General features: G+C 50.1%; 9 protein-coding genes, 2 long non-coding RNA genes, 9 other non-coding genes and 1 pseudogene across 50 annotated transcripts; 5 read left to right on the top strand and 16 right to left on the bottom strand.

The window, feature by feature from the left end:
* The first annotated feature begins 4,520 nt into the window (after positions 1-4,520).
* POLR2G (RNA polymerase II subunit G) lies at positions 4,521-8,716 on the top strand. The gene is made up of 8 exons (XM_013994203.3): positions 4,521-4,627; positions 4,739-4,848; positions 6,207-6,366; positions 7,025-7,075; positions 7,797-7,862; positions 7,978-8,049; positions 8,244-8,277; positions 8,496-8,716. Exons 1-8 carry the CDS (start codon positions 4,616-4,618, stop codon positions 8,507-8,509), a joined length of 519 nt encoding a protein of 172 aa, XP_013849657.1. The 5' UTR covers positions 4,521-4,615; the 3' UTR covers positions 8,510-8,716.
* Positions 8,717-12,979: 4,263 nt separating this feature from the next.
* TAF6L (TATA-box binding protein associated factor 6 like) lies at positions 12,980-26,988 on the top strand. 7 transcript variants are annotated; one of them, XM_085010868.1, is made up of 12 exons: positions 12,980-13,082; positions 13,792-13,851; positions 16,241-16,400; positions 16,755-16,841; positions 18,009-18,159; positions 18,269-18,319; positions 18,869-18,963; positions 21,852-21,926; positions 22,059-22,279; positions 22,643-22,775; positions 25,673-25,801; positions 26,173-26,988. In XM_085010868.1, exons 2-12 carry the CDS (start codon positions 13,844-13,846, stop codon positions 26,941-26,943), a joined length of 1,881 nt encoding a protein of 626 aa, XP_084866994.1. In that variant the 5' UTR covers positions 12,980-13,082; positions 13,792-13,843; the 3' UTR covers positions 26,944-26,988. The 7 variants fall into 7 exon arrangements, with proteins under 7 accessions (XP_084866994.1, XP_084866991.1, XP_084866995.1 ...); XM_085010865.1 differs by having other exon boundaries at positions 18,869-19,056; XM_085010869.1 differs by having other exon boundaries at positions 13,792-14,256; positions 15,713-16,400.
* Positions 16,936-26,978, bottom strand: LOC146405077 (uncharacterized). The gene is made up of 2 exons (XR_014836903.1): positions 26,161-26,978; positions 16,936-19,291 (listed from the first exon to the last, which is right to left on the bottom strand). It is a non-coding gene; the product is annotated as an uncharacterized LOC146405077 (long non-coding RNA).
* Positions 26,989-27,049: 61 nt separating the features above from the next.
* TMEM179B (transmembrane protein 179B) lies at positions 27,050-29,281 on the top strand. 2 transcript variants are annotated; one of them, XM_013994201.2, is made up of 5 exons: positions 27,050-27,174; positions 28,056-28,243; positions 28,326-28,457; positions 28,638-28,716; positions 28,932-29,281. In XM_013994201.2, the coding sequence occupies exons 1-5, from the start codon at positions 27,079-27,081 to the stop codon at positions 29,091-29,093; spliced, it is 657 nt and encodes a 218-aa protein (XP_013849655.1). In that variant the 5' UTR covers positions 27,050-27,078; the 3' UTR covers positions 29,094-29,281. The 2 variants fall into 2 exon arrangements, with proteins under 2 accessions (XP_013849655.1, XP_084867023.1); XM_085010897.1 differs by lacking the exon at positions 28,056-28,243 and having other exon boundaries at positions 27,050-27,209.
* A 545-nt stretch (positions 29,282-29,826) lies between these two features.
* On the bottom strand, positions 29,827-30,963 carry TMEM223 (transmembrane protein 223). Its single transcript, XM_003353817.5, has 2 exons — positions 30,627-30,963; positions 29,827-30,266 (listed from the first exon to the last, which is right to left on the bottom strand). The coding sequence occupies exons 1-2, from the start codon at positions 30,940-30,942 to the stop codon at positions 29,974-29,976; spliced, it is 609 nt and encodes a 202-aa protein (XP_003353865.3). The 5' UTR covers positions 30,943-30,963; the 3' UTR covers positions 29,827-29,973.
* Positions 30,964-31,116: 153 nt separating this feature from the next.
* Positions 31,117-43,146, bottom strand: NXF1 (nuclear RNA export factor 1). Of its 6 annotated transcripts, XR_014836437.1 has the most exons (23): positions 43,009-43,146; positions 39,801-39,984; positions 39,417-39,576; positions 38,616-38,699; positions 38,403-38,507; positions 38,199-38,279; positions 37,993-38,062; positions 37,780-37,868; positions 37,543-37,650; positions 37,262-37,371; positions 35,779-36,619; positions 35,426-35,462; positions 34,760-34,828; positions 34,617-34,672; positions 34,416-34,523; positions 34,240-34,298; positions 34,023-34,138; positions 33,857-33,899; positions 33,191-33,263; positions 32,511-32,693; positions 32,293-32,391; positions 31,568-31,628; positions 31,117-31,457 (listed from the first exon to the last, which is right to left on the bottom strand). XR_014836437.1 is itself a non-coding variant. In NM_001243350.1 (21 exon segments), coding segments are annotated over 21 exon segments (1,863 nt in total). In that variant the 5' UTR covers positions 43,037-43,146; the 3' UTR covers positions 31,117-31,418.
* Positions 43,147-44,593: 1,447 nt separating this feature from the next.
* On the bottom strand, positions 44,594-75,353 carry STX5 (syntaxin 5). 4 transcript variants are annotated; one of them, XM_021079989.2, is made up of 11 exons: positions 75,211-75,353; positions 74,282-74,440; positions 71,722-71,792; positions 71,501-71,556; positions 71,308-71,378; positions 65,413-65,529; positions 65,278-65,334; positions 65,023-65,104; positions 63,863-63,969; positions 63,572-63,693; positions 44,594-45,332 (listed from the first exon to the last, which is right to left on the bottom strand). In XM_021079989.2, exons 2-11 carry the CDS (start codon positions 74,342-74,344, stop codon positions 45,173-45,175), a joined length of 906 nt encoding a protein of 301 aa, XP_020935648.2. In that variant the 5' UTR covers positions 74,345-74,440; positions 75,211-75,353; the 3' UTR covers positions 44,594-45,172. The 4 variants fall into 4 exon arrangements, with proteins under 4 accessions (XP_020935648.2, XP_020935654.1, NP_001230310.1 ...); XM_021079995.2 differs by having other exon boundaries at positions 74,282-74,373; NM_001243381.1 differs by having other exon boundaries at positions 74,282-74,525; positions 75,211-75,334.
* Positions 75,354-75,609: 256 nt separating this feature from the next.
* TEX54 (testis expressed 54) lies at positions 75,610-76,103 on the bottom strand. The gene is made up of 2 exons (XM_085010904.1): positions 75,987-76,103; positions 75,610-75,878 (listed from the first exon to the last, which is right to left on the bottom strand). Exons 1-2 carry the CDS (start codon positions 76,051-76,053, stop codon positions 75,664-75,666), a joined length of 282 nt encoding a protein of 93 aa, XP_084867030.1. The 5' UTR covers positions 76,054-76,103; the 3' UTR covers positions 75,610-75,663.
* A 108-nt stretch (positions 76,104-76,211) lies between these two features.
* WDR74 (WD repeat domain 74) lies at positions 76,212-84,141 on the bottom strand. 5 transcript variants are annotated; one of them, XM_085009536.1, is made up of 13 exons: positions 83,680-84,141; positions 83,392-83,579; positions 81,519-81,668; positions 81,331-81,437; positions 81,115-81,236; positions 79,279-79,354; positions 79,006-79,152; positions 78,737-78,838; positions 77,726-77,826; positions 77,586-77,641; positions 76,880-77,025; positions 76,740-76,796; positions 76,212-76,432 (listed from the first exon to the last, which is right to left on the bottom strand). In XM_085009536.1, exons 3-13 carry the CDS (start codon positions 81,580-81,582, stop codon positions 76,253-76,255), a joined length of 1,158 nt encoding a protein of 385 aa, XP_084865662.1. In that variant the 5' UTR covers positions 81,583-81,668; positions 83,392-83,579; positions 83,680-84,141; the 3' UTR covers positions 76,212-76,252.
* On the bottom strand, positions 83,951-84,141 carry LOC146405075 (U2 spliceosomal RNA). The gene has a single exon (XR_014839218.1). It is a non-coding gene; the product is annotated as a U2 spliceosomal RNA (small nuclear RNA).
* Positions 84,142-90,544: 6,403 nt separating this feature from the next.
* LOC100627892 (uncharacterized) lies at positions 90,545-93,828 on the bottom strand. 5 transcript variants are annotated; one of them, XR_014836896.1, is made up of 12 exons: positions 93,785-93,828; positions 93,351-93,460; positions 93,062-93,148; positions 92,786-92,833; positions 92,419-92,453; positions 92,208-92,256; positions 91,866-91,933; positions 91,651-91,685; positions 91,404-91,437; positions 91,037-91,083; positions 90,769-90,800; positions 90,545-90,658 (listed from the first exon to the last, which is right to left on the bottom strand). It is a non-coding gene; the product is annotated as an uncharacterized LOC100627892 (long non-coding RNA). The 5 variants fall into 5 exon arrangements; XR_001306759.3 differs by having other exon boundaries at positions 90,765-90,792; positions 91,033-91,083; positions 93,411-93,460; XR_001306755.3 differs by having other exon boundaries at positions 90,765-90,800; positions 93,411-93,460.
* LOC146405074 (small nucleolar RNA SNORD22) lies at positions 90,872-90,997 on the bottom strand. The gene has a single exon (XR_014839227.1). It is a non-coding gene; the product is annotated as a small nucleolar RNA SNORD22 (small nucleolar RNA).
* LOC146405073 (small nucleolar RNA SNORD31) lies at positions 91,205-91,271 on the bottom strand. The gene has a single exon (XR_014839221.1). It is a non-coding gene; the product is annotated as a small nucleolar RNA SNORD31 (small nucleolar RNA).
* LOC146405072 (small nucleolar RNA SNORD30) lies at positions 91,518-91,587 on the bottom strand. Its single transcript, XR_014839229.1, has one exon. It is a non-coding gene; the product is annotated as a small nucleolar RNA SNORD30 (small nucleolar RNA).
* LOC146405071 (small nucleolar RNA SNORD29) lies at positions 91,755-91,820 on the bottom strand. The gene has a single exon (XR_014839231.1). It is a non-coding gene; the product is annotated as a small nucleolar RNA SNORD29 (small nucleolar RNA).
* Positions 92,043-92,170, bottom strand: LOC146405070 (small nucleolar RNA SNORD22). Its single transcript, XR_014839228.1, has one exon. It is a non-coding gene; the product is annotated as a small nucleolar RNA SNORD22 (small nucleolar RNA).
* Positions 92,523-92,598, bottom strand: LOC146405069 (small nucleolar RNA SNORD28). The gene has a single exon (XR_014839232.1). It is a non-coding gene; the product is annotated as a small nucleolar RNA SNORD28 (small nucleolar RNA).
* On the bottom strand, positions 92,906-92,981 carry LOC146405068 (small nucleolar RNA SNORD27). The gene has a single exon (XR_014839225.1). It is a non-coding gene; the product is annotated as a small nucleolar RNA SNORD27 (small nucleolar RNA).
* On the bottom strand, positions 93,262-93,335 carry LOC146405067 (small nucleolar RNA SNORD26). The gene has a single exon (XR_014839230.1). It is a non-coding gene; the product is annotated as a small nucleolar RNA SNORD26 (small nucleolar RNA).
* A 228-nt stretch (positions 93,829-94,056) lies between the features above and the next one.
* SLC3A2 (solute carrier family 3 member 2) lies at positions 94,057-121,021 on the top strand. 8 transcript variants are annotated; one of them, XM_085010880.1, is made up of 12 exons: positions 94,057-94,337; positions 98,310-98,437; positions 113,427-113,590; positions 113,859-114,287; positions 114,656-114,829; positions 115,408-115,502; positions 117,959-118,027; positions 118,126-118,184; positions 118,347-118,527; positions 118,839-118,982; positions 120,325-120,411; positions 120,529-121,021. In XM_085010880.1, exons 4-12 carry the CDS (start codon positions 113,864-113,866, stop codon positions 120,871-120,873), a joined length of 1,578 nt encoding a protein of 525 aa, XP_084867006.1. In that variant the 5' UTR covers positions 94,057-94,337; positions 98,310-98,437; positions 113,427-113,590; positions 113,859-113,863; the 3' UTR covers positions 120,874-121,021. The 8 variants fall into 8 exon arrangements, 7 of the variants coding, with proteins under 7 accessions (XP_084867006.1, XP_084867005.1, XP_003353857.3 ...); XM_085010879.1 differs by lacking the exon at positions 113,427-113,590; XM_085010883.1 differs by lacking the exons at positions 94,057-94,337; positions 98,310-98,437 and adding an exon at positions 112,745-112,949.
* On the top strand, positions 100,591-100,701 carry LOC146405066 (U2 spliceosomal RNA; annotated as a pseudogene).
* Positions 121,022-124,198: the final 3,177 nt, after the last annotated feature.

The following is a 124,198-nucleotide window of genomic DNA, read 5'->3' as shown; positions in this document are numbered from 1 at the left end:
CAAGAGCATTTTAGGCAGAAGAAATAGAAAGTGCTTTGGTCCTGAGGTGGGAGGGGAGGCCAAGGTGGCTGGAGTGGAGAAAGCAGAAAGAAAAGAAACAGAACATAGGGTTGGCTGGATCTGGCCCCTGCCTGGTAGGTCAAAGTGATGGTTTCATTATGGTGCCCTGGGTTCGAAGTAGGGGATTGAAATTATTTGACTTGAGTTTTGACAAGACCACACTCAGCAAAAAAGTAAATGAAAAGATGTCTAACATCCTTAGTCATTAGGGAAATGAAAATTAAAACCACAAGGAGATGCTACCACAGTGATTAGAATAGCTAAACGAACCCTACTGAAAATATCATGTGTTGGTGAGAACATCAGAGCAACTGGAGCTCTTATACCCCCATGTACAATTATATAACATTCACGCCACACAGACACAATAGGTGCAGATAACCTCAAGAACATTGGTAACATAATACACGGTGTTCAAATAATTATGAACCAGTGAGTTTTAAGCATTTATTGCTAATGATGCTGACTCAAATTACAATTTGTTTTTTTCTCCACACATCCAAGAATTCCTCAAATACCAATTGAGTGTCCTACAATTTACCTCAGTTCTGAGATCATCTACACAGAGATTACACAGGCTAAGGGACTACAAGATTGCCCTCCACTTCAGAGGGCAATTGCAAGTCCCAGTTGTGGCCTGTGTTTCTTCTGACTGACTGGCTGTAGATCAAAGTTCCAAAGACCGGAGTTCCGGTTGTGGCTCAGTGGAAACGAATTCCACTAGGAACCATGAGGTTGCAGGTTTGATCTCTGGCCTCGCTCAGTGGGTTGAGGATCCGGCATTGCCATGAGCGGTGGCGTACGTCAAAGACACAGCTCGGATCTGCTGTGGCTGTGGCTGTGGCGTAGGCTGGCAGCAACAGCTCCGATTAGACCCCTAGCCTGGGAATCTCCATATGCTGCAGTGTGGCCCTAAAAAGACAAAAGACAAAAAAACAAACAAGCAAAAACAAAGTTCCAAAGACCCCCCTTAGTTGGGTTCAACTCATTTGCTAGAGCGGTTCAGAGAACTCAAACATTTCACTTCTTCTTCTTTTTTTTTTTTTTTTAAAGTTTTATCTCTCTCTTTTTTTTTTTTTTTGTCTTTTGTCTTTTTTGTTGTTGTTGTTGCTATTTCTTGGGCCGCTCCCACGGCATATGGAGGTTCCCAGGCTAGGGGTTGAATCGGAGCTGTAGCCACAGGCCTACGCCAGAGCCACAGCAACGCGGGATCCGAGCCGCATCTGCAACCTACACCACAGCTCACGGCAACGCCGGATCATTAACCCACTGAGCAAGGGCAGGGATCGAACCCGCAACCTCATGGTTCCTAGTCGGATTCGTTAACCACTGCGCCACGACGGGAACTCCATTTCACTTCATGATTACCACTTTATTATAAAAGGATCCAAAACAGCAATAACAACAACAGCAACAGAAGGATCTAACTCAGGGAAGTTCCCGTGGTGGCGAGGTGGAAAACGAATCTGACTAGGAACCATGAGCTTGCGGGTTCGATCCCTGGCCTTGCTCAGTGGGTTAAGGATCCAGTGTTGCCATGAGCTGTGGTGTAGGTCACAGATGCGACTCGGATCTTGCCTTACGGTGGCTGTGGCATAGGCCAGCATCTGTAGCTCTGATTAGACCCCTAGCCTGGGAACCTCCATATGCTTCGGGCACCCCCCCCCCAAAAAAAAGGATCTAACTCAGGAACAGCCAGATAGAAAAGATGCCTAAGACAAGGGATAGGAAAGGGCTTTGAGCTTCTCTGCTCTCTCTGAGCTCACTGCTCTCTCCAGTTCTCTGGGTCTTCATGACCCCCAGGCTCTCTGAACCCTGCCCTTTTTTTTTTTTTTTTTTTTTTTTTTTTGTCTTTTAGGGTCGAGCCTGTGGCATATGGAAATTCCTAGGCTAAGGGTCAAATCGGAGCTGCAGCTGCTGGCTTACAACACAGCCACTGCAACCAGATCCAAGCCGTGTCTGTGACCTATACTACAGCTCATGGCAACACTGGATCTTTAACCCACTGATCGAGGCCAGGGATTGAACCTGTGTCCTCATGGATACCAGTCAGGTTTGTTACTACTAAGTCACAACAAGCACTCCCTCCTTTTGTTTTTTTATGTAGGGTTCACTATACAGGCAGAGTCGATTAATTTATTAGCCAAAGGAAGCTGAGACTGAAAGTTCCAACCCTCCAGTCACTTGGTTGTTTGGTTTAAGTGCTTTTCAAAAGTCACCTAGTTAATATCAACTCACATGCGGGTTATGAATATCAAGGGAAGTTCCCTGGTGGCTCAGTAGGTTAAGGATCTGGCATTGTCACTGCTGTGGCTCGGGGTCAATCTTTCAGTGCTGGGAACTTCTGCACCCTGTGGGTGCAGTAACCAAAGAAAAAAAAAGAAGACACCTTTTTCAAACTTATCACTTAAGCAATTCCAAGGGTTTTAGGAGCTCTGTGCCAGGAATAGGGAAGAAGACCAAATATATAGTTTTTTTTTTTCAAACTTAAATCATGTAATATTTATTTAAAAAGAATAAGAAGAAACTGATTTTCCATTAATAAAAATTGGATATACCTTTCTTTGTGTTTAAAATAGTTTTTTTAAATTGTAAATCACAATGTAACAGTTACCTCTGTTGGTTTCTGACTTTTTATTATAGACAAATCTATTTATTTATTTTATTTTATTTTATTTTATTTATTCTATTTTATTGTCTTTTTGCCTTTTCTAGGGCCACTCCCAAGGCATGTGGAGGTTCCCAGTCTAGGGGTCTAATCAGAGCTGTTGCTGCTGGCCTACGCCACAGCCACAGCAACACCAGATCGGAGCTGTGTCTTTGACCTACACCACCACTCAAGGCAATACCAGATCCTTAACCCACTGAGCAAGGCCAGGGATCGAACCCGCAAGCTCATGGTTCTTAGTCGGATTTGTTAACCGCTGAGCCACGACGGGAACTCCTATTTATTATTTTTAATTCTATTATTATGAACTTTTTTTTTTTTTTTGTCTTTTGTTGTTGTTGTTGTTGTTGTTGCTATTTCTTGGGCCGCTCCTGCGGCATATGGAGGTTCCCAGGCTAGGGGTTGAATCGGAGCTGTAGCCACAGGCCTACGCCAGAGCCACAGCAATGCGGGATCCGAGATCCGAGCCGCGTCTGCAACCTACACCACAGCTCACGGCAACGCCGGATCGTTAACCCACTGAGCAAGGGCAGGGACCGAACCCGCAACCTCATGGTTCCTAGTCGGATTCGTTAACCACTGCGCCACGACGGGAACTCCTGAACTTTTTTTTTTTTTAAGGGCTGCACCTGCAGCATATGGATGTCCCCAGGCCAGGGTCCAACTGAAGCTGTAGCTGTCGGCCTACACCACAGCCACAGCAACAACAGATCTGAGCGGCGTCTACAAGCTACACCACAGCTCACAGTAACGCCGGATCCTTACCCACTGATTGAGGACAGGGATCTAACCAGAGTCCTCATGGATACCAGTCAGATTTGTTACCACTGAGCCACGATGGAAACTCTCTATTATGATCAATTTTAAACATACAAAAGTAGAAGGAAACATATAAAAAGCCACAGTTTATCCATCATCTGGCTTCAACAATCATTAATACATCGCCTGGAGTTCCCCTCCTGGCTCAGCAGAAACGCATCTAAGCATCCATGAGGACTCAGGTTTGATCCCTGGTCTCGCTCAATGTGTTAAGAATCCGCATTGCCCTGAGCTGTGGTGTAGCTAGCAGAGGGGGCTCGGATGTGGGATTGCTGTGGCTGTGGCACACGCAGTTCCATGGCTACAGCTCTGATTCGACCTCTGGCCTGGAAACCTTCATATGCCACGGGTGCAGGCCTAAAAAGACCAAAAAAAAAAAAAAAAAAAAAAAAAAGTCATTGCCAAACTTGTTTCATCTGCACCGCTGCCTTTTTTTTTTTTTCAAATATTCATTTAATTTTAAGACAATTACATTTTAATAATGGCTGTGTTTAAGAATTAGCTTGCAAAATTCCTGAAATAGTAACAGTTGGCTTTTGCAGGGGCTCCAGCACACCACTGTCAGCAGGTAAGTTTGCTCTTGCAGGGAGGCTGGCTTCAAAAAGAGGGAAGGAGAGGGGTCAGGGCTGCTGTGGTCCTGGCCTCCGTTCTCTCCAGATAAGAACAGATAGTTATTATGCTTACTCTGTGAAAGCAGTCTTCAACTGTTTGCTGAATGAATATATTCTGCTAAAGCGCTTTATTTATGACGTCTCTCATTAATTAAATCCACCGTTTGAACTTCTTGTCTAGACCTGGCCTTGCTAATTTGTGAGCGTCCTGTGCTTTTACAGAGGGTGGACTGGACGAAGGGGGAGGAGCTTCGTGGATTTCCCCGCCCACGAAAACGGGGCCCAATCAAGTCCGCAGACGAGACGTGTTCCCGCCCACCTCTCTGGGGCAGGCCCGGAAGCGGGATTGGGGAGGTTGGTGTACTTCCGGTCCTGCCGGGGGTTTTGCTGCTGCTGCTGTCGCTGTTTTAAGCCTGGCTGCTCTCGGCCTGGCTGCTGTCCAGCCTCCTCCGGGAAGATGTTCTACCATGTGAGCAGGGCCCGGGGTGGCGGCAAGGGTAGGGTCGAGAGGAGGAGCGAAGCGGAAGGCCGGGAGTAGGGGGCCGCTTCTTGCCTGGTCTCCATCCCACGTTCTCCGCAGATCTCCCTGGAGCACGAGATCCTGCTGCATCCGCGCTACTTCGGCCCCAACCTTCTTAACACCGTGAAACAAAAGCTCTTCACTGAAGTGGAGGGGACCTGCACCGGCAAGTGAGTGTCCCGCTCTCCGTGCTGCCTGAGCAGTGCGCCCTCGGCGCCCGGTGCCTTCATCCCCTCCTCAACTCCTGAAAGTTTGTGCTGTCTACCCTGGAGAGCCCTCTCACCCACCCAGACGGCCCAGGCAGTCATTTGCTTCCTGCTTCGGGTTCCCATGATGCCCTCTGCGAAGCTGGATAACGGGACTAACTTCCCTCAGCCAAGATTGGTCATTCATTTACTTTACAAACATTTCCAAATCTCCAGCTGTGTGCCAGGCTCTGTGTTGGGCCCTGGGAACAATGCAGTGAGAAAGACAGAAGCGGCCAGCTCGAGCTCATAGTCTCTTTGGATTTTGCTGGTTTTCTTTATCCCCCACGCCCAGGGACCTGTCATGGCACATTGGGCTTCACTAAAAGTGTGTTGAATGAGGGAGTGACCAGGATAAAGCAGATTGAGAGTTAGGGGGAGGAAGGAAGAGCACTGACGTTTGACCGTCTCTTTGCTCTGCACAGAGGGACCTCTCATCTGGTGATGTAGACAAACCAGGATGAGCAGGGCCATGGAGTACTTGGGGCTCCAGCATCAGAGCAACTGGGGGTGTCTTTTGAACATACAGGTTCCTGAGCCTCATGTCATCCTTACAGCATCCCCATATCTCTGGGGACAGGCCTGGGGATATGCATTTCATATATATATATGTATGTTTTTTTTTTTTTTTTCTTCTTTTGCTGCACCCTTGGCATGTGGAAGTACCTGGGCTCAGTAGGTTAAGTATCTGGCATTGTCATTGTTGTGGCGTGGGTTCTATGCTTGGCCTGGGAATTTCTGAATGCCACAGGCCAAATAAATTTTAAAAAGAGATTGAGGTCTCTTGGCTCAAGGACTGCAGCCCTTTTGGACACTTATTGTGAACTTATGAGATCAGCATTTGGCTTTGTAGATGCTGGTCATTGCCCTGTCTTCTCTCTTGATCATTAAGTTCTCTGGGACCAGGAGTGCCATCTACTTGCCCTTTGTGATGCCCTTTAACCCCCAGGCTCGGTGACTCTTGTGGCAGATTTTTTTTTGTCTTTTTTTGGGGGGCTGCACCTGTGTCATAGGAGGTTCGCAGGCTGGGGAGGAATCGGCACTGTAGCGGCTGGCCTATGTCACAGCCACAGCAGCGCCGGATTTGAGCCACATCTGCAACCTACACCACAGCTCACAGCAATGCCGGCGTCCTGAACCCACTGAGTGAGGCCAGGGATTGAACCTGTGTCCTCATGGATACCAGTTAGATTCGTTTCTGCTGAGCCACAACCAGAACTCCTCTTGTGGCAGATGGTTTTAGAGGCTCTTCCACACCTTTCTCTTTCTCATCCTCCCTGCAGGTATGGCTTTGTAATTGCTGTCACCACCATTGACAATATCGGTGCTGGTGTGATCCAGCCAGGCCGAGGCTTTGTCCTTTATCCAGTTAAGTACAAGGCCATCGTTTTCCGGCCCTTTAAAGGGGAGGTCGTGGATGCTGTTGTCACTCAAGTCAACAAGGTAAGTCCATCCACAGGGCAGGTAATGGGAAGTCCTGAGAAAATCTGGGATGGGCCCCAACTCTTACTTGCTAACTCTGTGTCTTTGGCCAAATCACCTCTTTGTGCTTCAGGTGTCCTTACCTGCCAGATGGCATGGGAATCTTGTCCTGCCTCACTCAGGCAGGTGTAAAATGTAAGTCAACATTAAGAGTCAAAAGAGCAGTAGCTTCCATTGATTGAATAGATCCTGTGCACCAGGTGAAGTGCAAAGCCTCACAATGACTGTGAGGCGAGTGCTTTTACCTCCGGACTGAAGCTTGGAGAAGACTGCTGGCCAAGGTCATGTGGCCGACAAGTGTTCAGATTCCAGACAGACAGGTTCGAGGCCTCAGGTGTTGACTACTACACTCTGTTAACATAAAGTGAAAGTTTGAAAAAGGAGAGATGGGGGAAAAAATATAATTGTAATGTATACATGTAAGGATAACCTGACCCCCTTGCTGTACAGTGGGAAAATAAAAAAAAAAAAAAGAAAAAGGAGAGAAAAATGAAAACAAATGCCAAATTTCAGAGTGGTTTCAAAACATGAAGACTATTATTAGGATGCAGATAAAGACGGGATGCTCAGCAGACAATGGGGACAAAAGAAAAAACTAGGTCATTCATTTCCCTTTTAGGTCGGACTCTTCACAGAAATTGGGCCCATGTCCTGCTTCATCTCTCGACATGTAAGTCCAGGCGGGCTAGGTGGGGCTAAGGAGGAGACATTCATTCCTGACCGTCTCTTTCTTTTTTGGGCTGCACCTGGAGCACGTGGAAGTTTCCAGGTCAAGGATTGAATTGGAGCCACAGCTGTGGCAATGCTGGACCCTTAATCCATTGTGCTGGGCTGGGGATTGAACCTGCATCCCAGCAGAGACTTGAGCTGCTGCAGAGATAATCCTGGATCCTTAACCCACTGCACCACAGTGGGAACTCCCCGTGACCATCTCTTGAAGCGTCCTTTTAATGTGCTGACCCAGGAGTTCCCTCATGGCACACAGGGTTATCCAGCGTTATCACTGCTGTGGCTTCAGTTATAGCTGTAGCACAGGTTGGATCTCTGGCCTGGAAACTTCCACATGCTGTGGGCATGGCCAACATAAGGAAATAAATAAAAATAAAGTGCTGGGAGTTCCTGTTGTGGCAAGTGGGTTACGAACCTGACTAGTATCCATGAGGATGTGGGTTTAATCCCTGGCCTCGCTCAGTGGGTTAAGGATCCTGCATTGCCATGAGCTGTGGCGTAGGTTGCAGATGTGGCTCAGAACCCGAGTTGCCGTGGCTCTGGAGTATGTCTGCAGCTCTGTTTCGACGCTTAGCCTGGGAACTTCATATGCCACAGATTCGGCCCTAAAAAGCAAAAAAAAAAAAAAAAAAAGTGCTAACCCAATGTCACCTTCCTTTCAGTCCATCCCATCAGAGATGGAATTTGATCCTAATTCCAACCCACCATGTTACAAGACAATGGATGAGGTGAGTGAGTAGGAGGAAGTCAGTGAGAGGGGCGAGGGAAGGAGCCACTCCAGGGAAGAGTATTTGCTGGGGGACGGGGGCAGGTGGGTCTGAATCTCCCGTCCCTCCTCCCCAGGACATTGTGATTCAGCAGGATGATGAGATTCGCCTGAAGATTGTTGGGACCCGTGTGGACAAGAATGACATCGTGAGTCTCTGGCTCCCCCCCACCCCCCGCCAGTACCAGGCAGAGCTGTTGATTTCTTTCTACCCAGAATTCCTTGGCGTTTTGTGCTCTTCTGCCGGGCAGAAGAGATGGGTGGGCAGAGGCCTGGGGCTAAGGGTTAGAGGACAGTTCCTGCTCACTTTGGCTTCATCTCCTTTTTACTTTTCCTCCTGCAGTTTGCTATTGGCTCCCTGATGGATGATTACTTGGGTGAGTGCCTGCTCATGCATCATGCCACAGTTGTTGCCCTGAGGAGGGTGTGTGGGGGCAGGGGGTGGACTTGGGATTTAATTCTGGAGTCACCGATGAAAGAAACTCTCTGGTTGTCTGCTCGGAAGATCTAGGATGTGCCCCTTGGGATGGGAAGTCCACGGTTAGGGCTGTCCCAAGCTCTGGGTCTAACCAGTGCGCGTTTCCTGTTCTCGCAGGGCTTGTGAGCTGAGCACCAGGCTTTCCTACTTTGTTTGGTCCTTATCGAGGAGGTGTGACTGCCACACTTCCCATGTTGTCCAGAGGCCCAGTCTTGGTGCTGTGGGGGAGGCAAGGTAGGTTCCTTGTCCTCAGAAGACATTGGGTGCTTCTTGTGGCTTAGCAGCCACTCCCGGATTTTTGACTGTATTTCGTAACCATAAAAAGTCCTTGATTCTCATGGAAGTGTCATCTCCTTTCTTTGATAAGAACAAGTCTTTTTTTTTTTTTTCTTTTTTTAAGGGTTGCACCTGTGGCGTATGTAAGGATCTGGTGTTGCCATGAGCTGTGGTGTAGGTTGCAGAGGAGGCTAGGATCTGGCATTGCTGTGGCTGTGGTGTAGGCCAGCGGCTACAGCTCTCATGTGACCCCTAGCCTGGGAACCTCCATATGCTGTGAGTGCAGCCCTAAAAAGACAAAAAAAAAAAAAAGAAAAGGGAGGCTAGAGGGACGAGTCGGAGCTGCAGCTGTTGGCCTACGCCATGTCCACGGCAACACAGGATGGGAGCCGCGTCTGCATCCTGCACCACAGCTCACGGCAACACCTGATCTTTAACCCACTGAGGGTTCAAGGCCAGGGATCAAACCCGCATCCTTCTAGATACCAGTCGGTTCTTAACCTGCTGAGCCACAAAAGGGACTCCTTTTTAAAAAGGCTGAAGGGAGTTCCCCGATGGCCTAGTGGTTAATAGTCATTGCTGTGACTTGAGTTCCATCCCTGGCCCAGAAACTTCTGCATGCCACAAGTGTGGCTAAAAAAAAAACAAAAAAAAAACCTAAAAAAAAAATTAAAACCAAAAAACCTAACAGCTGGAGGGCCAGTTGCTTGCCAGCCCCTCTTTGCTTGGCCTGATGCCTTAACGAGCCTCTATACTAAACTGAACTACAGATGTGAAAGGGCTCATGATCCATTAAGGTAACACAACACAAATACATGAAATGTGGAGGTTAAACAGACATGCTTCCCTCCTTTGCGCTGTGCCTTTGCAATACTCCCTGTCTACCTTGGGATGCCCTTTCCCAACGTATCTGATTGCTGCCTATTCATCTATCAAATCTGAGTCAACTGTTTTTCCCCCCTTTTTTTGCCACTTTCCTTGACTTCTTTGGGAAGCAGAGCTGTGTAGTAGACAGTATGGTATTGCGTTGATAGAGAGTTGGGTTTCGGTCCTAGCTGGGTGACTTTATGTTTCCTCATTGTCAAATGGTCATAGCACCCTCTGTGGACGGTTGCTGCTCATATCGGAGATCATATGTGCAAGTAGCTGGCAAAGAGCCTGGCCCATGATAGGTGCTCAGCTGTTAACTGTAATTATTTGTTGTTCTATGAGGCATATAAAGTCATGATTATCAACTGGGTTGCATTTGGCCTCCAGCGGACATTTGGCAATGACACCTTTGGTTGTCTCAGCTGGGTGGGGGATGCTGTTGGTATCTAGGGGGTCGATTCCAAGGATGCTGCTAACCCATACGAAGACAGGTAGATTCCACGGACAGCCCCCCACACAAATAATCATCTGTCCCCAAATGTCAGTAGTGCCAAGTTCTGGAAAACCTGATATGAAGCATCCAGAATAGTACCTAATACCTGGTAAGGAAAAGGCATTTGAGTGTATTTCCCTTTCCTCTCACCTCACCACTCCTGGGCAGACATAGGCTCTTCCATTCATTCCTCTTTAGTGTGTCACAAAACATTATTTTGTCATTGTCTCCCTTTTCTTTCTTTTTTTTTTTTGTCTTTTTAGGGCTGCACTCACGGCATATGGAGGTTCCCAGGCTAGGGGTCACGTCAGAGCTGTAGCCGCTGGCCTACACCACAGCCACAGCAATGCCAGATCCTAGCCTCCTCTGCAACCTACACCACAGCTCATGGCAACACCAGATCCTTAACCCACTGAGCGAGGCCAGGGATCGAAACTGCATCCTCATAGATACTAGTCAGATTCATTTCTGCTGAGCCATGATGGGAACACCCCCTTTCACTTTTTTATTATATAGAATTTCAGTTATTTTATTGAGGTAATTATAGATTCACATGCATACCTTTCATTTTTGTATCTCTAGCTCACAGCACTGTGCTGGGTTTCCCAGGTATATTGAATCCAGGAAAATTTCTGTGCTGGATTTGCAATGAATTTTCCCACAGAAACAATGTTCAAATTGTGGCCCAACTTCACGACACTGAGTTGATTACACAGGTTGTGAGGCTATTCCCTGGGCCCTAAACACACGTGTCTCAGAGTAAACACCCCAAGTTCTCAAATGGAATCACCATGCATCCGTAAATTATGTCTTGGATATCCCGGAAGTAATACTAAGCCTGAAAGAAAGAGACTGATGGATAGAGAAGCAGCTCATGGAACTGCTGGTGAGGAAGTGGGATGTGACACTGGGAAGGCTGGCACTGCATGGGGAACTGAGTGGGGATGGCCTGGAGCTGGTCTCCAGGACTCTGCTATCTTTTAAGTTTTGGTACCGGTGAAGTCTGAAAGTTACGCCCTCATATAGAGGTCACAGGCTTAAAAGTAACAGGAGGAGTTCCCGTCGTGGCGCAGTGGTTAACGAATCCGACTAGGAACCATGAGGTTGCGGGTTCGATCCCTGCCCTTGCTCAGTGGGTTAACGATCCGGCGTTGCCGTGAGCTGTGGTGTAGCCGTGAGCTGTGGTGTAGGTTGCAGACGCGGCTCAGATCCCGAGTTGCTGTGGCTCTGGCGTAGGCCGGTGGCTACAGCTCCGATTCGACCCCTAGCCTGGGAACCTCCATGTGCCGCGGGAGCGGCCCAAGAAATAGCAACAATAACAACAACAACAACAACAAAAAAAGACAAAAGACAAAAAAAAAAAAGTAACAGGAGTACGTGCCTGGTATCCTATATCCTTTACACCGTTAAAAAAAAAAAAATAATAATTCCAAAACCATCAAGCTCTTCTTGCCAGGCATTGGGTGGCTGGGGAGCGAGTGGGAGCCACCTTTCTCCCATCTGTGGCCATGTGTTCCTCATTACTGCTTTCCTTGGCCCCTGCCTTGATTCAAGCTGGGGGCAAATAGCCCCAAGACAGCTTGGATGCAGCTTCACTGCATCCTCCACCTCCAGGCCTTCCTCTCTATTTAAAATTATTTTTACATTTTATTTTATTTTTCCTTTTTAGGGCCACACCCATGGCATACGGAAGTTCCCAGGCTAGGTGTCAAATCAGAGCTGCAGCTGTCAGCTTATGCCACAGCCACAGCAACACTGGATCTGAGCTGCATCTGTGCACTATGGCGCAGCTTGCGGCAATGCTGGATCATTAATCCAGGGAGTGAGGCCAGGGATGGAACGCGCATTCTCATGGTTACTAGTCGGATTCTTAACTAGCTGAGCCATGATGGGAACTCCCTTCCTCACTTCATTCCGAATAGGACTGGAAGGGACTCCATGGGGTCACATTCTTCTTAAGTGGTGTTGCTATGGCAACTCCCATCCTGTCCATCTGGCTTTCTCGGCTTGGGTCTCAGAGGATCTTTTCTAGAGGCAGCAGCAGCATCTATCTATCCCTGAGAGGGAGGAAGGGCAAGGATGTGTACATTCATGCTCCCCTGCAGAAACCTCTCTATGATAAATACCCCATTGTAAACAGTCCCACCGGAATCAACAAAGGAATTAATCCACGGCCTCTCGATATGTCAGCGAAAGTTCAACTACCAAGTGTAAACCTACATTATCTCCTTTCGTCTGTAACAGCCCTATGTGGTGGGTATTATTACTCCATTTCGTAGATGGGGGGAAATGTAATTAGGTAATTTGCTCAAAAGCAGACTCAGAGAATGAGCCCCTGTCGGTGTGACTCCAAATACCATTCTTCACTAAGCCCACTGCTTTTCAACTGGGAATTGACAAAGTTCGGGAAAGTGTGCGTGTAAAATGGTCAAGAAGTCTGCGAGGTAGGTAAGGGTTTGCATTTGGCTTATTGAACTGAAACGAGGATACGAGATATGGTGTCCTGGAGGCTGGATCTTGCACCAGGTGTTTGCCCCAATCAGAAGACCCTTCTGCCTGCAAAGAATATCTACCAAGAGCCCCATCCATCCTTCGGGAAGGGGAAGTAGCAAGGTTTGTTTGACAGGTAAGTTGAGCCCCATCAAGCCGGAAGGAAAACTAAGGCAGGCGCCAGGGTCTAAAGCCTCAAAGCATTCGCATAAATACAAATGCTCGGAAACTCAGGCGCAGACAAGGGAATGGGGACGTTTTCCTTGAGAACACGCTTGGTAAAACGCACACCCCTCGAAACTCCCATTAGCTGTTGCTTTAAGAAGCGCTACTCTTCAGTGTCACGTGACCCCTGGCGCCCAGAGTCTTTACCACAGCCATCACAGCGGCCAATCGCGTGGCGGGAAGCCTCTCGGAGGGCGGGAACTTCTCGAAGCGCTCGTGGATTGGCTGTGTTCGGGGAGGGCGGGGCCTGGGTTCCGAGCGAGGGAATTAGTGAGACCAGGGTGAGTCGGGGCCGCAGCCACTGCCAGTGTCGTCTCGATATCCGCTTTCGCCCGTGCCGAAGCCCTCAGGTGAGCAGGCCTTCTGAACTCGGTCCCCCCGCGGTCCGCGCGCTCACCGGCCTGGAAGCCCGCTCCACTGGGGGCCCGCCCCCTTCATTGACCACGTGACCCAAGTTCGGTAACCTCTGACCTCCTCCTCCCTACCCCACCACCTCTAGACCAGGGATTCGGCGAGAGTGGGTGGGAGGATGCGCATTTCGGACACCGGTGGAGGTCAGTTCCCACGCCTCTTTACCAGTGTGTCCAGTGGCTGAGGATGTGGAGGAGAGGAGGATGAGGAGCGGGAGACCTAGGTCAGAGCCCAGACTTTGTGGGTTATAATGTGGGCGTATAATAAGGAAACTCCCGTAGCGCCTTCCGGGGGCATTCTTGCTCCCATTTTACAGATGGAGAAAGAGACTTTACAGTTATCCATTGGCGGGTCTGCAACGCCAAGGCTCCGGGCTGGGAATCCAGGCCTTGTTCCCACACAGCCCGCTGCTCCTCATGATTAATAACGAGAGTTGAGTTCCTGCTCTCTATCCATGATCTTGGGAAAATCATGTAACTTTTAACCTGAGTTTTGATTTCCTTGGCTGTAAAATAGACAGTACTTATGTAATACCTATCTCATTGTTAATGTGGACGAAATGAGGTGTAAGCCATATAAAACACTTAGCTCAATGTCTCAGGCATAGTATGTGCTTAGAAAAAAATCGCTGTTCTTCATTTTTTTCAGCAAGTGTTTATTGAGGGCGTGTTATGTGCTGACACCGTGCCTGACGCTGGGGATGCAAAGGTGAGCCAACAGGCATGATTTTTGCCATTATGGAACTTACCATCCAGTGGGGAGATAGATGTTAATCAAAAAATTATGCAAATATATAATTACAAACTGATAACTGCTTTTGAAGGCAAGGTACCAGCACATTGTGTGGGTCTGAGAAGACTTCCCTGGGCAAGTGACATTTGAACTGAGATCACTGGACAAACATTGCAGGGTAGAGGAGGAAAGTGTTTCAAGGAGCAGAAACAGTTTTTGTCCTGGCTCAGCAGGTTAAGAAGGATCTGGATAGGGTTCAATCCTTGGCCTTGGTCAGTGGGTTAAGGATCCGGCATTGCCGTGAGCTGTGGTGTGGGTTGCAGACATGGCTCAGATCTGGTGTTGCTGTAGTTGTGGTGTAGGCTGGCAGCTGAAGCTCTGGTTCAGCCCCTAGCCTGGGAACTTCCATATGCCACAGGTGCAGCCCTAAAAAGCAAAACAGAAACAAAAAAGGAGAGGAAACAGAATGTATGAATGTCCTGAAATAAGGTGTTTTTGAGGAAATGGAAAGAGGCCAAGGGAATGCAGAACACGTGAGAGACTGGAAAGAGATGTCTGCACACGTAGGTGCATGTGGGGCCTTGGAGCCATGGTGCAGGTTTATTTTTATTCCAAAGGCAATGGGGAGTCATTGGGAGAAATGCTGTGGAGAGGCCAAATAGGGTGCCTGCTGGATTTAGGGACCTGGAGGTCACTGGTGACCCAGGGAGCTCTGCTGGAGAAGAGTGGTGGGGCAGCGCCCAGGAGGGTGACCGTGAAACTAGGCCTTGCTGCCTGTGGTGCTGGTGTCTGACTTTGGCCCATGAGGGCCAGCCTTCTGGTTGTGCTGTGTATGTGTGGCTGGAGTCGGTCAGCAGCTGCTGTTTTTGTTGGGTTCTTATTCTGCCATATCCTGTGAACGGAAGAGCAGGTTCCTGCTTTCAGGCCTTGAAGCCAAACTGGGGAAGACCAGACACATGGGCAAAAAGCCCAGCGACTAAAAGCCTGATGGTCTCAGATGGCATATGGGACAGGAAGACCTCAAAGGAGAGACTGGATTTGCCTTGGGAAAGATGAGGGGTGGGTGCTTGGTGGAGAGAGGGAGACAGATCAGCCCGAGCACTGGCGGTGGGGTACGAGGTAGGCTGGGAGACACGAGGCTGGCCTTACTGGGAGGGAGGATCAGTTTGAACAGCTCTGAGGAGTTGGGACCAAACACAGAATGTCAAGCCAGGGAGTTGAGACTTTGCTTTTATGAGTTGTGGAGAAGTACTGAAGACTTTTTTTATTTTTTGCTTTTTAGGGCTGCACCTGTAGCATGCAGAAGTTCCCAGGCTAGGAGTCAAATTGGAACTGCAGCTGCCGGCCTACACCACAGCCACAGCAACACCAGATCTGAGCCGAGTCTGCAACCTACACTGCAGGGATTAAACTTGTGTCCTCATGGATACTAGTCAGGTTTGTAACCTGCTGAGCCACAGTGGGAACTCCCCGGCTGTGCGGATTTGGGACCTAACACAGAATGTCAAGCCAGGGAGTTGAGGCTTTCCTTTTATGAGTTGTGGAGAAGTATTGAAGACTTTTGAGCAAGGGACTGTCAGGGTAAAATCTTGTTTTCATCAGTGTTTAGTACGTAGTGGTTATAGCAAGCATCAGAAAGAAGAAAACATGGGAGTCCCTGCTATGGCTCAGTGGATTAAGAATCCGACTAGTATCCATGGGGACGTGGGTTTGATCCCTAGCCTTGCTCAGTGGGTTATGGATCCAGTGTTGTCATGACCTGTAGTGTAGGTCGCAGACACGGCTTTGATCCAGCATCTCTGTGGCTGCGGTGTAGGCCGGCAGCTGCAACCCCCAGTTCAACCCCTGGCCTGGGAACTTCCATATGCCATGGGTATGGCCCTAAAAAGCAAAAAAAAAAAAAAAAAAAAAAAGGAGAAGGAAACATGGCATTTTTGTTTGTAATTAATGATGGTGACATTTTTCCATTTGTGTAGTGTTCTGGCTCCTGAATGTCATATCTTATTATCTCATTTCATGAATTAGGGAGGGCAGGGCTTATTGCCACTGTTATACCAGGACCCAGACTGACGAAGGTATCAGCCAGATTCATGGAGGAAGTGGTGGAGCAGGGCTGGGTCCCAGTTCTGTGAACCCCAAGGCCAGGTACTTTCTCGGGCATCACTGTTGTCGGTCTCCAGGCCCAGCTCAAGTCTGTTTATTGCTGTGAGCCTCAGTGCCCACAGCCGGATGCTCAGAGGCTTTGTGGCTCCCGGTTCGGGATTCTGGAGCCAGAGCAGCAAGATTGGTGTAAAGGACTTTGAGTCAGGCTCCTGGGCTCTGAGGGAGACTGGCTGGCTGGTCAAACTCTCCTCCCAACTCCCAGCTCCATCGGGGCCATGTCGGAGCGAGAAGAGCGGCGGTTTGTGGAGATCCCTCGGGAGTCCGTCCGGCTCATGGCGGAGAGCACAGGCCTGGAGTTGAGCGATGAGGTGGCGGCCCTGCTGGCAGAGGACGTGTGCTACCGTCTCAGGGAGGCCACCCAGGTACACTCTCCTGCCTCCCAGTACCCCCAACTCTCCTTGTCCCTTCCTTTGACTGCCCCCTCCCAGAGGGGTCATTCAACACGTATACATCAGGCACTCACTCCTTGCTTTGAGGGACTGCAGTGGAGGTGGTCCCTGCCCTTTCCCGAGCCCCCTCTAGCCAGCTGGGCTTCCAGCGAACAAAGTGCCTGCCGGGCATCATCTCGTGGGTTCCTCACTGCAGCCCCGCTGGGCCGGCCAAGTAGGTTCAGAGTCACATCCTACATGGGAGAAACTGAGTCCGAGAGGGAATGTGACATTGGGAGTTGTTTGTCCCCTACTCCCTGTCCCCTGACTCTGTTCCTCTCCTCCCAGAATAGCTCTCAGTTCATGAAACACACCAAGCGGCGGAAGCTGACCGTCGAGGATTTCAACAGGGCCCTCAGGTGGAGCAGTGTGGAGGTGAGTGGGGTGCAGGCTGCACGGGCAGGGCCCAGCCCCAAGGCCCAAGAGTTCAGAGAGAGGGGGTGGCCATGGAGGCCAGGATATTAGGGGAGGCTTTTTGCCTTTTCCAGGGCTGCACCTGCTGCATATGGAGGTTCCCAGGCTAGGGGTCCAATTGGAGCTGTTGCCGCCGGCCTACGCCAGAGCCACAGCAATGCCAGATCTGAGCCGTGTCTGTGACCTACACCACAGCTCACAGCAACGCCGGATCCTTAACCCACTGAGCAAGGCCAGGGATAGAACCCACAACCTCATGGTTCCTAGTTGGATTTGTTAACCACTAAGCCACAATGGGAACTCCTAGGGGAGGCTTCTTGAAAGAGACGGGACTTGAGCTGAGCCTTAACGGGAGGCTCAGGTTAGATTCAGACTAGCTTGCTATGGCGCAGGTTTGATCCCTGGCCCAGGAACTTCCACATGATATAGGTGTGGCCAAAAAAATTAAAAAAAAAAATGAGGGCGTTCTGGGTGAGGGAGAAACCCGAGCACACGTGTGGGTGGAGAATGTCCTGTGTGGTTGTTCTGAGGCAGGGGGTCCAGGGAAGAAGGTCACATTTAGAGGAGAGGAGTATTTTTTTCTTTATTTTCCTTTTTTTTTTTTTTTTTTTTTTTTTTTTGTCTTTTTAGGGCTGTACTCTCTGTATATGGAGGTTCCCAGGCTAGGGGTCGAATCATAGCTGCAGCTGCTGACCTACACCACAGCCACAGCAACGCCAGATCCAAACTGCCTCTTCGACCTACACCACAGCTCACGGCAATGCCAGATCCTTAACCAATGGACTGAGGCCAGGGATCAAATCTGCGTCCTCATGGATACTAGTCGGGTTCATTACCGCTGAGCCACGATGGCAACTGCCAGTAGAGAAGTATTTTCAAAGTTGGGCAGGTGTGAGGAGGACCAGCAGCCTGGGGGTTGGGGCTCAGAGTCCCCACAGATCAGTGAGGAGGGACCGTATTCTACTCCTTGACTCAGCGAGCTCTGGAGCGCTGCCCCAGCCAAGGTCCCAGTGACAGGCCGGGAGCCCCGGGCAGCCCCCTCTTCTCGGGACCTATGGACTTGCTGCAAACAACGGCTCTGGGCCCGGGTCCCTGGGCTCAGGCTGCTCCCACCCCTCTCTTCCTCAGGCTGTGTGTGGCTACGGATCCCAGGAGGCCCTGCCCCTGCGCCCCGCCAGAGAGGGCGAGCTCTACTTCCCTGAGGACCGAGAGGTGAACCTGGTGGATCTGGCCTTGGCCACCAACATCCCCAAAGGCTGTGCCGAGACGGCTGTGAGAGGTGACTGCCCGGGGATGGGGGTGGGAGCTGGGTTGTCAGGAGAGGTGATGGACTGGCTGGTGGAGGGGGCAGAACCCCAGGCTGACCCATCTCTCTGCTCTGCTTCTAGTCCATGTCTCCTACCTGGATGGCAAAGGGAACCTGGCCCCTCAAGGATCAGGTGAGGGGAGTGTGGGGAATGGGCCCTCTGCTTGGACCTTCCTCCCTCAGGAGCTGAGGGTGCTGCCTCCACACCTCGGAGTCTTCATCTGATGACTCTTTGCCGGTGCCCGATGGTGCCTGTCCCGAGTGGGCACTGGTCCCTGCCCCGGGGGCCTCGGATGTGGAGATGGGATCCCAGGCCTGTAACCAGTCATGATGCCGTGTCAGACGCTAGCCTGGGCAGCAAGCTGGGGTCCGGGAGGTGTCACACTTCCAGGGTTGCCTGAGCTTCACAGAGCCTGAGGCTTATGACCTTGGAACCTGGGGACTAAGCAGGAGTCCGCTGGGCGGAGGATAGGTGGGAGGCAGCTTCGCGAGCAGCAGTGTGGAGCGCTTGCAAGGACAGGGCCGAGCAGGCTGCTCAGAGGGGCGGCTCGTGCTCTAGGAGTCCTGTCTGAACAGGCTCCCTGCGGGGGTGGTGGGGATGGTGGCTGTTGAGGGGCAGGAGGGGAGGCCTGGTGAGGGCGGGGCTCTCCACCCTGCCCACCCCCTGCCCACCCTCTTGCAGTGCCCAGTGCTGTGTCCTCGCTGACCGATGACCTTCTCAAGTACTATCAGCAAGTGACTCGGGCTGTGCTGGGGGATGATCCACAGCTGATGAAGGTGCGTGAGTGGATGGGCACACAGTCCAGCTTGCGAATCCCGTGGGATCCCTCGAGATGCCTGCTTCCGGTCCTCTGCAGGCTGACTGAGGAGGTGGGCAGAAGCTGCTCTGCGAGCACGAGCCCGGCACGGTTGCCGAGGCTGGGCCTCCTCTTACGCTGACTCCCCTTCCTGCTCTGGTTCCTTAGGGGATGGGCAGCTCAGCCAGGGCCCTGTCGGGGGCTCAGGTGGTCCGTCTCCCCACATCCTAATCCCGAGCCCACCCTGGGGCTGTTATGGACCTGGGGCCACGTGGGGCATCCACGTTGCAGCTTTTATTTGCCTGGACCTGAGAGGGAAAGGAGAAGAGGAAGTAGCGGGAGGCAGGTGAGGGTGCCCAGATGGGCTTCGGACCAGGCCTGCTGCTTTAGCCTCTTGGGCTGTGCCGGGCCCGCTGGACAGTGTCCGTGTCAGGTCTCTTTGTCTGCTGTCAGCTGAGGGCTAGTTTGGTGGTCTGCTCGACCACGTGGCGTCTCTTTTTGAGGGTTTTACATCTTCCCATCCTCACGTATATGGCTGTTGCTTTTACTTCCCTTGCAAAGCTAGGAATGTTGCTACCGTATGTTCCCACCATAGAAACTCGGCTGCTGATCCCCAGACAGTGCAGGTGGCCTGACACAGGGGCCTGGAAGCCAAGCTCCTTCCTCACCAGCCCTTGTCTGCTTTCCCAAAACCTGAACTTGGGATCTTTTTGTTGTTGTTGTTTTAGTCTTTATAGGGCTGCACCTACAGCAGATGGAGGTTCCCAGGCTAGGGGTCGAATCAGAGCTGTAACCCCACAGCCATAGCAATGTCAGATCCAAGCCGCAACTGCGATCAACACCACAGCTCACGGCAATGCCAGATTCTTTTGGCCATTTCTTGGGCTGCTCCCGCGCATATGGAGGTTCCCAGGTTAGGGGTCGAATCGGAGCTGTAGCCACCGGCCTACGCAGGGGCCACAGCAATGCGGGATCTGAGCTGCATCTGCAACCTACACCACAGCTCACAGCAATGCCGGATCCTTAACCCACTGAGCAAGACCAGGGATCGAACCCACAACCTCATGGTTCCTAGTAGGATTCGTTAACCACTGCGCCACAATGGGAACTCCAGCAATGCCAGATTCTTATCCTGTGAGTGAGGCCAGGGATTGAACCTGTGTCCTCAGGAATACTAGTCATATTCGTTTCCACTGAGCCATGACGGGAACTCTGGGATCTTTTTTTTTTTATTATTATTTTTTTTAAATGACCACACCTGTGGCCCATGGAAGTTCCTGGGCCAGGGATTGAATCCAGGCTGCAGTTTATGTCACAGCTGCGGCAATGCCAGAGCCTTTAACCCGCTGCACCTGGCTGGGGAGCAACCCCACGCTTCCACAGTGACCCAAGCTACTGCAGTCTGATTCTTAACCCACTGCACCACAGTGGGAACTTCATGAACTTGGGATCTTTCTCCAGAGAAGTTGGAGGGCACAGCGGATGGAGGTTCAGGGCCAAGATGGTTTACTCATTTACCTACTCTGGTTTTTTGCTTCTAAGAGTAACATCGAGGAGTTCCCATCGTGGCTCAGCAGAAATGAATCTGACTAGTATCCGTGAGGATGCAGGTTTGATCCATGGCCTCGCTTGGCGCCGTGAGGTGTGGTGTAGGTCGCAGACACGGTGCGGATCTGGTGTTGCTCTGGCTGTGGCGTAGGCCAGTGGCTGCAGCTCCAATTCAACCCCTAGCCTGGGAACCTCCATATGCCACAGGTGTGGCCATAAAAAGACAAAAAAAAGTAATATCAGCATGGAGTTCCCACTGTGGCACAGTGGATTGAGTCCGACTATAGGAGTTCCTGTCGTGGTGCAGCGGAAACGAATCCGACTAGGAACCACAAGGTTGTGGGTTCGATCCCTGGCTTTGCTCAGTGGGTTAAGGATCTGGCGTTGCTCTGAGCTGTGGTGTAGGTCACAGACGCGGCTCGGATCCCAAGCTGATTGGCTCTGGCATAGGCCGGCAGCTGTAGCTCTGATTCGACCCCTAGCCTGGGAACCTCCATATGCTGCGAGTGCAGCCCTGAAAAGACAAAAGGACAAAAAAAAAAAAAAAAAAAGAATCCGACTGTAGCAGCTCAGGTTGCTGCAGAGGCCTGTCTTTGATCCTCAACCTGGCAATGGGTTAAAGGATCTGGCATTGCTGCAGCTGTGGCTCAGATTCAATCCATAGCCCTGGGAATTTGCATATGCTGCAGGTGTGGCCATTAAAAAAAAGTAATATGGGCATATGTTTATTATAGAAGTACTGTAATATATTAAACATACAAAGTAGGAAGTAAAATTCTGTAGAACCATCTACTCTTATTTTCTGTGTATAAACTGTAGTTTACTATCAGCCAAAGTGGTATTGTATTAACATCTGGTTTTTGAATAACTGCTTCTCTCAGTTAAAAATATGTTGGGCATTTAGGTTGTATTCATTCTTATCACAGGTAGTGCGGTGCATGGGTATGTGTGTAAGTGGCTATCTTTTATAGTGGGTTAAATTTGTAGAATTACTGAGTCAAAGAGTATGAACATTTAAAATGTTGTATATAAGTGCTAAGTTTGGTCTTTTAAAAAGTCAGTTTATGGAGTTCCCGTTGTGTGGCTCCAGGGGTTCATGAACCATGCCTATCCATGAGGCACGGGCTTGATCCCTGGCCTTGCTCAGTGGGTTAAGAATCTGGCGTTGCCTGTGGCTGGGATGTAGGCCAGCAGCTACAGCTCTGATTCCACCCCTAGCCTGGGAACTTCCATATGCCATGGGAAGAAAAAAAAAAAAAAAAAGATCTGTTTATACCTGGGGCTAGTAGATGCAGTGCAGTGTGGTCCCTTCCTTTCCAGATTGCTCTACAGGACCTTCAGACTAACTCCAAGATTGCAGCCCTCCTGCCTTACTTTGTTTATGTGGTCAGCGGGGTAAGTGACCAGGCTGGGGCAGGGGAGGATGTTTTGTGGGGAGGAGATGCTGCAGCAGCCCGCAGGGCTCACAGCAGGTGTCATCAGAACATCGCCCTCGTGTCCCCCTACGCGCCCCTCTTCTACCAACAGGTGAAGTCTGTGAGCCACGACCTGGAGCAGCTGCACCGGCTCTTGCAAGTGGCACGGAGCCTGGTTCGGAACCCACACCTCTGCCTGGGGCCCTATGTTCGCTCCCTGGTGGGCAGTGTCCTCTACTGTGTCCTGGAGCCCCTGGCCGCCTCCATCAACCCCCTGAATGACCACTGGACTCTGCGTGATGGTGCTGCTCTCCTGCTCAGCCACATCTTCTGGTAGCCATTGGCTTCGCACTGATCAAAGGGTGGGGTCGCTGTAGAGCTGAGTGGGTTGGGGTAGAAGATGGGGTGAAACTTCTCGCTTTGAGGCCATGTGTTGAGAGGTTGGGAGCCTCTTGAGCCTCTTCACTTCAAGCTTCCCAGTTGGTGTGCTGTGACAGACACACTGGGATTCTGCACCTGGGTGCCACATGTGCCAGGGGTTTGGTCTGTCGGCCCTCAGGTCCTGGGCCGGTCACCCAGCTGCCTTGTTCACGTACCCCAGCGAGCCAGGCAGGTGCTGTTTTCTTGGTGTGCTGGGACTTGAGTCCAGGGGGCAGCGCCGTGCCTCACTCCGCTAACTGAATGTTGCTCCTACAGGACTCATGGGGACCTTGTAAGTGGGCTCTATCAGCAGATCCTACTCTCCCTGCAGAAAGTCTTGGCGGACCCTGTGAGGCCTCTCTGCTCTCACTACGGGGCTGTGGTGGGGCTGCATGCTCTCGGCTGGAAGGTGAGGATCCTGGCCTTTTTCACCTAAGAGTTCTCATTGTAGTTAAATAGTGTTTGTGTGTCTTTTATCATAAAAGTGGTATATGCTTGTTGCTGCTGTTTACCGAGTTCTTGCCTTGGGCCAGGCTCAGTGATTCCCTGACTTGCCACATGTAAATATCTTATCTTTCAAAAGTCTTGCATGGCAGATATTAATATACCCCCATTTCATATATTCTCATCCATTCTTTTTTGTCATGTCAAGGAATCAGCCTTCAATTCCTCTTATATGGAGTATTTTTTTTTTTTTTTGTCTTTTTAGGGCCACACGCATGGCATATGGAGGTTCCCAGGCTATGGGTCCAGTCAGAGCTGTAGCCATCAGTCTACGCCAGAGCCACAGCAACACCAGATCCAAGCCATGTCTTTGACCTACACCAGAGCTTATGGCAACGCTGGATCCTTAATTCACTGAGTGAGGCCAGGGATTGAACCCACAACCTCATGGTTCCTAGTCGGATTCGTTTCCACTGCGCCACGGTGGGAACTCCCCTATGGGGTATTTTAAACATGGGTAGATATTGAGCTTTGCCAGATACCTTTTTAGCATCTGTGGAGCCTATCAAATGAGTATGTAGTTTAGTTCTGTTTACATGACAGGCTATATGAATGGATTTTTCTGCTGAAACACTCTTACTTTCCTGGAATAAATTCTTACTGCTGCTATTGAGATTTTTAATGGAATTATATGGAACCTATTAGGTCAGTTTTGGAGAAAATTAACATCATTAATGGCATTAAGTCTTCATATCTTTCCACTTTTTTGGGTCTTTCACTGTTTTTCAGGATCCTTTCATAATTTTCCCTGAAGAGAACCTACAAATATTTTATTGATTTATTCCTAGGTTTTTGCTTCTTTGATTATGTTGTAATGGTATCTTTTTTTCATGGTATTAACTTCTTACTGGTGTGTGAAAACACAATTGACTTGTGTATTCATTCAGCTGCTGTATTATTTTAAACTGTGGGGTTGTTGTTTTTTGTTTGTTTGTCTTTTTAGGGCCAGACCCACATCACATGGAGGTTCCCAGGCTAGGGGTTGAATTGCAACTGTAGCCGCCAACCTACGCCACAGCCACACCAGATCCCAGCCATGTCTGCAACCTACACCGCAACTGAAGGCAACACTGGATCCTTAGCCCACTGAGGGAGGCCAGGGATTGAACTTGCATCCTCATAGATCCTGGTCAGGTTCGTTAACTGCTGAGGCACAAAGGGAACTCCTTGTGTTATATTTTTAACTACTACAGTTATAGAATTACATGAGTTTTCATATTTCTTGAGTCAGCATAAAGTTTCCTGGTTCCTAGGAAAGGTTTTCCTAGGAACCTAGGAACCTGTCAATTTTGTCCAAAATTTCAAATCCTGGGAGTTCCTGTTGTGGCTCAGTGGTAACAAACCCACTAGTATCCATGAGGATGCCAGTTTGATTGCTGGCCTTGCTTAGTGGGTTAAGGATCCGGTGTTGCCATGAGCTGTGGTGTAGGTTGCAGACGCAGCTCGGATCCGGTGTGGCTGTGGCTGTGGCATAGGCTGGCAGCTGCATCTCCAGTTTGACCCCTAGCCTGCCATGTGCCATAGATGCGGCCCTAAAAAAAACAGAAAAAAAAAAATGTTTCAGGGAGTTCCCGTCGTGGCGCAGTGGTTAATGAATCCGACTAGGAACCATGAGGTTGCAGGTTCGGTCCCTGCCCTTGCTTAGTGGGTTAACGATCCGGCGTTGCCATGAGCTGTGGTGTAGGTTGCAGATGAGGCTTGGGTCCCGAGTTGCTGTGGCTCTGGCGTAGGCTGGCAGCTACAGCTCCAATTCGACCCCTAGCCTGGGAACCTCCATATGCTGCAGGAGCGGCCCAAGAAATAGCAAAAAGACAAAAAAGAAAAAAAAAAGAAAAAAAAAAAGTTTCAAATCCTTGGTCTGTGGCTAACCAAATAACTTATCCATTCAAGCCCATCACAAATGTCACCTGCTCTGTGAAGTCTTAATTGCTTCCCCCCAAAATATTCACAAGACTTAAAATTATATAATCAGAGTCCAGGAGTCTGATCAGTAGTTTGTTTTCATGCAGGTGGTTTGAACTGAGTTCCAGGTTACATCTAAGTCAGGACAATAGTTGACTGTAGGGTGTAGCAGCTGGCGAGCTAAATTTCTCTGTTAGCAGCAGGCATTACTTATACCCTCTTAGCCCTTGGCTCGTATGTCACTGACAGTGAGGTCACTTCACATTGTCTGTCTGTCCTTGTACCAGATCTTATTCCTAGGGCTTAACTAAGGCTTGGGCATTCAGGAGGTTCGAAGTAAATTTTGGTTGAATATGCCAAATGGGGAATTTAGAAGGATTGAGCCCTGCTCAGTACCAGAGATAAAAGTAGGTCTTTGGAGTTCCTGTCATGGCACAGCAGATACTAATCCAACTAGGAACCGTGAGGTTACGGGTTCGATCCCTGGCCTCACTCAGTGGGTTAAGAATCTGGTGTTGCCGTGAGTCGTGTGGGTCGAAGACGTGGCTGGGATCTCGGATTGCTGTGGCTGTGGTATAGGCTGGTGGCTGCAGCTCTGATTAGACTCCTAGTCTGGGAACCTCCATGTGTCGTGGGGTGCGGCCCTAAAAAGCCAAAAAAAAAAAAAAAAAGTAGGTCTTTTAGGACTTCCCATGTAGCTCAGCAGGTTAAATATCCAGTGTTGTCACTGCAGTGGCTGAGGTTGCTGCTGTGGCGAGGGTTCAATTCCTGGCTCTGGGAACTTCAGCATGCCATGAGTGTGGCAGAAAAAAAGAAAAAGGTAGATCTTTCAGGGGAAATGGCTCTTAAGAGGCAAAAAATAAAAACGAGGCCCTCACCACATTCTTTTCTCCCTTCCAGGCTGTAGAGCGAGTCCTGTACCCTCACCTTTCCACTTACTGGACAAATCTGCAGGCTGTGCTAGATGATTATTCGGTATCTAATGCCCAGGTTAAAGCAGATGGGCACAAAGTCTATGGAGCCATTCTGGTGAGTGCCAGTCCCTTCCAGCCTCTCCCTGCATAAGCTCAGCAGTTCTGCTGGCTTTTTTGTAATACTTGATTACTTGATGGGCCCAGGTTCATCCTAGTCTCTCTGGGTTTTTGTTTTTGTTTTTGTTTTTTTTTTTTTTTTTTTTTTGGTTTTTTTTTTAGGGTCGCACCTTTGGCATATGGAAGTTCCCAGGCTAGGGGCTGCAGCTTCCAGCCTATGCCACAGCCACAGCAATGCTGGATCCGAGTGGCATCTGTGACCAAAATCCTTAACCCACCGAGCGAGGCCAAGGATCAAATCGAAATCCTCGTAGTTACTAGTCTGGTTTGTAACGCGCTGAGCCACAACGGTCTCACCTGCTCTTACAGGTGGCAGTGGAGCGACTGCTGAAGATGAAGGCCCAGGCAGCAGAGCCCAACAAGGGTGGGCCAGGCACCAGGGGGTGCCGGCGCTCGGACGACCTGCCCTGGGACAGTCTTCTCCTGCAGGAGTCTCCTTCCGGGGGCAGCGCAGAGCCAGGCTTTGGGTCTGGTCTCCCACTGCCGCCTGGAGGCGCGGGGCCGGAGGATCCTTCCCCTTCGGTGACCCTGGCGGACATCTACCGGGAGCTCTATGCCTTCTTCGGTGACAGCTTGGCCACCCGCTTTGGCACGGGTCAGGCCGCGCCCACGGCCCCGCGGCCACCCGGAGACAAGAAGGAGCCGGCGGCAGCCCCGGACTCGGTGCGTAAGATGCCGCAGCTGACGGCCAATGCCATGGTTAGCCCGCAGGGCGACGAGAGCCCCCGGGGTAGCGGCCCCGCATCAGCCTCTGCCCCTGCCGCCGCTGAGAGCAGGCCGCTGCCGCGCGTGCACCGGGCGCGGGGAGCGCCCCGACAGCAGGGCCCGGGGACCGGCACCCGGGACGTCTTCCAGAAGAGCCGTTTCGCCCCGCGTGGCGCTCCTCACTTCCGTTTCATCATCGCTGGGCGGCAGGCCGGGAGGCGATGCCGCGGGCGCCTCTTCCAGACCGCCTTCCCCGCGCCCTATGGGCCCAGCCCGGCCTCCCGCTACGTGCAGAAGCTGCCCATGATCGGCCGCACCAGCCGCCCTGCCCGCCGGTGGGCGCTCTCGGACTACTCCTTGTACCTGCCGCTTTGAGGCGGCGCTCGACCTCCCCTCTGTGAATAAATCCCGCGCCCGGAAGTGACGTCTCCGCGCTCGTGGGTCGCGCCGGATGAGACGGGGTTTGGGCAGTTGGCTCTTTAGGCGGCGCTTCCTGGGGGCGAGGGCGCCATGGCGCTGCTCTGGTTGCAGCGCTTCGAGCTTCTGCTCTTTGCTGCTACTTTCCTGTGCGGAGCCGTGGCGGCCGTGGCGCTGACCCGGACCCAGGTGCGGCTGTGGGACGGGGCCGGCCGTCGGGTCGGGTAAGCGGGGGGCCGGTCGAGCCTAACACGGAGAGACAGCTGCTGTCCGGGCAGCGGCGTTCTGGCGCGCTGCTTCCCGGAGCCAGTGGGCCGGGTGAGGTCGGGCGGCGGCGGCGGCGGCGGCGGCGATGATGTATCGGTGCTAGTCGCGCTCTGTGGCCCAGTCCGCCCAGGTCATGCTTCGGAGGCATTCCTTCGCCCGTGGAACGAGTCCTCAGGCGTGTCTAACAGGATCAGATATAGCCCGGCCTGGTGGCTGCCTCTGCATTACTTCAGCCTAGCTATGAAACAAGGGGGCCCAGGCCCCCTTTTAATGAGACAGTATTGTGCTGAGCTACGCCAAGAAATAAAGCACAGTATAGCAGAGATGATCAAACTGCCAAATGGCTGCAACACCCCTTGTTAAATGACAAAATAGTAGCAGAAGCCAATCAGTAGTTTACGTTGAGTCTTTACCCCAGTCCGGCAATCGTGTTACCAAACACTCGTTTAAACCCTACGAGTAGGCGCTATTACGCCTATTTTGCAGGTTGGAAAACACTGGAGATAGTTGAAGGTTACACAAGTCTGGTTCTACTCCAGGATTTCCGTACGAGGAGAGACTGGAACTTCTGAAGCATTTCTGAAACTCAACTGTATTTTATAGCCACTGCATATTTCCTGATCCTTCTGGCTACTGCAGGTTTGATTTCCCTAGCCGACTCTTTAATCTCCTGGCCCAGAAACTGATAGGGCATAAATAACTTCCTAGGAAGGCCCTGGGCTAGGATATTTCCAACACCTGCCAGAAGCCTGCATTCAGAGGCATTAGCCTAAAAGCTAGGACTCAGCAGCTTCTTTCCACAGGGCTCCTTCAGGGGCAGCTGTCCCCTGTATGGTGTGGCCACCCTGAATGACTCCTCCTTGGCCCTGTCCCGACCCTCGGCCCCATCCCTCTGCTACTTTGTGGCTGGGGCTTCTGGCCTACTGGCCCTCTACTGTCTCCTGCTTCTGCTCTTCTGGGTCTACTGCAGCTGCATCGAGAACTCCCAAAGGTGACTGCCCACTCTGAAGGCGGGGGCTGAGGTGGGAAGAGTCCCACCTCAACCACAAGGCTTATTCTCTCCCTCCTCATAGAGGCCGTACGGGGCTCTGCATTGTATTGGCCATCTCAGCTGTAGCCATCTTCCTGGTTTTAGTGTCTGCCTGTATCCTCCGATTTGGCACCAGTTCCCTCTGCAAATCCATCGTCTCCCTGAACATAACTAGGTAACTGGAGAGGGAGGGAATCCTGGTTGGGGCTGACTACCTTTTCTCTGCAGAGGGGATTCTATACTCCTCCCTTTCATATCCCCATCACTTCTCATCTCCAAGGACACTTGAGCACATTGGTGTTTGGGGGTATATCCCCTCCCCCTCCTTCTCATAACTGTCTCTTTGACCTCACAGCTGCTCTGATGCTCAGAGAACTCCATGGATACCCCCTGGAACCGCTCTGCAGTTTTACTCCAACCTACACAATGCTGAAGTGAGGTCCTGGGATATGAAAGACTGGGTGGAGACTGGGGGATACACAGATTCATATAATGAATCATATAATACAATCTGTAGTTGCAGGAGTGCTCCCCAGTGAGAGGCTGAGAAGAGCTGTCAGCCTGACAGTGAATAGCTAGGAGTGGTCTGTGGGTGCAACTGGATTTGCAATGGTCCCACTCCTCTCACTCCTGTTCGTGTCTCCCACAGACCTCCTCTTGGGTGAATCTGGTATTGTGGTGTATGATCTTGGTGCTCCAAGTCGTGCAGCGGAAGTCTGAAGCCACCCCAAACTGGCCTCTGGAGAGAGGTGACCCTGAGTGGAGGTCTGAGACAGACGTTCTTGTTGGGCCCCGCCTTTCCCATTCCTGAAGACTACCCAAAGTATTTCCTGCAGCCAAAGACTCCATGCCCAAGTGCCTGCAAAAATCCTCTTGCCCCCACATGGCCCTGTTTATGCCAGGAGCCTTAGTTTTCCCTCTAGGAGGGAAGCAGGATGAGAGGCACTCTCTTCCTCTAGCTGTTTTTGTACCAAAATATTATATTATTTTCTTCCTTCATCTCTGTACTGAGTTTTTTGTGTTAAACCACCATAGGTAGATGGACGGGAGTCAGGAGTGAAGGCTAAACAGACATGGGTCAGGGAGTTCCCATCCTGGCTTAGCAGAAAGGAATCTGACTAGTATCCACGAGGATGCAGGTTCCATCCCTGGCCTTGCCCAGTGGGTTAATGACCCAGTGTTGCTGTGAGCTGTGGTGTTGGTTGAAGACACAGCTCAGATCTGGTGTGGCTGTGGTGTATGCTGGCAGCTGTAGCTCTGATTTGACCTCCTAGCCTGGGAACCTCCGTATGCTGCAGGTGTGGCCCTAAAAAGCAAAACAAAAAACAACCACAAAAACCAGACATGGGTCAAAACTTAAAAAGGTTCCACTACAGATGCAAGGAAAGCATCCTTGTGCTACCTGTCTGACTGTGGCAACCCAGAACGAGTATTTCCAGGGGAAAAATACTCTGCACCTCACAAATACCTTTGTGAACATAAAAGCCTGCTTTACTCCAAAGAATTTAAGTTTATAAGGGAAAAAAAAAAAAAAACTTAAAAGGTACTGGCAGGTAGCTGCCCTCGGGAAGAGTGCTCTTTTATTTGCTGTCAATGAATTCTGGGCCCCCTGTGTGACCAACTGCTGCCCCGCCCCTAAGTTTCAGATTTTATTCCCCTCTGGGAGGCCTGAATGAGCTGAGGTGGTTTCTTCACAAGCTACGGTAGGCACCCACAGTAATATCAAAGAGTTTTGTGTTGGGGAAGTGTCCAGCTTTGTCCAAGAGGAAGTAGAAGCGTCGGCCTTTGACCTTCAGAGGCAACATAGCAGGGACTTCACCCCGATGGGCCATGCAGGATACTTGGTTCAAGGGAACAGTGAAATGGGCACCCAAGCCAAAGGGGGCATGAGTGGTGAGGGTCACTTGCTTCCCTCCAGCCCGTAGCATCACTGAGCGCACAGAGCGAAGGGTAAAGAGAAGACCAGCACTAAGTACCAGGGTACCTGCAGGAACGGCAAAGATTGAGGTTTTCACCGAAGAGCTACTAAGCAGTAACTCTTCCAGTGCCCCCTGAATAAAATAATTGTGATAGTAACTCCTCCTGAGCACGTCTTACACCCGTCATGTATGCCATTTCTCCCGAAAGCCTTAACAGATGTGCATCCCCGTTGAAAACACGGCCCAGTAACTTGCTCAAGGTCATGAAGTGAGAGGCAGAACTCAGCCTGAGCCTGTTCAAGGGCTTGGCGCTCGCGGACTGCCAACGCCGGCGTACCTCCTGCGTAGCCTGGAGGGTTGGGAGCCCCTTACTCTCGCTTGAGCAGGGAGGAGTGTGCCTGCCACTCCCGCCCGCCCACACTTACCGATAGTGCCGCAGCCAAGAGCGAGGCCATAGCGCCAGAGCGCGGAGCGTAGGTCCAGGCGGCCACGGTCTGGGGACTCGGTGTCCGGAGGCCGAGCCGGGGCCGGGGGGCGGGTTAAGGCGGCAATGGCCAGGGAGGCCCAGAAGACGCCCTGGCCGGCACAGAACAGCCCGAGGACGGCGAAAAAGCGGCCTCGTTCGTGCTCGAAGAGCAGCACGTCCCGTGGCGGGGCTGCATCGTGCAGGGCCCGGCGCGCGGGTCGGGACTGCAGCGCCAGAAGCAGCCGCGCGGGTATGCGTGCCCCGGGCGCCGCCATGGCCCCGCAAGGGGCGACTTCCGGGGCGGGACTTCCTGCCGACGCCTCCTCCCCGCCCTCCCGGAGTCCCCGTCCGCCGCCTCCGTCCCCGCCCTCTAGGCCCAGCCCTGGCCTCCCTTCCGCCAGCACACGCAAAGGGCAAGGCTAATACAGAATTGCACGCTCTACACAAAATACAACATCACTCTTTATCTTAAAAAGTAGGAAGGATCGTGGGGTTAAGTACACAAAGCACCTAAGTCCTTTGAGTAGTTTAGTGTCAGTTCTACAAAGTAAGCTTTGGCTTCCTGGCACCAGAGGCTCAATCTCCTGGAAGTCTTCCAGAAGGCAGGTGAGGAGAGGGATCCAGCAGCACCCCCTCCTCGGTCACAGTCAAAGGGTGGCCTGGGGGCCGGAGAGGCGACAACCATGGCAACGAGACATCAATATATCCAAGGGCTATTTACAGGTGCCTTCTCTTGGAGCACAACTATGGGTCACTTTATGAATGCCACTTCTGGGATCTCGCCCTTGGCCTTAGGGAAAAATAAAAGGTTGGTAGAGTGAGGTGGATGGCACCCATGCCCCCAGCTTACTTGACCCTCTTGAAGGCTTGGAGATCTCTTTTTGCCACCCATTCCCTTACCTTGAGATGAGTAAAGGCCTGGGCAGATCTGGTGTAGTCCCAGTTGTTGTCCTGAAGACACCTGGAGCAGGGCAAGAACAGACACCTCTGTGAGAAACAACCACAGTCATTTTGATCACCAAAGGCCACTTCAAAATCCATTCTAGGGAGATCCCGTTGTGGAGCAGCAGAAAAGAATCCGACTACTATCCATGGAGATGCAGGTTCAATCCCTGGTCTTGCTCACTGGGTTGGGGATCCAGCACTGCCGTGAAGGTCACAGATGTGGCTCAGATCCCACAATGCTGTGGCTGTGGTGTAAGCTGGCAGTTAGAGCTCTGATTCGACCCCTAGTCTAGGAACTTACATATATGCCTCATGTGTGGCCTCAAAAAAAAAAAATCCATTCTATAGAAATACACGCCTGAGTTTGCCAACAATTATATACACGCTGTTATACTCTATACAAATGAAAAACTGGTAAAAATCCAAATGTCCATCAATGGTCTTTTGATATTAAGTAACTATTTCTACTAAATAGCTAATAGAAACAAGACTAAGGTAAGTTTTACACTAATAGGGAAAAATGCTCATGGGATAAGTAAAGTCAGTTGCAGAACAGTATAAAAAAGGGACTTCGCTTTGGCTTTAAATTGTTATGCTAATTTACGCACAAAGAAATTTTTTCTCAGGGACAATCTTTTTCTTTCTTTTTTTTTTTTTTGCCACGCTCACAGCATACATACCTTCCCAGGGCAGGGACAGAACCCACACCACAGCAGTGACCCAGGCCACAGCAGTGACAGTGCTAGATCCTTAAGCACTAGGCCACCAGGGAACATCCCCTTTTTTAAAAGCAATTAAAAAAAAAAAAGGTCTGGTTTTAAAAATTTTATGGGCACTCATTATTCACCACCAGCCCTACCTCAGTTTACCCCTGTGCCTACACAGGCCCAGTACTCACTTCTGGGACCACTCAAGGTTCATGCCAGACTGGGTAGAGAATGCTTGCAGCATTTCCTGCTGTTCTGGGGAGAGGGTGGGCACTGGGCTGGAGGAAGGCGTGGGCGCCGGCATGGCGAAGGCTCTTTGGATCTCATCGGGACTGGCATTCCGCACAAACAGCTCGTCGTTTACGATGCACAGCCTTGGAGACAAAGAGCACCTTAGACACAGCGGGACAGACAGAGAACCTCATCCTCCCACCGTCACTCCTCGTTTGACACTCAGATTCCTTCAATACCCACGAGGTCCCTTCATCATTCACCCCCTTTCCTGTGGACTCTATGTATGGGATTACCTACCAAACACGCTAGAATTAGACATTCTCCCCCAACCCACAGACAGTTCTTAGCCCTCATTTATTTTCACAACAGACTCAGAAAGTGAATGCTGTTAAACTGATTTGCAGATGAGGAAACTTGCCCTTGGCTAGAAGTAGTGGAGCCAGGATGGAAGACCCAGGCAGCTGGACTCCAGAGCCAAACCCTTCACCACTGTGTGAGCCTCCTCTGCTCCCTCAGCCTTTCTGAAATTCTGAAAATGCCCAGAGGGGTGACTCCACCGTCCCCACATTTCACAGTGGTGGGGGCCAGGGATTGGGGACTGGGGACTAGGACCCCACGCGCTAAGTCAAACACTCACCCTGAATTGCTGCCAGGAACAGCCACGAACGTCCGGGTAAAGGCTCGCAAAGAGTCCCGAGATTTTCCATCCACTGCAATGACAACACAGGTGATGACCCCTCCGAGTCACTCATGCTTTATGTTTTCAAACAGCTTCTCAAAAATCATGGTCTCATCTGCCACAAAGAACCCTAAGGGGGCCAGGCAGGGGTGACAGTGTGTATACAGGGGAAGCAGAGTTGGGGGCAGGGGGTCCGAGGCCAGGGAGGGCAGTCATGATGACACTGTTGTCCACTAACCACACTCGTGTGCCAGACCCTGTGTCAAGGACTTTATCAATCACTTGATTTACTCCCCACGACAGAAGGCTATTACTAACCCCTGCCCCTTACAAATAAAGACTCAGGCTCAGGGGTGATGTCGACTGCCCAGACACAGAGGACCGAGGTTGGGACAGAAACTCAGATCTGCTTGACTCCAGAGTCTGTGTCCTCGTCACCCTCAGGTTTTGCCCACCCACATCCCAGAGGGGAAAGCCAGGCGGGGAGGGCAGGCCAAGTGGAGACGGTGACGGCGGGGCAGGGCGGGAGGAAGCGGTCAGGGAAGAAGAGAGAAGGCAGCTGGGAAGCTGAGGGTGGGTGCTGAGAACGACAAGCTGCAAACTCGGGACTCCAAAGAGGCTCACCTTCCTTGAAGACTCCATTGACAGAAAAACACAGCAATGTGCTCTGGAAGAGAAGCAGCAGCAGCAGTTACCCCACAGGCTGCCAGCCAGAGCCCGGGTCCTCAGGGCCTTGCAACCGCCCCTTCCCCACTTCGGGGCCGTGTCAGGGAAGAAAACAGGTGCTTACTGTCTGGGCGCTTATGTCTACCACGAAGGAATTGATATCATGCTGAGTTTTGGGCAGCTCGTTGAGAAAGGCCACCACGTTGAGACGCGTGTGCTTCAGCAGCCTGAACCGCAGGCCTGTGGGGGGAGAAGAACCCAAGGTCAGGGGCTGCCACGCGCTCACCGACGCCATCCCCCTCCCCTTCTCCCAACTTGTTCTGCTCACGTCACACACTTACTAGGGTCTTTAAGCTTCTTCACATTCCTGCTATCCTTGAAGTACTCGGCCAAGTTGCTTCTGGGGGGATAAACGGAAAAGGAGGTAGTGGGCAGAGCAGCGTGGATGCTAGCAGGTGCCAGCCTGGGTCTGCTGAGAAATGCTGGCCCCAGGCAGCTTCTGGGCTGTGATACTCACCGAGCAGGGTTCTGGGGGATGAAGGGGATGCTCAGGGAGCAGCAGGCCCCATCATGGTAGGCATCCAGGAGCCGCTGCCGGTCTCCAGAGTCATATACTGCATAGTACCTGCGGGGAAAACAAAAGGACCAATGGCTCCCACGAGTGAGATGCGGTGGGGCCAGCCCACCTCTCCCCTGCCTCAGGGCCCAGGACACTTACTGCTGCAGGAAGTGCAGCACCAGATTCTTCAGGGTCTCTGTTCCAAAATAGCTTCCCTGGAATCAAACAGATGTCAGAATCACGTAACCAGGACTCTCAACACCAGTCCTGACTCAGCGCCCCGCACTGCACAGCCCACTCACCTTGCAGGGTGGTAACATCGTGGGGGCTTCAACATCAAAGGCAATTGGTGGGGGTAACTCGTGGCCATCCTGCAAAAAGGGAGCAAAAGTGGACAGTGTAAACCAGAGAAAAGGAATTCCTATCGTGGCTCAGCGAATTAAGGACCGGACACTGTCTCTGTGAGGGCGCATGCAGGTTTGATCCCCGGCATTGCTGTGGGTTAAAGAGCTGGCACTGCTGCAAGCTGTGACATAGGTGGCAGATGCAGCTCAGATCTGGAGTTGCCGTGGCTGTGGTGTAGGCCGGCAGCTGCTGCAGCTCTGATTCGACCCCTCGCCCAAGAATGTCCATATGCTGCAGGTGTGGCATAAAAAAAGAAAAACCAACCAACCAACCAAAGAAAAACTATAGAAAAAAGGCTAGATGAGTAATCTGATGGGTGAACTAAGAGTGAGGGGTCCAAGGTCAAGTGTAAAGGGAAACAGAAAGGGTCCATGAATCCTGATAAGACGCAACTTTTGTCTATGGGCACTTTTCTGAGAAGAAAGGATTATAGGATTTGTCAGATTCTCAAAGGGCTCTCTCTGTGCCCCCAAATTAGCAGCCACATAAACTCATCGGGCAACACTCTGAGGGTGGGAGATGCTACCCTCCTCAGAAGAGAATAAGAAAAGTCAGGGACTCACCAGGCGTAGTAATTTGGGGAATCGTTCTCGAATGGCGCTGTCAAGAACGGGACAGAAGTGAGTGATGCTTCAGAGCCACCGGGCCTCCTGGGCTGCACTAGGAGCAAATACACCAACACCCGAGGGACAGCCCACCCCATCCTGCTTGTCCTCGCCCTCTTCCCCAGCCTCTGAGCTCCAGGAAAAGCAGCCCCACTCCCCGCCTCACCCGGGGCACCCAGAAATGACTGCCTTGAAGGCCGACTCTCTTCTCTCTGCCTGACCCCGAGCGCCACAGGAGCAGCGCTCCCAGCCCGGGCTTTAAGCCAGGACCTCCTCTCCCTCCCTGCCCCCCTTACCTTCCACCTACTCACCTGTGCAGCCCCGGGAGGAGGGAATGGGGTGGGAGCCCAGGGGCTCCGCTGCCTCAACAGGTATCCATCACTTCTGCCAGGTCTGGCCGTGGCCAAGACCAGAACACACCACAGGGATGGCACAGGATGTTGGGGCAGGGAGACGAGCAAGGCAGGGCTCAGGAGGAGGGGAGGCCAAGGAAGAAGAGAAGGCAGGGAGAGGAGAAGAGAGAGAGGACAGGTAGGAGGGGAGGGGGTGAAGGAGAGACGAGGGAGACACAGGTGCGCAGAGAGAAAAAGGAAAAAGAAAGCAAAGAAGCCGGAGCTCTACAGGGCGAAGAGCCACCCAGAGAGAAGAGGGAGAACGAAGGGAAGAAGGCGCCTGACCCAGCCTTTTCCTTCAGCTCCCCTCTCCCTGTGGTCCAAGGAGGACACGGGAAACAAATCCTCGGTGTGGCGAGAGGGCGGCTGCTGTTGGCCAGGTCTCTGTCTGCCACCTGGGTCCCGATCTGAGCTGGGCGTGGGAAGCGAGACAGCCATGGGGGCAGGAGACCTCCCTCAGAAGGCGTGAGGGTTCAGGCCCCTGCAAAGTTGGGGGGGTGAGGGTCTGTGCCCCACCTCTGTTGGCCCCCAAGTCCTCTCCTGATGGCCCCTCTGCGACTGTGCCTGTCTTAGGTTGTTCCTTCCCTGAGGAATCTTACCCGTCTCTGGCTAGCCAGCCATCCTCCGGGGCCAAGCAGGGTGATGTGAGGTGTGCGAGCGAGGGAGGGGCAGCGCCCCCGGAGAGGGTCAGTTCTCCGTCTCCTTGCAGCCTACGCCCCCGCGGCCTCCACGCCCAGCACCTGCCTGGGGATGCCCTCGCCTGCCGGCGGGGCCCCGGCTCTGGTCACATGTCTTAGGGACCCCAGGTTTCTCCTCCAGGGAGGGCTCAGCTCAGAGCACTGGGCAAGAGACACCGTCTGCCTGGCAGCAGCCCCCAGGAGGCCTCCACCTCAGCGGGGGCGGGGAAGCCCAGGCGGCAGCCTTGGGCGCGTGGACTGAGAGAAGCGGGCCCTCCTGGCCCAAGTGCAGAGGAGGGAAGGCCCATCAGCAGAAGCCCCGGGGAGGGAGGGCTTTCTCTGCCCAGGGGCAGCAGGCTCTTGGCTGCTCAAATCAACCCCACGTGTGGGGCACATACACGACACCCCCTGGTCACGGGAGAAAAGGGGAGATGCTCTTCCTGGAACAGAGGGCAGGGAGAGTCTGGAAAAGGCTGTGCTCAGGAAGGAGGGAGAAAGGCCACAGAACCAGCAAAGAGCAGTCAGGTGGGAAGGAAGGGCAGGAGACCAGGGCCAAGCTGGGGACACGGACAGACGAGAGGGAGGAGCACGTGATCCTCCCAAAGGACAGGTGGTTCCAGCTCAGGGCTGCACATCTCCTGCAGATGGGCACTGGTCAGGGGGCAGCAGCTCAGCCTCCCGGGGGGTGAAGGTCCCCAGGAGGGGAGACAGAGGCTACAACTGACCTGATGTAGGTGGACTGGTCTCGGAAGGTATCACACAGGGTGTTTCCATCGAGCCACAGCTCTTCTAGCTTCAGCCCTTTGATCTTGTCCAGCTCCCGCTCAGACTTCAGCTGCAAGGGAGGGGGGAAAAGGCGGGTAGGCAGCCAGCTGGATCCCCACTCGTGCCCCCCTGCCCCCCGTAATCCCCCTCGACTCTGAAACGCCCGCCCCCTGTCTCCCGCGGTCAGCACCCTCTGCCCACCCACCCCCCCTTCAGAACACAACCAGGCTCTCCATCTCACCTCGTTTCCAGAGAGATTTAGGATCTTTAGATTCGGTGCTTTCTGCACGACGTTGGACAAGTCATCCAGTCTGTAGAGCTTGTTATTGCTCAAGTTCAAGGACAACAGCTGTGGGGAGAGAAGAGTTTAGAGGAAGCACGGCCAGCGAGGGGATTAGAAACAAGCCTGCCATGAAGGCCCCTCCCATCTACACCACCCCCGTGTCCTCACGCCCCGCGGGCGGGACAAAGGCCTCACCTCAGGGATGTTCTCTTCGATGATGCGCAGGGCGGCTGCCATGCAGCTTCTGCGGTTCAGGACCACGTCGATGTTCTGGGCCACCAAGTCTTCAGGAAGGAAAGGGAAGTCAGTCTGAGGGGGTGTTGGGGCCCGCACCATTCTCCAACTTTCTCTGCCGGACTGAGCCCCCTCTGTCTCCAACCGTCTAAGCATTCCTGCTGTGGACCGTACCTGGGTCTGTACGGAGGCCCTTGAGGTCAAGGGCTTGCTGGGAGCCGTCGTATCGTTTGCTCATGATCAGCTACAGAGGAAGACAAAGCGTTCAGCAGCAGTTCAGCAGTCTCTGGGGCTGTGTGTGTGTGTGTGTGGGTGGGTAGGTGGGTGTGTGTGGGGGGTGACAACTGGAAGGACACACCCATTCAGCCCACCGGCCTCACCTTGAGCTGCTCGACTTGCTCCGGCTTCAGCTCGTTCTGCACAGTGTGGGGCGGCGGAGAGGAGTTGATGATGATAGATATCTGCGGACAAGGAAGACCCGGGGCAGGGTGAACTCGGGGAGGCCCGAGCCCCGGGACCGAGACTCAGTCGGAGCCCTGAGCACCAAGCCCCGCCCCCGAGCACGCCAGGCCCTTTGCACACACCCTGCGGTTCTCCCGATCCAAAATCTTATAGTTGACAGCCTTCAATGCCGAGGCGGTACTGGCGTCCTCGACAAAAAACTGGGCCCGTGTGTTTTCATAGTGAAACTGCCGGAAGAGGAAACAAGAGTGTCAGGCCTGGAGCCCAGAGCCCCTGGCCCAGCTGGTACCTCCACCTCCCCTGGGGCCCGGCCAGCCACTCACGCCGGAGTTTACCTCAATGGGAGTGAAAGGGACACTGCACTTGCTCTGAATCATGCCCAGGAGCCATGACTTGTCGTATTTCCTGCCATAAGGAATCTGGAGGAGAGAGAGAGAGAGAAAAGGGAACAGCGTACAACCATCGCTGACCAGCAGGCCTGCCCTCGTGCTCTCTTCATATCACCGGCCAGCTCTAAAACATTTTCGAAAGAAATGGCCAGTGAAAGCTTTTCTATTCAAGCCAAACACAGATTCCTTAACCTCCTCTTTGTCTATTTATACTGGGCAGAATTTTTCCTCAAAAGAATCAAACTGTTTCTTTTTTTTGGGGGGGGGGGACCTAATTGTGGCCTGAAAAATTCCTGGGCCAGGTTTTGAACCCGTGCCACAGCTGTGACCCAAGCCACAGCAGTAACCCTGGATCCTTAACCTTGCACCACCAGGGAACTCCTCAAATTGCTTGATTCTAAAAGTTGCAAGGTGTCATTGATAACCTGCCTGGCTCAGAGAACCCCAGGGCCCCCAGCCGCCACGCTGGGCTTGAGGGCGATGGAGAAATCCGGAGGAGTCAGTCCAGCTCCCAACCACAGTTGCCACATTTCCCTTTAGATGCCCCCCCCAATCCCACTTGTCTCCTTCTCCTTTTCTGAACCTGCTCATAGGTTTTTTAAGACAGGGATTCTAAGGAGAAAGAATGGCCACCTGACTGTGGAGTGAGCCGCTGAGAAGCCCAACCTTGTGATGTGCGAAGGAAACCCCTCACCCTGGGCCCGGCCCCCCAGCACCCCGGCTCTGCGCCCTTGCCAAGACACTCACTGTAATCTTAAACCAGTTCTTTGAGGTCCCATCCTGGCTGGTGCCGGCTCCTCCCCTCTCTGGAGGAACTCTGTCTCTCCGCAGAGGCACCGTGACGTGAATTCGAGACCGCTCGTGCCAACCATCGCCCCGACGGTTGGGTCGCGGAGCATAGGGGTTGCTGTGGGGGAAGGAGGGAATCAAACATCCACAAAGTGAGGCCTGTCTTCTCGGGGACCTTCGTGCCCTGGTGTCCGGACCAGGCCTACGGCTGTTCAACCAGGAGGCTGGTTCTGGCATGTCTCTCTCGTCCAGCAACGAAGAGAAATGACACACGCACTGTGGTGAGAAGGCCACGGAAACAAACGGGTCGCTGAACTCAAACCGGACAAACTGGTTACTCACTATCGTAGTCGGGGAACATCCTGGGCGTCGCTCACTGCCACATCTCTGTCATCTTCCTCAAGGCGGGAAGACCGAATGCTAGAACCTCCCCTTGCAGAGCGCCGGTTCCCCTCGCCACACTTCCACCGGAAAGGGCCTCGGCCTTTCTTCCTTCTTTGAGGGAAACTAACTCGATCATCGTGCTCTGGGGTTGGAAACGGGACACAAATTAGAAAATACATCCCTGGTTCAGCTCCCCTACTGGGCGATCCCAGTATCCAGCACCCTGCACTACCAGACAGGAGACACACAATCACGACAGAGCCCACCTCCTGGCAAACTCCTCTGCCTGGCCAGGGAAAGAACCTTCTCCGTGGGATGGCAGCAAAAGGGAAACATCCCTGGAAAACTGTGTATAAGGCTTTAGAAAAATGAAGCAGAAACTGGAACTACAAAGGAGAAGCAGAATGTGGAAGTGCGAGTGTCCCGAGCAGTAACTGGACACAACTCACACTCGGTCAGGTCACCTGAAAACTGCCTGCTCTCAAGTGCCCAAGTCTACTTAACTCCACTGGAAATGTGGTCAGTGATTATATCTTGGGAAACCAATCACAAAGGAAAACCAATCACAAGGGGAAAAACCAATCTCAATGATTACATCAGCTCTGGTAAACAGGACTCTTGCCTATAGAGCACAAATGTCAGTTACAAATATGACCAATTTAAGACCTTTTTTTTTTTTTTTTTGGCTGCACCCACAAGGCATACAGAAGTTCCCAGGGCAGGGCTCAAACCCATGCTGCAGCAGTGACAGCATCAGATCCTCGACCTGCTGAACCACCAGGGAACTCCACAAGCATCTTCTAAAGTCTTGTTCTCCTCTCAAAAGACTAAAAATAGAACTACCATATGACCACCAGCAATTTCACCCCTAGATATACATCTAGAAAGAAATATATAATGCAAAAAGATTCATGTTCACGGTAGCACTATTTACAGTAGCCAAGCTATGGAAGCGATCCTAGTGTTCACCAAGAGACTAATGGATAAAGATGTGGTGCATACACACACACATAACGGAATACTATTCAGCCATCAAAAAGAATGAAATCTTGCCATAGTTGCAACATGAATGAACTTGCAGGGTATTACGTTTAGTGAAATAAGCCAGAGGGAAAAGGACAAATACTATGTGACATTACCTGCAGGTGGAATTTAAAAAAATAAAATGTATACAGCAAAACAGAAACAGACTCACAGATACAGGCAACAAACTAGTGGTTATGAGGGGGAGGGGCAAGATAAGGCAAGATATGGGATTAAGAGATACAAACTACTAAGTATAAGAGAGATAAGCCACAAGGATCTGTTGTACGGCACAGGGAATGACAACGATTATTTTCCAATAACTTTTAATGGAGTGTAATCTATAAATACAGGAATGACTATGCTGTACACCTGAAACCAACATTACATTGTAAATCAACCTTCCTCAATTTAAAAAGATTTAAAAAAAAAAAAATCTTGCTCTCCAACTGCCACTCTCAAGTGAATGTGAAGTGTGAGTGACCCAGAGTAACTGGACACAATTCGAACCCCTCAAAAGTCACCCGACATCCGCTTTCTGTGGGCCCACCCAAATCTACTTAACCCCGAGGTGACCCCTCTCACAGGTGGCAAATCCGTCCTCATGATTACACTAGCTTTCGGGGAAACAGCTCTCCTTTTGCCCATACAATACAAACACCACACACAGATAGGACCAATTTAAGGGCTTCTTTTAAAAGTCTTATTCTCAAACTGCCACTCTGAACGTTTGGGAGTGAGCTCTTTGTTTTCTTGGTCAGAAAAGGCTTTTAACTAAGGAGACAACTCCTGAATTCAGGTTCCAGTGGCAGTTAGGATGCTTCACCAAGGGTCCTCTCCAAGAATATGATCCTCTGAACCCTGGTGTGTAGGAAGCGCTTCTTAAAAAAGACCCATGAAGGAGTTCCCTGCGTGGCTCAGTGGTTAACGGACCCAACTAGGATCCATGAGGATGCGGATTCAGCCCCTGGCCTAGTTCGGTGGGTTAAGGATCCGGCGTTGCTGTGGCTGTGGTGTAGGCCAGCAGTTACATCTCTGATTGGACCCCTAGCGTGGGAACTTTCATATGCCTCGGCTGGGGCCCTAAAAAGCAAAAAAAAGAAAGAAAGAAAAAAAAAAAAGACCCACGATACAGATGGCCTACAGGCACATGAAAAGATGCTCAACATCACTAATTATTAGAGAAATGCAAATCAAAGCCACAATAAGGTAGCACTTCACACCAATCAGAATGGCCAACATTAAAAAGTCCACAAAAACAAATGCTGGAGAGGATGTGGAGAAAAGGCAACCCTCCTACGCTGTTGGTAGGAATGAAAACTGGTGCAGCCACTACGGGAAAGAGTATGGAGGTTCCTTAAAAAACTAAAAATATGAGTTTCTCAAGAAGTTACCCTAGGAAAAAAGTAATAAATGCACACAAGTCGTTGCTAACATTCACTGAGCACTCTTCTCCAGTGTCAGGCACTATGCTCCAGGCACCTGACATGAATGATCTCGTTTTAACACACACACACACGGAGACAAACTCAGAAGGCTGGTACTGTTTCTATCCTCATTAAGGAGATGGAAAACGAAGTCTGAGGGTGTAAGTTACTCAAGCTTGGCATAGCCAACTCGGGATTGAAACCTCGGCTCCTAACCACCGCTCTGGACTAAAACTCAGTGTAGTGTTTGGACCAGAACATCGAGTTGATGTGCAGATCTAAAATATTAAGCCTAAGCGACAGACGCGTTAGGTGGGGGAGGGGGCAAAATCGCCTGGACGCGCGGTAGAAAATAGGGCACATCAGCCCAGGAGAAGGGCACTGACTCACATTAAACAGTTTGGCCGCCAAATTGAACTGACAGGCATCAACCACCCACAAAGTTCAAAGGAATCTCATCACCCCACCACTGAGCCACCTCTCCGAGTCGCAGGGGCCCGCAAAGGGAGGATCCCAGCGTCAACAACCCCGGCACCCAACCCTCAAGCTCACCCAGGCCCCCGGGCTGCCTCGCCCCGGGCCCGCGCCGCGCCACCGCCGTTCCCCGTGGACGCCGGGCCCCTCGCGGCCTCACGCCCCGGCGCTGCGGCCTAGGCTGGCGCAGCCCAGCAGGGCCCAAGATCGACCGGCTCCCCGACCCAAGGGCCAGCACTGACCGTTGTATGACTTCCCTTCGTCCGCCATGGCGCAGCGAGCAGGGGCGGGCTCTGTCGCGGCCCGCGACACCGGCAAACGTCCGAACGCCCAGGCTCTCCCGGCTGAAGTGCTCCTACGCCGGATGCCGCCGCATTTATGCGGCCAGCGCGTCGCGCGCAGCCGACGTCCCACGGTGATGGGCGGAACCACTGGGAGACGCGCGTGCGCATTCGACGAGCGGACTAGCCGGGGGCGGGACTTGGCGTTGCACGCCCCGCCCAGGACCTGAGCTTGGGAAGCCGAGTTACCGCGGGTTCGCCGGCCCCCTGCTTTCATCCACCCCGCCGCTAGTAGCTCTCTGCTGGAGCACCTCCAGGGTCAGCGGTGAAGCGGAGAGGTGGCTACTGCAGCCCAGGATTCCGAGAGGAACAGGGAAGAGGGGCTACAGGAAGGGCTTCCGAGGAGTGGGAGACCAGGCCCTTAGGAGCGGGAGTGACCGCACATAGACACCTAGAAGGATCCAGCCAGGGCAAGTCTCAGCTCAGCCCTTTGACACTTGCAGATCTAGGCCTCGGTCTCCTCGCCTATAAAATGAAATAGAAAACTAACGGTAAACTCCTAGAGAGCAGGGGCTTGATTAATTCACGGCTTTTTCTCTCCGGCACCTGACTGGATACCATACTTAGCACGCACGCAGCAGGAACCCAACATATATTTGTGAAATAACTACTGATCTATGCATTCCCTCCGAGAGAGTTGCAATCAAAGGAGAGAAAAACGGCATTTGCCAGGCTTTGGCTGTCTTCACAAACCAACCCACCCACCAACCCACCGGGATGTGCTATGCTAAACCCACGTCTTGTGTCAACTGGGCAGTGAGGAGGCCAGCCTGACCACACGCTGAACACAGGCCAAAGGGAGAGGAAATATTAAAATGCCATGGCTAGGAAAGACCTGGGCTCTCCTGGACCCCTCAAAGTACTGGGGCCAGCACAGTGTATAGTGACTGTTGTCTCTACAGCTTGAGCTTCCTTTCGGGTGTGTGAAGTGGGGGAACTCCAGTGATGCAGGATGATGTGGTTCTGGGTCCTGGTCAGGACTAGAAAGCATATTAACCTCCCTGGAGGGTGGGTGTTCCAGGCAGGTCACTCCTTCATTCTTCTGACTGGCTTGGATGTGGTGAGGGGCTTCAAGGGGACCAAGAGCCTCAGCTGGAGCTGGGAACGGATTCTTCATGTCACCTTCACTCCTAGCAGCAGGCAGGGCTCCTACTTCATCCAGCGCAAGTAAGTTTGGGGCCAAATGGTTGGAGCATGCAGATGAGACAGGTCCAAATACTTCTGGAGATGGTCCTGGAAGTTGCCGTCAATCAGGGACCCAGGCTGGGATCCTGTTACGGGCCTCTGAAGGGAAGTTTCCATGCTAACTAAGTGCTGCTACACCTGGAAACCCCCTGCGGGAGGCAGCTGTGTGCACAGAGTGAGTGAGCCTGGCCCGTCAGGGCCATCAGCCCAACCCTTTTAGTTATGATGCTGGGCAGTGGGCTCACTCCACTTGCTGCCAAGGCCCTTCGACGCTCCCACCCCGAAATGACGACATGGCTAGTGAGGCTGACAGTCTTGTTGTAATTGGGAGGAAACGGGCCGCAGCACATTTGGCAGATTGAGAGTCATCTGCAGCCAGAGTTGGGGTTGTGTAGGCAGCCAAAGGGCTCAGGGCCCCTTGCCTCACATGGTGAAGAGAGGAAGAGGTAAATTTTAACCCAGATGGGAAAGTTGGTCCCTGGGGAAGTTTCACTTCCTCTCCTCACTCTCAGGAAGGTGGGGAAGGGCATCATCTCCCCTTGCTGCCAGAGTTGAGAAAGGCTGGGGAGGGTTTATAAAAATCTCCAGTGGAGACAACCTCCCCGAAGAGCCCTCCAGTTGGCCTCTGCTCCCTTCCAGCCACTTCACAGCAGAGTCCAAATCCAGAACCGTGTGTTTCATGGGCCTGAGGATGGTGAGGGGAGGACAGGGTGGCCAGAGGCAAGGAGTGGGAGATCAGGGGCAGTGGCCGTTCTTAGCAGTTCCAGGGAAACAGGGCCTTTCTCCCAAGCACCCTGCACAGGCTCAGTGGCAGCTCTGGCCACCTGCCCTCCCAGGAGGGTTCCAAACCCCCACGGAATGCCTCAGCGTTGGAGAGGGTTCAGGCAAGGAAGACCACGAAGATGATGAAGAAGACAATGAGGATGAGGAAGATTTTGACCATAAGCCACCGGTTGGACGTGACCGACTGGAAGTACTTGAGGATCTCCGAGTGGGCGGCCTCAACGTCCAGCTGGGCTCCTAGCACGTTCTCGTCGATCCTGGAGAGAGGGCCGAGAGGAGGGGAAAAAGAGTGACACTTGATTAAAAGGAATGCTGTTGAAATGTATTTTTGTGTGTGTGTACATGTATTTGTAGATGGGAGAGCTCTGGGAGCTCCCATTGTGGCACACAGTAGGTTAAGAATCCGACTGCATCGGCTCGGGTCACTGCAAAAAACACGGGTCTGATCCCCAGCCCAACGCAGTGGGTTAGGTTAGAGGATCCGGCATTGCCACAGCTGAGGCTTGAATTCAACCCCTGGCCCAGGAACTTCCATATGCTGTGGGTGCAGCCGTTTAAAAAAGAAAAGAGGGGAGTTCCCATTGTGGCTCAGCGGTTAATGAACCCGACTAACATCCATGAGGATGCCAGTTTGATCCCTGGCCTCGCTCAGTGAGTGAGTTAAGGATCTTTTGTTGTCGTGAGCTGTGGTATAAGTCGCAGACGTGGCTAGGATCCTGTGTTGCTGTGGCTGTGGTGTAAGCCGGCACCGACAGCTCCTATTTGACCCCTAGCCTGGGAATCTCCATATGCCGTGGATGCAGCCCTAAAAAGACAAAAGACCAAAACAAAACAAAAAAATATATCTATATTACCCTTCCAGAAAATGCTCTGGAAGGGTAATATAAACAAATCTTGGCTCTGGTTTGAAAATCAGCTCTGTAGCATATGACCCTAAGCCAGTCACTTAACCCCAAGTCTCATTTTCCTCAACTGCAAAGGAGAAAATTCAGATAACACAAACCACACCTCTCTAGCTGCTGTCAGTCTTAAATGAGTAGAGTGCCTAACTCATACTAAAAGGACCCAAAATGTTAGTCATTATAATTTTTTGCACATCAGTATTTATGGATTTTTCTCTGATAAGCAGTATTGCCTTTGTAATAACGGGGGAAAGGTCACAGGCCATTATGGTCAGGAAACCCTGGTTCTGAGTGAGAAAGGAAGAAAAACTTGATGATACGGACAGAAAGGAGATAAAGAAAAGCCCCAGGGGAGTTCCTGCTGTGGCTTAGCAAGTTAACTCAACATAGTGTCTATGAGGAGGCAGATTCGATCCCTGGCCTTGTCAGTGGGCTAAGGATCCCGTGTAGGTCTCAGATGTGGCTCAGATCTGGCATTACTGTGGCTGTGGTGTAAGCCAGCAGCTGTAGCTTCAATTCAACCCCTAGCCCAGGAACTTCCATATGCTGCAGGTGCAGCCATAAAAAGAAAAAAAGAAAAGCCCAAGGGAGTTCCCTGGTAGTCTACCGGTTAAGAACTTGGCATTGTAACTGCTGTGGCTTGAGTTCGATTCCTAGCACGGGAACTTCTGCGTGCCACAGGCATGGCCAAAAAAGAAAGGAAAAGAAAAGAAAAGCCCGATATTAGAACATGTCTCTCAGGATATAGAGAAGTCCTCAGAAGAATGAATGGCAATCTCTTGAGAGGCTGCTGAGGAAAATAAAACATTTCCCAGCTAACGTGCATGTGCAATCCTGAAAACGAAATATGAACCCTGGTCTTTGCAAAGGGAGTCGCAGGGAGCAGAAACCATCGTGCGCTGTGAGGACAGAAAAGTTGGTGAAGGCTGGGAATCAAGTAGGCAAGTGAGAGGAAAGGCTGGGCTGGTGACTGCAAGTCCAAGGTCCTGGGAAGGTGGTCACGAGACTATCAGGTAATCTCTGGCCAAACACTGGAGCATGAATTGTATGATTCCCTGTTTATGTCAGAGAAGCTAACAAACGTATCAGGTTTCCCAGCTTTGGGCTATAATTACATTTCTCAGTGTGGATGCATTTGTCATCCCATAGCCAATAAAGCTCATTCACACTGACAATCATAATGGCTCTGCTTAACAAAAATGGAAAAGCAATCAAATCAATCTGGCATATGGAAGATTTTTATTTTATTTTATTTTTTTGGCCATGCCTAAAGCATGTGAAAATTCCCAGGCCAGGGACTGAACCTGAACCACAGCAGTGACACAAGTGGTTGCAGTTCCAAGGGAACTCCTAAAACATTTCAAATGGGAGACCGTGAATGAAAACTAATACAAGGGAAATCTAGGGGTGATAAAATTAGGCATCAGTGGGATATTCAGAGGAATCAGTAGGGGAGTTAAAAGTCAGAAAGGAATGGGGAGAAAATAATGACTTGGGAGGGAAAAGACTGAGGAAAACAGAGAGGAGAACAGTTCGCAACGTTTTACAGAAAGAAAACCATAGAGGGAAGTAATTAAGCAATAAGAAGCTGGAGTCTTGCTGAACACAAAGGATGGATGATGAAACTGCTATCAGAGGCATGGACAGCCAGAGGACGAGAAGGTAAGTATAAGGTGGGAATGACAAAAAAGGAGTTTGATGGAAGAAGATAGAGAACTCAAGAACTAGAAGGACTATTTGACCATCTGACCGTGCCTAGGAGATCTTGGATTTTAGTTCTTTTGGCTTCAGTTTCCCCAAAACGTCATAATTACTGAGAGTAACTGGATCATGTTCAGTGGATACAGAAGCTGCCTTGAAGTAGCTCCTAGTGGCCAGAAATCTGACTGTAGTAAAGAATAATGATGGTGCAAATCAACCATAGTAAAATAAATTAGTTAAAAAAGAATGATATTAGTAATTTTTAAAATTACTATTTACTATAGTAATTTCATTGTTTTATTTTATTTTTGCTTTTTAGGGCTGCACCCGTGGCATATGGAGTTTCTCAGGCTAGGGTCAAATTGGAGCTGCAGCTGCTGGCCTATGCCACAGCCACAACAACAGCAACTTGGGATCCTAGCCGAATCTTTGACCTACACCACAGCTCACAGCCAACGCTGGATCCTTAACCCACTGCACGAGGCCAGGGATCAAACTGGCATCCTCATGGATACTAGTTCGTTAACCACTGAGCTACGATGGGAACTCCTATAGTAATTTTATTTTATTTTTTGTCTTTTTAGGGCCGAGCCCACTACATGCAAAAGTTCCCAGGCCAGGGATCGAACCTGAGCCTCAGCAGTGACAATGCCAAATCCTTAGCTGCTAGGCCACCAGGGAACTCCTCTAGAGTGATGCTTTGAGTCCCTATGAATGTCCAGCTCCTTAGCCCTATGATGATCCATGCCTGACTCATTTGTGAGAATGAGTATGGCAAAATGGTAATTTTCTAATTTCTTCTACATTCATTAGCTGACAGAAGGAGCTTTCTCTCTTTAAAATTACTATAGAGGAGTTTCCATTGTGGCTCAGTGGGAACTCCTCTACAGTAGTTTGTGTTTTTATTTATTTTTTTAATAGCAGTTTTTTTGGGGACAGGAGTGACCAAAAAAAAAAAAAAAGTGTCATTCATTCCACAGATGACTTGGTTTGATGGTCACCACCTTCAACAAATGACTAAACTTGGCATCACCAATGCCAAGAGGTAACCTCATCAAGTGCCTACCATAGGATCATCTATAGCTAGCCCCAAATATTTAACTTAATCACAGGTAAAACAGTGCACAAGTACACTGGCAGGCCTTTGAACAAGAGGCACTGGCCTCTAAAAAGAAAGAAAATATCACACATACATACACACAAAAACAAAAGGCAGATGAAGGCTTTAACAATCAACTGAAATGTGTGAATGCTGCCTGGGTCTTAAATGTAAGGAAAAAAAGCTAAAACTATTTCTTTAGAACAGTTGGGGAGGTTTGAGTTTAGATTGAGTACTGGATTTGCTGGAGACCTGTTAATTTCTTAGGCTTTGTAATGGTACGCATATTCAGGAGAATACCTATTCTTGGCAGATGCATGCTGAAGTATTTGGGGATAAATGTCATGATGTTTGCACTTAGATTTAAAGAAAATTTTCTTTATTATGGTTGATTTACGATGTTGTGCCAATTTCTGCTGCACAGCAAAGTGACTCAGTTTTATATATATATATGTATATATATGTGTGTATATATATATAAACATTCTTTTTTATATTATTTTAAATGATTCAGAAAAAAAGGGCAAGAGGAAGCAAATGTGATCAAACGTCAACAGTTGGTGAATCTATGTGAAAGGTACACGGGTGTTCATTATCCTCTCGGCTTTCCTGTGGTTTGAAAATCTTTGTCAAGTTGGTGGGAAAAAGAAAGTGACTAACTCTAGATGGGCAGTTTTTATACCTTACAAGGAAAAAGAAGCACCTATAGATCATCTCAAAAAAGCAAATTCTTAGGTCTCACATTCAGTGATTCTAGGGTGGGGCCCATGAAACTAACATACTGAGAACTTTGGACTAAATCAGTGGTTTCTAAGGAGGGTGCTTAACTCCAGGTTCACTGGCATTCCCAGGAAGCAAACACGAAGAGTAGCCATGTCTATTTGGAAAATATCATTCTTTCAAATTTCAATTTCTTGTTCACATCACTGTCCACAAGTTTTCTCTCCTTTGTTATTCCCCTTTTACGTTTCCAAGCCATTCAACTGAAATTGCTGGCACTGATTCAATTAACCAGAGCCCCCGGATCCAATTAACACCTGAGGATCCTTAACTCATGCTTCCTTCTCAGGGGCATCAAGAAATAGCCACTCCTTTCTCCCTAAAATTCCTTCCAGCTCAGCTTCTAAGAACACATCTCTGCTTTCTCCTCATCTTCGCAGTCTCTCGGACACATTCTTCCCTTTATCACAAGTGCCTGGAATCCACAGGGATGTATCCTATCCTTATTCTCACTTTACCCACTGTCCTTGGGTGGTCTTATCTATCTCATGGTTTCTCCTAGAAGCTGCTGGCTCCCAAGTCCTTATCTCTAGCTTAGCCCGCTTTCTGAGCATCAGACTAGGGGTCTTTGGCTTGGGAAAGACCTTCGCTTTCACAATGTCTGGAGCAAATCTCATCCTCCTCAGCCAGCATCCTCTTGTGTTCCCTCCCTATCCCTGGATCCAGGAGGACTAGCTCCCAGCAGCAACAAACATTTGCTAAACCAATAAAAAAAGGAGTACTAACACTGAAAAGGGCTTAAGACACTCTCAAGGAAGACTAGAATGTGAAGCTGCATATATGCTATAACTTGAACTACTTAAAACACATATGCATTGGGGAAAGAACCCAAATTATCTTTTATAAATCTGTTTCTTGGAATCTACAATAATATTTTTTCCTTTTTTTTTTTTTTTTTTGGTCTTTTTAGGGCCGAACCCATGGCATATGGAGGTTTCCATAGGCTAGGGGTCGAATCAGAGCTGTAGCGACCTACACCATAGCTCACGGCAACACCGGATCCTTAACCCACTGAGCAAGGTCAGGGATCAAATCTGTGTCCTCGTGGACACCAGTCAGATTCGTTTCCATTGAGCCACGATGGGAACTCCATACAATAATATTCTAATATTTAAAATACATAGTAGCCTGAGGAGCTACAGTGTTTATGGCCTAGCTCAGCAAGGGATTCCTTAGGTTTCAGTTGAACCAGCTAAGAATCACTCAATTCTCCCGATTCTAGGACCAAGACAGCTGTATCCACAGCTCTTTCAAAATATTGAATTAGGAGCTCTGGCTGTGGCCCTTATGGGATTGGCAGCGTCTTGGGAGTGCTAGGACGCAGGTTTGACTCCCTGGCCTGGCACAGCGTTGCCACACCTGTGGCTTAGGTCCCAATTGTGGCTTGGATCTGATCCCTGGCCCTTGAACTCCATATGCGGGGGTGGGGGTGGGGGACGCCACAAAAATAAATAAATAAATAAATACAACTGCCCAATTAAATACATGAGGCTGTTCAATGCATCGGCGCCAGGAAACCTGCTTTACACAAATGCAGGTGTTCACCCAGTTTCACATGATCAACAACCAAGAGTAAAGGCGCTTTACTAGGTGCTGTGGGGAATAAAGATCAACCAGGACTGGATGTTGCCTAGAGGCAGAACAAGTGGGTGGGAATGTGTGATCCTGTGGATTCCTCAAAATTCCCACACCTCTTCTACCCCATTCTCTTTCTTTCTTTTTTTTTTTTTTGTTGTTGTCTTTTTAGGGCCACATCGGTGGCATATGGAGGTTCCTAGGCTAGGGGTTGAACTGAGCTACAGCTGCCGGCCTACGCCACAGCCACAGCAATGCCAGATGCGAGCTGTGTCTGCAGCCTACACCACAGCTCATGGCAACACCAGATCCTTAATCCAGTGAGCAAGGCCAGGGATCAAATCTGCATCCTCATGGATACTAGTCAGATTTGTTTCTGCTGAGCTACGACAGGAACTCCTAGTGGCCTATCTTCCCACTGAACTGAGAAGACTAAAGTAGTCTGAAGAATTGGCCAAGGTTAAAGATAAATAAATAAATAAAAGGTTCCCGGGAGTTCCCATCGTGGCGCAGTGGTGAACGAATCTGACTAGGAACCATGAGGTTTTGGGTTTGATCCTTGGCCTTGCTCAGTGAGTTAAGGATCCGGTGTTGCCATGAGCTGTGGCGTAGGTTGCAGACTAGGCTCGGATCCCGAGTTGCTGTGGCTCTGGCGTAGACCGGCAGCAACAGCTCTGATTAGACCCCTAGCCTGGGAACCTCCATATGCCCCCTGGAGCGGCCCTAGAAAAGGCAAAAAGACCAAAAAAAAAAAAAGGTTCCTGAACTTCTCTTCTGGCTCAGTAGGTTAAGGATCAGCATTGTCACTGCAGTGGCTCAGGTTGCTGCTATGGTGCAGGTTCCATCCCTGGCCTGGGAACTTCTGCACACACACACACAAAGTTTAAAAAACATAGGTTCCTAGTCTCACTCTTGGATACTCTGATTCTACAGATATGAGTGTTGTGGACTGCCACGGAAGTTCCCAGGCCGGAGATAGAACCCTTGCCTCAGTGGAGACCCAAACCTCAGCAGAGATGCTGGATTCTTAACCCAAGTGCCACAGCAGGAACTCCAGTAAAATATATTCTTGTAGCTTATTTATTTTATATATAGTCGTTTTCAGCTCTTAAACCCCTCCCCTTTCCCTCTCCCCATCAGCAACCACTAGTTTGTTCTCTACATCAGTAAGTCTGTTTCTGTTTTGTTATGCTCATTCGCTTTTTTCTTTCCATTTTTTTTTTTTTCTTTTTATGGCTACACCTGTGGCATATGGAAGTTCCCAGGCTAGAGGTCGAATTGGAGCTGCAGCTGCTGGCCTACGCCAAAGCGGCAGCACACCAGATCCGAGCCATATCTGTGACCTATGCCACAGCTTGTGGCAGCACCAAATCCTTAGCCCACTGAACAAGGCCAGGGAGTGAACCCACATCCTCATGGATACTAGTTGGGTTCTTAACCTGCTGAGCCACAACAAGACCTCCCCCATTTTTAAATTGGGTTGTTGGTGTCTTTTGCTGTGCAAAACTTTTAAGTCCCATTTATTTTTGTTTTTGTTTCCTTTGCCTTAGGAGACAGATGCAAAAAAAAAATTGCTATGATATGTCTAAGAGTGCCTATGTTTTCTTCTAGGAGTTTTATGATTTCCAGTCTTACATTCAGGCCTTTAATCCACTTTGAGGTTACTTTTGCGTATTTTGTGAGATATACTTTTGTATATTTTGTATATGGTATGAAAAAATGCTCTAATTTCACTCTTTTACATGTAGCTGTTTGGTTTTCCCAGCACCACTTACTGAAGAGACACTCCCTATTGCATATCTAGGCTTCTTTTGTTGTTGACTTTTTTTTTTTTTTTTTTGGCTGAGCCCACAGCATATGGGCCAGGGATGGAACCCACTCGACAGCAGTGACAACGCCTGATCTTTAGCCTGCTGAGCTGCCAGGGAATTCCCTCCTTTGTCACAGATTAATTGACCACAGTGCATGGGTTTATTTCTGAGCTCTCTATTCTTATAAGTACCACGCGTTAACCAATTGTGTGACTGGAGCTACTGGGCTCTCTATTTTGTTTCACCGAGGTGTCTGTTTTTGTGCCAGTATCATACTATTTGGATTACTGTAGCTTTGCAGTATAGTCTGAAGAACAGGGAGGGTGATATCTCAAGCTCTATACTTCCTCAAGATTGTTTTGGCTATTGTTGGTCTTTTGTGTTTCCATACAAATTTTTAAATGATATGTTCTATTTCTTTGAAGAATGCCATTAGTGTCTGCACTGAATCTGGAGATTGCCTTGGGGAGTATGGCCATGTTAGTATTAATTCTTCCAACCCGTGAACATGGTAGATCATTCTATCAGTTTGTGTCCTCTTCAATTTCTTTTCTTTTTCTTTTTCTTTTTCTTTTTTTTTTTTTTTTGTCTTATTGCTATTTCTTTAGGCCGCTCCTGCAGCATATGGAGGTTCCCAGGCTAGGGGTCGAATCGGAGCTGTAGCCACTGGCCTACGCCAGAGCCACAGCAATGCGGGATCCGAGCCGCGTCTGCAACCTACACCACAGCTCACGGCAACGCCGGATCGTTAACCCACTGAGCAAGGGCAGGGACCGAACCCGCAACCTCATGGTTCCTAGTCGAATTCATTAACCACTGCGCCACGACGGGAACTCCCTTCAATTTCTTTTCATCAGTGTCTTATAGTTTTCCAAGTACAGGTCTTTCACATCCTTAGGTTTGTTCATAAGTATTCTTTCTGATGAGATAGTAAATGAGTTTCTTTCTTTTTTTCTTTTTAGGTCTTCTTTTCAAGAAGTTCCCAGACTAGGGGTCAAAACGGAGCTGCAGCTGCTGGCCTATGCCCACAGCCACAGCAATGGAGGATCCCAGCCACATCTGCAACCTACACCACAGCTCACAGCAACACCAGATGCTTAACCCACTGAGCGAGGCTAGGGACTGAACCCACATCCTCATGGATACTAGTCAGGTTCACAACCCACTGAGCCATGACGGGAACTCCCTAAATGAGTTCCTTAATTTTTCTTTTTTTTTTATGACCACACCCATGGCATACGGAAGTTCCTAGGCCAGAGATGGAATCCGACCTGCAGCTGCAATCTATGCTGCAGCTGAAGCAATGCTGGGTCCTTTAACCCAGTGTGCTGGTCAGGGATTGAACCCATACCTCCACAGTGGCCTGAGTTGCAGGTGGATTCTTAACCCACTGTGCCACAGCAGGAACTCCTTTAATTTCTGTTTGTTTGTGTATAGAAATTCAACAGATTTCTGTATATTAATTTTGTATCCTGGAACTTTACTGAATTCATTGATGAGCTCTACTAACTTTTCAGTGGCATCTTTAGGATTTTCTATGTATAGTATCACGGCATCTGCAATGCTGACAGTTTTACTTCTTCCTTTACAGTTTAGATTCCTTTTATTTTTCTTCTCTGACTGCTGTGGCTAGAAATTCCAATATTATGTTGAATAAAAGTGGCATTCCCATTGTGGCTCAGCAGAAATGAATCTTGACTAGTATCCATGAGGACGCAGGTTCAATCCCTGGCCTCGCTCAGTGGGTTAAGGATCCAGTGTTGCCGTGAGCTGTGGTGTAGGCTGCAGACACAGCTCACACCTGGCACTGCTGTTGGCTGTGGCATAGGCTGGCAGCTGCAGCTCCAGTTTGACCCCTAGCCTGGGAAGCTCCATATGCCTTAGGTGCCACCCTAAAAGACAAAAAAGTGGCAAGAATGGGCATCTTTGTCTTGTTCCTGATCTCAAAAGGATGTACTTTCAGCTTCTCACTGATAAGTATGTTAGCTGTGGCCTTATCATATATGGCTTTTATTATGTTGAGATATGTTCCTTCTATACCCACTTTGTGGTGAGTTTTTACCATAAATAGATGTTGAATTTTGTCAAAAGCTTTTTTCACATCCATTGAGACGATCATATGATTTTTGTTCCTCAATTTGTTAGAGTGGTGTATCGCACTGAAGATTTGTGGATGTTGAAACATCTTTGCATCCCTGGGATAAATTCCCATTTGATCATGGGGTATATTTTTAATATATTGTTGCATTCAGTCTTCTAATATTCTGTTGAAGCTTTTTGCATCCATGTTCATCAGTGATACTGTTCTATAATTTTATTTTCTGTGATATTTTTGGTTTTGGTTTCAGGGTGATGTTGGCTTCATTCCTTCCTCTGCAATTTTTTTGGAATAGTTTGAGGATTAGGTGTTAACTCTTCGCTAAACTTTTTTTTTTTTTTTTTTTTGTCTTTTTTGCCATTTCTTGGGCGGCTCCTGCAGCATATGGAGATTCCCAGGCTAGGGATCCAATTGGAGCTGTAGATGCTGGCCTACGCCAGAGCCACAGCAACACGGGATCCGAGCCGCATCTGCAACCTACGCCACAGCTCACACCGCCAAGTCTTAACCCACTGAGCAAGGCCAGGGATCAAACCCACAACCTCATGGTTCCCAGTCAGATTCGTCAACCACTGCGCCATGATGGGAACTCCTTCTCTAAACATTTTGTAGAATTCATCTGTGAAGCCTTCTGGTCTGGAACTTTTGCTGGGATTTTTTTGTTTTGTTTTTGATTATGGATTCGGTTTCATTACTGGTAATTGGTTTGTTTCCCCCCCCCCCTTTTTTTTGCTGTGCCTGTGGCATGCAGAAATTCCCAGCCCAGACATCAAAACTGTGCCACAGAGACAATCTAAACCACAGTGGTGATAACGCTGGATCCTTAACTAGCTGAGCCACTAAGGAATTGTGTGTGTGTGTGTGTGAGTTCATACTTTTTATTTCTACCTCGTTCAGTCTTGGAAGATCAATTTGTTCACTGCTTCTAGGTTGCCCATTTTACTGGCATCTAGTCTTTAATAGTAAGCTTTTTCTTTTCTGGCCATACCCACAGCATGTGGAAATTCTTGGGCCAGGGATCAAACCTACGCCACTGCAGCAACTCAAGCAGCTGCAGTGACAATGCCGAGATCCTTAAGCTTCTGCACCATAAGAGAACTCCCTGAAGTGAGTCTTATATATAGGTAGCACATATATGGATCCTGTTTTTGTATACTTTCAGGCAATCTATGTCTTTTAATTGGAGCATTTAGTTCATTTACATTTAAAGTAATTATTGCTGTTTTGCGATTGTTTTTACGTTTCTTTTTTGTTCCTTCTTTTGTTCTCTTCCCTCATGATGTGATGTCTATCTTTGGCATCATATTTGAATTTCTCTTTTTTGTGTATCTATTATAGATTTTTGGCTAATGGGTACCATGAGGTTTATATATAGCAACCTATATATGTGTGTGTGGTTTTTTGCTTTTTGGGTTTTTTTGTTTTGTTTTGTTTTGGCTGCAACCACAGCATGTGGAAGTTCCTGGGGCAGGGATCAAACCCAGTCACAGTAGTGATAACGCCAAATCCTTAACTGCTAGTCCAGCAGGGAACTCCCTATATGTGGTTATTTTAAGCTGCTGATCTCTTAAGTTTGAATGTATTTTTACACCCCTCCTCCAGAGTTACTGTCTTGAAATATTTTACATCTTCTTGTTTTGTGAACCCCTTACTTATTGCTGATAAGATGACTTTACGACTTGTCTTCAAATTTTCCTACTAGCTTTGTAAGTGGTTGATTTATTACCTTTACTATATATTTGCCTTTACAAATGAGCTTTTTCCTTTTGCAGTTTATGATTTTAGTCGTGGCCTTTTCTTTTTTACTCAGAGAAGTCCCTTTAATCAATCTTTTGTAAAGCTGGTGTAGTGGTGTTGAACATTTTTAGCTTCTGCTTGTAAAAAATTTTTTACCTCTTCATCAAATGTTGAATAAAAGCCTTGGCAGTTAACGTATTCTTGGCTGAAGTTTTTTTTTTCTTTTCTTTTTTTTTTTTTTTTTTTTTTTGGCCATGTCCCAGGCATGTGGAAGTTCCCAGGCCAGGGATCGAATCTGTACCATGGCAGCGACCTGGAACACAGCAGTTACAACACCAGGTCCCTAACCCAGAACTCCTGTAGATTTCTGTTTTTAGTCACTTTAAATATATCATGCCACTCACTTCTGACCTGCAGTTTCTGCTGGAAAACTCAGCTGATAGCCTTATGGGAATTTTCTTGTATGTAACTTGTTAGTTTTCCCTTGCTGCTTTTAATATTCTCTTTATCTTTAATCTCTGCCATTTTAATTAGAATGTGTCTTGGTGTGGTTCTCTTTGGGTTGATCCTGTTTAGGACTCTCTGGGCTTCCTGGACCTTGATGTCTTTTGGGAAGTTTTCAGCTACTATGTCTCCAAATACTTTCTCTGTTTTTTTCCTCTCTTCTGAGACCCTAGAAGGTGGATATCAGTACACTTAATGTTGTCCCAGAAGTTTCTTAAATTGTGCTCAATGCTTTTTTTCTGCTCAGCATCAGTGATCTCCACTATTCTGTCTTCCGACTCACTGGTCCATTCCTCTATATCATTTAATCTACTGGTGATTCCTGCTAGTGTGGTTTTCATATTAGTTATTACATTTATCTGTTTGGTTCTTGTTTATATCATCCGACTCTTTGCTCAACTTCTCACCATGTTCAGCCATTCTTCTCCTGAGTTCCTTGATCACCTTTACAATCATTGCCTTCAACATCTCTTTTTCCTTTTGGCTGTGCCCATGGCATGCACAAGTTCCCAGGCCAGGGACTGAACCCAAGCCACAGCAGTGACAATGCCAAATCCCCAACTGCTGGCTACCAAGTGACTCCATCCTTAAATTCTTTATCAGAGGGTTTGCCTATCTCCACTTTACTTAGTTCTTCTTCTGGGGTTCTATCTGTTCCTTTGATTGGAACGTGTTCCTCTGTCACCTCATTTTGCCTAACTGGCTTTTTTTGTTTCTGTGTATTTGGTACGTTGGTCATGTTTCCTGACCTTAGGGAAGTGGCCTTTTTAGGAGACGTCCTCTGAGTCCCAGCAGTGCATGTCCCTCTGTTCACCAGAGCTACATGCTGTAGGGGTGCCCAGTATTGCTTGGGCCCTTCTGTGGCAGTGGGGCTGACTGGACATGGGTGATCTGGTAGGCGTGGTCTGGTTACTTGCCAGGCCCTGCCTTGTGTGGAGGCTGCCAGCCACTGCTTGGTGAGATCTTTATTTTCCCATTTTATGGCAGCACCTCTGGCACAAGGACGTTCCTGGGTTAAGGGTGGAATGGGAGCTGTGACAGAGGCCTACACCACAGCCATGGAAAGACCAGATATGAGCTGCATCTGCAACCTCCACCACACCTTGCAGCAACGCCAGGTCCTTAAGCCACTGAGCGAAGCTGGGGATCAAACCCACATCCTCATAGAGATAACATCAGGTCCTTAACCTGCTGAGTCACAAAAGGAACTCCAGATCTTCATTTTTTATAAGCTCTAAAGGGGGTTCTTTTTTGTTGATGTGTCTTTTTAGGGCCACACCCACAGCTGTGGAAGTTTCCAGGCTAGGGATCAAATCAGAACTGAAGCTGCTGGCCTACGCCACAGCCACAGCAACACCAGATCCACGCCATGTCTGTGACCTACACCACAGCTCACGGCAATGCCAGATCTTTAACCCACTGAGCAGGGCCAGGGATCATTACCACTGAGCCACGCTGGGAGCTCTGGGGGTTCTTATGAACATCCAGATTTGGCAACCACTAGTTAAAAGGATGTTTCTGTACTTATTCAACTATTAGGTGTTGAGCACCAGACATTCATAAGGTTCTATGAGTTCATTTGTCTTGGTCCCTCCCCCAGCATCTGTTCAACATATTCTGCTTTCCCAGCTAGCAATACCTCGTCTTAAATCCAAGTCCCCCACTCATGCATTGATCCCACTTCCTCTCACTTTCTTTTTTTTTTTTTTTTTTGTCTTTTTTTGCTATTTCTTGGGCTGCTCCCACGGCATGTGGAGGTTCCCAGGCTAGGGGTCCAATCGGAGCTGTAGCCACCGGCCTACGCCAGAGCCACAGCAATGCGGGATCCGAGCCACTTCTGCGACCTACACCACAGCTCACGGGCAACACCGGATCGTTAACCCACTGAGCAAGGGCAGGGACCGAACCCGCAACCTCATGGTTCCTAGTCGGATTCGTTAACCACTGCGCCACAACGGGAACTCCCCTCTCACTTTCTCAAGGACATAACTTTAAGAATTCTTCCCCATCTTGCTATATCATCAATTTCTATTTTTCTGTTGCATCATTCCCATTAAAATACAAATATACTTTTATTTTCTCCCTTTTTTAAAAAACAAAATCCAAAGCCTTTTATCTCCTACTGGACAAGTGAACAATCTGAATACTAAAAATAATTATTATCCTAACTAACTGTAATACAGAACAATAAAAACCTTGGAGTTCTCGTCGTGGCTCAGAGGTTAACAAACCCAGCTAGTATCCATGAGGACACGGGTTCAATCCCTGACTTTGCTCAGTGGGTTAAGGATCTGGCATTGCCGTGAGGTGTGGTGTAGGTCGAAAATGCAGCTCAGATCTGGCGTTGCTGTGGCTGTGGCCAGCAGCTACAGCTCTGATTCAGCCCCTAGCCTGGGAACCTCCATATGCTGAGGGTGCAGCCCTAAGAAGACAAAAAAAAAAAAAAAAAAAAAAAAGCAGTAAAAATCTTAAGCTGATAATGATAATAAAAAAAGAGGAAGAATTAAACAAAACAAAACCTCCTTGGTCACTACCATGGCATCTAATCCACAAACTATTTACTCTGAAAATACAGCAAAATAATTAAAGTTTTATCCAGCCTGATTAAGAGGAACTTCAATTCTCTGCCATCAACTGTAAAAATGTTTTCTTAGGTCATCTCCCAAGGCAAGAGAAATAAAAACAAAAATAAACCAATGGGACCTAATCAAACTCACAAGCTTTGGCACAGCTACAGAAACCATTAAAAAAAACGAAAAGATAACCTACAGCAACGGAAAAAATAGTTTCAAGCGATGCAACCGACAAGGGCTTAATCTTCAAAAGATAAGAACGATTCATACAACTCAACAACAAAAAATAACCCCATCGAAAAAGAGGCAGAAGACCTAAACAGACATTTCTCCAAAGAAGACAGACGGATGGCCAACAGGCACAGGAAAAGGTGGTCGACATCACTGATTATTAGAGAAATGCAAATCAAAACTTCAGTGAGGCGCCACCTCACACTGGTCAGAACGGCCATCATGAATAAACTGACAAATAACAAGTGCTGGAGGGGGTGTGGAGAAAAGGGAAACCTCCTTCACTGTTGGAGGGAATGTAAATTCATACAACCAACCACCATGGAAAACGGTATGGAGGTTCCTCAGAAAACGAAATATAGAACTGCCATATGACCCAGCAATCCCACCCCTGGGCATATATCCGGAGAAAACTTTCATTGAAAAAGATACCATGCATCCCGACGTTCACTGCAGCACTATTCACCATAGCCAAGGCATGGAAACCACCCAAAGGTCTGACAGATGAATGGATTAAGATGTGGTACCGGGAGTTCCGGTTGTGGCTCAGAAATAATGAACCTGACTAGAACCCATGAGGGACCTGGGTTTGATCCCTGCTCACTCCGGGGGGTAAAGGATCCAGTGTGGCCGTGAGCTGTGGTGTAAGTGGCAGATGCAGCTTGGATCCTGCGTTACTATGGCTGTGGCGGCTATAGCTCCGATTCCATCTGCAGCCTAGGAACTTCCATATGCTGCTGGTGCGACCCTAAAAAGACAAAGAAAAAAAAAAAGATGTGGTACATATACACAATGGAATACTACTACTCAGCCATAAGAAAGAACAAAACAATGCCTTCTGCAGCAACATGGATGCAGCTAGAGATTCTCATACTAAGTGAAGTCAGAAAGACGAATACCATGTGATATTCCTTATACGTGGAATCTAAAATATGAAACAGATGAACCTATCCACACAACAGAAACAGACTCACAGACACGGAGAACAGACTTTTGGTTGCCAAGGGGGAGGGGGATAGAGGAGGAAGAACCAGAAGTTTGGGGTTGGTGGATGCAAACTATCACATTTAGAATGGGTAAGCAATGAGGTCCTGCTGTGCAGCACAGGGAACTCTATCCGATCACTCATGATGGAACATGATAGAAGAAGATAACATGAGAAAAAGAATACATGTGTGTGACTGGGTCACTCTGCTGTAAAGCAGAAATTGACAGAACACTGTAAATCAACTATACTTTAATCAAAAAATTTTTCTTAAAAAAGAGGAACTTCAGCTCATGCGGTTAATAAAAGAAAGCTCTTTTTTTCTTTTTCTTTTTTTGGCCACCCCTCAGCATATGCAGTTCCCAGGCCAGGGATCGAATTTGAACCACAGGTGCACATCGCTGTACACCACATCTGTAGCAATGCCAGATCCTTAACCCACTGTACCACAAGAGAACTTCAGATGTCACTTCCTTTCTTTTTTTAGAAAAAACTTTTTTTTTTTTGCTTTGAGGGCCGCACCTGTGGCATATGGAAGTTCCCGGGCTAGGTGCTGATTTGGAGCTGCAGCTGCCGGCCACAGCCACAGCCACAGCAATGCGAGATCTAGCCGCATCTGTGACCTATACTGCAGTTTGAGACAATGCCAGATCCTTAACCCACTAAGCAAGACCAGGGAACAAACCCACATTCTCATGGAACTAGTCGGGTTCTTACCCACTGAGCCACAATGGGCACTCACTCTTTTTTTAAAAAAAAATCCACACCTTGGACACATGGAAGTTCCTGGATCCAGGGACTGAATCCGAGCTGCATCTGTGGCCTACACTGCAGCTGCTGCCTATGCTGCAGCTGGGGCAACCCCAGATCTTTTAACCCACTTCGTGGGGCTGGGGATCAAACCCACAACTCTGTAGTGACCCAAGCCACTGCAGCTGGATTTTTAACCCACTATGCCAGATGTCACCTTCCTGATAGGGTCTACCACAACTATCCTCTTTTTTTTGTTTTTTTGTCTTTTTTGTTAGGGCCCTACTCGCGGCACATGGAGGTTCCCAGGCTAGAGGTCGACTCAGAACTGTAGCTGCAGGCCTATGCCACAGCCACAGCAATGCCAGATCCAAGCTGTGTTTGTGACCTATACCACAGCTTACAGCAATGCAGGATCCTTAACCCACTGAGCAAGGCCAGGGATCGAACCTGCATCAGATTCATTCCCACTAAGCCACAACAGGAGCTCCAATCCTCTTTAAATATACAACTTGCCCCTCCATGCCTATTAGTTTACCCCACTCTACTTTTATTTATGGATTTATCACTGGACAAAAATATATTCTGGACTATTTATTATGTGAATTTTTAACTATCTATCTCCCCTACTATGATGTAAGTTCCACAGAGGCAGGTTTGTCTCTTTTGACCTTGGCTGTACCCTCCGTAACTCACTGAATGAACACCAAGTGCCAAAAAAGAGGCACAGATACTCTCAGGCAGTAGCAGCGGAGGCCACAGGAGCAGAAACGTCTTCCGTGGGTGGGCTCTGCCTCCCTCCCTCCGGTCTCCCCCTGTACCTCTCTGTTCCCGTTCACTGCTTTCTAGCTGTGCTAGCCTTCTTGATCCTTTAATACAGCAGGACTGTGCCGCTGGAGGGCTTTGCTCTAGCTGTCTGCGCTGCCTAGAATACTCTTTGCCCCTCTCTTTTTTTTGGCGTTTTAGGGCCGCACCCACAGCACATGGAAGGTCCCAGGCGCAGGGCCAAATCAGAGCTGTAGCTGCTGGCCTACACCACAACCACAACAATGCAGGATCAAAGCCACATCTGCAACCTGCACCACAGCTCACAGCAATGCCAGAGCCTTAACCCACTGAGTGACGTCAGGGATCGGACCTGTGTTGTCATGGATACTAGTCAGGTTCTTTTCCACTGAGCCACGATGGGAACACCTCTTTCCCTCTCCCTTGCATGGCTGGATCCCTCCTGCTGTTCATGCCTCTCCTTAAATGTCGAGTCGAGTCTTCAGAGCAGCCTTCCCTGCCACCCTATCTGACATACCTCCGCCGACACTTTCTCAACACCTCGTCCTACTTTCTCGGTATAGCCCTTTATCACTACCCGAAAATTTCTTTAAATTCTTTTTTTTTGCTGACTCCACTGCATGAGGAAGTTCCCAGGCCAGGGATCAAACCTGTGCCACAAGAGAACTCCTTGTCAATTCTCTTTAATAGCTCTCCTCACCCACCTTGGTAAATTCTGTATGAAGACAACAAAGTAAGCCTCACGAAACAGATGTAACTGTTCTGTTCATCCCCACATCCCCAGCACCTAGCACAGGGCCTGGTGGGAAACAGGTGCTCAGTCAACACTTGTCGAGTGAACAGAGGGAGGTGAACTGACCCTGGGGGTGGACAGGGTTCACCCTCTCTTCCAAAGGGCATCAAGCTGCCCCTGGGGACCTTTAGGATGCCAACCCCCGAGGGTTAAAGAGAGGAAGAGTCTCACCTCTGAATGGTTTCTTCCTGTTCCTTAACCATGTGTGCCAACTGCTGGAAGATGGAGCCAAGCTCCACAATTGTGGACTCAATGTTCTGCATGGTGTCTGCCCGGGTCTGGATGTAGGAGTCCTTCAGAGGGAGAGAGTGCACATGAGCCCTGGGAGCTTCCTCAGGGCGGGGCCTGCCTCTTGAGGGCCCTCCCTCTTGCCATTCCACCCACGGCACATTCCAAACGCTTGCTTGTGGCCCACGGAGGAAACCAGAGGAGCTACTCCTCCCCCGCTCAGAGCCTGGGTACCTGCTCATCAATGAGCTGCAGCTGCTGGCTGGTCCTAGAATCCATCATGTCAATGGCCACGTCCCCAGAGGCTCGGGACTCTGCCCCCAAAACCACAGCACCGCCCCCTGGGGGAAGAAAGAAGACACGGCACTCCTTAGTGGTTAAAAGGTTCAAAGCCCACATGCTCTGGATTTGAATCCCAGCTCCGGCAATTACTAGCCTTGTGACCCTGGACGTCTCTGAGACTCAGTTTCCTCAGCTATAAAACGGGGGATAATAATAGCTGCTTTCTCAAAGGGTGGTTGCCAAAATTAGATGATGGAATGTAAATAAAATGAACAGGTGCACAACAAATACTAGAAACTGTTGGAGTTCCCATCGTGGTGCAGCAGAAACGAATCCGACTAAGAACCATGAGGTTGAGGGTTCGATCCCTGGCCTTGCTCAGTGGGTTAAGGATCTGGTGTTGCCATGAGCTGTGATGTAGGTCACAGACATGGCTCAGATCTGGCGTTGCTGTGGCTGTGGTGTAGGTCACAGATATGGCGTGGATCCCACGTTTCTGTGACTGTGGCCTAGGCCAGCAGCTGTAGCTCCAACTGGACCCCTAGCCTGGGAACTTCCATATGCCAAGGGTACAGCCCTAAAAAGCAAAGAAAATAAAAATAAAAATAAAAAATACTAGAAACTGTCATTCTTGGAGTCCTATCGTGGCTCAGTGGGTTATGAACCCAACTAGTACCCGTGAGGATGCAGGTTCAATCCCTGGCCTCGCTCAGTGGGTTAAGGATCTGACGTTGCCATGAGCTGTGGTGTAGGTCACACACTCGGTTCAGATCCCACGGGGCTGTGGCTGTGGCGTAGGCTGGTGGCTGCAGCTCTTACTCCGTCCCTAGCCTGAGAACTTCCAGATGCCGTAGGTGTGGCCCTCAAAGAAAAAAAAAAAGAGAGAAACGGTCATCCTTCTGAACTTGACTTCTCACCCCAACGGTGAGAATGAATGTGGGAGACCAGGTGTGGACTGCACATCCCACCCTCAGCTTTGGCCTCTGAGAGATCAAGCCGAGCACCGTCCTTGGCCCTCCTTTCTCCTACCCAACGCCTGCCTTAGAGGGTACCCTCAGAGCCGGAGTAACGGCGCCTTACCCCCAAGGCTCCCTGCGCTGCCTGTGACTTACCGAGGTGGTTGGGCGCGAGGGGCAGGGCTGACACGGGTGCCCGGGAGAACTGCTCCCGCCGGCTCCTCTGCTGCTTCAGGTTCTGGGGTTGGGGAGGAAGGGGAAGCGCCTGAGGCCTCTGGAAGGCCGGCGTGTTAAAGAGACCCCGCCTGCGGCCCGTGACCACCCCGCCCTTCCCTTCCACTTGTCCCTTTCCTGTTTCCCTCGGGGACCCTCATCCCCAGACTCCTAGCCCCCTACACAGCTCCTTCTCACCTCTGTCCTCACTTCCAAAACTGATTTGAAGTCATTGGACATGGAGGCCAGCTTCGACTGGAAGGAGAGGAGAGAGGGTCAGCCAGAGGAGACAACAACTGTCCGCCTTCTGCCTCCCCCGCTCCCGGGTCCCACCTGCAGGGAGACCACAATGGTGTTGGAATGCGTCTGCAGGTGCCGGCCGCTCTGGCTGCCCTTGGCTCTCACGAAATCCTGAAGCTGGGCGATTTGCTTGTTGAGGCTATTGATGTCCTGGTGAAAGAGGAAGCAGAAAAACTTGAGTATCCACTGGGAGGGAGGGGGGTGTCCTCGGCCAGCGTCTCCCCCACATGGACATCGCTGGCAGGGACGGCAAGGTGGGCATTTCTAGCAGGGGTGATGGTATCTCCGACACTCAGACCAGAAAGGCCTGCTGGGACGGTCCGAGCTCTGGCGTTTGCTCTGGCTCGGTCCCTGCAGAGGAGAGCCAGAAGGAGGTGGTGACATTTGTAAATAACTGAGCTGCTGACTCCCTCCACCCGGCGGCCCCACCCCCACCCCTGCTGTGAGGCCAGGCGCATGGCCACAGAACCCCTTAAAAGGCCCAAATCTCTGACCCACAGCACACTGACCAACAGCGGGGCTGGGGCAGGACTCAGGAGATGGAAAGAGTCAAAGGCAGCATGGTTTCCCAGGAGCAATCAATAAAATTTTTACATACAGAATGCCTTCTAAAAATTACTGCTGGAGTTCCTGTCATGGCTCAGCGGAAATGAATCTGACTAATATCCAGGAGGACACAGGATCCCTGGCCTCACTCAGTGGGTCGGGGATCCAGCATTGCTGTGAGCTTTGGCTCAGATCTGGAGTGGCTGTGGCTGTGGCGTAGGCCGGCACCTGCAGCTCCAATTTGACCCCTAGCCTGGGAACCTCCATATGCTGTGGGTTCAGCCCTAAAAAGACAAAAAAGAAAAAGAAAAAGAAACAAATAATTAATAAATATTACTGTTGCGGGGAACAGCTGCAGCTCCAATTTGACCCCTAGCCTGGGACCCTCCATATGCTGTTTGTGCAGCCCTAAGAAGACAAAAAATAAAAATAAAAATAAATAATAAAATTTAAAAAATTACTAATGTGGGGAGTTCCTGTGGCTCAGTGGTAATGAACCCAACTAGTATCCATGAGGAAATGGTTCAATCCCTGGCCTCGCTCAATGGGTTAAGGATCCGGTGTTGCCATGAGCTGCAGTGTAGGTCCCAGATGCAGCTCAGATCCTCTGCTGCTGTGTCTGTGGTGTAGGCTGGCAGCTGCAGCTGCGATTCAATCCCTAGCCTGGGAACTTCCATGTGCCGCAAGTGGGGCCCTAAAAAGACAAAAAAGAAAAAAAAGAAAGAAATAGGCTAGAAAAAATAACTAGATCAGGCACCTTCTGGAGTCCTGCTGACAGCCCCCCCCCATTAGTACCCCCCCAATTGCTATCCCATTCCAACCATTCTTTCAGGATGCCGGGACAATTTCCACTGCTGATTGGTCTGTCTCTTTGGAGTTAACGGAGTCTCCTCACAACCATGTGTCCAAAACTGCATTCCAGCTTTCCCCCCTCCACCAAATCTCCCCAAGAAGCTCAGAAAATGGCACCACTTCCCACCTAGGTATCTGAGCTAGAAGCTTCTCTTCTTTCTTTCTTTCTTGTTTTTTCTTTAGGGCCGCATTCGTGGCATATGGAGGTTCCCAGGCTAGGGGTCTAATCGGAACTGCAGCTACTGGCCTACACCACAGCCACAGCATCATCGGATCCGAGCCGTGACTGCGACCTACACCACAGCTCACGGCAACATCGGATCCTTAACCCACTGAGAGAGGCCAGGAATCGAACCCCCGCAGCCTCAGGGTTCCTAGTCAGATTCATTTCCGCTGAGCCATGATGGGAACTCCCCTAGAAGCTTCTAAGTCACATGCCGACACCTTCTTAACTTGACCTGCTGCCACAAGAAAACAGAGTCTACACTGAGCGTTTACTGAGCACCGGGTGCTTTGTGAACAGAATGGCAGCCCCGTGTTTGATGACCACGTGCTACGCAACCCAAGCAGCATGCGACGTCCTCTTAAACTGAACGTAGAAAACAACTCTTAACTCCCCCTCAAAAAAAACCATTCCCCCTTCTTTGCCATTTTGGTAAATGGCACCACCATTCACCAGTTGCTCAGACCAAAAACTTGAGTCATCCTCAACTCATCTCTCTTCCCTTAAACCACATGGACCCACAAAAAAAACCCCAGCTGATTCCGACATATACCCTGAATGTGTCCACCAGTCTATACCAAAGCCATCCTAGTCCAAACAGTCCACTTGTCTCTCAAAAATCTGCCAGAGCCTCCTAAGTGAGCTTCCTCTTAGAGTCTGCCCCTTACAATCTGTTTTCTACACAACAACTGCAGTGACTGTCTACACCAAAAAGAGCGCATTTCATCCCTCTGCTTGAAATCTTCCAAGAGCCTCCCACTAAATTTAGAATACAACCCAAATTCCCTACCTGGCTTACACGGGCCAATGGTCTAGCCCTGCCCACGCCTCTGGCCTCGCCGTCCCTTCTCCTTCTCACCTGCTGTGTTGTAGCCACAACGACCTTTTCCATGTGAATCTCCTGCAGCAAGGCTGCCCAGGCCTCAGGGCCTTTCCCCTTACTATTCCCACTTTCTCGAAGGTTCTCCTCCTCCCCCGATCTTTGGATAACTAGCTTTTCCCCCTTACCATTCAGGCTTCCGTGTCCCTTCCACAGCCAGGCCATCCTATATCACCATATAAAGTAGGCCCAGGAGTTCCTGTTGCGGCGCAGTGTAAACAAATCCCACTAGTATCCATGAGGTGGTGGGTTCGATCCCTGGCCTTGCTGAGTGGGTGGGGGATCTGGCACTGACGTGAGCTGTGGTGTAGGTTGCAGATACAGCTCGGATCCATAGTGGCTGTGGCTGTGGCTGTGGTGTGGGCTGGCAGCTGTGGCTTTGATTTAACCCCTAGCCTGGAAACTTCCATATGCCAAGAGTGTGGCCTTAAAAAGCCAAAAAAAACAAAATAGTAGGCCTCCCCTACCCCGAATAACTCGCTCACCTGCTTTCTTTATTAGGATTTGCCACTACCTGAAAGTGTCTTTTCTGTTTTCTTGTACAGCGTTCCGATGACCCATTCAGAAAGGAATTTCCCAAGGGCAGGGACCACAGTTGTCTTCTTTGCTACTGAGACCCCACAACCAGGCAGCCAAAAGTCACTCAATAATGTGAGTGATTGAAAAAATAAACCAGGGAGTTCCCGTTGTGGCTCAGCAGGTTACAAATCCAATTAGTATCCATGAGGATGCGGGTTTGAGCCCTGGCTTCGATCAGTGGGTAATGTTGCTGCACTGTGGTAGGTCACAGACACAGCTCAGATCCAGTGTTGTGGCGCAGGCCAGCAGCTGTGATTCGACCCTTAGTCTGGGAACTTCCATATGCTGTGAGTGTGGCCCTAAAGAGCAAAAAAAAAGAAAGAAAGAAAGAAAAAATAAACCAAAGCATCCTCACAACTTCCCTGAGGTAGGTACTATTATTGTGGCCTTTTTATTTATAAGGGGAATGAAGCTCAGGGTAGTCAGGTAGCTTACCCATGAGTGGTGAGCCCAGGTTTTGAAGTCTGTCTGAATCCAGTCAGTGGTTCTTTTGTTCGTTTTCTTTTGTTTTGCTTTTGAGGGCCGACCCCACAGCATATGGAAGTTCCCAGGCTAGGGGTCAAATCAGAGCTGCAGTTGCCAGCCTACACCACAGCCACAGCAACGCCAGACTCGAGTTATGTCTGTGGCAATGCCTGATCCTTAACCAACTTGAGGGAGGCCAGGGATCAAACCTGAATCCTCATGGATCCTAGCGGGGTTCATTACCGCTGAGCCACTACGGGAACTCCCGCAGTCAGTGGTTCTTAAATGCCTATGCAATAACGCCCCAAGACTTAATGGAACCCTCTCTTTTGGTCTCAGCACAGCATCTCTTGAATGTGTCTGCCCTTTGGCCTCTGCCATAATCACCTTCCTACTGGCAATCACACGAGTCTCCTCCCTAGCTTCTCAGTTCATCCACGCTCCAGGGTTGTTTTTTTTTTACCCTAAGATGATTCAATTTCAGAGTTCCCATCATGGCGCAGTGGTTAACGAATCCTACTAGGAACCATGAGGTTGCGGGTTCAATCCCTGGCCTTGCTCAGTGGGTTAAGGATCCGGCGTTGCCGAGAGCTGTGGTGTGGGTCACAGACGTGGCTCGGATCCCGAGTGGCTGTGGCTCTGGCGTAGGCCGGTGGCTACAGCTCCAATTAGACCCCTAGCCTGGGAACCTCCATATGCCGTGGGAGTGGCCCTAGAAAAGGCACAAAGACCAAAAAAAAAAAAAGAAGATGATTCAATTTCTCATTTTATTCTTATTACATTGTTCTGAGAAAGAAAAGAATCAAACTATTAGGGAGTTGCTGTTGTGGCTCAGCGGAAACAAATATGACTAGTGTCCACCCACAGTGATCTTCACAACCAGCTACCAATCTACTCTTCCAGCCTTATCTGCGGCCAGTCACTCAACTGATCAACAAATATTGAGTATCCACTATATGCCAGACCCTGTTACAGGCACTTGGGATACATCTATAAACAAACAGGAAGAAAAATCTCTGCCGTTATGGCATTCACACTTTTTTTTTCTTTTTGAGGGAGATGAGGTAAGTGGGAGGAAACAGAGACAAACCATAAACATAAGAAAGGTAATCACAGAAACCATTAGAATGTACATAAAAATGCTATAAAAAAAGAAAACAGATGAGGGTTTGGGATGGAAATGCTGTAAAATTTGGTTGTGATGATTGTTGTACATCTATAAATGTAATAAAATTAATTAATTTTTTAAAAAAGAAAAAAAGCGAAAAAAAAGAAAGAGAAAGAAAACAGAGCAAGGGAAGGGAGATCAGAGTTTGGGGTGCGGGGGTGTTGAACAGTACAGTGACAGCAGGCCTCCCTGGGCAGGTGACTTCCGAGCAGAGCCCGGAATTTTCCCTCTTACGAGACATGCCACTGCACACACTGTTTCCTCTTTCTGGAATATTCTTCCACTGCCTCTATACGAGCCTTGAAACCAGCTCAGATTTCACCTTCTCTATAAAATCTTTCCCAGCGTCCCTGGACTATCTCATTTATCTTTTTGTAAGACCTTTTCTGGGAGTTCCTGTTGTGGTTCAGCGGGTTAAGAACCTGTCATAGTGTCCATGAGGATGTGGGTTTGATCCCTGGCCTCACTCATTGGGTTAAGGATCTGGAGTTGCCACAAGCAGCAGTGTGGGTCTGAAAGCCATGGTGTAGGTCAGAGATGTATTGCAGATCCCATGTGGCTGTGGCTGTGGCGTAGGCTGGCAGCTGCAGCTCCGATTCGACCTCTAAGCCTGGGAACTTCCATATGCCGCAGGTCAGCTGTAAAAAGAAAAAGAAAAAGGAAAAAGAAAAGGATATCTTTTCTGTACCACTCGCCTCCTATTCACTGCGTGTGTTTATGGGGGCGGATACCTTTTCTAGACAATAAGCTCTTTTTTTTTTTTAGGGCTGCACTCGTAGCACATGGAGGTTCCCAGGCTACGGGTCAAATCGGAGCTGTAGCCGCTGGCCTACGCCAGAGCCACAGCAACGCCAGATCCAAACAGCATCTGCGACCTACACCACAGCTCACGGCAACGCTGGATCCTTAACCCACTGAGTGAGGCCAGGGATCGAACCTGCAACCTCATGGTTCCTAGTCAGATTCGTTTCCACTGCACCACAAGGGGAACTCTGACAATAAGCTCTGGAGAGCAGGAATCCTGCCTCGTAACTTTTATGCAGCAAATACCCAGCACAGTGCTTTGTACACAGTAGATGACCACTAAGTGCCTACTGACACAATGGATGAGCAGGATGTTGGGGGCGGGCTCTAGAAACTTGCTCCCACAGCAGGGAAAAATGATGGGAGTGATCTGATTGGGGTGCTGGGCTTTCCCGATCGCTAGGTGCTCACCTGTTTGATGATATAAGTTAGCTCCTCGATTTCCACTGCTTTATCATCAAAGAGGGACTTGCGCTTGGCCACTACAGAGATAAACAAGAGGCCATGACAGGTGAGGTTGAAGACAAGGCTCAAGCAGTCCGGCTCCTCAGCCCTCTCTGGTTCCTTCACTGCCCCAGCTCTCCAACGCCCCAAGAACACTCACGGATTGTCAGCTTCTCCAGCTTGGCAAAGGTGTTGCTGAGGTCTTTGCCAATGCGCCTGCAAACGGGAGTTAGTGAGAACGCTGCGGGGAAGCGAAGGAGAGGGCCTTTCCCACATTAGCACCAGCACCACCAACCCCAGCCCCCCTGGAGCCCAGGCCACAGGCAAGGCTACTTCTCTTTAGATGCTAGTCATCCCACCACAAAACTACTCTCAACTCACTTGGCCATGAGGGTGAATTCACTGCGCTGCCGGACAGCCCGCAGAGCTGGCTTGTTTGTCTGGATTCCATTCTGAAAGGCAATGTCAAGAGGTAGACCTTTTTTTTTTTTTTTTTGGCTTTCTTTTTAGGGCCGCCCACGCAACACATGGAAGTTTCCAGGCTACGGGTCAAACTGGAGCTGCTGCTGCCGGCCACAGCCACAGCCACAGCAAAGCTGGATCCTTAACCCACTGAGGGAGCCCAGGGATCGAACCCGCCTTCTCACAGATGCTAGTCACATTCATTTCTGCTGAGCCATGGAACTCCAAGAGGCAGAACTTTAGCTTTCCCTCCCCATTTCCAGCTCTCACTATTCCTCAGGTGTCTGCTAAACTCATCCTCCAGCACCAGTGGCATCCTCCACCAGACAGTCCACACAGGTAGACACAGGTTCAAATCTTGACATCACCAATCACTAGATGGGAGCTTGGGACAAGTTACATAAACCATTCTGAATCTCTATTTCCTCTTCTATAAAACGAAGACACCTCCTATTGTTGTTGCTAAAATTAAAAAATATAAGGGGGGGAGTTCCCGTCATGGCTCAGTGGTTAGGAACCATGACGTCACAGGTTCAATTCCTGGCCTCGCTCAGTAGGTTAAGGATCTGGCATTGCCATGAGCTGTGGTGTAGGTCGCAGACTCGGCTCAGATCCGGAGTAGCTGTGGTTCTGGTGTAGGCTGGCAGCTACAGCTCCTATTAGACCCCTAGCCTGGGAACCTCCATATGCCACAGGAGCAGCCCTAAAAAAGACCAAAAAAAAAAAAATATATATATATATATATGGGGGAGTTCTCTTTATGGCTCAGCAGTTAACAAACCCGACTAGGATCCATGAGGATATAGGTTTGATCCCTGGCCTCACTCAGTGGGTTAAGGATCCAGCATCGCTGCAAGCTGTGTTGTAGGGCGCAGAAGCAGTGGCGGTTGCAACTCTGATTTGATTCCTAGGCCTGGAACTTCCATATGCCGTGGGTGAGGCCCTAAAAAACCAAACCAAAACAAAACATAAGGGATGCAAAGAATTTTAGCCAATACCAGGTCCATTATAAGCACTAAATAAATGGTAACTAATGTTACCATTCTATTCCTCCACTCTGGGAACTGAAGAGGATAAATGGAAAACTCTTGGAGATCATATAGCAGGGCAGTTAACAAGAGCTGAGCAGTAAAAACATTTAAATTTACAGTTACTAAGGTTCCACTTGGATTCAGAAAGTCTGGACCAGGATAAAGAAATCTCACTTTTTAAAAAGGGCTCCGAAGTGATTTTTTTTTTTTCTTTTTATGTCCACACCTGTGGCATATAGAAGTTCCCAGGCTAAGGGTCAAATAGGAACCACAGTTGCCTGCCTACACCACGGCCACAGCAAGGCGGGATCCAAGCTGTGTCTTTGACCTACATCACAGCTCACTGCAACATGGGATCCTTAACTCACAGGGGCCGAACCTGCATCCTCATGGATACTAGGCGGATTCGTTTCCGATGAGCCACAAGGATAATTCCTCCAAAGTGATTTTGATAAAAATTTAGAAAAGTGGAGTTCCCGTCGTGGCTCAGTGGTTAACGAATCCGACTAGGAACCAAGAGGTTGCCGGTTTGATCCCTGGCCTCGCTCAGTGGGTTAAGGATCCAGCGTTGCTGTGAGCTGTGATGTAGGTCACAGACGAGGCTCGGATCCCCATTTGCTGTGGCTGCGGTGTAAGCTGGTGGCTACAGCTTCGATTTGACCCCTAGCCTGGGAACCTCCATATGCCTCAGGGAGCAACCCTAGAAAAGGCAAAAAGACCAAAAAAAAAAAAAGAAAGAAAGAAAAGGACAAGTTCCTTCATTTTACATATATGTAAAAACTGAGTTCTGGAGTTCCCGTTGTGGCGCAGTGGTTAATGAATCCGACTAGGAACCATGAGGTTGCGGGTTCGGTCCCTGCCCTTGCTCAGTGGGTTAACGATCCGGTGTTGCCCGTGAGCTGTGGTGTAGGTCGCAGAAGTGGCTCGGATCCCGCATTGCTGTGGCTCTGGCGTAGGCTGGAGGCTACAGCTCCGATTGGACCCCTAGCCTGGGAACCCGCGGGAGCGGCCCAAGAAATGGCAAAAAAAGACAAAAAACAAAAACAAAAACTGAGTTCTAACTAAGTTAACTTCCCTGTTGTCATAGGAAAACTTGGTAGAATCATACTGGAACGAGAATTCAAAGTACCTGTCCCTGAGCTAACGGGTCTTTCTGGAATCTGTTCCTCATCCAAACCAAATATACTGCTGCCATCTCTCTCCCTGAGATATTCCTTCCAGAATAGCAACTCTACACTCAGGGGATCCCTGATAAGGTCTAGATCCTTGCCTCTAGATTAGCTAGCCAACCTCTTCTCAGTTGTTTGGGAGGTCCTACTACCCCCGCCAAGCTGGGTCAGTTCTTCGTCAGACTCCCCCAGTAATTATTTCAATCAGCAGTGCTGGAGCACCGCCTCTCCCAGGCTTGAGTAAGGCTCACTTCAGCCTTTCCCACTCCAGGTCCTTACCTGACGACTCTGCAGGGACTTGCAGGCAGACAGGAATTCCTGGGTCCGATCCCGGCAGGACATGGTGTCGGGAGGGGGAGGGGCCAGGGCCACTGGGGGGGGCAGAGGGGCGATGTCGCTGCTGCTACTGCCAGCAGTTGCAGGGGACAGGACCTGCGTCTTTGAGAGACCCAGGTAGACACCCTGATCCGTGTTCTTAGACCCGTAGCGTTTCCGCGGGATCATTGAGACGCATAACCTCGGACTGTTGTGGAGGGGAGAGTGTCATTCCCCAGTCAGCCTCCTTCCCCACAAAGCCCCCCAACCAGCAAATCCTCGGACTCCCTCTGCACTTGGCACGGACTTGCGCGCCCAAAGCCACCCGTAGATCCTGGGGACGTCTCGCAACGGGCAGGACCCCGCTGCCTCTCCGGCCCAAGCCTTCCCGCTCCTTAGACTCTTCTTCCAACTTGGTTCTGGAGGCCAGACCGCGGACCCGGGCCCTGAAGTAGAGGCAGGGCCAAAGGCAGGTCCTGTGGCCCCGAGGCTCCAGCCCGGCCCATGCAACTGTCCCAGGCCCTAACTGGGCTTTTTCGCATCCACGGGTTCCTCAACTCGTCAGGGAAAAACGGTGACGGTGAGCGACCTCCTGAGAGGGACACACTTGGGTGGGCGGAGGGGGGAAAGCTATAGGTGTTTATTTGAAGCAGGAAGTCCCACCCCCGTCCAAGTCCCACCTTCTGGACGACTGCAACCACTGATTGGCTAACTCCGACGTCTGTCTCAACAGGGGCTTTCCTGATTGGAGGGCAAGGTATTCGCTCACTCCGAGCCGGGCCGGCAGGACTTGCCCGCTTGCCCCTGGTTCCCTTCCCCCGGCCCGGCGCCATCCCCGGAAAGAGCTGCCCAGGGCGGACACAGCGGCCAGACCCCACTTAGAGTGACCCTACCTCCTCTCTGCCGCCTGCCGCCGCCGCCACCACTGCCACAATCTCCCGGCTCGTCACCGCCTCCTCCCCCGGCGCCGAAGCCGCCGAAACCCGACCGAAGACTAGAAGCCGCCACGTCACCCACACGTAACCCCACCCCCGGTGACGAGAAGGCGGTGGCATGCCTTTTCGAGCCCGGCGACCCGAGAGACACGCCCCCCAACCCAAAAGCCGGAGCAACTCCGCTGTCCCATTGGCTAGGCCGCCTCCGAGGCCCCACCCCCCCCAGGGAAACTAGAGGCGGAGTTGGGGGGCTGGGCCAGCTTCGGGGGAGGAGCCTTAAAGAGCCCTCCGCGCTGGTGGTGCCCGCGCCCTGTGCGCCTAAAGCGAGCAGCTGAGGGGCAAGCGCTCAGGCAGGTACACGTTAGAAAGTTTATTCTCTGGAGGCTGGGGCGAACTGAGAGCAGGGCTGGGTCAACCCTTTTCTGGCTCCTCCGGGATCCCCTCCCGGTTGCATTCCGGGATCTTACAACCCGGCTTTTGACCCAGGACTGATTGCCTCTTGTTTGTCCGCGTGGAGCCCCGACGGCTGAACAAGGATAGCCGCCGCCACAGCACGGTGATCAGAAGGCTATCGTTCGACTTACGATGCTGGTGGTACTCTGAGTCCCCATCAACCCCTTCAGTGCCTGCGAGGATAAAGAGGCCCGCTGAGCTCTACCCTCCCTAGTCCAGCCTTCTATCGGGAAGTCCCCAAGCCCACTCCCTGAACCCCCTTTGTGTGTCTCTGGTCCCACCTTCCTCTGACATGCTCTCTTTGGCCTGCACATCCGTCTGAAAGTCCTTGTCTTGGCAGCAGCCCATGGCCCCGCTCGGCCTTGCACTTGGTGCCACCCACACCAGCCGCCAGCCTGCTGCTCGCGGCCCTGCTTTTGTGACGTCAGACACCCCACCACCACCCCAGCTCAGGGTGCAGCCACCGCTCTTTCTTTTCTCCCATCACAAAAGGATCAGGATCATCGTTCATATTAAGCAGTTTATTTACAAAGTGAGCACAAGCTTTTCAGGAATTGGTGGACCCAGGCCGCTTCTTTTTTCTCTTTCTGGTTTGGAGAACCCCTTGGGTCTGTTCCAAATCCGGGAGCTTCCGCTTGGCAGCTGCCTCCAAAGAAGCCCAAAGTTCATCTGTCTCTGTATCTTCTGAGGGCACCTCATTGGGCTGTTGAGGCTCCTGGGGTTCATCCTGGTGAGTGGGAAGAAAAACTCAGGGCACGGTAGCAGACTCACAGCCAAAGGGAGTAAATTCCTCCAGGTACCACCCTGCTTATTTCCTGCTCCGGGAAACATTCTCATCTATGCTCCTATGTCACCCTCGGCAGTAATCCTGTCAGGACTATACTAACACCCCCCCGCCCCCGAAAAATTAAGTTAACGTGGCAGGTGGATGGACGGTCCCAAGTCTGAGTTCCAGCTGCTTGCCCTTTCTCTTCACAGGGAAAATCCTCACACCTGTGCCCTTGATGCCCACATTCCCAGACCCGACTGCTTACCTCCCAGTTATCCCTGCCTGATAGGAGGAGGCAGTTCAGTTGAGATTTGAGATAAACCTGCAAAAGATGAAGGGCCTTAAGGAGGCAAGTCCACTGAAACAGAAACATGAAGCGGGGCACAGGAGGCAGCAGGTGCTTACCTTATGCTCCAGGCCCCGTGGATTCCGGATCCTGTGTACCCTCAGGACTCTGTCCAAGCCACAGGAGGCTAAGAGGGGCTTTGAAGGGTGACACTGCAACCCTCGGACGCTGCCCGCCAGCCCCTTCAGACAGCCCAGTAAACGCCCTGGAGGAGGGGAGAGCCATCAGCACTAGGTGGCCAGCCAACAACCATTTATTGGTTACTGTTCAAATGACTTTATGTTTTTTTTTTTTTTTAGGGCTGCACCCATGGCATATGGAGGTTCCCAGGCTAGGGGTCTAATTGGAGCTGTAGCTGTAGCTGCCAGCTTACACCAGAGCCACAGCGACACCAGATCCGAGCCGCGTCTGCGACCTACACCACAGCTCACAGCAACGCCAGATCCTTAACCCACTGAGCGAGGCCAGGGATCGAACCCGCAACCTCATGGTTCCTGGTCAGATTCATTTCCATGACGGAAACGCCTGTTTCAATCTTTAATCTGAGACGACAGTCACCTCATCTCCATTTTACAGATGAGGGAACTAAGGCACACAAGGAATTGACAAAATAACTTGTCTAAGGTCATACAGCTTTTGGCAGAACCAGGATTTGAACCCAGGCAACCTGGCACCTGAAAGAGGGCTCAGTGCCTCCGCTGCACCACCTGAGAGGGAATCCCACCCTTCCTCCCCTCTCTCAGGCTGGCTAGTCCATCCACTCACCCTGCCGAAGGTCAATTTCTGCCAGCTGCCCATGAGTGTTCCCCACAATCACTGAACTGAGGAGGAGACGAGAGGCAATGGGGTCAGCAGGAGCTCCCTGGAGTCCATCCCAAGCCCCACTTTGCCCTCTAAACACTCACTTGCCCTCGGGAGTGAGGGTCATGGCTGTCAGTGGATACTCTCCATAGGTGGCCTCGAGGACTGGCCTGCGCTGGGGGGAGGCTGGATCGTAGACACGGACCTGGAGGAAGACTGAGGCATCACAGCAGTACCCTCACTGCCCATACCCGCTCCCGGTGGCTCCTCCACATCGTCCCAGCCTCCTTCACACACCGCTCTCCTGAAGTTGAAACGCACCCTTCTTCTCTGGGCGTTGGGGGGCAGAGGAGAGCTGCTGAGGAGCGTGGATGTACCGGGCTGAGGGGAGGGGTCCACCAGGGTCGGGGAGTGGCAGGTGTGAACATTCCATCCCCCCCATCTTCCCCTCTCGGGATGGAAAAGCAAGTCGGTCTAATTGTCAGAGGAGCTGAATTTCAAGGAGAGAAGTTAAGCCTGAACAAGAAAGGAGAGAGGAAGCCTTCAGATGTGTTTTGAGTGGAGGCGTAGCAACATGATCAGACTTCCACATGCAAGAGCAAAGCAAGTGACAAATACAGTGACCCTGCCTGGGTCTTAGGACTTCAAATGAGACCAAGTGATAGCTCCCCAGTTGGGCCTTTTATGTGAAGGTGAGGCACTGAGGCCAGAGACCAGAGGCTCAGGCTTGGGTGCCAAAGCAAGTCAGAGGCTGCGTCAGGCCCAGAACCCAGTTCTCTTGGCACCCAGCCCCGTGTCTTCTCATGACACCCGCACCATGTGATTCTACAACGAAGGGGCTACTCCCTTCTTCTCTCTTACAGATGGGAAGAAAAGGACGAATCACAGCTCAGGAAACTCCTTCCTAGAATGCACTGAGAGGTCACTGGCTCAGCTATTGGGCTGGAACAGGCGGGGGAAGTGGTCCCTCTTCTGGGAGCTCCGGGATGGAAGAGGGATGGTGAGAGGGCAGCTCTCCCAATGGCGGGGACCAAGCATATGTATTACACAGCAAAGCTGTTCCTCTAGGAGGCTGCTTAACCCAGAAAGCCATAGGGGGTGGGGTGGGGTGTCACCTGATGGTACCCTGTACAGGTGACCAGCTTCTGTGACTCAGGGAGGAACTGTATGTCCTGGTCCCAGATGGGAACTCTCAGGTCAAGCCAATCATTCCGCACCTGGTGGGGCAGGTAGATGAGGGTCAGGGTTGTGGGGGGCTCAGAGTGCCCCTTCCTCCCACCCTCCATCGTTATCCCCTAAAGCCAATCTGGTCTCTGACTCACAGTCTTTGGCCGAAGCCTCCCTGGATCTTAGACCCGGCCCCTTCCCACCCACCGTCACTCACGTTCTTGGCCTTGAACACAGGCTCCTCAGACCCCTGCAGGTCCCACACCTTCAAAGCATTCTCCTTCCCACCCGTGGCAACCACATGGGGGCGAGATGGGTCCTGGCGCATCCTACACACCCCAGGGCCCACTCTCAGTTCTAGGAGCTGAAAAGAATGCGAGATGAAAGTCAGTTCCTGAGTCCTTAATCCTCCTCCCCCAAAGCCTTCATGTGGCTCCTACCCTGGGCCCCACCTTCCCCAACCATCAGGATCTGAGCAGGGGAGCCTCACTGGGTCAGAGGATGCTTCCTTGTCATTGTCATGCCACACTCGAAGTATCCCAGATTCCACACACGTGATGAGGGTGCTGCAAGGAAGAGGGAGGATAGGCTTAGGTTAAAAAAAAGTGCCAGGGAGTTTCTGTTGTGGCTCAGTGGTAATGAACCCCACTGGTATCCGTGAGGATGTGGGTTCAATCCCTGGCCTTGCTCACTGGGTTAAGGATCTGGCATTGCCATGAGCTATGGTGTAGGTTGCAGATGTGACTCTGATCTGGTGTTGCTGTGTTGTAGGCTGGCAGCTGCAACTCCAACTGGACCCCTAGCCTGGGAACCTCCATATGCCGCAGGTGTGGCCTTAAAAAGACAAAAAAAAAAAGTTTCAACGTGTTCTCTGGCCCTAGTCAACCCAGACCCAAATTCATACGAACTAGACTTCCTCCTACCAACCCTGTTACTAAAGAAGCCTCTCGGTAACTCAGGTCTACAGCAGGGTTTTATGGCTGTTATTTAATTTCAATAGGGTGAAGAGCCTGAAGCTCTGAAAATTAAAAGATTTGCCACTCAGCTATTGATGTCAGAACCAGGGCTAAAAATCAAGCCTGTGATACTCCAAAGCAGAGAGCTTTTGCTATTCCATAGCTACATGTGGGGCACCTGGCCCTGCTGGTCTTTCTGAATCTTCAGCCGATCACCAGGGGTCAGGATCAGTGGCTCTGAAAGGACAGTAATGGGACTGCTTTGGGTTTAATGTCTGGCCAAAGTCAAATACCAGCTGTTCTCAAGTTCCCTGTCCTTGGTTAACTGGATGCTAAATTTCAATCTCTCCCCCAAGTATATTTCCCATGAAGCCCAAACAAGTCTCTCTCCAGCATCTGCACAAACCAAATCTATGCCCTTTCTCATATCTGCCCACCCTCCCCACCTTGGATCAGGCTCTGGGCTATGGTAACAATCTCCAAACTGCTGTCTCTCCAACCCATCCTCCATAATCCTGCAGGGCTCACAGCTCTGACCACCACACTTCCTACTCAAAAACCATAACTCCCCACCACATACAGAAGTGCAAATCTCTCAGCCTGGCACTTAAAACCCTTTTTTTTTACCTTTAATCCCAACCTACCTTGCCCATCTCATATTAAAATGCTTCTCGGCTTCAATCCCCAAACGCTATTTATTTCTCTTTCCCATGATGTATCCTGTAGCCTGACACCAGTCCTTACCTCTGCTCGGGCAGTAGCCTCTTTCTAGAGTGCCCTTACCCGCTTCTCCATCTGTCAAAGTTCTACCCATCATTCCAGACCCAGTTCAAAGATCTCACCCCACAGCGCCTTCTAGATCTCACTTGTCAGAATTAACATCACCAAAACTACACAGCCTGTTCATAGCCCGTCCATCTTCCGAAGAAAGCTAAGCCTGTAACTTATCACTTTCCTATCCTTTACTGTGGGAGCTTTACCGATTTGGTGGTTGGTAGCCCCCATCTAAAAACACACTCTAGGTGATATAAGACACAAATGAGAACATACTCTAAACTATTAAATGACTTGCTCAGGGTCACCTAAAAAGTCATGGACCCAAAAGAACAACCCTTGAGGATGCAGACTCTAGGAAGGCAGGTACTGTGTCCAGTTTACCTGCAGCCCTTGAATTTCGTCCAATGCCTGTAATCCAGTAGGTATTCAATAAATGCTTATTATAGAAATGAAGGAACGAAGGCAGGACAAATGTCCCTGTCACACAGATCAGGCTCCTGTCACCTAAGACTTGATCCCCATTGATCGACCGTCGTGCGGGAGCTTCAACTATCTGCCTATACCTGAGCATACGGCAAGGGTCTCGGTCTTACCCGTCAACCTGGGCGAGGCCTCGGAAGGTGCCCTCGCCTCCGGGGCAGTGCCTCTGGCCCTGGAACCTGCCCTCCTCGGTGCTGAAGAGCTTCACTGTCCTATCGGCACAGCCGACTAGGATCTGCAGGCAGAGAGAGCAGGGCAGGATGGCAAGAGGAGCGAGGCTGCCACGCCTCAGCATCCCCCCTGCTCCAGCACAGTTAGAGGTCGCTCACCTGGGTCTCGCCGCCCGCGCCCCAGCACAGGGCGCTCACCGCCTCCTCGCGCTGCGGCTGTCCCGCCGCCGTGTAGTTTACCGCTTGTTTGCGCTGAAGGTTCACCCCTGCGGTCCGGGGACGTCAGTTACGCCGGGGTCGCGAACGCATGACCCCCGCGGTTCCAGACGCCCAGGCCCATCACTCACCTTTCAGGATGCCGGTGTCGGTGCCGACCCACACATGATTCCACCGCGCCTCGGCAGCCGCCATAACGGAGATCCGGATCCGGCTCGCACTTCCGGCGCAGCATTTGCGTCACCAGCACGCGGCAGGTCGGATCCGGATAAAGGCCATTTCTGGGAGCGTAGAGAGCAGGAAATGTAAAAATTCCCCCACTGCGCCAGCTGGTTTTGCTTTTAAGAAATGAAATCTAGGAGTTCCCGTCGTGGCTCAGCGGTTAACGAATCCGACTAGGAACCCTGAGGTTGGCGGTTTGATCCCTGGCCTTGCTCAGTGGGGTAAAGATGTGGCGTTGCCGTGAGCTGTCGCAGAGGCGGCTCGGACCCCACCTTGCTGAGGCTGTGGCGTAGGCCAGCGCCTGTAGCTCCGATTGGACCCCTAGCCTGGGAACCTCCATATGCCGCGGGTGCAGCCCTAAAAAGCAAAACAAGAAAGAAAACATATATCAGGAATGATTCAAGTCGCTCATATGAGGCACATCAACCTTGAGTATAAAAAGGACGAATTCTGGGAAAATAAAACCGACTTTTTTTTTTTTTTTTTTCCCCAGATCCCATGTGGGATCTGAGGCAAGCCTGCGACGTACGCCACAGCGCAGGGCAACCCAGATCCTTAATCCACTGAGCGAGGCCAGGGATCGAACCTGCGTCCTCAGGGGTGCTAGTCAGATTCGTTTCTGCTGAACCAGGACGGAGAACTCCAAAAGTGACAATCTTTTTTTTTTTTTTTTTTGTCTTTTCTAGGGCCGCACACGCGGAATATGGAGGTTCCCAGGATAGGGGTCTAAAAGGAGCTGTAGCCGCCGGCCTACACCACAGCCACAGCAACTCGGGATCCGAGCCTCGTCTGCGACCTATACCATAGGTCACGGCAACGCCTGATCGTTAGCCACGACGGGAATTCCCAAAACTAACAATCTTTAAGCAGAACTCTGTTTTGGAAAGTGGAGGTAAGGGCTTAGTTTTTATTTCCTCACATTGAGGTTTGGGGATGGTAAAAAATTAGTACCAACTGAGAGTAAAAATCTGCAAATCTAACAGAAAAAAAAATCTTTCTCCCAAGGGATAAGCTGCAACTTTAAAATGTCATAACGTCCCCCTTTCTTGAATGACTGAGACATTTTCTCTGAAATCAGAGACTCTCAACTATTAGAGGAGTTCCCATCATGGCTCAGTGGTTAACGAATCCGACTAGGAACCATGAGGTTGCGGGTTCGATCCCTGGCCTTGCTCTGTGGGTTAACGATCTGGCATTGCCCTGAGCTGTGGTATAGGTCGCAGAGACGGCTGGGATCCGGCATTGCTTTGGCTGCGGTGTAGGCCGGCGGTTACAGCTCCGATTGGACCCCTAGCCTGGGAACCTCCATATGCCGTGGGTGCGGTCCTAGAAAGACAAAAAAAATAAAGTGCTGTTTAAAATTATATCGGGAGCTTCCTAGTGGCCTGGCGGTTAAGGCTTGTTACCGCTGTGGCGCGGATTCAGTACCTGCCTTGGGAAATTCTTCATGTGTGGTGCGGCCAAAAATTGAAAAAAAAATCTTATTTAAAAAACATAGTCGTTCCCGTCGTGGCTCACGAATACGACTACGAACCAGGAGACTGCTGGTTCGATCCCTGGCCTTGTTCAGTCGGTTAAGGATCTGGCGTTGCCGTGAACTGTGGTGTATGCAGGTCGCAGACGCGGCTGGGATCTGGCTTTGCTGTGGCTGTGGTGTAGGACGGCAGCTACAGTTCCAATTAGACCCCTAGACTGGGAACCTCCATATACGGCGGGTGCGGCCCTAAAATAAAGACAAAACACAAATATATGCATATCAGTAAATAATCATCTCACACTTGCCTCTCACTCAGCGGAGAAGCGACTTTGATTTCCAACCGCAGAACTTCAGATTTTTACACAGCCCTCTTTCGCACTTGAGCCCATTAAAATCCTGTCTAGACTAAACCGAAACTCCATTCTTCTCTGTCTTATATAGTTCTCCTTTATCTTGTGAGATGTCCAGTCATTCTTTTGGGAGATCTCCGTTGCTGCAAAGCCATGAAGGGACCTGGAGCTTTTTAGGCAGAAGGGACTATGAACTCCCCGGTAAAGCTATGGGCTATAAAGAAGAGCTCCAATGACAACTACCTCAGAAAAGACAAACAATAAAACGCCAACGCACGTAATCCTCCATACTCCCGGTAAACAGCAGCATAGTTGCGCCTATTTGCAGATTTAAAAACACAGGTAATCTCGTTAGTGTAATAAAACACGGTAGAACTCGCGCAGATTAGAATCGGTAAGTAAACTACGTTAGTAGTAACAACTAGTTCCACGCTGTCATCACTGTTTTAGAAAGAAATCTGGAGTTAAATAAAACAAGCTACTTCTTTTTTTTAACCGAATATTTTCCCCCAAAGGGGGGTGCACCGTTCCTGGAAGTACTGCAATACCAGGTCGATGCGTGGAGTGGACGGAGCAAGCTCCTATTCCATCTCCTGTTTCCAAAAATCCATTTAATATATTGTCCTCGGATAGAGGACGTATCAGATATTAAACTGATAAGAACAGATACTACACTTGATCTTAGCCAAAAGGCCGAGAAGCGATACCGACGAGTTCGGCACCCGGCCATCCTTAGTCTTACTGTACTTTTTACGATTGTGGTGACTTTTGTCACATAGTCATTAGACTTTCTTCAACATGTAATCTTCCTTTAAATCAATTTCTCATTGTTATTACTTCATAATAATAGATATATTTTCAGAACTAGGTCTTAAATCTTGTTCTTTACTACTCCCGTCTGCTCCCGCTCGGTGTGTTTTGCATAAGTCCGCCCCCTGCTCTTTCACTGTCTTAGCACTGGTCCACGTGATTTCAGTGGCTGCCTGGTGTTTTCCCAAGACCGCGGCCTTGGTCTCCCAGACCGAAAGCTTTTCGGCGCTTCCTGGGGCCGGCAGGGCGGTAGAGACGGTTAGTATGCTGAAGGGCGCGTAGGAAGGGCAAACAGGATGGCACCCCTTTCCCGGATGTTTATTTGGAGGGGCCGCGAGCCCAGGCTTTGGAGTCCAAAGAACTGAACTGGATTTCCGGACATGATGACACGAGGCATGTTGCTTAGGCTCGTTTCCTCCACTGTTAAATGGGGTGGTTGTGACACACTGTGCACTTGGCCCAGAGCTGACAGCGGAGGTCGTTGGCCTTTAGGACTGCATTCCCCTCGCATTCTGGGGCTCCAGGCTCCCTTCTGCCCATCCGGCCTCCCCCTTCTTGTCACAACCACGCCCACCCTATCTTGCCGTTTTGTACCTGCCACCATCCCGCTGTTGGCCCCCACAGCGTGGGAAGAGATGTCCCGAGAAAAACGTTTCAGCACCTTCTGATTCCTAAATCCAGGAACCAGCGGTGGGGCAGGAGGTGAGAACAGTGCGGGTCAAATTTAAAAGAAGCAGTTCTTTAGAGGCTCAAAGCCAAGCCCAGCTCTATGAAAGGAAGTAATGTCAAGCCCTCGCTCAGAAGGGACTTCAAGTCCCGTTTCCTTGGAAACTGTATTAATATAAACGCGGAACCCGAACGTTCTGAAAACTCCTTAGCTGAGCTCTACACCTGGGTTGAAAATAGAGGCCATGTCTCTGTGTCAAAGTGACCAGCATGGAGTGGCTCGGCGGAAACGAATCTGACTAGGAACCAGGAGGTTGCTGGTTCGATCCCTGGCCTTGCTCAGTGGGTTAAGGATCTGGCGTTGCCGTGAGCTGCGGTGTAGGTAGCAGATGTGGCTCGGATTTGACCCCTGGCCTGGGAACTTCCATATGCCCCCAGGTGTGGCCCTAAAAAGAAAAAAAAAAAAAAAGAGAAGGAAAAAAAAAGGGACAGGCATGGCCGAGAGCCTTCAGGCAAGAGCAGGATATTCTTTTCTCACTGATAATCTATGATTTTAAAGACTATGGTTTCTCAGCACTGTGTCCGTATTAACAAACAGAATCAGGGCCCCAGTAAACCCAGAGCCTCCAGGAAAAACCCAGAGCTTCCAGGAAGGGGCTGGATTGAGGGGGTGTGGTAGGCAGAATAAAGGCCCCACATACCCATGCCTTAATTCTTAGACCTCTTGGGGGTTCTCCTCATGGCTCAGCAGAAACGAATCCGACCAGTATCCATGAGGATGCAGGTTTGATTCCTGGCCTAAGGATCAGGTGCTGCCATAGGCTGTGGTATAGGTTGAAGACATGGCTCTGATCTGGTGTGGCTGTGGCCTCCAAATGTAGCTCCCATTTGACCCCTAGCCTGGGAACCTCCATCTGCCACAGGTGCAGCCCTAAAAAGCAAAAAAACCAAACCAAAACAAAAACTTAGACCTCTCATTATGTTACCTTACATAGCAAGCAAAAGGTAACTTGCAGGTATGATAATGATTTTTTTTTTTTTTTTTTTTTTGCTTTTTAGAGCCACACCCAAGGCATATGGAGGTTCCCAGGCTAGGGGTCTAATCGGAGCTGTAGCCACCAGCCTACCCCACAGCCACAGCAACATCAGAATCCAGCGGCATCTGCGACCTACACCACAGCTCACGGCAGCTCGGGATCCTTAACCCACTGAGCGAGGCCAGAGATTGAACGCATATCCTCGTGGATGCTAGTTGGGTTCATTAATCGCTGAGCCATGAGGCGAACTCCTGATAACGAGTTTTGAGAAGGTTCGATCATTGTGGTGGGCTCCACGTACATAATCACAAAGATCACAGAGGGAGGAAGGAGACTCAGTGTCAGAGTCATAATGTGATGCAGATGCGAAGGATTTGATGCCCTCGCTGGCTTTAATGATGGAAAGGGCTCATCAGCCAAGGAATGGGGGTGGTTTCTAGGAGCTGGAAAATGCAAGGGAACACATTCTCCTTGGAGCCTTCAGAAAGAAATTCAGCCCTATTAACACACTGATTTCAGCCATTGAGACCTATTGCATTTCATTTTGGACTTGGGACCTCCCAAACTGGAAGGTAACACATTTATTGTGTTTTAAGCCATCAAGTTTGTGGTAACTTATAGCAGCAATAAAAAAAAACTGAACACTGGGGCAAAAGCAAAATTCAGTTTCTTCCAATCCCAACCTTTTTTTTTTTTTTTTTTTTTTGTCTTTTTGCCTTTTCTAGGGCCACAGCCACGGCATATGGAGATTCCCAGACTGGGGGTCCAATTAGAGCTGTAGCCGCAGGCCTTCACCAGAGCTGCAGCAACGCGGGATCCGAGCCGTGTCTGTGACCTACACCACAGCTCACAGCAACGCCAGATCCTTGACCCACTGCGCAAGGCCAGGGATCAAACCTGCAACCTCAATCCCAACCTTTTTTAAAATTCAGCAAGGCCCAACCTGGGGCAGGCCACAGTCCCCTAGCCAACCAGGCTTCTGTCTATCCACGCAGGCTGCAGCCAAATATCCTGAACACGGAGCTCTTGGTGGCTTTTCCCACTAGGGGCTCAGCCATCAGGTCAGCCGAAGCCCTGTTCCTCCTCTGAAACAAAGGCGAGTAGGGAGAGCTCTGTCGCTCTCCTCTATTGTCACCCTGCCTCTTGCCGTGTAGTATGGGAGGCTGATGGTGAGCGCACCTCAGGAACTTGGAGATCTCGTTGTCCCCTAGGAGGCCATTCATCCATTTGTTTATGCTTGTGAAGCAGACAATAATGAGCAAAATTAGACATGCATCTTGCCTTCATGACTTTAAGGTCTATTGGGCAGGAGTTCCCGTTGTGGCTCAGTGATAATGAACCCAACTACTATCCATGAGAATGTGGGTTTGATCCCTGGCCCTGCTCAGTGGGTTAAGGATCTGATGTTGCCATGAGCTGTGCTGTGGGCTGGCTGCTGCAACTCTGATTCTAGCCTGGGAATTTTCATATGCTATGGGTGCAGCCTTTAAAAAAAAAAAAATCTACTGGGGAAAAATAAGAAGGTTCTAGTGATCCTCCAGGCAAGAGGGGAAGGTGGCTTGGGTGGGGGTGGCTGTGGTGGCAGAGATGGAGGGAAGTGGAAGAGGTCATGGAAAGTCACTGGCATTGATACCAGCAAAGCAAGGCCAAAGGAAGGATATTCTTTCGACGGGTGTACTTTTATTTTTTTGCTTTTTTAAGGATGCACCATGGAAGGTCCCAGGCTAGGGGTCAAATCAGAGCAGTAGCTGCTGGCCCACACCTCAGCCAGAGGAATGCTAGATCTGAGCCTCATCTGCACTCTACACCAGAGCCACAGCAACGCTTGATCCAAGCCGTGTCTGTGACCTACACCACAGCTCATGGCAATGCCGGATCCTTAACCCACTGAGGGAGGCCAGGGCGTGGATACTAGTTGGGTTTGTTAAACCCTGAGCCTCGCTGGGAGATCCCCATATCTTCCATCTCTTGGCTTAAGTCAACTGAGTCTTGATTTGAATTGGTATGGGCCACCTGGTGAAAACAGTGCTTGAGCAAAGGCTTCAGTCATTATCTACCAGACACTCAGATCCTTAACCCGTTGGGTCTCAGCAGGACTCGTATACTTTCATTCTTGTGGCTGTAAAATTTCTTTTGACAATTTTTTTCTGTATGGCTACCATTGAATGAGCAAGAAATAAATTTTCTTTCAGTGAAATTGCCTTTATTTTACGATAGTGGGGACCCAAAATGTATTTTCCCCCTTTTTAGAGCTGCACCCGAGGCATATGGAAATTCCCAGGCTAGAGGTCAAATTGAAGCTGCAGCTGCCAGCCTATGCCACAGCAACAGCAATGCAGGATCTGAGCTGTGTCTGCAACTTACCCCACAGCTCATGACAACGCCAGATCCTTAACCCACTGAGCAGGGCCAGGGATTGAACCCATATCCTCATGGATCCTTAGTGGGGTTGGTTAACCACTGAGGCACGAAGGGAACTCCCACAAAATGTATTCTAAACCTCACATGAGAGTTCCTGTTGTGGCTCAGCAGAAATGAATCTGACTAGCATCCATGAGGATGCAGGTTCGATCCCTGGCCCTGCTCAGTGGGTTAAGGATCTGGCATTGCCTTGAGCTGTGGTGTAGGTGGTAGATGCAGCTCAGATCTGACATCGCTGTGGCTGTGGAGTAGGTCCGTGGCTATAGCTCAGATTCGATCCTAGCCTGGGAACCTCCATTGGGTGCCACAGGTACAGCCCTAAAAAGACATACAAAACTTTGCCCCCCAAAGAGCTAATCTTTTTATCCTTAATTGCCAAGCCTCACTGGCTCCTAGTGCCTTTGTCCAAGTCTACTAGTTCTACGGTACAGGCCTCTAGCCTTGAGGTGGCCTACTCTGTGGTGTTTCTCCAGGGCTGCTCTATGGGGACCACATTCCATCTTCTTGCCCCTAACACCTTTGTCTCTCAATTTTTTTTTTTTTTTTTTTTTTTTTTTTTTTGGTCTTTTTAGGGCTGCTCTTGCGGCATATGGAAGTTCCCAGCCTAGGGGTCTAATTGGAAGCTGTAGCCACCGGCCTACATCACAGCCACAGCAATGCGGGATCCAAGCCACATCTGCAGCCTACACCACAGCTCACAGCAACGCCGGATTGAGCAAGGCCAGGGATGGAACCCAAAACCTCATGGTTCCTAATCAGATTCACTTCCACTGAGCCGTGACAGGAACTCCTCTCACTGAATTATTTTCTTGCTTTTCTTTTTTTTGTTTGTTTTTTGTCTTCTTAGGGCTGCACCTGTGGCATACAGCGCTTCCTAGGCTAGGGGTCGAATCAGAGCTGTAGCCACCAGCCTACATCACAGCCACAGCAAGCCTGGGTCCTTAACCCACCGAGTGAGGCCAGGGATCGAACTTGTGTTCTCATGGTTACTAGTCAGTTTCATTTCCACTGAGCCATGAGGGGAACTCCTTTCTTGCTTTTCTTAGGGCAACACCTGCAGCATATGGAAGCTTCCAGGCTAGGGACTGAATCAGAGCTGTAGCTGCAGGCCTACACCACAGCCATGGCCACACCAGCAACACCCATCCCAGCTTAAGGTAATGACTCACTCGTTGAGGCCAGGGATCAAATCCACAACCTTGTGGTTCCTAGTCCTGCAGCAGAATGGGAACTCCTTTTACTGTTAAAAGTACGGTTGACTTACAGTGTTTCAAATTCTGTTGTGTGGCAGAGACCCAACATACACATTTCCCTGTGCTGTACAGTAGGGCCCCACCACCCACCCATTCCAAACTTAAGTTTGCACCCAAACCCACTCAAATGCCTACCCATCCTACTCCCTCTTCCCCCCATGGGAACCCCAAGTCTGCTGGCTTTGGCTGTGATTGGTTTTCAGCTGTCTTTTTAGATAGGGTCATCTGTCCCATTATTTTAGATTCCACAAGCTTCAAGTGCTACATGTTATTTATCTTTTTCTTTCTGGCTTACTTCATTTAGTATCCTATGTTCCACCTATGCTGCTGCAAATGGCATTAGTTTTTACACAGTATCCCCCTCACGTGTATGTGCCGTATCTCCATCTCATCTGTAGATGAACATTTAGGTTCCCATGTCTGGCCATTGTGAATGGCGCTGCAATGAACACCCAGGTGCGTCTATCTACTTGAATTAGTTTTGTCCAGATAAATGCCCAGGAGTGGGATTCTCAGGTACCTCCTTACTGTTTTCCAAGGTGGTTGTGCCAATTTACATCCCCAACGGTGAGGGAGCATTCGCTTTTCTTCATCCTCTAGAGAACTCCTCTCGCTGAATTCTTTGTGACATAAAGAACCTTTACAAAATGGTCATCTTTGGGACTGATCCAAAGGACTTTTTGGCGTTCTCCTCCTCCCCGTAAAGGGTCACTCAAACCCAGCAAGGACAACTAGGCCAAGCATCGATAGGAAGGAAAACTCCTTAAAGGTCTAGGAGGCTCTTTGGATGCTTTCCTGGGTTAGACTAATATGCGGCAAACTGTTATGCTAAGTAGGGCAAAGCAAGTAACAATCTCCCTGGGATCATATTATCTCCTGCTCACCTAGGTCCAGTCCATCCAAACACAGAAGCAGTCAAGGTTTACAAAAAAATCCCTTTATTTATTTAGAAAGGCTAGAAAGATTATATGCTAATTTGAATAGGTAGGTTGTATAAGAAAATTCCACTTCTGATGTCCTCCAAGAGTTGGATTCCTGCAGAGAAAAAGAACAGTTTAGGGTTCTTACTAAAACGGACTTAGAACATTGTATTTATATAGTTAGTCTGATATTTAACACAAGTACGTGAATGGATACTTACTTACCCGTGTGTTAAGTACGTGTTCTTTCTTTAAACCTGGAAACAAACAAAAAAACTAATTTTCAGTGAATAATTTATCCCTTCCCCAAATTTAGAAATTCTTAAGATTCCCTCAGACAGTTCCTTCTGGAACAAGCCTTCCTCTTTTCCCCCAGCCAGCCCCAGTGGGTTCACCTTTACAGGCTCTGGGACTAGGACAGGAGGTAAGACGTGTGAATGTTTCTTCATAGGGAAATTTTAACTCCATCCTCAATGCATTTAAATTTACTAACCTTAGTTTCAGACTGGAGTTGAGCAGAGTATGGCTTACACCTTTCACCTGCAAAACAGAGATTGGGAACTAAGTCAACCATTCCCAGAGGAATGGGACACCCTAATAGGCTGTGTAGGTCTCAACAGACATTTTATAAAAAGACTAACTTCCCACTCTAAGGCAAACTCACAGCTCAGAAAATACCTTTCAGTCATAGTGATCAGACTGGGGCGGTATCAAACTCATCATGTGAGCAGAAATCTGTTTCAGGTGGTTCACAAATGGCCAAAGGCAGACTTTGGATTAAGTAATACCTGCACAACTATCCAAAGTGCCACACAAAAACTGGCAAACTTTACATAGCAGCCATAGATAAACAGATTTACCTCCAATCATCCTCAGGCTCCAGAAAAGATGGATCTAAAACAAAACAAGAATGAGTCAGTAATGCTTACTTCCTACATTAAAATTTGTTCCCACTTAAGTTCTTAAAAGAAAAAAAAATTCAGATTTCCGAGTCTCAACAGCAAATCATCAGCCGAACGAGATTCCATGTAAGTCATCATGTGTAGATGCCTAAAAAGGCATTTTCTCCCTCAGTACACTGTATGTGCCAACATATAAATCACTCACCTTTGAGTGAACAAGCCGCTAAATGGTACAGGTACCTAGGAAAGGACAAAACTGTAAGTGATATTAAGTTCCTTGCAGACAGTATCCCACTGCTCTGTTCTCCAGTTTCTCAGGTGTTCATATCTTTTCATTGTTAGTTCATAGTGAGCTAGTTTGATTCATCACAGAAACTGCTTACTTGGTGGCATATATTATGGTGACATTAATCAACTAACCTTTTAACTCTGGAACCTTTTAACTCTGGAACAAGATGCTCCTTTGAGGATGCAGGAACAAGGTGCCCCTGAATGAGAAGATCATGAAATCAGTAGAGTACCTTAAAAAACCAAAAGGATCCCAGCTAATATGTAAGCCAAGGGAAGCTAAACAAATGCTACCCACTGGAAGTTGCTGTACCTCAGACAGTTCCTTACGGAACATGTTTTCATCCTCTCTCCCTGTTAGCCCCAGTGGGTTCACCATTACTGGCTCTGGGGCTAGGACAGGGGTTAAGACAGGATGCTTGCTCTCCTCACTGGCACTGGAGACAAGTTATAACCAAGGTTACAAGTACTCACCACTCTCAACTCTTTCCATGAGTTTGACCATGAGCAGATCAGCAGGGATCTAGGAAACAAAAGACAAAATAAGAGCTCAGGAATCACCACTACAAGGAACAAAGAACCCAGAAAGTCATCAACTGAAGCTTTGACAACACTCCCTCCAGATGGTAGTTACCCACGCTCACACATACATTAATTTACCACAGTATTGGTAGGAGTAACTTACCTTAAGACAGATGAATGTATCACCATCAAGACAACCTGTAGAACAGCAGCAAATGGTTATTTTAAAATACTATCACAAGATAACACTTTTTCATTCATGTAAACTGCCATCAGAACTCTAACATGCTATTAAGTGTTGGACCTCACAGAGGATCAGCATTGTCAATTCAAATCATCTGACAGTGACATATGAGTGAAGGAAGAGAACACCCTCACAGAACCAACTGTGCTGCTTGCTGTCTCCCTCCCCAGGAAAATCATTGCAAAAGGAAGAAACTGAAGGAGCAAAAAGGTAACACTGCTTCACTGCCCATTTGCTCTGTGGGGAACAACAGAGGCCACCCCAATGCCCCAGTTGGAAAAATTACCTGTATTCATCCTGGGAGGCACTTGAATTCCTTAGGATTGGTGATGAGCTGAAGACAGAAAAGGGAGGCATTTAATGTACTTAAGAACAACCATTAAAAAGCCTCGAGTACTCCCCGCCCACTTCTCAGTAGTTAAGATGACATCACTTTTTTGAGTTCAGGCATATGCTTGTCATTTTACCGTTCATCATGGAGTGGCCAGTGCAACCTGAACGAGCAAGTCCCAACCAGGCGCTGTGCTCATACCCATAATGGCATAAAGCATCGTATGCCCACCTGGAACACCAACGCCGTGCTTGATCGATACAGAGATAGGTCTTGTCCCATCCTCCAGCCTGTACACTCCCTGGAACTCAACCACATCTGAAAAATACCGAAGAACATTCTTCACTATACCCCCAGCCTAACTCTCCCCCGCAGTGTCTTAGCAACTCGAAACAAAAAGACCCAAACATGAAACATGGGCTGCGGATGGTGCTACTCAGAAATTTTACTTTCTCCACTAATCCATCAGTAAGAGAGAGCTCAATTCTTGAAATCATCCCTGTAGCACACACCGATGTACCTCTGCACATGTCCAACAACACAGAAACAAAGGGCGCAAAGCCAGGCCACGAGCACTTACTCCAACGACAGGCCTTCCCGACCCTTCAGAGTTCGATGCGCGCCCAAACCCTGCAGACAAAAGAACCTTAGGTCAGACCTCGGATTATCTCGCCAAAGCTGCGTTTTCCGAAGCTAAGGCGGCGTCAGCTGTGCCAGGCCGGTCTCCTCAGAGTTCCTTATCCTCACGGAGCTCAGTACAGGTCTGTGAAAATGTTCTCATCACAGAAAGGCCAGTCGGCACGGCCCGCCATCGCCATTTTGTCCTTCACAAAGCCCTTGCCGCTCTAAGGCCTCAACACCTAGGCCATGTTTCCTCTCCCCTCCCCCACCAGCCTAATAGGTGCCACAGAGAAAGGACAAGGCGCGGGCACGCTCGCGTCACGACTTTCTTACCGCGAGAAAACGAAAACGCCGACCGAAAGCCCGGGAAAAATGAGACCGAAGAGGCACCGCGAGACACTTAAATACCAGCGCGCAGAGGTCCACGGGATTTGGGGGCGGGACTAAGGCAGGCGCAAGCGCAGAAGGAGAGGGCATGCGTGCCTGATGGGCTGTGGATGGAGATTTTCAAAGGCTGCTGTTGAATGTGCACGCCCTGAAACTGCAGCGCGAAAAAGGAGCGCATGCGCTTAGGGGTTGCGCAGGCGCGCCTATCGTGCTGCAGAGAGGTTTGGTCTTTACTGCGGCTGCTGGTGAGGCTGTGACGCCGAGTTCTCAGCTTCCCGCCGATCCTGTCCAGACGCTCCGTCTTGGTCATAGCCGACTGCCCCAATACCCTTCCCTGAGCTCCCCTTGCCACCACACACCCTAAACCTGTGTGCAGGGTCCGATTCCATGGACCCCGAACCTCACGAACCCTCGACCGGCGTCGTCTTGGTTCCGCACCAGCCGCCCAGCGAGCACTCGGGGCCTGGTGCTCAGGTTCCCAGCGCGGGGGGCAACTCAGGTACTGCTGGGCCCCGGGCTGAGCTCGAGTGGAGGGCCCTTGCATGGAACTGTTTCGGGAAGGTGAATCAGGCCATAGATGTTCTTGAAATTCATAACAGCCGTTGATATCTCTAACTGGTCACCTCTACCCTACTGTCTGGTCCAACTTCTCCGGGAGCTTGGCTTATAGTAGGGCTAACATTAGCTGACACTTGAATTGCCGCTTTAAGCACGTTACATGAATTGGTTATTCTTTAGTCCTCTAAATCCAGAGATAGATCTGTTGCCAAAATACCGGCTGCATCTACGCCAATGCCAAATAGAGGAGGAGACAGAAGTAGCCTTAACGGGGAGGCCAAGAGGGAGCACAGCAGGCTAGTGCCTAAAGGACTATGCCCCCTGGAGGAGGTAGTGAGGAGACTTAACAGTGTTCAAGGAGCAGGGCCTGATCGGCTTGGGGACATTTATGGGATTCTTTGGTGGTGAGGTAATGGGAGTCCATCATATCATCAACCTTCTGGTCGCAGCTGGTCTGGGGGGTCTCCATGCTTGGGGGTAGCATACAGTTAACTTCTTCCACTCGGTGGGGGCTTCAGCACCTGCAAAAGAGCTCCGAGGGCATGGCTCAGAATATCTATAGTCCTTGAGGAAAAGCTAAAGGTTCTTGACTTTGTTGAATGGCTAAACTATTTTGTCTTCTTAACTGTTTTCCTTTTTCTCTGTAATTTCTTACTTCTCTTGATTAAATTGATCCCTTGACTAAAGTTTTTCTATGGACAAAAAGGCAAGCAGAGAATATGAGTTGGGGGGTCCACTCTGCCAAGGTTTCACAGGGCTCTGCTGGGTTAAAGGCACAATACCATTTTATAGATGAGGGACTGCAGGTGTAGCGTTCAGCCCCAACTCCAGCCTGATGTCAGGGTGGTTCCAGTCAGTGACACTCTTGTTACTGAGGCCACTCAGCATTAGTTTATTAATTTCTAGTGGTAAACACCTAGGGTACCAGTATATTTTATAATCATTTATGAAACTCTTATTGGAGTTCCCGTGGTGGTGCAGTGGTTAACGAATCTGACTAGGAACCATGAGGTTGAGGGTTCGGTCCCTGGCCTTGCTCAGTGGGTTGGGGATCCGGCGTTGCCGTGAGCTGTGGTGTAGATTGCAGACGCGGCTCGGATCCCGAGTGGCTGTGGCTCTGGTGTAGGCTGGCGGCTACAGCTCCGATTCAACCCCTAGCCTGGGAATCTCCATATGCCGCGAGAGCAGCCCTAGAAAAGGCAAAAAGACAAAAAAAAAAAAAAAAAAAAACCCCTCTTGCGTGCTCTTTCTCTTCTGTATGACCTGAACGAATAGGAGGAGGTGTAAAGCTAACGTTATGGAACAGGAATCTCAGGTCCAGAGTGGTTACCGAGCTCGGTGTTATCCTGCTAAGAACTCTCAGAGCCCAGGTACAAATCCAGGTGGCCTGATTGCAGAGCCTGGATTACTCTGCTTTTCTTCTGTCGTCACACACTTCTCTGGGTATTCCGGGAACCAGCAGTTCGCAGGAAGCAAATGGCATGATCCCTGGGTATTGTTTCTCAATTTTTTTCTTCATTGTTGTCTCTCCCTCCCCAGAATTCTTAAGATCTTTTCCCTTCTAATGCTTCCTATGAAATCGTAATTCCAGAGTTCCTGTCGTGGCGCAGTGGTTAACGAATCCGACTAGGAACCATGAGGTTGCGGGTTCGGTCCCTGCCCTTGCTCAGTGGGTTAATGATCCGGCGTTGCCGTGAGTTGTGGTGTAGGTTGCAGACGCGGCTCGGATCCCGAGTTGCTGTGGCTCTGGTGTAGGCCGGTGGCTACAGCTCCGATTTGACCCCGAGCCTGGGAACCTACATATGCCGCAGGAGCGGCCCAAAGAAATAGCAAAAAGACCAAAAAAAAAAAAAAGAATTCGTAATTCCATTGATACACTCTATATCTGCTTTTACCCTTCGGATGGCCGGAAACCTTTTTTACTCTGTAGGAATCTCTACCCTCTCCCTGCTCTTCAAGAAGCAGTTTTCACTCCTTTGCCATATTGTCCCCATGCGTGTCCCAGCTTAACAAGTGGCAAAATAAGTACTGAAAGAGTTCCAATTTGAACAAAGTTATTATAGATGGGATAAGTTCATTTACTCAGTAGCTATTAGGTGCTTGTTCAAATACATGATTGAACACTCGTACTAAAATGTATAGAGTGGAACAGATAAGTTGTGGAAAATTTATAAGGTCCGCAGTAGGCAGATAGGGTTGGGGAGGTTGTGTGTGGGCATGGGAATTAGGGAGTGCTTTATGGAGTGCCTGGGCCTTGAAGGATAGAGAAACAGCACGGGGAGGGGATTCAAGTTAAACAATTTGAGCAACAGGCTTGAAGTTGAAAAAGGAAAGAACTATATGAGTATAATTTATGAAAAATGGGCTGAAGGGGACTCCTAGTACATAATATTGGAAAAGATTTCCTGGGGAAGGCTAGATAAGAAGAGCCTGGAATGCAAAGGTAAATAATTTGAACCAGGAGTTCCCATCGTGGCTCAGTGGTTAACGAATTGGACTAGGAACCATGAGGTTGTGGGTTCAATCCCTGGCCTCACTCAGTGGGTTAAGGATCTGGCGTTGCCGTGAGCTGTGGTGTAGGTTGCAGATGCGGCTCGGATTCCAAGTTGCTGTGGCTCTGGTATGGGCCATCGGCTACATCTCTGTTTAGACCCCTGGCCTGGGAACCTTCATATGCCTTGGGTGTGGCCCTAGAAAAGACCAAAAAAAAAAAATAATAATAATAATTTGAACCATAGGTAGGAAAAAAATAAGTGGGGAGTTCATGCTGTGGTACATCGGGATTGGAGGTGTCTTGGGAGCACTAGGACCAAAGTTCGATCCTGGCCCTGGCACAGTATGTTAAGATCTGGCATTGCCGCAGCTGTGGCTTAGGTTGCACTTGCAGCTCGGATCTTATCCCTGACCCCAAGGAACTCCATACGCCTAAAAAACAGAACCGAAAGTTTTTGAGTAGGGAGGTGTAAGAAATGGATGGACGAGGTGAGACAAGGAATTAGGCAACACATAAGTGGATTCTGTGCTAACAAGTGTAATGGAAGGGAGACAGAAAGGAGAAGGTTCACATCAGGAATCTTATTTTTTTTAGGGCCACACCCGTGGCATATGGACGTTCCCAGGCTAGGGGTCAAATCAGAGCTACAGCTGCCCGCCTACACCACAGCCACAGCAGCATAAGATCTGAGCCAAGTCTTTGACCTACACTACAGCTCACTGCATTGCCTGGATCCTTAACGCACTGAGCGAGGCCAGAGACCGAACCCTCGTCCTTATGGATACTAGTCAGGTTCGTAATCTGCTGAGCCACAACGGGAACTCCCATGTTCACATTTATTAAGTGCTTTTACATGGTACCTTCCAGGCACTATACTAAGTGCTTTATATATATTACCTCAATTCAAAAAATAGTAGTTTGGGTGTTTTTTTATCTTTTCTAGGGCCGCACCTTGGCCTATGGAGGTTCCCAGGCTAGGGGTCGAATCGGAGCTGTAGCCACCAGCCTACACCAGAGCCACAGCAACGCAGGATCCGAGCTGCGTCTGCAACCTACACCACAGCTCACGGCAACGCCGGATCGTTAACCCACTGAGCAAGGGCAGGGACTGAACCCGCAACCTCATGGTTCCTAGTCGGATTCGTTAACCACTGCACCACGACGGGAACTCCTTTTCTTTCTTTTTTTTTTTTTTTTTGGTTGCACCCATGGCATGCAAAAGTTCTTGGGCCAGGGATTCAACTCACGCCACAGCAGGACTGGAGCTATAGTGACAACACTGGATCCTTAACCTTACCAGGGAACTCCTGGATAAAATCTTTGACACGCGTTTGCTTTATAATTTCATTTTTTAAAATTATGCTTTTACACCCCTGGAGTACACTGACTTTCATTGGTCCATATATTTTTTTGTTCAAGGAGTACATATGGAGAAGTTGATGTCCTGGCTCAGCGGAAACGAATCTGATTAGCATCCATGAGGACGAAGGTTTGATCCCTGGCCTTGCTCAGTGGATTAAGGATCTGGCATTGCTGTGAGCTGTGGGGTAGGTCGCCAACAAGGCTCGGATCTGGCATTGTTGAGGCTCTGGCATAGGCCAGTGGTTACAGCTGCGATTTGACCCCTAGGCTGGGAACCTCCATGTGCTTTGGGGGTAGCCCTAAAAAGAAGAAGAAGGAAAAAAAAAAAGGGATTTACAGAGAGTCAGGATTTAAACTCAGGAAGTCTGACTCCAGAATTGGAGCTTTAGGCCTCGTCCTTGTGTGACTCTGACACCATGCCTCGCCAGACTCTCATGGCTACCACCATAGCCTGCTTCCTCTTTCCAGCAAATGTTTATAACTTTTAAAGAGCTCTCTATGCCTGTATCTTCTGGGAGCTGAATCTCAGGTCTTTCCAGAGACCAAATGAATTCGATTTTGTCTTTCCATGAAATCCCCAGGTGATCAGTATGCATGCCGAAGTGTACGAAGCACTGGTTGACACAGTGCTGTTTACTTCTTTCTCGAGACATTTTTCAGCCATCCTTATCTCTCAGCAGCATCTTACCTTCTTGGCCCATTTCCTGTTTCTTCAAACACTGCCCTGCTCAGCACACTGCTCTCTCCTGGTGTTCCTCTTACAGTTCGGATTACTTCTCAGTGATCCTTTGAGCGATGTATGGCCCATTCCTCAAACATTAATGTTCCTTGAGTTGCGTGTTGGACCCAGCTTTATCCTTACTCTGCCTGGGCCACCTTATCCACTCCTATGATTTTAATAACCGCCGTGATACCAGTGGCTCCAGCTCAGGATCTTTTTCCTGAGCTTCAGAGCTGTACGTCCAGTTAACCTCCTGGATGAATGTTATCATTTGGATGGGCCCCAAACTTCTTAACTTTTTGAAAATGAATTCAGCCCACTCCTCTTATTTCACCTCCTTGTCCAAGCGACCCTCATTCTGGCCATTGACCCTAAGACTTTTACCCCAGAATTAATTTGGCTGCCTGGTCCTGATTTCCTTTCTTCTAATCCATTCTCTGTCTTGAAACCAGAGAGATGGTTCTAAAAAGATTTGGGAGTTCCCGTCATGGCTCCGAGGTAGCAAACCTGACTAGTACCCATGATGCTGCAGGTTCAATCCCTGACCTTGTTCAGTGGGTTAAGGATCCAGCATTGCCTTGAGCTGTGGTGTAGGTCACAGATGTGGATCAGATCCCGCATTGCTGTGGCTGCGGTGTAGGTCAGCAGCTACAGCTCCGATTTGACCCCTAACCTGGGAACATCCATATGCTGCACCTGTGGCCCTAGAAAGACAATAAATAGGCAGTTCCTGTTGTGGCTCAGTGGCTAAAAAACCTGACTAGGAACAGTGAGGTTGTGGGTTCGATCCCTGGCCTTGCTCAGGGGGTTAAGGATCCGATCAGTTGCTGTGAGCTGTGGCGTAGGCCGCAGAGGTGGCTTGGATCTGGTGTTGCTATGGCTCTGGTGTAGGCCGGTGGCTACAGCTCTGATTCGACCCTTAGCCTGGGAACCTCCATATGCCGTGGGTGTGGCCCTAGGAAAAAAACCCAAAAAGACAATAAATAAATAAATACATAAATCTGTCAAGTCTCATGTCTCAGCTCATAGTTCTTTGTGCCCCTCCAAAGTCTTTAGGCCAGATCATGGATGTGGCCCTTGAGACCCTTTGCCGCTTCCCGTCCCACCACTCCCTCCCCAAGAATGATCCACTCCGCCCGCCCCTGGTAAACTCCCTTGGTTTGGATACCTTATCTGTGTAAATCATCATTGAATCCTATTGCCCAGCAGAGTACAGGCACAGAGTAGGACTCCATATATGTTAGTTTATCTCTGTAAATTTTTTTCCCTTACAAATTATGGAATGATGTTTTTCTGGCTCCAATTCATTGATGTCACAGCTGCTTGGGAAAGTCTGGTGATTTTGCTCAGAGAGCAACCCTGCCCCCACCTGGCAGAAAGAGGCACTGCCTCACTTAACAGGGGAGGATAATGGGAAGAACCAGAGCTTTGTGCCAGGAACTGGGAGAAAAGACAGTAATTTACGTGGAGAAAAAGGCCCAATTTGATAACAGAATTTCCTGGGTTTTGGGGAGATGAGGATGTTGATGATTGTAAGGACAGGCTTGCTTACAAGCTGTATTTATGGACCTGAGTGAGGAAGGTTTGGGAAGGGGTGATGGGGAGTTATTGCAGATAATGGCAATTCTAGGCCTTTTGGCTCAGATCAAGTGTCTGTTCCTATCAGTTTAACATCTGTGTCCTTTACCTGAGGACAGCATATTACATTGATTTTTTTTTTAAATTTTTTGTCTTTTGTCTTTTGGTCTGTTGTTGTTGTTGTTGATGTTGTTGTTACTGTTGTTGCTATTTCTTGGGCCACTCCCACGGCATATGGAGGTTCCCAGGCTAGGGGTTGAATCGGAGCTGTAGCCACCGGCCTACGCCAGAGCCACAGCAACGCGGGATCCGAGCCGTGTCTGCAACCTACACCACAGCTCACGGCAACGCCGGATCGTTAACCCACTGAGCAAGGGCAGGGACCGAACCCGCAACCTCATGGTTCCTAGTCGGATTCGTTAACCACTGCGCCACGACGGGAACTCCTACATTGATTTTTAGAACAAGGAGATGGACTAGGAGCTTGCTCTGTTGGCTTTGGGTATCAAACTGGCATTGCAGAACGTCTAGGTATAGCATGCCCTTTGAGGTTGTTTAGTTGTTAAACAAGAAATTTGTTAGCTACGACTTTTTTTGTTTGTTTGTCTTTTTGCCATTTCTTGGGCTGTTCCTGCAGCATATGAAGGTTCCCAGGCTAGGGGTCAAATCGGAGCTGTAGCCGCCGGCCTACGCCAGAGGCACAGCAACACAGGATCCGAGCCGTGTCTTCGACCTACACCACAGCTCATGGCAATGCTGGATCCTTAACCCGCTGAGCAAGGCTGGGGATCGAACATGCAACCTTAGGGTTCCTGGTCAGATTCCTTTCTGCTGCACCACGACGGGAACTCAAAGCTATCTCTTTTAATAAAAAGCTTTGCTTGGTGTTCCCGTCATGGTGTAGTGGAAATGAATCTGACTAGGAACCATGAGGTTGTGGGTTCGACCCCAGCCTTGCTCAGTGGGTTAAGGATCCGGCGTTGCCGTGAGCTGTGGTGTAGGTCGAAGACACTGCTCGGATCCTGTGTTGCTGTGGCTCTGGCGTAGGCCGGCGGCTACAGCTCCGATTTGACCCCTAATCTGGGAATCTCCATATGCCGTGGGTGCGGCCCTAAAAAGCAAAAAAAGAAAGACAGCTTGTGGGAATTTCTGCTGTGATGCGGTGGGTTAAGAATCCAACTGCAGGAGTTCCCTTTGTGGCTCAGTGGTTAATGAACCCGACTAGGACCCATGAGGATGTGGGTTTGCTCCCTGGCCTCGCTCAGTGGGTTAAGGATCTGGCGTGGCCGTGAGCTGTGGTGTAGCTCGCAGACATGACTTGGATCCCGAGTTGTTGTGGCTGTGTTGTAGGCCGGCAGCTGCAGCTCTGATTTGACATTTACTGAGAGTGCAGCCCTAAAAAGCAAAAAAAAAAAAAAAAAAAAAAAAGAGTCTACAGCAGCTCCGGTTGTTGTCAAGGCTTGGGTTCGATCCCCAGCCCGATGCAGTGGGTTAAAATGATCCAGCATCACCACAGCTGCATGTGGCTTGGATTCAGTTCCTGGCCCGGGAACTGCCATAGGCTGTGGGTGCAATGATAAAAAAAAAAAAAAAAAAAAAAGAAAGATCGCCTGTGCACAAGGGAGAATGCAGAGCAAAAAAAGAGCCAGCTCCCTGAGTAGAAGGGACATGTAACAAAAGGGAGGGGTTGTCTTATCATCACTGATGATTTCCAGAAGTCATGAAGGTTCTCTGCTCAGCAGCAGGTGGCTCTACTATCAGGAACGGGGAGGGCTCCTGTGAGGGGAAAGAAAGACATGATCATTGTCCACAAGAAAGCACAGGAACAGATAAAGTTAAAATTTACACTTGACTTCTTGCGGCAACTAGGTGTACTCCTTAGTATAACAAAGATTAAAATAATCTTTTAGTCCAGTGGGCCTGGTTTTTTGTCCCTGGGACTCTGGCCTCCAAGGCCTTTGTTCTTTAGCTTGCAAGGCCCGTTTTGCCCAAGGCCATTCCTTTGTCCTTTTCCAAAAGGGATGAGCTCGTCTCCCTGTCTCACTTCCAGCAGAGCCAGCCCAGCCCAGTTTCCTTTTTCAGCTTCTGTAGCAGCCTTCTCCTCTCCTCCTCACTCTACTTGACCCCATTCTGGCTTATCCTCCCTGAGGTCAGAAATCTTGTCTGAATAATTAATTAATCATTTATTGCTTTATCCCCATCATGTATAACAAGAGGTGTCACTATAATTCATTGATTATCCTCTCTATGCTGTGAAGTACGCTCCTGAAGAGGTTCATTAAAGAAATACTTTTTTTTTTTGTTTTGTCTTTTCAGTGCTGCATCGGCAGCATGTGGAGGCTTGAGGTTCCCAGGCTAGGGGGTCACACTGGAGCTGCAACTGCAGCTGCCTATGCCACAGTAACAGCAATGCTGCATCTGAGTCGAGTCTGACCGACACCACGGCTCATGGCAATGCGGGGATCCTTAACCCGCTGAGCGAGGCCAGGGATAGAACCCACAACCTCATGGATACCAGTCGGGTTCCTTGGCTGCTGAGCCACGCGGGAAATACTTTTGAGCTATAAACAGCGTCCTCTAGCGGAAATCTTTTCTCAGAGGGAAGCTGCTCAGGGAGTACCTCTGCCCCCTCCTGGTAGCAAGAGGCACTGCCTCCATTAGTAGAGAAGTAGGGATATGCAAATTGGCCAGGCTTTGTTCACCTCTAGGGCAAAAATCCAGTCTGAGAACAGGATTCCCTTGTTTTCTGAACTGTGGAGAAATGTGCCAGTGGGAAGCTGTCCCAGAGAAGGACTGACCTCAGAGAGACATCGGGGGAGTGATGGCTTGGAGTGAGAGCTTAATGTTTTGCTCAGAAATTGAACCCGGACCGCCTGGGTGAAAACCGGGAATCCTGGCCACTAGACCAGCTAGCTGGAGGCTAAGAGCAGGATTGCCCTGATTCTTGTCCCCTATTGAAAGCAAGAATGTTTTAAGGAGGAAAATACTGTAAAAACAGGTATAAAGTTTATTGTTGGAAAGAGTACAGCATGTGGGAGGGCCCACGGAGAAGCAGTCTGTTCATCCAAGGCAGAAGCAAAGCAGTGACACACACCCAAAGGAGTGAGGGTGTGGGTGTCCCCCTCAAAGAGGACGGCACTGGCTAAGTGATTTAAACCACTTACACAGGATGGGTCTTCCAGGTCCTTTGTTTTCCTTTGGCCAGTTACCTTGTTTTATTTCTCACAAGTGACTGGACCCGGGGCCGTCTCCGATATGCATCCACATCTTTTGGCCAAGATGGATTCCAGAACAGAGGGTTCTGGGAGAGTTTCAGGACTTATTATGGCCTGGCGCCCCCTCCGTTTATGACCCCAGGAGTCTTTCTGCGCAGGTGTAACTGGGGAGGTCTCTTTGACCCCAGGGTGAGTGATGTGGTCATCTTACCTTTTTACTCCAGCAGAGCTCAGCTCCTGCCATTAACTTACTCCTTGGGGAGTTCCTGTCATGGCTCAGTGGTTACAAACCTGACTAGGAACCATGAGGTTTCAGGTTCGATCCCTGGCCTTGCTCAGTGGGTTAAGGATCCGGCGTTGCCGTGAGCTGTGGTGTAGGTTGCAGACTGGCTCGGATCCTGCGTTGCTGTGGCTGTGGCATAGGCTGGCGGCTACAGCTCCAACTAGACTCCTAACCTGGGAACCTCCATGTGCCTTGGGAGCAGCCCTAGAAAAGGCAAAAAGACAAACAAAACAAAACAAAACTTTCTCCTTGGAGGTGTCAAAGAGAAGCCAGCCCCAATGGACTCAGCCTAAGTCCCAGCTGTTCTCAGCCCAGGGGGGGCCCATGGACCTCCTACCTCAGGGTGAGACTGATTTTGGGGAGAGCCAAGGATGTGGAATTTGAAAAGGAACAGCTTTAAGGCTGCTTTTGTGGCCTCGAGTGAAAGTTTGGGAAGCAAGCCCTAATGGGAATAGGTTGTTTCTTTGGGTTTTGGCTCAAGACCAAGATCAGTATGAAAGTTCCCGTGTGATGCAACATGTTAAGGATCCAGCATTGTCACTGCAGCTGCTTAGGTCACTGCTGTGGCCCAGGTTTGATCCCTGGCCTGGGAATTTCCACATGTCTCGGGTGCCAAAAAAAAAAAAAAAAAAAAATTACCTTTTTTTCCTCTTTTTAGGGCTGCACTTTCAGCATATGGAAATTCCCGAGCTGGGGGTCAAACTGGAACTGCAACTGCTGACCTATGCCAGAGTCACAGCAACGCCAGATCTAGGCTGCATCTGTGACCTACAATGCAGCTTGAGGCAATGCTGGATCCTTAACCCGCTGAACAAGGCCGGGGATTGAACCCACATCCTCATGGATACTAGTGGGCTCTCAACCTGCTGAGCCACAACAGGAACTCTGGAAAATTTTATTTGAGCCAAGCCGAGGATTATAAACCATGAGGCAGTCTTTCAGAAGGCTGTGAGGACTGTTCCCCTGTTAGACGTCAAAGCACGGTTGTATAGGTTTTTGAGACCAAGGGTTATGCATGAAAGTAACATAGTCCAACAAGGCAAGTAGTGGGTTATTGTGACCCCTTTACCTCTTTTTGGCTTTTAACTCAATGAATTTTATTATATTTATACTTGTACAATGATCGCAAGTGACCCCCTTATCTTCTAAGGAATGTTATCTTCTAAAGAGTTACTTTCCTGGAGCCTGGAGGAAATTGTTTTTTTTTTTTTTTGCAGGTAGGCATTCCTGTGTCTTCCAAGGGGATCTAGTTAATGTGGAATGCAAATGCACAATGCACACCAAAGGGGAGGAGGTAGTGGCTCAAGTTGCAGGGAAAAATTAAAGTTTTCTTGCCTTAAAATAATTTTATTTCATCAGGGAGCATCGATGTCTTTATGACAGCAAATGTTTCTATTCATAAATATGTGGCATTTCTCCTTGTGGTCTTTGTACTTGCTATTTCCTCATCCAGAAAACTTTATTTTTTTCTTTTTATTTTTTTTCTTTTTAGGGCTGCACCTGTGGCATACAGGAAACTTTCTTGTAGAAAACTCCCTTGTTCCTTTATTTCCTTAGGTCTCTGCTCAAATGTCATTGCATCAAATGTGCCTTCCTTTTTTTTTTTTTTTTTTGCTTTTTAGGGCCACTCTGTGGCATATGGATATTCCCAGGCTAGGGGTCTAATTGGAACTGCAGCTGCTGGCCTACACCACAGCCACAGCAACACCATATCTGAGTGGCGTCTGCGACCTACACCACAGCTCACAGCAATGCTGGATCCTTAACCCACTGAGTGAGGCCAGGGATGGAACCCAAAACCTCATGGTTCCTAGTCAGTTTCGTTTCCACTGCGCCACAACGGGAGCTCCAGATGTGTCTTCCTTGAATAAAGTAGTCTCCTTCTCATCTCACCTCTCTTTTTCACAGCACATGTAATCATGTAATCATTTGACATATTATTATTATTTTTTTTTCCCCCACGGTGTGCAGCAGCTTGATGTGGGGTCTCAGTTCTCAGACCAGGGATTCAACCCGGGCCACAGCTGTGAAAACATGGGATCCTACAGGCAGGTTAAGGATCTGGCGTTGCCGCAGCTGTGGAGCAGTTTGCAGCTTCAGCTCATTCCTTGGCCCAGGAACTTCCATATGCCAAGGGTGTGGCAGAAAAAGAAAAAAAAAAAACGATTATATGCCCTTTTCACCTTGTTGAATATTAAAAAATACTTTAAAAATGTAGTCAGGAGTTCCTTCTGTGGCTCAGGGGATTGACAATGTCTCTGCAGTGGCAGGGACATGGGTTTGACCCTGGCCCTGAGCAGTGGGTTAAGGATTCTTCCCCCAGGGACTCCATATGCCTCCAGGCGGCCAAAAAAGAAAAAGGAAAAAAAAAATGTAGTCAGGGGAGTTGGCTCAGTGGAAACCAATCAGACTAGTATCCCTTAGAACGCAGGTTCCTTCCCTGGCCTCCCTCCGTGGGTTAAGGATCCCGAGATGCTGTGGCTGTGGTGTAGGCCGGCAGCTACAGCTCTGATTCCACCCCTAGCCTGGGATCCTCCATATGCTGAGGGTGCGGCCCTAAAAAGACAAAAAAAAAAAAAAAAAAAAAAAAGTAGTCAGGGATCTGCTTGCCTGTGTGGAGCTCTAAGACTTTGCCTATAGTTGATCCGAAAAGGAGAGTAGGCAGGACCAGGGGCCGATGTGGGCCGAGCTCTTCAGTATTAAGTTACGGAGTTCCCGTCGTGGCGCAGTGGTTAACGAATCCAACTAGGAACCATGAGGTTGCCGGTTCGGTCCCTGCCCTTGCTCAGTGGGTTAATGATCCGGCGTTGCCGTGAGCTGTGGTGTAGGTTGCAGATGTGGCTCGGATCCCAGGTTGCTGTGGCTCTGGTGTAGGCTGGTGGCTGCAGCTCTGATTCGACCCCTAGCCTGGGAACCTCCATATGCCGCAGGAGTGGCCCTAGAAAAGGCAAAAAGACAAACATAAATAGATAAATAAATAAATAAAATAAAATTAAAAAAAAATTAAGTTACTTGTCGGGAGGGAATGGAGGGAGAATGTATGTTCAAGAAGTGAGTCCTGAAGTCTAAGAGCCCACCTTCTCATTATGCGGCTTTAGAAATGTATTGCTGGAAAATTCTGGTAAGATGTAGCCCATCTTGAATGCCTCTGAAAATCAGAAGTGCTTGAGAGCTTGGTTTTTGTGACCGTGAGTGTGATAGGGAAATGTCCAGCTTGGCAGAAAAACAGCATAGATGTTTTCCAGGTTTTTTTTTGCCCACCATCAAGTGTAATATCTATTATCTATTCTTTTTTTTTTTTTTTTTTTTCCTCTTTTTGCCTGGCCTGGGATTGGACCCACTCAACAGTAGTGACCTGAGCTGCTGCAGTGTGTGTCTTGATTTTCTTAGGGCAATATGCTAAATTGGCTGTGGTGCAGCAGAAACAAATCTGACTAGTAACCCTGAGGATGTGGGTTTGATTCCTGGCCCTGCTTAGTGGGTTAAAGGATCCAGCATTGCGGTGAGCTTGCAGATGTGGCTTGGATCGAAGTAGGTAGGCCGGCAGCTGCAGATTCTACCTCTAGCCTGGGGCCCTCCAGATGCCATAGGTGTGGCCCTAGAAAGTAAAAAATAAAATAAATAAATAAATTAAATAAAGAGGGAATTCCCGTTGTGGCTCATTGGTAACGAATCCGACTCGTATCCATGAGGACACAGGTTCGACCCCTGGCCTTGCTCAGTGGGTTAGGGATCTGGTGTTGCCTCGAGCTGTGGTGTATGTGGGTTGAGCCTCGTATCTGAGTTGCTGTGGTGTAGGCGGGCAGCTGCAGCTCCAATTTGACCCCTAGCCTGGGAACCTCCATCTGCCTCAGTCATGGTCCTAAAAAGACTGGAAAAAAATTTTGTTTTCTCTTAAAAAAGAAAGAATGTCTGACTCTAGGGCTTTTTTGGGGGGTGGGGGAGGGTAGAGGCAGATGTTTTGTCTTCAGTTTGTTTCTGCGTGATCTTGCAACGTAAGCTGAACTATTCTTGGTATTTTCTGAGGTTCTTCTGTTCGGTGTTATCAGCCTTTAGTTGTTCATTATCTAAAGTGTGACTCGATAGTCCTTGGCTACACCAGTGCCAAAGTTCCCAGGCCAGGGATCAAAGCTGTGCCACGGCAGTGACAACGCTGGATCCTTAGCCGGCTGAGCCTTGAGGGAAAGCCTACGAATACTTTTTAAAGACAGGAGTTCTCTGGAGTTCCCTTCGTGGCTCAGTGGTTAACGTATCCCACAAGGAACCATAAGGTTGCGGGTTTGATCCCTGGCCTCGTGCAATGGGTTAACGATCCAGCGTTGCCACGAGCTGTGGTGTAGGTCGCAGATGCGGCTTGGCTCTGGCGTTGCTGTGGCTCTGGTGTAGGCTGGCGACAATAGCTCTGATTGGATCCCTAGCCTGGCAACCTCCATATGCCACGGCAGCGGCCCTAAAACAGGCAAAAAACCAAAAAAAACAAATAAAGACAGGAGTTCTCTTGTGGCACAAAGTGGCTTGGGTCGATACTGTGGCCTGAGTGGTTTGAGTGGTTTGATCCCTGGCCCAGGAGTTTCTGAGTGCCAAGAGGGCACGGCCACAAAAACAAAAAGCAGGAGTTCCCGTCATGGCTCGGCAGAAATGAACCTGACTAGTATCCATGAGGACGCAGGTTTGATCCCTGGCCTCACCCAAGTGGGTTAAGGATCCAACGTTGCTGTGAGCTCTGGTGTAAGTCGCAGACTTGGCTCGGATCCCCGTGGCTGTGGTGTAGGCCAGCAGCTATATGCCTCGGGTGTGGCCCTAAAAAGAAAAAAGAAAAAAAAAAAACCAAAAAACAAAAAAAGGTCAATTTTGAATAGTTAGAATTAGAGAACTAACTGAAGATTGGGCGTGTGTGGGGGGGTCATTTTATAGATTTGTGAGTAGTTGGATTCCTCGAGGGACTGCCTGGCTGGGTACCTGTACAGCATTTTACTATTGCCAGTTTATTATAAAGGATACAACTCAGGAACAGCCAAACGGAAGAATGCACAGGGCAATGTATGGGGGTGCGTGTGCCCCTCCCAACCCCTTGATGTGTTTAGGGACCTGGAAACTCTGTGAACCCTGTTGTTAAGGGGTTTTTATGGAGACTTCATTGTGTAGGTGTGATTGGTTAAATCATTACCATTGGCGATTAGCCCAATCTCTAGCCCTTTTTCTCTTCCTAGAGGTTGGGGACGGGCGGGACTGAACATTCCAACCCTCTAATCATGCATTTCTGGTGACCAGCCCCCATACCGAAGCTATCTAGGAGCCCATCAAGAGTGGCTTCATTAGAACAAAAGACTCCTGTCACCCAGGAAATTCTAAGAGAATTAGGAGGGCGAATGGAAGTTCCTCAGACCAGGGACTGATCTGAGCCACAGCAGCTGCAACACCTGACCTCCCTCCCGCCTTTTTATTTTAGGGCTGCACCTGTGGCATATGGAAGGTCCCAGGCTAGGGGTCCAGTCGGAATCCCAGCCACATCTGCAACCTACACAGCTCACGGCAACACCAGACCCTTAATCCACTGGGTGAGGCCAGGGGTTGAACACAAGTCTTCCTGGATACTAGTTGAGTTTGTTACCGCTGAGCCACGACGGGAGGAACGCCAACATCAGATCCTTTAACCAGCTGTGCCTGGCGGGACCCATACCTGCGTGCACTTCTGCAGCACCCGAGCTGCTGCAGTTGGATTCTTAATCCACTGCGCCACGGTGGGAATCCCATCTCTGTACTTCTTGAGTGTGTCTGCACTTAGTGACTTTCTTCCAAAGAATGCGATGATAGAGATGATACAAAGTTCTGAGGGGACGGGAGGCGGGGAGAACGATGGTACCCACCAGTCTTGTGTGACATGACTGCGGCAAGAGGTTGGAATGCCTCGGTGACCACATAAAGGAACATTTAATCTCATCACCAATTAGCCTTTTGATGAGATCAATATTTTGATGAGATCAATATTCTCTGATTAGTCGACTATCTCATGTCATCTCTCCAGGATGATTTGTTAAAAGTACTTCTGCATCTCTTACATAAGTTGATCGGCTGTATCTGTGGTATTTCTCTTTTAATACTTGGTTGCATTAGAAAGAATGGCTTGCTGCAGTGTTTTTTGTTTATTTGTCCAATTTATTTGAGTATCAGATACTTTTCAGACGGTGTATTTATTTCTCTCCTTCTAAGAGAAGGCTCCAGTTGTGTGTCTTTGACTCTTTCTGGCTTTTATCCCTCCTCTCATTCCTCGCCCTTCACAAAGACAATGCTGACAGTTCTTGTTAGCAGCCAGTGTCCCTCCTGCAGGATTTGTAATAACAAATGACACTCGAGCAGCGCTTCTTCTAATGACAGCGGCCAAGTGGGCCCCTTTGGTGGGAGTCAGCCCCCTTCCCTGCTCTCATCCCAGCTGCACTTTGACTTCAAGGGCTCGTTTCCTTAGCTTCAGCCGTCGTCCATTTTTCAAGTGGCTGAACTCCTCAAGGCTGATAGGTAGTTTAGAGGTGCAGCCTGCTTGCTTTTTCTCTAGGTCTTGGAATGTTGCCTTTAGCTTTGGCAGACTGCAGAGTCTGTTGGACAAAAACAGCCTCCTAGGTTTCTAACTATTCTCCCGTCTTTGTTCTGTCTTTGGACAAAATTTTCTTTTTCTTTTTTGCACATGAGTAGTGGGGATGTCCCTATCTTTAGGCTAAGATCAAGTAATGCCTGCCTGTTGAGAAACATGGGACATGAATTTTTGCAGTATGGGATCAGAAAGGAACTGTCTCTGTACACTTGGCCCTCTCAAATTCAGGGCCCTGCTCCCATCTGCCTATAAAGTCCTGAGGCCTTGAGGACTCACAATTGGTCCTTTTTTTTTTTGGCTGTGCGTGCAGAAGTTCCTGGGCCAGGGGTTGAACCTGAGTTACAGCAGGGACGACACCAGCTCCTTACCCTACTGAGCCATCATGCTTTGCATTCTATAGTAAATATTGAATTTTATATTTAGCAACATACATTGTAGGGTCTGGGGATCTCTAACCACCTTCAGCCCTCTTCCTCTGTAGTCTTTCCCTGATGCTTTCACTCCCCTTCACCTAGATTTATTACTTTGTGTTATTTGGTTGAACAGTTACAGGTCTTTGTTTTCCTGCAAAAATGGCTTCCTCTTGATAACATACAGTGTTGGTTTTTTTTGTTGTTGTTGTTTGTTTTGCTTTTTAGGGCCACACCTGTGGCATACGGAGGTTCCCAGGCTAGGGGTCCAATCAGAGCTGTAGCTACCAGCCTATGCCACAGTCACAGCAACGTGGGATCTGAGCTGCGTCTGCCACCTACACCACCGTTCACGGCAGTGCTGAATCCTCAACCCGCTGAGCCAAGGCCTCAGTCTGAGTCCTCGTGGATACTAGTCAGGTTGGTTACTGCTGCTCCACGATGGGAACTCCACCACTTGTCTTGAAAATGAAAGGACATGAAATGAAAAATGAAATAATGAAAAAATAGGACATGAATTGTAGAAGAGATAGGTGCAGATGGATAGAAAGTAATTCTTTGGGGGCAGCTGGGAAACACTCATTTGAGCTAGGTCTTGAATGCATCAGAGCTCATGAGGCAGAAGGGCAGAACAGGAAGGGCAGAACCCAGAGGGAATGTCAGGTACAAAGATACAGAGGCCTGGAGTTCCCGTCGTGGCTCAATGGTAAGGAACCTGACTAGTATCCATGAGGACTCGGGTTCCATCCCTGGCCTTGCTCAGTGGGTTAAAGGATCTGGCATTGCCGTGAGCTGTGCCATAGGTCGTAGACGTGGCCCAGATCAGGCTTGGCTGTGGCTGTGGCTGTGGCGGGCCACTGTAGCTCTGATTTGACTCCTAGCCTGGGAACTTCTACATGCCCTGGTGCGGTCCTAAAAAGACCAAAAAAAAAAAAAAAAAAAAAGATAAAGCTGGGTGTGCTATGGGACTGACATGTGTGTGAAAGCTGATGTCGCTGGAGGGTAGTCCCTGTGGCAGGTGTGGTGGGTGATAAATTCGGGGAGGTATGTTATTAGCTTCTGCACTGCATACAGAAAGGATTGTTTTCATCTTACTGGAGCCGTGAGGGGTCTGCGAGTGAATACTGTGTTCCTGGGGGTGTTGTGTTGCACCATCTCAAGGAAGACGTCTGACCCCACAGCTTTTTTTTTAACTCTGAGCTTTCGTGCTGGTGATAACGTCTGTTCAGAGCCCCTGGTTGGTATTTATTTAGCACTCGCAGGCCACTTTGGACTTCTTATCATCACTGAACACAAGTCTGAACTCCAGCCTCTACCGGCCTGCCCGCCTCCCTCTAGGACCTGGTTCTGGCTTTCCTGGGTGGGAGATGGGGGTGGGCTCTGGTATAAAGGGAAGGGAATGGCAAAGGATGAGCCTTTCACCCTCTCAGCTCTCCTCGGGCACCCCTTTCTGTCTACTCTTTCTTCAGATCTTGGCTTCTGCTTTCTTCCAAACACACAGCTCTCTTGGCTTCCAGCCCAGGGTGAAAGAACTTTCTTTCCTCAGCTCCTCTCTGACAATAACCCAACTGGCACTGCTCAGGAACAAGAAGTTCCTGAGAGCGTTGGCACCTGAGGGTGTTGATGTCTGGCAGTCCCTGCTGTGAACCTCACCTCACTCTCAATCCAAGGACCTCCGTGGCCCTTTCAAGGCCTCTGCAGTAACAGCTGCCTCCAGAGCCTGGCATGGTGAAGTAATTGAGAGGAAAGAGAACCATGGCAGCCTGGGGAGATCGGGCTAATAATCTGTGGGAGGCCCTGCAGGAAGGCAACAAGTCTGGCCATGGCATCTTCTGATCTGATGTAAAGAAAAGGTGGAAGCCTCTTGCTGAGGCCCAGCCCTGGAATGCTGAGTCAGCCCCAAGGTTGCCTATCAGTCTCTTCTCGCACCCCGACATGCTGGCGCCAGAAATTGGGGGTGGGGTAAATCGGGGAGTGTCAGCCATTCTCCTGTCCAAACAGATTCATCTTGAAAAATACCATGGAGAAGGCTCGATTAGGGGTAATTCAATTAGAGTTAATAAAGCAGCGAACTGTAGTGGGTGCTCCATAAATAGCTGCCGAATGACGAATTACTTGAACGAAATTCAGAATGTCTTGAAGGACACGTGGGAGTGAGCCCTGCAGGGAAGCGAAGGTTTAGCGCCAAGTCCCAGAAGGCCCGAGAAGACAAGGTCTGGTGGGGGCAAGGGCGGAGGGGCCGCTGGCAGAGTGCAGATGGCCACCGGAGTTGGGAAGAGCAGGCGGTGGGGTGAACTCTGGGCTAGGAGTAAATGGAAGATGGTGTCCAGGGCTGTCGCCAACCTTCGGAGTGGGTGAGAAGGGCTGGATGTCGCCTACAGGCTCACTTTCCAACGGAGAGAGGGGCCAGCGGGGACCGGGGCACTGGACCAACCACACTCACCCACCTCGAGGTGGCCCTGCCCAGCATTCTTGGTGTCCAGGTCGAAGGAACCTTAGGGGTAGGCGGTTCGAGATGAGGAACTGGACTTGACAGCAGTTGGAGGCGAGTTCCTATCATTCCCTAGGCCGCCCCCCACCCCTCCCTTTCAGTCCCCGGAAGAGCAGTCCCGCAGGTTCCACTTTAAGGGGCGGGCCGGGGCGGGGCTCCCCTGCCCAGTCGTCGGGCCGGGACAGCCTCGCCGCAGACGTTGTGGAGGAAGCTGCGCGGAATCCAGCCGCCTTGGGAGGCCGTTCTGGGACCGGGAGGTCCGGGCAGGTAGGCGTCCAGCCGCTCGCTGACCGAAGGCTGCGTCGTGTCGCCGGTTCTGCAGGCACCATGAGCCAGGACACCGAGGTGGACATGAAGGAAGTGGAGCTGAACGAGCTGGAACCCGAGAAGCAGCCGATGAACGCGGCGTCTGGGGCAGCCGTGGTCGTGTCGGGCGGCCCCGAGAAGAATGGTCTGGTGAAGATTAAGGTGGCCGACGATGAGGCAGACGCGGCAGCAGCCAAGTTCACGGGCCTGTCTAAAGAGGAGCTGCTGAAGGTGGCGGGAAGCCCCGGCTGGGTGCGCACCCGCTGGGCGCTGCTGCTGCTCTTTTGGCTCGGCTGGCTGGGTATGCTGGCGGGCGCCGTGGTCATCATCGTGCAGGCGCCACGCTGCCGCGAGCTGCCCGCGCAGAGCTGGTGGCACAAGGGCGCCCTCTACCGCATTGGCGACCTTCAGGCTTTCCAGGGCCGCGACGCGGGAGACCTAGCGAGTGAGTTCAGGGCTCCCCCATCCCCTGCCCGGCGCTCCCCTGGTTTTACTGGTCACTGTCCTTAGATTGATTACTACGGTTTTCTTCCCTACCCGGGACCCGCGACCGCTCCCGGGGACGTAGCTCCTTCCTTCCTTTGAAGGCCACCGCCCCCCACTCCCTCTTTCCCGAGGGCGGCTGACTCAGCATCCTGCCCCCCCGCGGCGCCAGTTGCCTGTCGCAGCAGGTTTCTGAAGCAACGTGGTAGGCTTCTTACATCAGCATCTCTGTCTCGTGATCCAGCCTCACCCCCAGTACTTAGTTGGAGAGAATGGGGCGATCAGGGGCCTCGGAAGAGGCCTCACTGTAACTCTGCTTCTCCATTTCAGGCCTGAAGGGGCATCTTGATTACTTGAGCACCCTGAAGGTGAAAGGTTTTGTGCTGGGCCCAATTCACAAGCACCAGAAGGATGACCTCGCAGGGACCGACTTGGAACAGATCGACCCCGCTTTCGGTTCTAAGGAAGATTTTGACAGTCTCCTGCAATCGGCCAAGAAAAAGAGTGGGTGTCCTAGAGTTGGAAAGAAAGCAGCTAGGAAGGGCTGGGCGTTTTGGCCAGAGCAAAGGGAGGATAGGGTTTTTATCTGGTTTAGTCAGTTTATGATCTGACTGGCTCAGAGTTTTCCTAGGGAGGGCACAGGGGAGGTTTGTCAGGCTTCAGCCTTAAATGGGTTTGTCAAATGGTTCAGAGAGGAAGTAACTGGCAGTGCAGTTCTTTAACTTCTGGGCTTCAGGGCCCTTATTTGCAAAATGTAGGCTTTTGCTAAATCAGTGGTTTTAAAACTTGTAAAAGAGTGAAGCCTTTTGGGAAAAAAAAAAAAATCCAAGTAGAATCTTGTGTTACCTGTAAAAGGGTTTGCTTTGAGGGTGAGGAGCTCAGGCTTCTCTATTACACGCCATTCCTGCCCCCCACTTGCTGACATCTCTGTTTCCATGGAATGAGTTTCGCCAGGGTTCAAATCTGAGCCTTTGTACCAAGTAGTGCCTCGGAAGTACTCTACTGACTTGTATTTGTTGATTTCCTCTTTTCCCGTCATTGCAAAGTCTTTCTCACACCTGCCTCTTCTCCCGTTGTACTAGGCATCCGGGTCATTCTAGACCTCACTCCCAACTATAAGGGCCAGAACTCATGGTTCGACTCCACTCAGGTGGACACTGTGGCTGCCAAGATGAAGGTGAGCGCCTTGGTACCGATGGCAGGTGGGAACTGCATACTGGGGCTTGATTGGTGCTTTCATAGCAAGTTCTGTAAATGCAGCCCTGCACCAGCCAAGGAGCTGCTTGCTGCTTCCACAGGCAGAAGGATAGGCCAGCAGGGCACCCCGGTTCTTGTTGGTTCTTTCTCTGACCACTCATTTTCCTTGTTTCCCTGACTCTGAGGTTGACAGCGCAAGAAAGGGAATTTCTCAGATGTGAATTTTCTTCCTTTTGGGAGAGGAAGCCTTTTCTCTGTGGGAATCCTGTCCTGTCTGGTTTCCCATTTCTTATTTATGTGTTTTGGAGTGGGTCCCAGTCTGGGATTCCAAGCACCGGGGTCTTCCTATGTGTCTATGGGGAAGGCTGCGTATTTTATATACCTTCTTGAATCCACTGTATAACCAAACAAGGTCCCTTTCATTATCCCTAATCTGTGAATCAGGAAGCAAAGGTTCAGAGGCGCTTTCATGTGCCCTGGGATTTGCTGTCCCAGCTATTCTTATGTCTCTAATCTGCCCTCTCTGAAGGTGTAGGCTTAAACTCTGTACCCAGCAGGCTGGGAAGTGGGGCTTTGAATCCAGTTTTTTTTTTTTTCTCTTTTCTTTTCTTTGTCCTTTTTACAGCCGCGCCTACAGCATATGGAAGTTCCTGGGCTAGGGGGTCGAATTGGAGCTACAGCTGCCAGCCTATGCTTTAGCCACAGTCAGGGCAATGCCAGATCCGAGCTGCATCTGTGACTTTTTTTTTTTGCTTTTTAAGGCCACACCTGCGGCATATGGAGGTTCCCGGGCTTGGGGTTGAATCGGAATTGTAGCTGCCAACCTATAGCCACAACCACAGCAATGCGGGATCTGAGCCTTGTCGGCAAGCTATACCACAGCTCATGGCAATGCCGGATCCTTACCTGGCTGAGTGAGGCCAGGGATTGAATCTGCATCCTCATGGACACTGTCAGGTTCTTAACCCTCTGAGCTGCAATGGGAACGCCTGAGCCTAGTTTCTAATGCCTGGGTTCTCAGACACTGACCACTTCAGAAGCAGTAGAACGCAAATAGAGACAGGCCCTGACACTTTGCTGGCAACTACGATTTGGAGGTGGAATTCTGTCTTCCCAGCATTTCAGTTGACCCTTGGGGTCATCTGGTTCGGTCCTTGCTACTTCCCGGAAGACCCTTTAAAAGTTACTGAGAAGCGGGTGTAGGCACGAGGTGTGGTAGCCTCCGATGAAGATTGGGGCCAGAGGAGAGAGCACATGGCACGGAGAGGGGACGGGGGTGCTGGCGGGAGTGGGGTTCCCTGTCCTGGGCCTGTTCTGCAGAGCTGGCTCCTCTTTTCAAATCTTCAGCTAAACTGCCCTGGGGCTGTGCTTTGAATTTCACTCTTTTACCCTTGGTCTTGCTCTGACTGGCTCTTTTACTCACACCCTCCGCAGGCCCCAGGAAATGGGGAGGAGTAAGTACACTGGTCTTGGTTAGCTTTTTTTTGGTCTTTTTTTCTAGGGCTGCCCCCACGGCATATGGAGGTTCCCAGGCTAGGGGTCGAATCGGAGCTGTAGCTGCTGGCCTACACCACAGCCACAGCAACTTTTCAGGATCCGAGCCATGTCTGTGACCTACACCACAGCTCACGGCAACACTGGGTCCTTAACCCACTGAGCGGGGTCAGGAATCGAACACGTGTCCTCATGGATACTAGTCGGGTTTGTTAACCACTGAGCCACGACAGGAACTCCTTGGTTAGCATTTTAGGTCCTGTCTCTGCTGCTGTCTGCCTGTGGCCTTGGGCTGCCTCCTTCCTTCTCTCGCATTGTTTCCTCATCTCTGAAACGAGTATGCCAGCGTTTCACACATGTTAAATGTGAAGTGAAGTGACACTTTTTCTGTAGGTATCAAAGGTAAAGCTTTGTGGTGGAGCTTGGGGAGGAAGGAGAAGTAGAACCACACAAAGAGAATCAAGGACAGATTAGAATGGAAGGGGAGGAGTTCCGTCGTGGTGCAGCGGAACCAAATCCGACTAGGAACCATGAGGTTGCAGGTTCGATCTTTGGCCTTGCTCAGTGGGTTGCGCATCCGGCGTTGCCGTGAGCTGTGGTGTAGGTTGCAGACGTGGCTCGGATCCTGCGTTGCTGTGGCTGTGGTGTAGGCCAGCAGCTACAGCTCTGATTGGACCCCTAGCCTGGGAACCTGCACATGCCTCGTGTGCAGCCCTAGAAGAAAAGACCAAAAAAAAAAAAAAAAAAAAAAAAAAAGGATGGAAGGGGGCTAAAAGCTGAAGCCTTGTAATAAAGGTGAGAAGTGAGACTTCGAGGCAGGTGACTCTGCTGAGGTCCTGGAAAGTGTGTGGTGGGCAAGATTTAGGGTGGGCTGGAGTTTTCTGTGCCTTCGCATCAGAGTGCTGACAAGTTTCCTCCGTTCTTTTGCCTCCCTCCCTGTAGGAAGCTCTGAGTTTTTGGCTGCAGGCCGGTGTGGATGGGTTCCAGGTTCGGGACGTGGGGGATCTGCCAGTGAGTACCCTTTCTGTGGGAGAAGCAGAGCCTGGGTGAGAACAGAGGGGCTCATTGTGTTCCCTGCTCCTGGACTCTGCTTTTTTTTTTCCTTCTAGGGCGCGTCTTCATTCCTGGCTGAGTGGCAGAACCTCACCAAGAGCTTCAGCGAGGATAGGTGGGTGCAGACCCCGGCTTCCCCAGCTCGGCTCCATTGTGGGAGCCCCTCCCTGGACCCCTGGCCCAGGGAGGGGCGGGTCGTCGTCCAAAGAACCTTCTCACTTCCATTTCTCCTCTCTAGTCCTGTACTAACCTGGACTCCTGCTCTGCTCTTGTGCAGGCTCTTGATTGCAGGCACCGACTCCTCCGACCTACAGCAGATCCTGAGCCTCCTCGAACCCACCAAGGACCTGTTGTTAACTAGCTCGTACCTGTCCAACTCCTCTTTCACGGGGAAGCAAACCAGTTTCCTGGTCACGCAGTATTTGAATGCCACTGGCAGTCGCTGGTGCAGCTGGAGCGTGAGTCCCACAGGGGTGGGAGAAGGGCAAGAGGCCTTTTTTCTTAAAAATTTTTTTTTGTTATAGTTGATTTGCAATAGTCTGTCAGTTTCTGCTGTACAGCAAAGTGATCCAGTTATGCCTACACACACACACACACACACACACACACATATTCTTTTTTTCACATTTTTCCCCATCATGTTCCATCACAACTGATGAGACGTAGTCCTCTGTGCTGTACGGCAGGAAGGAGGCCTTTCGGCAGAAGGGAGCGTTGGCAGGTGTGGCAGAGGCGGGCTCTGGGCTCACCAGCGTGTCCTTTCCTGCAGTTGTCGCAGGCGGGGCTTCTGACCTCCTCTGTGCCGTCTCACCTCCTCCGGCTCTACCAGCTGCTGCTCTTCACTCTGCCCGGGACCCCAGTGTTCAGCTACGGAGACGAGATTGGCCTGGAGGAAGCGGTCCTCCCTGGACAGGTATGGCTTGCTGCCCCCGCCAGCACAGGAGCCTGGGGCCAGAACTGGGTTTGACTCCCAGTCAGCCACCTAGTCAGGCGTTGTGCGGCCTTGGCAAGTTAGTTGGCTTCTCTGACTCTTGGTTATCTTTTCCGTGATACTGCACTTCTTCTTTGGCTGCGTCTGCAGCAGGCAGAAGTTCCCGGCTAGGGATTGAAGCCACACTACAGCAGCGACCGGAGCCACAGCAGTTGCCTACCCTGGATCCCCACTTGCTAGGCCAACAGGGAACTCCGATACTGCATTTTTTTTGGTAGGGTAATTTGGACTAAATGAGAGCATTTTTTTGTTTGTTTAGTTTGGTTTTTTTGGCTGCGCCTGTGGCCTATGGAAGTTCCTGTGGAACCCACATCACAGCAGTGACAATGCCCGATCCTTAACCCACTGAGCCGCCAGGGAACTCCACAAGAGCATATTTTAAAATGCAGTGCCTGGGCATTCCTGTTGTGGCCCAGCGAAAACGTATCTGAGTAGTATCCATGAGGACGCAGGTTTGATCCCTGGCCCCGCTCAGTGGGTTAAGCATCTGGTGTTGCTGTGAGTTGTGATGTAGGCCGGCAGCTACAGCTCCGATTTGATCCTTAGCCTGGGAACCTCCATGTGCCTCGGGTGTGGACCAAAAAAAAAAAAAAGCTGTGTCTGGTTCCTGGTAGGCATTCAGGGTAGTAGCCATCACTCAGTAATCTGTTCATTCGGTGGACAGTGAGTACTCTGTGTCAGGTTCTGTGCCCTCCCGGAGCTCTGAGTTTCGTGGTAGAAACAGATGAGTAAGAGAAGTACAGGCAGCAAGTGGCATAACGGGGTAGGACCGTGAAGGCTCCTCCTTAGCTTCAGCCACAGGGTTGGAGGTTGACATCTAAGCCGATATGTGTAGAGTCATTCATTTATTCCATTAAGTTTTACAGAGTAGTTCCTGGCTGCCATGCACGGAGGGCACAGCAGTGCACGAAAGAGCTGGAGGTGGTGACGTTAGCTAATAAGCAGATCTAATAACGATGCCAGGTCCTGATAATGTGCTGTGCAAAAGGAAGTCGGGCAAGGGGCCTAGAGGGTGGGGGGTGGGCTAGAGGTTTTCTATGGAGTGGCCACAGGAAACCTGAAGGAGGCAACTGAGCAGGGACCCGAGGGCAGAGAGCTTGTGGCTGTCTGGAGAAGCACCCTCTAGGCTGAGGGGTCAGTGGGTGCAGGGCCCTCAGGTGGGAGCCGGCCTTGCTTGGGTTACAAGTCCACAGACTGGGCATGAGAAGAAGAGTCAGGAGATGGGCCTGGGCCTTGGCCAAGTCCTGTTTTCCCCGCTTTCTAGCCTGTGAAGGCCCCGGTCATGCCATGGGATGAATCCAGCCTTCCCAGCACCTTAGGACCTGTAAACAGCAGCAGCGTGACTGTGAAGGTAAAGGCTTCAGATGGGCAGGGCCCGACCCGCGGGGGTGGGGGCACTGGGGGAGTTTGCACCCCACGGAGCCCGTCACCCCTTGCTACTGGGTCTTTATCCCTTGACCGTTCGCAGGGCCAGAGCGGAGACCCTGGCTCCCTCCTCTCCCTGTTCCGCTGGCTGAGTGATCTGCGGGGGAAGGAGCGCTCCCTGCTGCACGGAGACTTCCACGCGCTCTCCTCGGGGCCCGACCTCTTCTCCTACATCCGCCAGTGGGACCAGAACGAGCGCTTCCTGATAGTGCTCAACTTCGGGGATGTGGGCCAACCTGCCAGGCTGGGGGCCTCCAGCCTGCCCTCCAGTGTGGATCTGCTGCTCAGCACCCAGCCAGGCCGCAAGGAGGGCACCCCTCTCCAGCTGGAGCACCTGAACCTGGAGCCCTATGAGGGGCTGCTGCTCCGCTTCCCCTATGTGGCCTGACCCCGACCCCCTGACCTCCCCCACCCCCAGGCCCTTTGGGTTCTGGTTTCTCTCTTCTTTTCTTTCTTTCTTTTTTTTTTGACTGTTACAGATGAACTCCCAAATAGGGCATTTTCTGCTTCAAATAAATGTCAGCCCTGCCTGGTGAGGCCTTGTCTTTCCTCCACCTGCTCTTTTTTTTTTTTGTCTTAAGTCCTTTTAGGGCCGCACCCACAGCATATGGAGGTTCCCAGGCTAGGTGTCTAATTGGAGCTGTTGCTGCCAGCCTATGCCAGAGCCACAGCAACGTGGGATCCTTAACCCACTGAGCGAGGCCAGGGATTGAACCCGCAAGCTCATGGTTCCTAGTTGGATTCGATTCCACTGGCCGGAGACAGAAGTTTCCATCCTCCACCCGCTCTTACTGGCAGGAATTTCTCTCCCCTTCCTTCCCTCCCCCTCACTGGACCTGCGGGATGATCAGGAGCAGAGCGTTCCATTGGTCTGCCCCACCCGGAGAGGAGGGGGCCTGCTGAGGTCCTAGGAGCAAGGAGCGGTCAGGGTCCAGGACCAGGCCTCTGCCTGGGCCAAGGTGCTCACTGCTGGAGGTCTCGGCTCTTGCTGACTCTTCCTTACCTTCCTCAGCAGTGGTGTCCAGCCAAGTGTGGCCACTTCAGTTTCGCAGAGCTGGCCTTTCTGGGAGAAAGAGGGCGAGTGGCCTGTTTCCTAAAAGGCACTCCTGAAAGGCACCGCAGGTCCTTCATTCACCAAGAATTTATTGTGCCCTCAGCACATGCCAGGAACTGTTCTAGGTCCTGGGGTTTCAGGAGGGCACAGAATCCAAAGATCCCTGTCTCCTTAGGGCTTATAGTCTAGCGAAGAGGCAGAAGAAATGAGATTAAAACTTAGAGTATGGTGGACGCGGTAATAGTGTTCAAAGAGGAAAAGGGAGAGCAGGGCAAGAGGTAGGTGTGTGGGCATGGAGGGGCTTTGGGGGGCCCTGGAGGAGGCCTCACCAAGGAGGTGGCATTTGAATATAAGGCTGGAAAGAGGCGAGGGAGTTAGAGCGCCCGTTGCGGCGCAGTGGAAATGAAATTGACTAGGAACCGTGAGGGTGCGGGTTCAATCCCTGGCCTTGCTCAGTGGGTTAAGGGTCTGGCATTGCCATGAGCTGTGGTATAGGTTGAAGCAGCTCAGATCTGGTGTGGCTGTGGCTGTGGCGGAGGCTGGTGGCTATAGCTCCGATTAGACTCCTAGCCTGGGAACCTCTATATGCTGCAGGTATGGCCCTAAAAAGACAAAAAAAAAAGAGTTAACTTGATGTCCGAGAAGGAGCTTTCCAGTGCCCTGGGGTGTGAACACGCCTGACCTAGAGGAATAAGAAGCCCAGGGCTGGGGTCTGGTTGGCAAGGAGTGGCCAGATGGTGAAGGTTATAATAAGGCACAGAGTGAGGTGCAAAGAGTCTGGCAAACTGCAATTGGAAGGGCACGAACCCCATAAGACTGCCCTCGTTTCAGACGCCAGCTGCAGGTTCTGGGTCCCCATGACACTGCCTCAGTGGGTAATTTGCTAGAATGACTCACCAAACTCAGGAAAGCATGGAGAAAACAGTTTTATTGTAATGGAAAGGAATAATACATTTGAACCAACCAAAGATGAGAAGCACAGAGCCCCAGTGGGATTGGGAAGGTCCAAATATGAGGAGCTGATAGTCCTTGAGTCCCAGTGGAGTCCTGGACACAGACCTGACCGTAACCCCCAGAGTGTAGCCCAGCAGGGAGGCACCCTGAGCCTCTGGTGTCCCGTTTTTTCCTGGGGCTTTAATGTGGGCGCCCATGTAAGCTATATTCTCTAGCCCCTCCCAGAGGTGCCAGCTAATACCTTCGGTCTCCAGCCCCTCCAGAGCTTGTCCCAAAGTTCTCATCCCAAATCACATTGTTAGACTGTCCAACATCTGACGTCCTCAGATTAAGGAACCCCTGTCAGGCAGGACATGCCAGGGGCTTAGAGCTCACTTCCCGGTAGCTGAAGGCAAAGGCCAGACTTTGGAGGTGGTGACATGTGTTGGGATGCTGCATTTATTTTGCAGGTAGATGACCAGGGTTTGCTGGTGATCCTGTTGGAGTCATCACCATCTGGGGTTAAGCTTGACTCGCCTACTTTTCTTAAGGAAAAGAACACTGGATGGGGCTTGCGTTGGGCCTGGGCCTCTAGAGGTGTCTTTTTTTTTTTTTTTTACCTTTTCTGGGGCTGCAACCACAGCATATGGAGGTTCCCAGGCTAGGGGGTCTCATCGGAGCTGTTACTGCTGGCCTACACCACAGCCACAGCAACGTGGGGTCCGAGCCGCGTCTGTGACCTACACCACAGCTCACGGCAATGCCAGATCCTTAACCCACTGAGCAAGGCCAGCAATCGAACCCGCAACCTCACAGTTCCTAGTCAGATTTGTTAACCACTGCGCCATGACGGGAACTCCTAGAGGTGTCTTGATGGAGGAGACCAGCCCAAAGATTAACACTCCGTTGGGGCCCAGTCCTTGTCAGCCGACCTTTGCCCTGCCTGCCTCTGTGCCCCAGGGCTGTGAGAGAAGGCGTGCCCTGGGCCCCGTCTGTACTCGGAGACCTCAATTCCTGAGAAGACACACCCTGCCGCCTGCCAGCTGCACCTTGGCCCCCTGGGTCTGGGATTTCCCTTCCTCCTCCCAGCTCCTGGCCCCTGTCTGAGCCGGGCCTATCCTCTTCCTGAGCCTCTACTCCGGACCCCCGCCCCCTGCCCCCCGCAATGTCCTTCCCCGGGGTCCCAGCTCCCACCTTCCCCTTTTCCCTCTTCCTCAGCCTCCTGGCCTCCCCTCTGACTCACAGTTTGTATCATGGGGTTGGGACAGACGGAGCCTCATCATGACTGTGCTTCGCAACTTACTGTGGACTTAACACTTAAAAAAAATTGTGGTAGGAGTTCCTGTCATGGCACAGTGGTTAACGAATCCGACTAGGAACCATGAGGTGGCGGGTTCGATCCCTGGCCTCGATCAGTGGGTTAAGGATCCGGCAGCTCAGGGCAGCCACTATAGCTCCGATTGGACCCCTAGCCTGGGAACTTCCATATGCTACGGGTGTGGCCCTAGAGATGGCAAAAAGACAAAAAAAAAAAAAAAAAAAAAAAAAAAAGTGGTAAAACATCAAATTTGTCATTTACCATTTTAGCCATTTTTAGGCATGCAGTTCAGTGGCATTAAGTATGTTCATGACGTCAGGCAGCCACTGTCACCATCCATCTCCAGAACTTTGTCATCCTGCCAAACTTGACACTGTATCCATTAAACAATAACTCCCCCCCATGTCT

The sequence above is a fragment of the Sus scrofa genome, chromosome 2, assembly GCF_054392235.1.
Source record: "Sus scrofa isolate SSC_HxYL_T2T_F1_AM1 chromosome 2, Sscrofa_HxYL_maternal_Yorkshire_Landrace_v2.0, whole genome shotgun sequence".
Classification (NCBI taxonomy): domain Eukaryota; kingdom Metazoa; phylum Chordata; class Mammalia; order Artiodactyla; family Suidae; genus Sus; species Sus scrofa.
Note: the sequence above shows the minus strand (reverse complement) of the source record. Positions and strands in the feature narration are given on the sequence as shown.

Excerpts from the sequence above, each read along its gene's own strand:
- POLR2G (XM_013994203.3), top strand. Across the intron at positions 6,367-7,024 it reads TTGTCACTCAAGTCAACAAG|GTCGGACTCTTCACAGAAAT; the intron begins GTAAGTCCATCC and ends TTTCCCTTTTAG. Across the intron at positions 7,863-7,977 it reads GTTACAAGACAATGGATGAG|GACATTGTGATTCAGCAGGA; the intron begins GTGAGTGAGTAG and ends CCTCCTCCCCAG.
- TAF6L (XM_085010870.1), top strand. The coding sequence starts at position 13,347 with ATGAGGAGCGGGAGACCTAG. Across the intron at positions 22,280-22,642 it reads CTGCTCAGCCACATCTTCTG|GACTCATGGGGACCTTGTAA; the intron begins GTAGCCATTGGC and ends TTGCTCCTACAG. Across the intron at positions 25,802-26,172 it reads AAGTCTATGGAGCCATTCTG|GTGGCAGTGGAGCGACTGCT; the intron begins GTGAGTGCCAGT and ends CTGCTCTTACAG.
- TMEM179B (XM_013994201.2), top strand. The coding sequence starts at position 27,079 with ATGGCGCTGCTCTGGTTGCAGCGCTTCGAGCTTCTGCTCTTTGCTGCT. Across the intron at positions 27,175-28,055 it reads TGGCGCTGACCCGGACCCAG|GGCTCCTTCAGGGGCAGCTG; the intron begins GTGCGGCTGTGG and ends TTCTTTCCACAG. Across the intron at positions 28,717-28,931 it reads CCAACCTACACAATGCTGAA|ACCTCCTCTTGGGTGAATCT; the intron begins GTGAGGTCCTGG and ends TGTCTCCCACAG.
- TMEM223 (XM_003353817.5), bottom strand. The coding sequence starts at position 30,942 with ATGGCGGCGCCCGGGGCACGCATACCCGCGCGGCTGCTTCTGGCGCTG. Across the intron at positions 30,267-30,626 it reads TCTTGGCTGCGGCACTATCG|GTACCCTGGTACTTAGTGCT; the intron begins GTAAGTGTGGGC and ends CCGTTCCTGCAG.
- STX5 (NM_001243381.1), bottom strand. The coding sequence starts at position 74,506 with ATGATCCCGCGGAAACGCTACGGGTCTAAGAACACGGATCAGGGTGTC. Across the intron at positions 65,335-65,412 it reads CCATTGTGGTCTCCCTGCAG|TCGAAGCTGGCCTCCATGTC; the intron begins GTGGGACCCGGG and ends CTCTCCTTCCAG. Across the intron at positions 65,105-65,277 it reads TTTTGGAAGTGAGGACAGAG|AACCTGAAGCAGCAGAGGAG; the intron begins GTGAGAAGGAGC and ends CCCCAACCCCAG.
- TEX54 (XM_085010904.1), bottom strand. The coding sequence starts at position 76,053 with ATGGGCTGCTGCCAAGACAAGGACTTTCAGACGGATGTGCAGGCCAAA. Across the intron at positions 75,879-75,986 it reads AGAGAGCATGTCAGAGGAAG|GCACTGAAGGGGTTGATGGG; the intron begins GTGGGACCAGAG and ends TTATCCTCGCAG.
- WDR74 (XM_085009536.1), bottom strand. The coding sequence starts at position 81,582 with ATGGCGGCTGCCGAGGCGCGGTGGAATCATGTGTGGGTCGGCACCGAC. Across the intron at positions 79,355-81,114 it reads GGCCTCGCCCAGGTTGACGG|CACCCTCATCACGTGTGTGG; the intron begins GTAAGACCGAGA and ends TCTTCCTTGCAG. Across the intron at positions 78,839-79,005 it reads CTGTGTTCAAGGCCAAGAAC|GTGCGGAATGATTGGCTTGA; the intron begins GTGAGTGACGGT and ends CTGCCCCACCAG.
- SLC3A2 (XM_003353809.5), top strand. The coding sequence starts at position 94,226 with ATGGACCCCGAACCTCACGAACCCTCGACCGGCGTCGTCTTGGTTCCG. Across the intron at positions 94,338-113,858 it reads CAGCGCGGGGGGCAACTCAG|GCACCATGAGCCAGGACACC; the intron begins GTACTGCTGGGC and ends CCGGTTCTGCAG. Across the intron at positions 115,503-117,958 it reads CTGTGGCTGCCAAGATGAAG|GAAGCTCTGAGTTTTTGGCT; the intron begins GTGAGCGCCTTG and ends CCCTCCCTGTAG.